Genomic DNA, 108,872 nt, shown 5'->3' with positions numbered 1-108,872 from the left:
ACAGCGAACAGCCGTCTTCTCTGAGCTGCTGCCCCCTGCAGCGGTCCTCTCCTGTGTCTGCTCCAAACCTCCACCCTGTTCCGTGTCTCTCCAGGCTGCAGCCACCACGTTCCACTGGCACATGCCACGCCTCTCTCTGGGCTCTCAGATCCCCAGAGCCCTAGACCTCCCCTCTCCGTGCTGTGCAGCGCCGGCCATTGCCAGCTGTCAAAGGCCACGCCGTGCACGAGACAGTCGTCAGCTGTGGACAAAGTGAAACCCAACTAAAATCCCATACTTGAGATTTAAACAAAAACATTTATATAACATCACTGAGGTTTTAAAGAAACCCAAACTTCCATTACACAAAGCCAAGCAACACTTACTGAAGAACTTCTGTGATACTTTGAGGAAATAGGAGTGTTTGGGTTTTACCCATCCTTTAACTTTGGTGGCAGGTTTTCACACCAGAACTGCACTCTGGAATCCTAGGCTCATCCATTCTATGACTTGCTGTCTACCTCCCTGTGAATGCCTTACAGGATCTCAAAGTTCAACAGTCCAGTGTCCTGGGTGTGGCAAGACAAGATGACTCTTACTGCCACCCTCAGCTAAGTGTGTGTGTGTGGCTACATGCAGTTGGAAGGCATTTTAACTGGACAGACCGGGGCTGGGAAGAGGGCTCAGTTGTTGAAGTGCTTGCTGTACAAGCATGAAGACCTGAGTTTGAGTTCCAGTAAGAGACAGATGTAGTGTGAGCTTGCAATCCACCCCTAGGCCTTTCTGGCCAGCCAGAACTTCTTAATAAGTCCAAAGTCCCAGTGACGTTCTGCCCTGCCCACACACACACATACGCTCGGTATGCCATATCATCCATGTTCCATAGTGTGAGGGAAACAGCAGGCGCTGAGCTGCAAGACTCACCAGAACAGTTGGAAACCAAGAACAGCAGCACAGGGAGCAGAGCAGCAAGGACAGAGATCTGGGCAGTGCTGAGAACCGAGTGCCCCACTCCAATAGAGCTGGGAAGCAGCCACTAGGACCCTTAGGGAAAGCGTCTGGGCAGAAGCGTAATCTGAAGGCAAGTGAACAGGGACTGGTCGAATCTTGTAGCCTTTTTCAGAGAAGATAGGATTAACACACTGAAGAATATCTTCTCTCTCATCTCCAGAGCCAGTCATTCTGGATCTCCGTGCTTCCCTCTCCTCAGGTGCTCAGCCACATTTCCGGGACTCGGATTATCCTCTGTCTCTCCCAGAGGCACTTGAAGTGTGAGAGCTGGTATCAGCCTTGTGTTCCTCCAAGTGCATTTGGGCAGCAGGGATAATGCGGAAAGAGCATCCTCGGCATGCACGCGAGGAGAGTGAGACACACACCGGGAGGCGGCAGTTCACCCAGCTCTCCTCAGACACACACACCGGGAGGCGGCAGTTCACCCAGCTCTCCTCAGACACACACCGGGAGGCGGCAGTTCACCCAGCTCTCCTCAGACACACACACCGGGAGGCGGCAGTTCACCCAGCTCTCCTCAGACACACACCGGGAGGCGGCAGTTCACCCAGCTCTCCTCAGACACACACACCGGGAGGCGGCAGTTCACCCAGCTCTCCTCAGACACACACCGGGAGGCGGCAGTTCACCCAGCTCTCCTCAGACACACACCGGGAGGCGGCAGTTCACCCAGCTCTCCTCAGACACACACCGGGAGGCGGCAGTTCACCCAGCTCTCCTCAGACACACACCGGGAGGCGGCAGTTCACCCAGCTCTCCTCAGACACACACCGGGAGGCGGCAGTTCACCCAGCTCTCCTCAGACACACACCGGGAGGCGGCAGTTCACCCAGCTCTCCTCAGACACACACACCGGGAGGCGGCAGTTCACCCAGCTCGCCTCAGACACACACCGGGAGGCGGCAGTTCACCCAGCTCGCCTCAGACACACACACCGGGAGGCGGCAGTTCACCCAGCTCGCCTCAGACACACACCGGGAGGCGGCAGTTCACCCAGCTCTCCTCAGACACACACCGGGAGGCGGCAGTTCACCCAGCTCTCCTCAGACACACACCGGGAGGCGGCAGTTCACCCAGCTCTCCTCAGACACACACCGGGAGGCGGCAGTTCACCCAGCTCTCCTCAGACACACACCGGGAGGCGGCAGTTCACCCAGCTCTCCTCAGACACACACCGGGAGGCGGCAGTTCACCCAGCTCTCCTCAAAACGACTGCCCCGTCAAATGAGGAGACACCAGAGCTCGGAGACAGACTCCGGGAGGCGAGCTTCATAATTTCCAGGTGCCTGAAGCCCTCATGGACAAGAGCAGAGGGAGCAGGAGGTTGTGCCGGCAAGAAAGGAGAGCAAGGCCCTCAGCCGCACTGTGGCATTCCGGTTCCTCCCGTGCATTGGCTCGGTAGACAGTGCCATAGAGCTGAGGGTCTCAGGCGGCCAGCGGATGGCCAGGCAGGTGACCGTGGGGGTGACTTGTGGGAACTGAGATGTGATGGAGAAGCCGACTTTGTACCAGGAAGTAGTCATTTTCCAGGCCCGCCAGTACTAGACCCTCTGCTGGCTGGCAGAGGCACGGTGCAGACCCCGAACTTGTCTCCCAGGAGCCTGCTCTTTTTACATTTCTTGAGCAGATTCCTAGGTCCGCTGTCACCTGCCCAACACGGAAGCGTCTTTCTGAAGCATAGTGGGGTGCTGCGTAACCACAGGCTCAGTTTTTCCGTCTGTCATAAGAGGCCAGTGGCACTATCTTTGGGTACCATTATTTTCTCAGGTAATCTTTTTTTTTTTAATTTTAAGCTTGTTTGTTTATTTTGTTTGTTTGTCTCACTATATAGCTCTGGCTGGCCTGGAACTAGCTCTGTAGACCAGTCTGTTCTCAAACTCACAGAGACCCGCCTGCTTCTCCTGGGATTAGAGGCGAGCAACACCACGGCCTGGCCCTGTTCGGTTTTTGAGACAGTGTCTCACTATATAACTCTGGCTGGCCTGGAACTTGCCATGTAGACCATGCTGGCCCTGAATGCACAGAGAGCTACTTTTCTTACATAAGAATGTAATGAAAACATTTTAATGGAGTGGTGGGCTTATTATGGCCAGCACTTAGCTGGCATACTGTCCCTGGAAAACTGTATTGGTATTTAGGATCTCCCCAGTCCCTGGTGTTTCCGGCCCCTCACAGAGTTCCCTGCCCAGGGCTGACTGCCCTCACTGCCCAGGCTACAGAGCAGCGTAGCTCCAGCAGACCCTCCTGCAGGACAAGTCGCCAGCCCTGCTTCAGAACACCGGCACTGCCGGTCAGGCTGCCGTGGACCGTACAAGCCAGCTCGCTTCTCCTTCCAAGGAGCCCCTGCGACCTGGGGTCAGTCCAGGAGCGGCACTAGCAGGCCGTCAGGGTGCCCTCAAGCATCTGAGCGAGGTGTGTGAGCTGGAGCCCTGTGCACGCGTGGAGTAAACATGGCTTACCTGAGCACTGAAGTCAAACGCAAATCTAAGCTGCTTTTCATTCATCTTCACACTCCTTCACGAAAAGCAAGTGAAGGGTGTGTTCTGTTAACGCTCACCGAAGCAAAGACTAAGAGAGTGACTGCTGCTGCATATCAATTTTTGTTTACTATTATTATTATTATTAATATTATTAATATTACTAAGGTGTTTCTGAGACAGGGCCTCAAACTCACTATGTAATCAAGGATATCTTGGACCTCTGATCCTCATGTCCTCACACCTTAAATGCTAGGATTATAGCTGAATGTGCCATTACATTTTGTTTATCAGTGATGGGGGAACCCAGGGCTTCAGGGGTGCTAGGTAAGCACCCTACCAGCTGACTTCTGGATCCTCGGACTTAAGTGACCTTCCTTTTCTCTTTCTTTGTTTCTTTCTTTGCTTCTTTGTTTCTTTCTTTGTTTCTTTCTTTTTCAGATACAGTTTCACTATGTTGCCTTAGTTAGCCTGGAACTCTGTGTAGACCAGGCTGGTCTCAAACTCATAAGGCTCCACTCGCCTCTGCCTCTCAGTGGTGGGATTAAGGGCGTGTACCATCACGCCTGGCCAGTAGTTTCATCTGTTCATTTGGTGTGTGTGTAGGCCTGTGCAGGCCACTGGCGACCTTCAGGAGTCAGGTCTTTGCTTTCACCATGTGCGTAGATAGGACTCGGGTCACAGCTTGACAGCTTTACCCACTGAGCCCTCTCATTAGATGCCTAGCGCTTTTACTTTATCTTTTATTCTTTTTCTCTTTTCTTTTTAGCAGAGGAACAGGATCTTGTTAGGTAGCTATGGCTCATCTCAAATTTTCGATATTTCTGCCTCAGTCTCCTGAGTGCTACGATTATAGGCGTGGACCACCACACCTAGCTTATATAATTTGTTTTCAATCTTAATTTTTCATTTTAATTTGTTTTGTATGTATGAGTGACTATCCTCTAAGCCAAGCAACTGTTCCCCTGGGGAGTTCAGCTGCTCCCCCTTGCTGGGGATTGGGCTAGTGCCCTATGTAGACAGAGGCTGAATTCTAAGCCGCGAGATCTGGCTGCAGTCAGGACAAGTGCATTGCCTGCACTCGGAACAATGTTGTGTAAACTTTGCTTACCAACTGTCTCAGACTGATTAATAAAGCTTGTAGCTGGGCAGAAGGGAAGGAGGCAGAGCTTCCATTCCTGCTGCTCCAGGTTCGCAGGTAGGGACCGCAAGGTGGGAAGAGAAAAGCGTAGAAGGAGAGGAAGGTTATGGCCATGGGTACTTGACCTGACAAAGCAGATGCAGCCAGAAGGAAGAGGGCACAGAGAGGACGTCACCCAAGGAGCTGACCTGAGGGACAGGAAACAGCCTAGACAGAATGGATGGCAAGTAACTTGGGTATACGGCTGGGAAGTAGCCAGACTAGCTTGGGGGTTAGTGTAAATAGAGCAGATCTGCCCAGATATTGAGCTTATAGCTTACTAATAAATACAATTCCTCTCTGAGCCGCTTGTTTGGGAGCGAGAATGAGGAATAAAAAGCCTCCAAACTGCAGTTACCTGCAGCACCTCCTTGTGAAGGGTTATCTACCTGGGCTTGCTGACTAATCGCACCCCACCTCTCGCCTGGCACTGCCCGGTTGCCAGACCCTATGAGTACGCGCGGTTCCCTGCTGCTTGCTGCATGCAGCTCTGCCTCAGTTGCTCATGGAGCGAGCGCATACAGGCCTCGGACGACGAGGGAAGGGGCTCCACTGTGCGACTACGGGAAGCCTCGTCCCTCCTGGCGAGAGGCTTTGCAGGGATGGCCTGCTGCTGGGGGGCGCACCCATGCCCTGTAAATAAATCCTCACCCGTGTTCTGTAAAGAAACCCAATACACTCATTGGTTCTCCAGAGTGAACTGGCGGACTTGTGGCTTAGTTTGTTGTTGGGACCTTAGAAGATGGAGATATGGTTAATGTCTCTCACTGGGAAGAAATGTTGGCAGCAGTGAGTGTTTTCTGCATGTCTGTCTGTACAAATGCCTGACACCCAGCGAGGTCAGAAGCAGGTATTGGACCTCCTGGACCTGCAACTACAGGTAGCTGTGAGCCACCATTGGGTGCAAGGAACTGAACCCCGGTCCTCTAGGAGAGCACCGTGTGCGTTTAACTGCAGAGTCATCTATCCAGCCTCCAGCTTGTATACATTTTAATAAATGATTTCTAAAAGTAAAAAAAAAAAAGTGAGAAATGAAGAATAACAGATGCTAAATCATGACTTTGATTAACTTTTCATACATATTAGGTGATATTGGAAATCAAGCTTCCAAAAAGTTTTAACTTTATTGCAGAGAGGTAAAGTTCAAGGAAAGTAAGTGATTACACTGTCCTTTTAAAATTAAAAACACTAAGTGAAAACAAGAAAAACCTACAAGAACTGCTGTGTATATAAATGTACTTCCTCATCCACACGTCCTGGTAACCTTGTGTACAAGTTTCTCTAAGGAATGAAATTTGCCGTGTACTTGGTGTATCTGTGTCTTTATTAGCTATTGCCACATTGTCTTTGGGGAGTGGCTCTATGGCCACGCCCTCTCCAGCAGTATCAATGCTCCTGGCTGAAGTCGCCCCTTTCAGGAGGGGGCAGGGAGGTGGGTTGGTAAGGCCAGGAAGAATGAAGCCAGTTCAAGCAGTTCTGACGTGGGAAGCCGCTGGCCACCTAGGACCAAGACAGGCTGAGTCTGTAAACATCTCTGTTGGCTTGTGCTAGGCAGGGTGGCGGTGACAGTGGGGCTGGCTTGGGCCAGAGTGGGATTCGGTTCACAACTCCCTCACTGTTCTCTCTTCTTCACACTCTACCGAGCTCATTTTCCACTTATATCTCTCTTGGATCGTTCTCACAGGAAAGGAATTACTTTAATATTTTTTTAAGGCTAAAAATGGGCCTGGTGAAATGACTCAGTTTGTAAAAGCATTATCCATTCAAACCTGAAAAACCTGAGCTTGAGATCTGGAACCCACATAAAAGCCATTTACAGAACTGGAGAGAAGGTTCAACAGTTGAGAGCACTGGCTGCTCTTGCAAGAGGCCCTGGATTCTATTTCCAGCGATGTCTCACAACCATCTATAGCTCTAGCTCCATGGCCTTGAAGGCCCTTCCCTGGCCTGTGTGGGCACAGCAACACAGAGTACACATATGTTCATGCAGAAACACTTCTATACATCAAAATGAAAATCTTTTTTATTTAAAAGCTGAATGCAATGGCACACATCAGTAATTCAAGCGCTCGGACAGTGTACTGGAGGCAGGAGAATTATCTGGAAGCTCACAGCCTTCATTAGCTTGCAGTGTGCAGGGCAACAGAAATACTGAAGAGAACCCTGTCTTAACGGGGTGGATGATGAGAACCAGCTCCCAAGAGTTGTCCTCCAGTCTCTTTCTTGTGACACATGTGTGTCCCCACTAAAGAATAAATTATTTAAAATGGAAAAAAAAAAAAAAAGCACAACCCAGTATAAAACTTAAAATTTTCATAGAGCATCCAAAGTTTTTTCTTACAGGGTTTGGCATTTGGGGATCAAAGCCAGGGCCCTGTGCATGGCAGGCCAGCTGCTCAGAGCTGAGCCCAGCTCAGATCCTCAAAGGCTTTCTTTGTTTCTCTTGCGCACCTCCTTTCTCTGATGACCCAGGGCTCGGGTCTGCAGAGCTATGGCAGGCCTGGGCTGTGACATGTTCTCCACAATCTCAGGCCCATGGACTAACGGGGCAGAAGGTCTCACATCTTCCTGAGGAATTCTCTCTTTCAAAGGAGTTGGTTCTCCGAGGGGCAATGCCCCTGCTCTGAGGCACTAGGACAGCAGGCAGTCATAACCCTCCCTCAGACTTGCCAATTAGCTACACTGATACAGACCATTGAAGGCACAGACATGAGATTCAAAAGCAGAGTGCTACATTTACAGGACCTGACTAGACGATGACCCTTTTGGTTCGGAAATGGTTGGTGGGGTAATAAAGGAGGGCTATGCTAGCAGAGGCAGCCAGGAAGGAAGCTGGCCCCTCCTTGGAAGACCTGTTCTGAAAGAGATTGAACTGAAGGCTCTGGGAGCCACTGGCCACTTCACTGAGGTGAGTAGCGGGTTTATTCGCCTCCGTATCGCTTCCTGCCCAAGGCCTGTGCAAAGCCACGGGGCAGTCAGGCTAAGAAACCTCCAGCTCTCCCAGCCCAGAAAGGGGAGTCACAGAACAATGAGGTGCCCTGTCTCGCTGCCCTTCTGCTCTTCTGTGTCAGCTTTCTGCCCCACTCTCCACTGGAGCAAACCGGTCCGTGTATGTACGGGTGCAGAGCCAGCATTGACAGTGAGGGCTGGGCCCTACCTAGTTACACATTCTCTGCCTAAAGGCCTAACTACTGCTCGTCATCCTGGGCCCTTGAGCCAGGGAAACAAGTCTTGTGCCTACTTCAGACCTTTTCCACTCCCATAGGGCTTTGTAACCTCTTGGTTAGCCGTGGAGATACAGGCAAAATGAGACTTGGATGCAAATCCTTAAAGAGATGAGGTGCAAACAAAAGGGCTTTGTGTTGTTTTGTTTTTTTTTAAGTCAAAGACCGTCTTGGGATCCTGGAAGGTGGCTGTCCTCACCGTCTCCTCCAGGCCTTTAAGGAACGAGCGGGAGGGGATGCTGGGGAACCCAGCAGGTCCCGGATGTAACAAGCTGCACTTGATAGGCACGGAGCCTCCTGGCGGTCAGTGGACTTTGCAAAGGACGAGCCACCGGGGCGCCGCTGAACTTCCACCTAGAAACCCAGTGCCCTTGGCTCTGTGACTCCTGTCTCTGAGTCTGCCAAGTTCTCCAAGAGGACAGCCCGTGTTTGGAATTCAGCTCATGGGGGCTCGTGAGGGAAGTGTGCCCTCACCAGTACCTGGAGATCAGCCAGCTAGGCTCTCCAGCTGACCCGCTCACCTTCCTGGGGGGGGCTGGTCCATGGGCTGTAATCTCTCCCGTTTGGAGCACGCAGTGAGGACATTCAGCTTCACCAAATGCCGTCCCCCTTCAGCCAGGCATCGCCCCAGAAAGACAGCTACAGGCAAGTACCACCACCGCACTGTGAACCGGGAGAGTGGCCATGTCAGTAAGAGAGACACTGTCAGTTATGTTGTCGTAACGGATGATGAGTGCGTCCTTCCTCCAGCATTCCTGTCCCCACACCAGAAGGATAGTCTTGAATGTCCTTTTCTCCGATTTCACCTGCAGAAAACTTTCATTGTTGACAGTTGAGATCTGTTTCCCACAGTGTTTGGCTCTGGGCTATTCCTGCTGATTTATTTTTAATCTCACAGATATGTAATTTGGATGCTTTCAAAAAAGTTTTTGAGGACAGGGCTGTTTCAGCTTCCTTAAGTGTGTGTGTTCTTGTGAATAGGTGTGCATGCATGCCTGCTGTACAAGTGTGTGTGCAGGCCAGAGACCCTCAGGTGCCATTCATTCCTCAGGCTCTACTCGCCTTCTGTTGTTTGCTTGTTTTAAGATCACCTATGATTTATGTGTGTGTGCAGCACATGTATGCAGGAGCCCAAGGGGGCCAGAAGAGCACACGGGATCCGCCGGAGCTGTAGTTCGCACTTTAGTGAGTATGTCCCCATCTTCCTTTAAGATTCTTGCGCACCTGTAATCCCAGCACTCATTGAGGTAGAGGCAGGCAGATCTCTGTGAGTTCCAGGCCAGCCTGGTCTACAGAGGGAGTTCCAGGACAGCCAAGGCTACACAGAGAGACCCTGTCTCAAAAAACAACAAACAAAAACAAACAAACAGGGTCCACCTCTGCTCATCTCCTGCCTCAAAAACGAGTTCGTGTAGCCAGATGTGTCCTAGTCTCGGGATAAAATGTCCTGACAGAAAGCAGCTTAGGGAGAAAGGGTTTCCTTTAGCTCACCATTCCAGGTCACAGTTCCCAGCAGCAGGAAATCGAGGCAGCAGGCGCTTAACGCCATGCCCACCTTAGGCAACCTGAGAGAACAGATCCGCATCCTAGCTTGCTGGCTCGCCCACTCATGCTCGCTCCACGCATGCTCCTGGCGGATCTTCCGGAGCATAGACAGTGTAGGCAGAACCCCATCCCTCCACGTTCTGATTGTCCATTCTTTTGTCCAGGGACGTTTGGGTTGCTCTGAGGGTTGCTGCTCAGCACATGCCAGAGGAGAATCTGTATGAGGCCTGCCTCCCCGCTTGCCACGTGCCTGTGTTGACAGGTGGAACTTGGTTGCTTTTGAGTAGGAAATGCATCCTAGGGAGGACACTTACAAAATGCACAATTAATCACTGGGTGGCCTCTGAGCCCTTGCCTCCCTGTCACCGTCCATGGAGGCGGGCCTGGAGGCAGTCTCTGTGCTCCTTTTTGGAGCAACCCCTACACAAATGGGGCAGCCACAAGCTTTCTGTTGAAAACTGATGGTTTCTAGTGGCCAATATTTCTTTAGAAAAGTGTGCGTGTGGAGGTCAGAGGTTGACATCAGATGCCACTTTATTTATTGAGGCAGTCCTTCCCTTGAGCCTAGTGCTCACCGATTTGGCTAGTCTAGGCAGACTGCCCATTTCTCGTTGGTGCTGGGATTACAGGTGGGCATTGCCTGTTCCCTTGCTGTCTCAGTGCTGGGGATCCGAACTGTAGTCCTCATACTTTCGGGGAAGTGTTTTACCCCCTGAGCCATTGCTCCAGGCCCCCCACTGCCAACATGTCTGAAAGGTCATTCTATGAGCTGTCTAAGGGGCAGCCCCATTCCACTGAAAATCTTTATGCTTTTTCAACGCACAGATGGAGCCAAGGTTTCACGTGGCTCAGGAAAGCCTGGAACTGGCTAGGGACTTGTGGCTAGCTTTGAACAGTACATCCTTTTGTCTCCGCCTCTCAAGTGCTAGGGTTGTGAGCAAGCAAGAGCTGCTTCTGCAGAGTACCGGTGTTCAGGAGCCAGCGCAAGGCAGACAGGGAGCTGCGTACACCCATCTCCTGAGGGATCTGGCCTCTGCAGGCACCTGCGCATGCGTCAGCTCCCTCCATATACACACAGTTAAAACGAACAAAACTGACTCTTTAAGGACATCCACTTCCTACTGGTGGGCCTTGGGGTAGTTTCTGATGTTTTGCTGTGGCTAGTGATGCTGTGGAGACAAGAGCCGGGAATCACTGACAACCTGACCTCATTGGATTCCGGGAGCTGAGAGCCCCCTCAGGATTTTCATTCCCACACGACAGGCAGGTAACTGCCGAGCCAGCTGCTTGCAGGAGGGACTGTGTCTGTGCGTCACTCTCCAGGCAGAGCGTCAAAGCTATCCGCTGGTCTGTGGTTGTGCTTTTTCTAGTTTTTAAGAATGAGAGAGTGTCTCGGTCACTCTTCTGTACTTATGATCAAGGCAACTTGCAGAAGAAAGAGTTTACCGGGAGCTCCCAGTTTCAGAAGTCGAGTCTGTTGTCACCGATCCAGCAGTAGGGAGGCCTGGGAGAATGGAGTCTAAAAGTGAGGGGGCCTAAAGCTCACGCAGTATCCAACTTTGCGTAGAGTATCGGGCAATTTATAGTCTGAGGGTTAAGCAAGCGCCTGTGAGCAAAGTTCACAGGCCTCCAAGCTGTCTACAATCGCAAGGACAAGCAGTGCGAGGCCAAATAGTAAACAGCAGTGGGTCGCCTGAAGCAAACCCGTTTCTATCTGTCACTCCTGTACACCTGGAGGGGCACACTCCAAGCCTGTGCTCTGTGCACTGACTCACAAGGCTCCTGGACCTTTCTGACAAGTACTTAGAATTCTCCTCACACTACTTCACTCAAGACCTTGTTCTGACCATCGATGACTATCATGGCAGGGATCAGGGTGGCAGGCGGTGGGTATGTCACCAGGGCAATAGCCGAGAGGTCACATTTTACAACAAGAACCATGAGGCAGAAGAGAGCTAGCTGAGCACGGTGTGGGCTTTCGAAACCTCAAAGCCCCCTCCAGAGCCACACCTCCCCAACAAGGCCACACCTCCCCAGCAAGGCCACACCTCCCCAACAAGGCCACACCTCCTCAACAAGGCCACACCTCCTCAACAAGGCCACACCCCCCCAACAAGGCCACACCTCCTCCAACTAGGCCACACCTCCTCCAACTAGGCCACACCTCCTCCAACTAGGCCACACCTCCCCAACTAGGCCACACCTCCTCCAACTAGGCCACACCTCCTCAACAAGGCCACACCTCCTCCAACTAGGCCACACCTCCCCAAAAAGGTCACACCTCCCCAACAAGGCCACACCTCCTCAACAAGACCACACCTCCTCAACAAGGCCACACCTCCTCAACAAGGCCACACCTCCCCAACAAGGCCACACCTCCTAATCCTTCCCAAACAGTTCCACCAACTGGGGATCAAACAATCAAATATATGAACCTATGGGCCTGTCCTCATTCAAATCATCACAGACAGGGTCTTATGTCGTCTGGGCTGGCCTTGAACTCACTAGGAGGCAGGGGTAACCTTGAATTCCTGATACTCCTGCCTCTACCTCCCAAGTTCTGGGGATTACTGCACCAATTTAATGCGGTGCAGGGGACTGAACCCAGAGTGCTGGGGAAGCACTCTGCCAGCTGAGCCACAAATGAAGCTTCTAGGAAATGTTGTCATGCCAGTATGAATGCTCAATGATGGTATTTCAGCATAGTTCTAATTTGCTTAAGTATTTTTCAATTTAATTTATTTCACTTTTTAGAAATGTGTATGTGTGAGTGCCTGAATGTATATACATATACCATGTGCCTGCTTTGTGCCCTCAGAGGCCAGAGGAGATCCCCCGGAAGCGCTCAGTGTGGGTGCTGGGTCCCCTGAAGGATCAGTGGCTGCTTGGTTTTCTTAACTTGACAGACCTAGACATATCTGGGAAAGGAAGAGGCATTTTGAAAAAAATGCCTTCATAAGACTGGTCAAGTCCATGGTCAATTTTCTTAATTGGTGGTTGATGTGGGAGGGCCCAGCCCACCGTGGGCAGTGCCAGCCCTAGGGAGGTGGTCCTGAGTTCTGTAAGAGAGCAGGCTGAGCAAGCCAGTAAGCAGCACTCCTCCACAGTCTCTGCTTCAGCTCCTGCCTCCAGGGTCCTGCCTTGACTTCCTGGCCCGATTTCCTTCGATGACGGACTCTGACATGGAAATGTAATCTGAAATAAACCCATTCCTCTCCAAGTTGCTTTTGGCCTCAGCTGTTGTCACAGCAACAGAAGGCTAAGGCACGCACCACGTGCTTTTAAGTGCCGTCTCTCCAGCCCCCGCCCCCCCTCCCCACTTAAAGGAGTAAGACACCGTATCTTTTCAAATCTTTAAGGACCATTTGTTTTCCTAATGGGTTTTTAAAAAGTTGATAAAATGATTCCATACTTGATCTAGAAGAATCTATGGACAAGTTTGTAGTTTCCTTTAAATTTTAGTTTTATTTATAGGGTTTTTTTTTAAATAGATAATAGTCACAAGATTCAAAATTGAAAGGGAGTAAGAGAGTAGAAAGTAAGCTCCCTTTCTGTTCCGTACCCCAGTTTCTGGGCTGAGATGGGCACCAGGCCTCCCTCTCCTCCCACTTGCTCTCATCACAGTCCTGGACCACACTCAAGACTCTGAAATATCAAGTTCTAGCCTCCTGACCTCCCTCATGTCCCCCCACCTAACCCTGTGCTTGCCAGCCATCCTCATTCTGCTTCCTCTCCTGAGTCATCACTTGACCCTTCCTGCCCAGTGGGGCAGCCCACTTCCTGCAGCAGCCTGTACCCAGAGAGCCTTCTGCACCACCCGCGTCCTGCACCAGAGAAGGGTGCAGTTTTCAGGTCTCCAGCAAGATAATCACAGGATCTGTCTGGAAAGGAACCTTTCAAGACTGGAAGAGGGAGCTCTCAGTAATGAGACCAAGACAACAGGAGCTGATGGCGAGCATCCAGGACAAGCCGGGATGCAAGCTCTGTCTTAGGAAGCGGCCATGTTCAATTTCCGGCTGAGAGAAAACAGCTGCTCAGCCAATAGTTAGTAAGTCGCTGCTCGTGCCTGTCCCCCAGCTGCTCTCCCCTTCTGTCTGTGATTTAGTGTGTGTGTGCGTGTGCGTGTGCGTGTGTGCGTGGCCACTGTGCAATACTGGAAGATCAGAGGACAACCTTCCCTCAAGAGTTTCTTCTATTGGGTGGGCTTCAGAGACCAAGCCAAGGCCATCGGACCTTTGAGCCCCAAGCTTTGCTTCTAAACGTACTGTTTTGTTTTGTTTCGAGACAGGATATCACTATACAGTCCTGGCTGGCCTTAAACTCCATAGGAGACCAGGCTGGCCTTAACTCACAAGACAGCTGCCTGCCTCTGCCCTCCGAGTGCAAGGACGAAAGGTATTTGCCACCTGCCTCGGCTGTTGCTGCTGTTTTTGAGTCAGGGTCTGGCTGTCTAACCCTGGCTGGCCTTGTGTTTTACATGCAGGCTGAGCCCCAACTCAGAAAAATTCTACTTCCTTCTCTCAAGTGCTGAGATCACAGGTGTGGGCCACTACCCCTGGCTTGTCCAGTTGTTCACTAGGGTCATTGTTCACATCATTGTTCACAGACAAGTCATCTCTCTCCTCTGCAAATGAGAACAGTAATTTCTTTTAAGGAAATTGGGTGTGGTGGGGCTGGCTAGTGAAGGTCTGGGAGGCCTTTAATAGTTTAGGCACGATTTTTCTCTTGTTATTATCATCCAAAATGTCACTAGAATTGTATTTAAATTTATGTAAATTTCTGAACGTTTACTATATTTCCCCATCCAGGAATATGGTTCCTTATTATATATTCCTAAGCGAAGTTTATCATACAGTCTCATATAAGACACACGGTCTAGGTAAGTTCACTTCTCCATGTTTTGCATTAAAAATTTTAATGTTATTTACTTGTTGAGACAGGGTCTCATCATGTCCTCACTACAGCCCAGGCTAGTCCCGAACCCACAGAGATCTGCCTAGCTCTGCTTCCAGGGTGCTGGGATTAAAGGCATGCGTTGCCACCCAGACCGCATTGGAAATGAAGCCTCCTCCTTGTGATGTCCTAGTCAGGTGGTCCCCACCACCCCGAGCACCATCCCTCTAGAGAAGGAGGCTGACAACATGATCTTTCATGCCCCAGAAGAATGACTTCAGTCAGGACATGAACAGTGAGGCTCATCTTGGCAGAAGTGACCAAAGCACTGTCTCTAGCTCCGCGAATGTAGCCTGGGTAGAGGATGGGGGGGAGGGGGAGTCAGGGAGGGGAGGGGAAGTCGGGGAGGGGCGGAGGAGTGGGGGGGGAGGTAGTGGCTAGTGGCTAGTCCTGTCTGTCTGCCTGCTCTGGTTCCATTTGGGGCTGTGTCTCAGAGATGGCCACTCAGGCACCCTCAGTTCCTTTCTGGTCTTACTGGTTTCCGGGAGCATGGCTGACTGGACACAGGGGAAGCTTTGTCAAGGACCAGGCTTGGAAGATGGGAGACCTTGAGAGTTTGGCTTTGCTTAAGATCTGCCTTCTAGCAAAGGTCATTTTTCTCTGTTGGAAATGAAATTGGTGACTCTCTGCCCAGTGCCGGGGATGGCCACCAGGTGGCAGCAGAGATCAGGCAGGAGGAGAGGTTGGCCCAGCAGGTGATGTGGGTGTCCAGACTCTGGGAAAGCTGGGAGTCAGGTGCCCTCTCTCTGCTGAAACACAACCCACCTGGGCCCCACTAATCCAGGACATGCTACTAGCCAGACACAGGCCTGATATGTCACTTGCATGGACTCAATCAGCCTTGGTGGTAATTACCCCCTTTTTCCAGTTGAGGAAATTGAGGGAGAGAGAGGGGTGGGGAAACAGCCCCTTTCCTTTTGTCTAAAGGAAAAAAAGAAGAAAAGAAGGGAGGGAGGGAGGGAGGGAGGGAGGGAGGGAGGGAGGGAGGGAGGGAGGGAGGGAGGGAGGGAGGGAGGGAGGGAGGGAGGGAGGGAGTAAACCATCAAGATTACCAGAAACCGCTTTGCCCAAGGCCCCACGGAGATTTGAGCTGAGATCTGAACCCACTTAACTAAATAAAGCAAACTCAATTTGAGCTGGCATTGAACCTGAACCTCTATAAGCCACACTTTATTTTGGAATCAAGGACATACCGGTGAGTAAAGTGAAGTCTTTCTCACGCGAGAAGGCAAGACAATATGCAAATAAGCCAGGAAGGGCACACTGCCCAGATGCCCTGTCTGTAGCCCGGGCTACATTAGCCCCAGCCACTTCTTGATCACGCTGCAGGGTTGGGCGCCTGCACTGTGGCGGGTCCCTTCCCAGGACCTTCCCAGGGTCTAAAGCCCTGGAAGCCGAGGACCTCCAAGGGAGCTTTAAATTTCACTCAACTGGGGTCACTAGGGTATGTGACAACAGACCTAGGCTACATCTCTGTGGGCCTCAGTTTCCCTCAATTTAAAATGGGGGCTTTGGGGTAGGATGAGATCATCTTCAAGTTTTCTTACAACTATAACATCCCTCCAAGACAAAATAAATGATAAAAAAGATCTGTGGCCGGTGAGACGGTTCAGCAGGTAAAGGCACCTGCCAACAAGCCTGACAACTTGAGTTCAATTCCTCAAACCCACAAGGTGGAGGAGACAACTGAGCCCCACAAGTTGTCTTCTGACCTCTGCATGTCTGCTATGGCAGAAACACACATACACACACGCACACACACACGCACACACGCACACACACACACGTAATACAGAATTTCATAGAGAAAAGATCATGGATAAAACCAAGCAGGGAGATGAATTGGCATTTCAGACACAGCCATAAAATGCTCACTGGGTTAAAATCTCCAAAAAAAGAAAAGAAAAAGAAAGAAAGAAAGAAAGAAAGAAAGAAAGAAAGAAAGAAAGAAGGAAGGAAAGAAAGAAAGAAAGAAGGAAAAAAAGAAAGAAAAAAATCCAAAAAGAAGTTTGGAGCAAAGCCCCTGCCCAGGCCCTGCCAGCCCCAGCAGTAGCCTGGTCTGCCGGCCAGTCAGACATCCGTGCCTGACCCTGCGGGAGTGTCCCTCCCCCCACCGCAGTCACATGGCTGACCGCTACTGGACCCCAGAAGTCAATCTCCAATGCCCCAAATACTGCTCAGCCTGGAAGCCACAGAAAGCCTTCCTGCCACCCAACAGGAGCTGAGCCAGGAGCTCTGGCCTTCCTGCGATTTGGAGCCTGCTGTCCACTGCTAAGAACACACAGGTAAGACTGCAGCTTGAAGCGTCATCCACAAAGTGTGTTTTTCCAAGTGTGAGTACTGATTGTTGATGTGTGATCATCACACACACTGCCCTGGAGTACTAGACAACCCCCCCAGATGAGCCCTGGGTGCTTGCCTTTCCTTTAAAAATGACACTGTATTTGTCATTCCAGAGTTCTCTGGTTCGGGATGTGAATCCTCCAAACAAATGGAGGTGAGATGAGACTCCTGTGTTCTCAGAACCTGGCGAATTGCTTCAGCTTGCCTCCATCAGATGGAAGCAAGCATCTTTCTCTCCCAGGCCTGTGTGTGTTTGTCTTTACGGTGTTTGTGAGACTGGCAATAATACTTCAGAAGCCTCTTTTTCTCGTGGAGAGCTGTGGGGGCCGGGCTGTGGCTGTCGGTGTGGCGCTTCAGATGGCTAACTATTCGTTCTGCATTTTTGTTTCTAGCTGTGGGTGTGGTTCTTGGTGCGGTATTGCCACTTGCTTAGGGACATTTCGTTTTCTTTGTCTTACCCTCTCTCTTCTGGGTTGTAGGAGTTTGCTCGGCAGGCCTGGAGGCAACAAATGAGCCTCCGGTTGGAAGGTAGTCTTTCTCTGGTTTCTCTGTTCTTTGTTTTATTTGGTTAGTTTGAGGTTGGGGCTCATGGGTTCTAGGCTGGCCTGGAACTGGATATGGAGCACAGGCTGGTCCTGAACCCCTGATCCTCCTGCTCCCAATTCTCAAGTGCTGGGATGACAGGCATGTGAAACAATGTCCACCTTCCTCTGTCTGGTTTCTCGCTCAGCTTCCTAAGGCCTAGCATGGTCCCATTTTTTTGTCAGTTTATTTGATGAAATCATCCAGGGTGTGCCAGAGGGTAAGTCCTTTCCTGAGACCCTCGGGGTTCACCGGACACTGTGCTGTCTGGTCTGACGTTCTGAACTGTAAAGGTCCAATTGCTTAACAGACAGGTGGAAGAAAAACATTGCTAGATGGTTGAGCATCCAGCATAGCAAGCTTTCTCTAGGTAGTTCATGTCCAGAGCATGGCTGCCCAGTGCTGGGAATGAATTCGCATCCTTTTCCTCTCTTCCCCGATAATCCGACTGTCTCATCCTGTGTCCCCGCCTCTGGTGCACTGGGTTCGCCTGAATCAATGTGGCCTGTGGATGCGGAGGAGGGGGTGTTTAGCTGCCACTAGGGGTTCTGATGGGCGTGAGGTGCTACATAGCTTTAAGGCTGGCTCCATTTCTGTGTCCTGCTACACTGGACATAAAGGCCGTTGGGTGGAAGGCTTGGGGTGTCCGTGTGCCAGGGCACCATTGATTCAGCCCTTCAAGTTTAGAGTGTCGATATTGTCAGGGTGGTTTTAGATTATTCTTGGGGATCCTAGATGCTGGACCTGGAAAGGCGCCAGCCAACTTCTCAGGACAAAGAAGATTTGGTCTGAACTGTGACTCATGCTCAAGGCCAAGGTGATTTGGGATCTAAGGTGGATGAGGAAATGGTGGTTCTAGTTGGATAGGGGGGAACCTGGAGGTAGGAAAACTTCTTGCAAGCTTTCCCCTCTGCTGCATGCCAGGGGTCGCTGTCATTTGGTGACGGCATAGGGGGTAGCTGCAGGGCTTCATGGTCTTCAAATGTTAGTCACTCTAAGCAGCTGAAGGTATTGAGGCAAGTGCCGGCTTGGACAGGGCTCTGGGCTCTGGTGAATGCAGGGATGAGTCAGTGCTCAGGAAAGGCCTGGAACCCAAAAGTGGGAGACTGAGGAAGCCTATACTAGGCTTTTCCCGTCACTCTCCTTCTTCTCTTGCATTCTCTTCCACTCTTCCCTCTCTTTTCCCCTCCCTTACATCCTCCAGCCTAGGAATCAGAAAGAAGTCAATCTGATTTCTGGTTTCACCAGAGCTGGCTCTGTGACTTGACAAATGATTTTAATCTTCTTGTTGGTATTTTTTCAATGTGTGTGTGTGTGTGTGTGTGTGTGATTTTTAAATATGAATTTCTTTAATTCGCCGTCAGCATTTGTGTGTTTGTGTGTGTGTGTGTGTGTGATTTTTAAATATGAATTTCTTTAATTCGCCGTCAGCATTTGTGTGTTTGTGTGTGTGTGTGTGTGTGTGTGTGTGTGTGTGCATTTTGTTCACTTGTCATGCCAGTCTGTAGAGGTTGGTGGACATCTTTGTGGAGTCAGTTCTCTCCCTCCACCTTTCTGTCGATTTAGGGAAATGAACTCAGGTCCCCAGGCTTTGGGGCAGTTCTTTTACCCAGAGCCACTTCACCAGCTACCACTGGGATTTTGGATAGCACATTTTAAAAGGTGAATTGTTCCTGAGTTAGGGGACATGTAGGGAGTTCCAGGAGTGGGTTGGGATTTTCTTAGAACAGAGCTTACTCTTCATTTTCGTCCTTATATGAGGCTTTACTGATGCGTTATGATCTGTAACCACAGGGGGCAATTTGCAGTGCTAATGAGATGGAGATGTCATTACAGGGAAGTGAAGGAGAGCAAGCAGTCACCCATTGCTCCAGCCCCTAAAGACACCTTGCCTCATGCCCTTTCCTCTATCTCTCTTCTCCATCCCCCAAGGCAGTTATTTCCACCAGTGATATTTAGAACAACCAATGTAGCATCAGCGGTGTCCAGGCATGGCAGGCAGTGGGCTGTGGAGAACGCACACCAGCCACTGTGTTTGGAGAACGGTCCCACAGCTGTTCCATGTGCCGCCACATTAGTCCATCACGTCCTGCTACTGTTTGTTTTTGAGACAGGGTCTCACTATGTAGCCCTCGCTGGCCTAGAATTCAGTGTGTAGAGCTGCCTGGCCGCAAACACGGAGATCTGCCTGTCTCTGCTCCTGAGGCCGGGAATGAAGGGGGTATGCCGCCATGCTTGGTTTTTGTTATTTTTTTTCCTACTGCACAAAAGTTTTTGAACATGGCAGGTGTGGTGATGAACACACCAGGTGTGCGGTGACGGCCTTTAATCCCAGCGCTCAAGAGACAGAGGCAGGAGGACCTCTGTGAGTTTGAGACAAGCTTGGTCTACACAGTGAATTTCAGGCCAGCAAACGCTGCATAGTGAGGCCACATCTCAAAACAACAACCAAAAATAATGATGCCCTTTTGTGCCAGTGATTCAGTTACTGGTCAACTCCGGTGTACAAAAAGATCTTTTAATGTCCAGTTTGACATTTCTAAGATTTTTATGGTAGATGTTTATTTTCAGAAACCTTACGGCTAAGAACTTTGTACAGTTCCCCGAAAAGGACAATCTGGGTTTGAATTTTTGTTTCTCTCTTTTGACAGTAGTTCCAATTCTTGGTGCCTCAGTTCCATGTCTGTATAATGACACTAATGTGGTTGGAGGTGACACTCTGTGGTTGAAACCTTCAGATAGGCAAGGCTCTGGCCGCATCCTCAGCAGAGTAAATCCACTGATCCTAATATTAATGCCAATGCTATCGCATTGGCCAGACAACTCTAATACGTCATGGGAAGCACTCAAAAGCTGCCTGTTAATGGTATCACCTATATTCTATTACAGTTTACAGTCTTATTCCATTACGTGTGTACGTGTGTTCAGGTGAACATGTGCAGGGATGTGCCGTACGTGCGGAGGCCGGAGGTCAACCTCGGGTACCATCCCTCAGCATGCCATCCTTCAATGAGGCTCACATTCAGCTAGGCTGGGTAGCCAGGGAGCCCCGGGATCCATCTGTCTCCAGCTCCCCATCACTGGACTTACAAGTGTGCAGCGCCATATCTGCCTTTCTGTCTGTCTGTTTGTTTTCCAAGACAGAGTTTCTCTGTATAGTCTCGATGGTCCTGGACTCACTTTGTAGACCAGGCTATCCTCGAACTCACAGAGATCCACCTGCCTCTGCCACCTAAGTGCTGGGATTCCAGGCTCTAGGATTAACTCACTGCAGTGAGTTCTACACCTGGCTTTTTAAAAGTGGGTTCTGGGACCAAACTCTGCCAGCAAGGCAAGACTTCACTGACATCTCCCCTGCTCCCTGCACCTTTCAACGTTCTGAAACTCTGCTCATCTTTCTCTTTGTAGTGATGAAGGTGGAAGAGGAGAAGGCTGGGGTCAAAAAGCTGGACCCCACAAGCTACAGGAGGAGACAGCCAGGACAAGGTGAAGACACTTTGAAAGCCTGATGTGAATTCCACAGGGGTCTGAGAATTCTCGAGTGTCACCAAATTAGCGCCCCTAGTTGGACACTGAGAGAGCTGTCTCTTTCCTTGACTCCTGGCAATGTTCTTGAAGAGTGTCCTGGCAGGCTCAAAGCCTGCCAATTAGCTCTGACCACAAGCTTGCCGTAAGAACATCATGACGGGCTGGGGAGGTGGGCCAGTGGGTGAAGCATTTGCTGTTTGCAGGGGTGAGAACCGGAGTGCAGCTCCCCAGAACACAGAATGCTGGGTGCGTGCGGTGAGCATCTGTGATTTCAGCGCTCGGGAGGCAGAAAGAGGGAGTCCTTAGCGTGAGCCGGCTGCCGAGACTCCCCCGGCCTTTTGGCTCTGCATTCCAGGAGAGGCTTTGCCTGAACAAATAATGTGGACAGTAATTAAGGCATCCGACACCAGTTGGGGCTTCCACAAACAGTCTGCAATGCACACAAACCCGCCCCTCCAACATACACACCTGAGTTTTTGGCTTTAAAAGTGTTTTGGTTTCTGTTTTGTTTTGTTTTGTTTTGTTTTTTTGGAACTCAATTGTGCAGTTTTTGAGGTGTGAACTTGTAGTTGACAGTGTACTGTCACCATGTTAAGAGACTGACCTGAGCAGGTCTCTAGGGACCACCCACATGACTGGGCTTTTGTCAGGGTGGATTAGGGCAGAGTTCCCCCAACATCAAGCTATTGAATTTGCCAGTGCTCCAGGCTGTGATCAATGACAGATACCAACATTTAGTACATTCTGAAAGCAGTGGCTCAGCTGGAGCCTGCGTGAGGCAGCTGCAGGGCTTTTCTGCTGGAGCAGAATTGCTGGCTTGGAGATAAAACGGTCCCCAACTTAGCTGTGATGCATCCTGACAGAACCCTCCTCCCAGCACCTGCTGAGGTGGGTGGAATTCTGTCTTCCTAAGCCTGACTTAGGAAGCCAAAGATGGACTCTGGCTCCATCCGGGCACCCCATGTCCTCCATATTGCTTCTGACTAACTGGGTTGGTCACGGCCCCCCCTCTGTGCTGTTTCCACAGATTTCCCCTCAATACATATTGGGTTTCCAGTCCCCAGTTGCTCTCACAGAAAGTGTGACTCAAAGGGGCACCTTTCAGGCCTGCAAAAAGTCCAGTGGGCCCTGCGGCCAGACGAACCACAGCAGGAGCTGACCGGTCCAGGGGTCCGGGCCAACAACCAGGGAGGCAGCGCGGATTTTACCAAAAGGACGCGTAAGTTCCTTCCTTCAAGGGCATGTTCTGAAGAAGCAGCCTGTTGGTGGGCACAGTACAGCCAGAGAGGGGTTTCTCGGGAGACTATGGGTGACATCACATAGGCTCAGTGTTAACTCTCAGGTAACCCTACTCACCGACACAGGTAACCTGAGCTCTCTGTCCCGCTCTGTGTGGTGCTGAGAACTGCTCTGGGCTGGAGGTGAGGCCCAGCAGCCCGTGCGGCAAGCATGGTGGCCCCGTGCTTGTCACTGGCGCTGGGAGGGGCTCTCATCTGTTGAGGTTTGCAGAGGCCTGTTTATCTGAAGCCGCCCCACCCACTTGCTTTTGTTACCTGTGCTGTTGTAAAATCATCAATGGGACTATTGTCAAGGAGCTGCTCCTCTACTTTGGAGGGAAGTTTTGTGGTTTGGAAATATAAAAAAGTATCTTTACACTTATTTTGTGGGTGGAGGTTTGTGTTGTGGTTAAAGTGTGGAGTTCAGAGGACAGCTTGTGGGAGTCAGTTCTCTCCTTCCACAATGTGGGAACAGGGAACCAGCGATCAAAGTCAGGTGGTCAGATTGAACACTGGGCCATCCCTCAGGTCCCCAGTTTGGAAGTTTTACTCTGGGGCCTTTAATTGATTTTGAGTTAGTTCTGTGGCTAGCATAAGGTGTGTTCTGGCTTCACTCTCTGCATATGGATATCCGCTGTTTACCAGTACTGATTAGTGAAGTAACTGTCCCTTCCTCAGGGTGCCTCCTCGCTGCCCTTGGTGGCTAGCAGCTGGCCCCGCATGCATACACTGTCCATTCTTGCTGTTCCATTGCCCTGCGGAGGCTTTTGCTGTTGTTTGCCAGTACTGCACTGTTTTGATTTGATGTTGCTCTGTGATATAGTTTGAAGAAGGTAGTATAATCACCTTTGTTAATCCTTGCATCACCCTGAGAGAAAGGTATGTCATTATCCCATAGTTATTTCAGGAAACCAAAGTTCAAAGGCACAAAGCCTAAAATAGCCTGTAATCGGTGAATCTGGGAAATTAAGTTGTCTGCAAAGCCTGTGAATGACAGTCATCTTCAGTGGTCAGTCACCATGCTGGACATGGGGTGAAAATTAGAGCCTTTTAAGTAGCCACATTGGTTTGTGATGAAAGAGACAGGCTTCTTCCTTACCAGATCTTTTTCGGAGTGGATAGGACTTAGAAATTTAATTGCTATCGGCTGTTGAAGCTGCATTCAAGCCCAGAACATGTGATGCCTAGAACTTTGCAGCCACAGTGGCCATGGACAAAAGGCGTGTTTTCTTCCCTGGAAAAGAAGTGTTCTTTTCTTGTCTGATAATCTCTTAAGATGCCATAGAAGCAAGAGCCTTAGGAGAAGTATTAGACGCACGAATTCATCTCTGCTCCACTCAGCTGCTAATGAGAACTTGACCCCAAGACCCAACCAGGTGGGCCAGGCTCACCCCGGGCTGAGCCAGCATTCAGTTCCCTCATCTATAGGTGGAGGGCAGTGGTAGATGGCCCCTGTCTTCTCAGGATGGAGGTGCTCCCAGGGGTGAGGGAGGCAGCTCCTCCAGGCTAACATCATGTCTGTTCCAGGTGAACTGGATGACTAGCCACACCAGACTGTCAGGGGTTACCAAATGAGATGAACTAGATAAAATACCTGACTCAGTCCACTGTGCCTGATCAGCTCTCCCACAGTGCGCTTACGCGCATTAAGTACACACAGCCCAAGCCTTTCTCTTCATGAGCAGACATTTTCCTGGCTTGGTCAGCCTCACCCCTGCTGAGACGCTTATAATCTCCCTTCTGATGGGAGGAGCAAGAAAAAAATATTGAAGCTCTTTCCTTTTAAGGGTGTTGAACTTAAAAGGCCATTTTAAAAAGTCAAAACTGGGGCTGATGAGATGGCTCAGCAGATAGGAGCACTGGCTGCTCTTCCTCATACACATACAATAAAGTAACTATAAAGAAAGAAAAACTCAAAACCACTCCAGGATAAGTAGCAAAGGAGAGGAAAGGTTATTTCCTATGTAGATACCAGAGCCTGACAGAGTGCAAAGGCTTTAGGATCAAGGAGCCATTATGGTTCTCTTTCTTCCTTTCTTTCCTTAGAGTGCTCTCTCTCCTCTCTCTCCTCTTTCCCTCTCTCCCACTCCTCTCTCTGTCTCTTTCACTCCATCCTGTCTCTCTGCCTCCTTCTGACTGTCTTTCTCTCCATCTCTGTCTGTTTCTGTCTCTTTCTCTCTCCTTCTTGCTCTTTCTCCTTCTGTCAGGATGGGCCTAACTTGCTACTGGAGTTTGGTTTCCAGCCACCTAGTGGCTCACAACCGTCTGTGACCCTAGCCCCAGGTGATGGCCTCTGTGGACTCTGCATAAACATCACGCCCTGACATGCATGAAGGCAAAATACCCTATACGTAGGAAACAAAATAATTTAAACTATTCTCTAGCTGGTATTGGTGGACGTGAGTCCAGTGGGGACCTGCTGAAAGATTCTGGTTCTTGTGTTCCTGAACAAAAACAGTGGGCAGGGTCAATGGAGAGTAACAGTGCCGGAGGCGGTTTATTAAAGAAGGGACACACTTTCCACACAGGAAGTGGGCAGGGGTGGGAGGGAGGCTAGGAGCTCAGTGACACTGTGCCTGGAGACCCCTCATGGGTCGTTTGCATGTCGTCTGCCTTGTATCTCATTTGCACCCTCTGGCTTCTCCTTGCACGTGCTGTCTGTCACAGGCTGGTCTGAGAGGCGTCCTACCTTCCTTTCTGCTAGCCAGCCTTTGGCATACAACAATGTCATAGCCCCTGGGTGAGGTTTTCAGACCCCAGCCTCCTGCTTCGCGGTTTCTGGAAGTTTCTCCAAGGCCATCTTCCCTGTAGTTTCAGCACTTCTAACCCACCCCACTGCCCTCTGGGTCTCCTCATTGTGTCCTTACTACTTGTTTCTCCCTCTTAGCTTAGCTGCAACTAACCACTTTGAAATGATGCGCTCACGGCCTGTGGCATTTGCACATCTTGGACTGCGATTGACAGCTATGGCACAGGGAATTGTGTTTCACAGTCTGAGTCTTCAGAGTGGGTGATGAAGGCGGTGGTTTCTTTCCCTGTGGTTACCCTTCACCAAAGCGTTTCCCACACTGGCTTGCTCAGGCTCTCTCTGATCTCACATTGAAATTGATGCCTTTCCCCTCCCCTGAGGAGCAGCGTGGCTGAGGGAACTCAGAAGGAAAAGGCCAAGGGATTTAGTCGAACTTTTCAATAAGCCTGGGCTGACATTGCTCTACCCCCGAACACAGCGGGATTCGTCTGGTGCCCTCCACCAGCACTGTTGGGAAGGCGGCCACATGCCTGTCTGGTTCTGCCTGCTCCTCTCTTCGGAACACAGCCAGGGCAGTTCTCCTTGACCCGGTTTTCTTTCAGCCTTTTCCACCTCTGTTTGGCTCCAAAATTTGTTTTGCTTTGTTTGTTTGTCTTTAGCACATGCATGCATACACTTGTGTGTGCACACACACACACAAGAGAGAGACAGAAAGAGAGAGAGAGAGAGAGACAGAGAGAGAGAGACAGAGGGAGGATGAGAGAGAGCACAGATTGAACTCAAGTTTTCTGGCTTAATAGCAAGCACCCACACCCACAGGGCCATCTCACAATCTTAAAACCCCTTGGCTCCTATCTTTTACTGATTCCCAGAACCTTTTTGTTTTAACTAGTCCCATTAGTTATAACTGCAGCTTTAAAAGGGTTTTTGTTGTTGTTGTTGTTTTTCGAGACAAGATTTCTCTATGTAGCCCTGGCTGTCCTGTAACTCACTCTGCAGACCAGGGTGGCCTCTGTAGACCAGACACAGATCCACCTGTGTCTGCCTTCTGAGAGCTGGGATTAAAGGTGTGTGCCACCACCACCTGGCCTTTAAAAGATTTTAACATACATTTATTTTTAATTATGTGTTTGTATGTGTATGCACGTGGGTGCAGGAGCTTATGGAGGCCAGAAGAGGGTGTTGGATTCCCTGAGCTGGAGTTACAGGTGGTTGTGATCCACCTGACGTGGGTGCTGCAAACAAACTGGATTTCTCTGTAAGAACAGGGCATGCCCTTCACTGCTGAGCGACACGTCCAGCACAGACCCACCCTAAGATCATGTACAGGAAGGTGTATCGACAGTATTCAAAACCTACTTGAGTGGAATTGGACAGAGACACATAGAGATAGTGTTTCTATGGTAACTGTGTTACAAGTCAGTTCACTGTCACCTGCAGTCACCAATGGAGAGAAGAGAACCAGAGAGAGAGAAAAAAATGCTTTCTTAGCGGCCCCATTGGCATAGCTCTCACCTGAAACGACCGTTCTACCCCTTGAACTAATAGAGAATCCCCGTGGTCCAAGCTGGCCTTGACTGATAGCAATCTCCCTGCCTCAGCCTCCCAAGTGATGATGTTATAGACGTGAACCATTATACCAGGCCTTTGTGACTTTTATTTCCTTTAAAAAAGGTTTATTCATTTTTACTTTGTGCATATGTGTGTGTGTGTGTGTGTGTGTGTGTGTGTGTGTGCACCTGAGTGTATGTGTGTGTACCATGTGCATGCAATGCCCATTAAAGCCAGAGGAGGGTGTCCAACAGCCAGGAACTGGAGTGACAGGCAGTTGTGAGCTAACTAAGATGGATGTTGGGAACTGAACCTGGGCCTTCTGCAAAAGTAACATTCTTCTTTTTCTTTTCCTCCTCCTCCTCTTCCTTCTGAGATAGGGTTTCTTTGTGTAGCTCAACTTGTCCTGGAACTCACTCTGTAGACCAGTCTGACCTAGAACTCACAAAGATCCACCTGCCTCTGCCTCCCAAGTGCTGGGATTAAAGGCGTGCATCACCACTACCAGATTACAAGCACTCTGAACTATGGAGCTATCTGTCCCCTGTGCCCAGATGGGTAAATCCTCAGCCATCTGGTATTTCAAGAAATAACCTCTTCAGGAACCTCTCTTTGTGCTTTATTTACAGCCATGCAGGCCAGCAGATCTAAAGAGGACAGAAATGGGCACAGTTTCTATGTCAGCTAAGGCAACATGTGGCAGGCTGACCAGGGTGACCAGGTTCCAGGGTAACCTCCTACACCCTGGGACAAGAGTGTGCTCTGGAAGGGAGGGTCTGCTCATACCTCCCTTACTTTAGGGCACAGTTTACCTACAAGAGATCAGCTTCAGTGAGCAGCTAAGTCCCGAGAGAGAGAGCCAGCGGGAGGGAGGAAGGAGAGACTTCTAAGAATTGGGTCCCTGCCAGGGAAGTGGGTAGGGGCCCTCAACATAAGAGCAAAAGAGCTCCTCACTCAGGCAGAAGGAACATTCAGGCTTAAGTTGGAAGATGCAGCCAGAGACCTGAGTCCCTTCTCTGGGGCTGCATGGTGTCGTCCAGCAGCTTCGTGGGAATCTATTCATTCCTCTTTTCCGCCTGCACCCTCTCTGCCTCCATCTGTGTGTTTGTGTTCCCAGGAATCATCAGGGAAGGCCAGCTAATGGAGAGACGCAACTTTCCAGACATGGACCAGATGTCCAATTAACCTGTCCTCACCTGACAGGTTATGGCCAGCGACATAAGTCATGTGTTACTGAAAGATTGCTTTCAGGGGTGGGAGACATAGGCTGGGCAGATGTCCCCAAAGCTATCTTGCACAGGAGCACAAATGGGCAGGTTCTCTTCTCCTGCTTTAGAGAACATATTTAGGGTTTATGTACAGCTTCGGGAAAAGGAATTCTATCAGCCGTGACACCAGGGCACGGGGCTTCTCGTCCTCTCGCCTCATACGCTTGGCAAGAATGACCCTGGCACCCCCAGGTTCTGCCTCCCACCCCCCTGTATTCTGTGGCCCTGTGCCAGAGCAGCGGGCACCCGCACAGCTCCACCCCAGCTCCCGTTTCCTGGATCCTAGGTGCTTAGCTCCTTTCTGTGGCAGCTAATCCCCTACTGATGTGCTCATGAGTGTTACTCACAGTCACTCACCCAGAAAATATGTGCTGAGCGCCCACGCTGTGTAAGCCTGGGGTCAGCGGAGAGCAGTGCTGGAACTGAACTGGGGCAGACCCTGACGGTGCAAAGCTAAGGGGGAGCGGATCACACACAGGCTCCCTCAGAGCTCAATGTCACTGACTGTCCGGCGGCCCGAACTGCTCCCCAGAGCTTTCCAAGGGTGAAGCCCATGCCCCTTGCTGGGGTTTGTGGTCAGCGGGCCATTCTGTTCTCTGCCTGAGCAATGAGCAGGCAGTCCTGGCTGAGAAAAGATTCATTCTGTACTGCCGTATCTCTCCTGTCGTCCAGCTAGCCTGGAACTCTTTATAGTTGAGGCTGGCCTCCAACTCCTGATCCAACTCCTTACGGGTGTGTGCCACTATGCCCAGCTTGTCTGAGTCTGTCTCAGTACTCGGGTCCACAGTATAACCTCTCACAGTTAGAGATCAGAGGGGCCATTACTTGCGGCCTTTCTCTGGACAAAGGCTAGTTTGTGACATACCACGCGTATGAGGGGCCACAGTACGTTACAGAAGCCCTGACGCAATAGTCCAGCATGTGATGAGCTCACCCTTGAGTGGGCAGGAGTGGGGAGGGCCGGGGAACAAACAGCAGTGGCGGGGTGGGGCTGGACGGGCTGGTGACTGGGCCCCGCTCCGAGCAACAATGGTCGCAGTATCATTTGAGGGACTGGCATACGCTGGCCACACGGCTTAGATCATCTCAGTTATTTCCCCACCAGATTCAGAAAAGTGGTGCCGTCACTTCTGCTTAATTAGCAGGGAAACCGAGTCTCAGGGAGGTTGCTGCTTTGCCAGCATGCCACTGCTAATAATTTGCAGCCTCAGGAGATGGATCCAGCTCCGGCCTCTTGTACAGCGTTAACAGTCTCTCCAGTGTCTCTGGGATCTTTCTTTAGGTGGTGAGGTAGCCCCTGCCTTTGGCTTAGTGTGTCCTCCACGGGCTGCTTCGTAGGACTTGGGGCGGGGAGGGGCGGGGAGGGGTGGGAGGGGCAACCATTCTCACAGTGGAGTTTAATCAGTGGGAAGGCAGCCCCTTACTGCTGAAAAAGCATCTCCTGGGGTGCCCACTGCTGGGGTCTCTGTGATGGCAGCCTTGCTTGGAGCGCTGCAGGAACCTGGCCATCTGCTTCCATTTCTTTAACCCTAAATGGCCACAATGAGAGCTGGGCATGATGGGAGCAGGCATGATGCAGGAGGATGCCACAAACTGGGGACTAGCCTTAGCTCCATAAGCTAGACCTAGTTTCAAAAACCAACAGGGGATGTAAGTCTGTGAGCAGACAGCTAGCCTAGCACAGCAGAAGCCCCAGGTTCAAGCACCACAATCCTCCCAAAAGGAGACAGTGGCACCAGCACACTGGCCTATAATCGCAGACACTCCAGACTTCAAGCTCATCTTCACTCCACCAGCTCAAGGCCTATCTTCACAGCAGGCCCTGCTTGAGGTCAGGACCCAGGCAAAGGAAGGTGGGGGGCAGGGAGGATGGCAGGAGGCGTCAGCCCTCCCTGGGTCAGCTCCTCTGTGCCAGGGCTTTCTGTGGTGTTCACTGGCTCCCAGTTTTATCTGTGAACTGAAGGTTTGCCCTAAGCTCCCTCCCAACTCTAAGACTTAAGGAACCTGAGTTCACAGCACTGCCCAGGAGGCTCTGTGACTGCTGCTCAAACTTGCACGTGGTAAGAACTTGCTGAGCCAAACCCCAGATTAGAAGTTTCTCAGAGGGCAAAGTAATTCCCCCGTGGGGCTCACACAAGCTTCGAAGTGACCAGGACCATGGAGTCCTGCCATGGACTCTCAGAAAACATCCACTGAGTGACGGTGCTGGCACTTTGTTTTAGAAGTGGGTACAAGCAGCAATACCAGAAAGTGGGTTTAAAGTCGGGAAGGAGGCTCCATGTAACCAATGAGGCCACAGCAAACACCAGGGGATAAGGACCCCAACATCCGCTCCCAACGCCCAGCAGCGGCCAAGACTGTGGTGGCCGCACCAGGGCCGGCCAGCTGCTGCAGCCCGCTCACCTGCCACCACAATCTTAAGATCTTAAGGAGGCCCCGGGGGTTCGCACAAATCCTACCTCCCTGCCCCAGCCTTTATAAAGCAGCCTGAGGAGAGGCGCCCTGCTCGGCCGGAGCCTCCAGGTCTGTGGGGGAAGGGCTTATGCGGTGAGGGGTGGAGGGAGGCGGGACGGCGGCTCTGTGTGTTCTCCCTCTCAGACCTCAGCCGCCGCCAGCCTGGGGCTGTGGAGTGCGCAGGCTCCTGCTTGAGATTCGTTGCTAAGCCTTCTCTCTCCATCATACCTCGGATTCCCGCTTCTCCCTTCTCACTCTTATCTCCCAGGGTTTCCTCGCAATCTCACACCCGGTTTTCTTTGCGTCTATTCACGCGCTCTCTCTCGCTTTGCCCCAAGCTCCCACCTTCCCTCTCGTCCTTCTCCTGCCCTCTTCCATGCCTCCCTTGCTGCTTTATTGGAAACAAAAGTGAGTTTGTTTGGTGGGAAAGAAGATACACGGAGGAGGCTGCAGCCAGGGTAGCGGCCACAGAAACAGGCTGGGGCCAGAGGCGGCACCAACCGCGGGAGACTCCGGCGCTCAGCTGTTCCAGGGAGCAGGTATTGCCCTGACAGGCTGGTTCTGGCAAGGACCTCGGCCCTGTCCTTGCTTTCTAATCTGCTATCTCCTTAGCACCTGCCATTTGTTTACCTTCTTCTTAGCCTTGAAGGGTGTGGAAGATTCCAGATTTACAAAATATGGGGACAGAGGCCCAAGGAATGGCGTTGCGCTTGTTTTCAGAGAACAGTGTGTGATCCGATGTGGCTGGGCTTGGGCAGAGAGAGCGGAGGGAAGGATGCACCAGGCTAGGTCCCGATCACTGCCGATGGTTTGAACCACATCACTGAGCCCAAGCTTTAGGTAACGGAGGGCCATCCAAGGCTTTTCAACTGGAAATTCACCAAAGCAAATCAGCCTTGACTTGCTCCAAAGCAGGGGAGGCAGGGGTTGTTTCTAACTCGTGTGTGCTGTCCAAAGAGCACTGAGGCCGCAGAAGTCTGCTGTATGGCATGCTGGGAATGTTGAAGAGCAAACTTGATAGTGCCTGGCCAAAGTGGATGGGGTGCCCCGAGGCCCTGAGGCGTTGGAGGCAGCAGGGGCCGTTGAGGTGAGAGGAGGAGGAGGAGAAGGAGTGGAAGGAGGACTCTTTTGGCCCAAGGGTGGTTGGCTACAGGGTGTGGGGACTAGCAGAGAGGGACGTGGAGGAGTGCCATCTTTTTTCTCACAGAAGTGGGTAGGAGCTGACGCAGCCTACAGAGAGGACTGAAGAAGGTCAGGGCTGGCACCAAGGGGCACAGGCAGGATGCTGACAGGGAGAGGAAGGTTTCATGGTCGAGCGGCTTTCTTCCACGGGCTGTGAGCCCGGATGCTGGGGTTGGTGGTGAGAGGCACTTAGGAGCCTTCCATGGTCTGAGCCTTGTGCCAAGTGTTGCATGGATGAGAGATAACTGTGCGGCTCATGTCTGGGTGGACGAGAGGCACAGTGAGCCCTACTGTCTGGGACTCCAGGACACATCAGAGAGGAAGATCATGGTCAGTGGGTCCTCTGGGTGCTGTTGAATGCCTAGCTCTATCCAGAAGTTACAGGAGAGCAGCTAGAAGGTGTGAACAGAATTCTTGAAAATGCTGACAATGGAGGGCTGGCCGGTAAATAATCCAAGGCAGAAGTGGTGGGGCCTGAGGAGACAGGAAAACTTCATAGAGTCTGCAGACAGTTGGTGGGAGGCTGAATCAGGGGCTGGTGGAAGAGGAGCTCAGGGATGCCTGTAGCCAAGGCGCTGGCCATCTGTGACATCTTGCCGTCCCCCCAGCTGGCTCATTGTGTGGTAGCCACACTGCCCCTCACACTCCAGCGCACTTCCTCCCCGTGTGTCCAGATCACAGTTCAAGTGCCATTCTCAGAAGGGCCCTGGTGACCAGTGTGTGACCAGTGTGCTTTCTCCAGCCACCCTTGGGTATTCTGTCTTTTCCAGAGCGTGCATCAGTATCCCAAATGTTCACTTATGTTACTTGCTCACTACTCATCTCTGCCATAGGATGACCATAGGGAGCACACGGATCTTCTTCACAGCTGTAATTTCCAGTACCAAGAATGATGCTTGGCACAGAGTAGGCAGCCACTAGACAGTGGGAAGATGGGGGGAGTGGAAGGGAGAGGAGGAGGAGGAAAGTGCCTGAGAAATGCTCAGGAGGTGACTGCTAGCAAGCCTCTGGTGAGGTGGCAGGACACCCAGGAATCACCTTGCCAGCGAGGAAAGAGCCCTCAGGACACTCTAGACTAGTCCTTTCTCCTGACTGATTGCCCTCTCACGACAGCCTTTGAGAGCTGACTGGCTTGGGACCCAGTAGAGCAAGACACGGTTCTAGGCTTTTTGTGCTCAATGAAGGTGGTTCTGGGTGTTCCTCATTGCTCTCTTCTCTTCCTGGATCCTCTTGCTCCTGTGGCTTTGGACATTTCCCAGCCTTCACTGTCACTTATAAGACCTTGGAATCTAAACACAGATCAAATCCTTTCTTATCTCAAAGACATACGTGCATCCAGTCCAAAGGGACAAGGGTTCAGCCTGACGCAGAAGATGGAGTGTGCCCTAGAGAGTGAAGAACTACCTCTTCCTTGCCCCTGGCATCTGCTCCGTTCCTGTTGGTCTCTGGGAGGTCCTCTGCCCTCTGCAGGGCACTCAGCAGACCCAGCTCTTTCATTTTTCAGGGTCTCCGGCTGCTGAGCAGCTGCAGGACATCCTGGGGGAGGAAGATGAGGCTCCCAACCCTACCCTCTTCACAGAGATGGACACGCTACAGCATGACGGGGACCAGATGGAGTGGAAGGAGTCAGCCAGGTGAGAGGAAGGGGCGAATCTCCTGGTGGGAAGTTCTGTCAGGGAGCAGCTCTGTTTATGAGCATCTTCCCATCTGCCATTTTTGGTGTCTAGAATTGTAAACACTAAGGAGCAAACGTAAATGATTGTCGTTGTTGTCAGTCAAATGAAACTGCAAAGGCTGGGGCTAGCTCAGTCAGTGAAGTGCTTGTTTGGAGGAACGAGGACCTGACTTCTGTGCCCAGCCTCGCCTAAGTTCCAGCCCAGGGAGAGTCTCTCTAAAAAATGGGGGGCAGAACCTGAGGAGCAAGCTTGTCCTCTCATCTTGAGACCTACACCTGAACACACACGTGCACACACACATACATGAATACACACACACAGAGGGGGAGAGATGGAGATACACACAGAGAGAATCGAAACAGCAGGATGGAGCAGTGAGTCATGAGGCCCTGGAAGAAGACTAGGAGACCATGTATTCTTCAGTGTCAAATGCTGTGAAGGGAGAGTGCCAGCTAGGCTGGAGCACACAGGGAGGGGCCCTGGAGGAAGAAGTCACAAATGTGACTGGCAGGGAGAGGTCTAGGCTTTCATTCTCAGCAGAAGTCAGCCGAGCAGAGTGGCCTGCAGAGGTGGAGCCATAAGAGAAATCGGGAGGAAGGAAGGCGCTAGCTCAGTGGATGAAATCACTGGGCAAGTGTGAGGACCAGCACCTGGACCCTAGGACCCATGTAAAGGCTGGGCAGGAGGGGTGGCCGCCTGTAATCGAGGCTCCCAGGAGGCAGGAGATCCCAGGACAAGTGACTGCCCAGGCCAGCAGAGTCTGTGAGCTGAGCTGCGGGTTAAGGCTTACCTCAGAAAATTCAACAGAGAGCAATGGAGGAATACTTCAGATGTCAACTTCAGGCCTACACCTACACGCATATGCACACTTGTACACACACCACACAAGCACCTGCAATGCCAAAAATAGAGCCTGGAGAGAGAGCTCTGTGCAGAGGGGAAGGAGGGCTGGTCTATCTGCATGGGGGAGTCGGGAGCAGAAGCTGGGTCTGAGCACACTGAGGCTGTCATATCCCTGTGGCGGGGACAGAGGGACGTCTGAACCAAACAGAGCAGGTTAGTGGTCCCACATGCCCCCAAGACCCCGGAAGAGGGGTGGGAAAGACAGGAAGGCAGGAGACAGAGACTCTGGGAGGGCTGCTGAGGCTGGAAGACTGTGTTGTCTCTCAGCTTTTCCACAGTCTTGATCACATTCCTCCTTAATTTTGTTTTGTTTTGTTCCATTTTGTTTTTCAAGATAGGGTTTCTCTGGGTAGCCCTGGATGTCCTGGAACTCACTCTGTAGATCAGGCTGGCCTGGAGATCCACCTCCCCAGTGTTGGGATGACAGGCGGGACCACCACCGCCTGATGAGGAATGATTTTTTTAAGCTCTGTCCAGTGGGGTGTGTTGGTGGGGTGTGTTTTCCTGTATGGGGCACACACAGTGTGCGCTTGTGGATAGCAAGGGTGATAGCAGGTGTCTTTTCTCAGTTGCTTCCACCTTCTGCCCCACGGCAGGGTCTCCTTCTTGTCTCCAGAGCTCTCCCGTTCAGCTAGTCTGGCTAGGTGCGTCTGTCCACTGCCCCGCTCGAAATCCAAACTGAGTCTTCACACCTGATTGCAAACGTGTTACCTGCTGAGTCATCTCTCCATGCAGGAAAACCATTGGAGGCTCTGGCTGCGGCTCAGTCGGTAAAGTATGGGCCTGGCACACAAGGTCCTGGGTTTGAGCCTCCAGCACCACATAATCCAGTCATGGAAGCACATAGCTGTAACTCCAGCACTGAGGAGGCAGAGGTAGGGGACGAGGAGTTCAAGGTCATCTGCAGCTACATGGCCTGTTTAAGGCCAGCCTGGAATACCCGAGACTCTATTTCAAAAACAAAACAAATTATGATTAAATAAACTAATTTCTATAGAGAGAAATTAGGTATTAGAGCTGTGATTCTCAACATTCCTAACACTGTGACCTTTTAATACAGTTTCTTGTTGTATGGAGACCCTAATCATAAAATCTTTTTCACTGCGACTTCATCACTGTAATTTTGCTAATGTTATGAATTGTGATGTAAATGCCTGACAAGCAGGATATTTGATATTTGACCCCTGTGAAAGGGTTGTTCAGACCCCCCACCACGGGGTCTAGAGCCCATGTGCTAAGACATAAGATTTGTCAGGTAGAGCTGAACTTCGGAGTTAGCATCAGTTAGCATCATGACTTCTTTCCCCTGAGACCCACGTTTCATCCCCTCGGAGGCGGCGGCGTCCCCGTTGAAAATGCATGCGCTACCTCCCAGCAGGACCCAGGACAAGGTCTTCGGTCGTTGGGCAGAGGGAGGAGCATAGTTTCACATCCCCGGGTCTCTCTGCCCCTTCTCTGCCGCAAGAGCATCTGGAAGAAGACCCCTAAGAGGAAAAATGTTGTGCCTGCCTCAGAGAGGAGCCAATCTTCAGCCCCACAGCCCACAGCTGGGCCCAGTTCCCCCTTGCAAACCCAGGAGCCTCTTCTCATCTATGGTTTCCTGAACCCCAATATGCTGGGACCGCAGGCTCACCACATTCAAGCCCCGCAATGGCCTGAGGAGGCCAGAGCTGGAATCTGGCGTCACAGATGGGATGGGATGTGGAAGGATTAGCAGCTTGCCAAGGGCCAGAGATACAGGAGCCTGGTCTGGATTGCCCCCCAAGGCCTCTCCGACCCTCCAGCTTGAGGTCTCTTGTGCTTTGCTATGCTCTGTCAAGGCTATTAGCCATTTCTCTGCCTGTCTCCCATCTAGAAGCTCTGTTTTGACTTCCAAGGAAGGCAGGGAAGGCAGGGAAGGAAAACAGGGAAGACAGGGAAGGAAAACAGGGAAGGAAAACAGGGAAGACAGGGAAGGAAAACAGGGAAGGCAGGGAATACAGGGAAGGAAGACAGGGAAGGCAGGGAAGGCAGGGAAGACAGGGAAGGAAAACAGGGAAGACAGGGAAGGCAGGGAAGACAGGGAAGGCAGGGAAGGCAGGGAAGGCAGGGAAGGAAAACAGGGAAGACAGGGAAGGCAGGGAAGACAGGGAAGGCAGGGAAGGCAGGGAAGGCAGGGAAGACAGGGAAGGCCGTCGTTTGGAGTTAGAGCTCAACACGAACAGCCGCAGAGCTGGAACTCTATGGAGGGCTCACAAGATGGGAAAGGACAGTTCAAACAGCCAAACCTCAGCCTGGAGTACTGTGCTTTAAAATCTCTGATGGGGAGGGGTCTGAAGCCAGTCTGCCCTGGGCATAGTCTCTTCCACTCAAGAACTCTTTAAAAGGAAAGAGGGACGCCTTCTCCCCTTCCTGGGCAGAGCGCACACCCAGACGCCCTGCCTCGAGTGGAGTCCACGCCTTCAATTCCAGCACTCCAGAGACAGACCAGGTGGACCTGTGAGTTCAAAGCCAGCCTAGTCAACACCGTAGTGCGCTCAGGCCAGTTAGGGCTACACAGTACTACTCCGCTGTAAAAAACAATGTAAAACAAACAAAAAACAACACCCCCCCCCAAAAAAAAACCCCACAAAGTCAAGGTGCTTGGAATCTGTCACTCCATCCCAAGAATGCTTGCATTTCTCTCAGCTAACAGACTGTGAGGCTGAGGTGCACCTCAGAGAGGCCAGAAGCCTCAGAAGCTTCCAGAATCAAAGAGCCAGCAAACCCCAGTGCATGCTGGGCCTCCGCAGAGTACAGAAGACAGCTGAAGGGACGGGATGGTGTCTCCTGCAGACCCCAGTGCCCTGGCGTTAGGGGGCTAATCGCACATCAAAGAGAGCGGGGGAGGGGAGGGCCGCTGTCATGAAAGTATTTAATTTGTTGCAGGGACTGCTCGCTTTATTGTGTTAGGAGCTTAAGAGAGTGAAAATCTCAAATCCGCAAGGAATTTTCCCTGGCCGCGCTTTGTCGGGGTTATTAGTTTGGGGGACATTTCAGGCTCTTGATGGAGTCACTGCTGCGGTAGACTGAAGTGGCTTTGAGTTCTGCTGAGCTTGCCCCGTGCACATGATGGGACTGAGTGTGCCTCGGCGCTTCTGATGTGATCAAGGTGGAAGGCCGGCTATTAACACGAGAGACTGTTATTAATTCTCTCTTTGGTACTCCCCCATGGGTAGGCTGGCGGGCTGTTCACTGGCCATGACCTTACCTGAGGGAGGGCGAGTCAGGTGAACAGGGGAGAGATGATATTATAAGCCAACAATTTACCCCTAACCCCAACCTTTCTCAAACTAACACCTGCCTGACCGCATGAGAAGGGGACTGGGAGGAGAATGGTCCGGCTTGGAGCCCACCCAAGGGTGAAGGGCCCTTCAGGGTTACTCAGGAATAACTAGAGCTTAAATGCTCAAGAGCCTTGAGAACAAGGCTAAATCCAAGCTGCTCTGGCTTCCACTCAGCAGCCAGAGAGCAGAAACTTGCCAGAAGGTTCTTACGGGAGACATGCACTCTGAGAACATTCCTGTCATGACAAGAAAAGGGCCAAAAGGTGCACGAGAAGTGGGTCACCTTAGTTGAGTCGGTGTTTCCTTTCTCTGTGTGTCTCCTGCAGCCCAGGCTGGCCTCACACTCACTAAGGAGCCCAGGCTGGCCTCACACTCGCTCCTCCTGCTGCCTGCTGTATACGGGGCTGGGGGCTGCACCCAGCTCTTCATGCATGCTAGGCAAGCACCCTCCCAACTGAGCGGCGTCCCACGTCAGGACGCTCTCAAAGTTCCCTGATGGTTCTCTGCACGTCAACAGGGTGGAGGAAGCTTGAGCGTCCCACTTCAGCCTTGAACTTGGTTTCACTTTTGATCTTGCATAATGCTCTCTTAGAACAACGTCCCTTCTCAGTGCGGGGCAGAAGGTTCCTCTAGCCCTCTGAGAGCAGCCTTATAGAGCCAGCACTATCCCCTCTTTATAAATCAGAGTAGGAACTCAGACCTCTAGTGTGGGAGTCAACAAACTTCATTCGCTCAAGTAATATTTCTAAGGTGTTACTGACTGCAAGCCTGGAAGAAAAGTGCTAGATCATGGCGGATGCTGTCATTACTCAGGTGGCTCCTGTGTAACGAGGCACAAAGTCAAATAAGAGAATGCCTGGTAGTGAGGGTGATGTGAGTGTACAGCATAGAGGCACGAGGGGTCAAGGAAGGCTTCCAGGACAAAGGGTGTTCACTCCAGGATGGGAGGGTGCATCAAAGTTAATTCAGCCAGGATAGGCACTGAGGGAGAGGTCCCTGGAGGCAGGGCTGGGGAGACAGCCTGATGGATGGAACACTTGCTTAGCATGCACCCAATGGATGAGATGGGGTGTTTTCAGGGTGGTAAAGCTCAAGCCCAAGGCAGACAGTACAGGCCTGGGCATATGTCCCTTGTGGATGGACAATAGGGGGAGACTGTCAGCACCTGCTGTGGACCAGTGGCCAGACTGTCAGCACCTGCCGTGGTCCACAGGTGAGACTGTCAGCACCTGCCATGGTCCATAGGTGAGACTGTCAGTACCTGTTGTGGTCCAGTGGCCGGACTGTCAGCACCTATAGGTCCCAAGCTGGTGGAGCTGGTGGAGCTGTGAACCTGAAACTGCCAGTTTGGGGGTGGGGACTGAAAGCTTTATACCAAAAGTCAGCGCCTGTGTGTGAGACAGACCATTTCGTTTTAGTGCTGAGAAGAGATAAAAGGAAAAGGCTCGGGCTGGGGAGAAGGCCAAAGTGGGGATCTGAGTCTGGAAGTCAGTGACCATTTGGACAGCTCGGCTGAGAGGCTTGCCCAGGAGCAGAGCTCTGGAGCCGAGAATGGGCTCAAGGGAAGTCTTCACTCCGTTAAAATAGTTATTTATTTATCTATCTATTTTTGAGACAAAGTCCAGGCTGACCTTGAATTTACTATGGAGCGGAGGATGACCGTGAACTTCTAGTTCTTTTGCCTCACCACCGGAGGTCTCAGATTAAGGCGTGGGCCACCACAGCACGGGCCACCACAGCACTTGCAGACAGCGTGTTTGTGTGACTGTGAGCGTCCCTGTGTGTGCACATACATGTACGTGTGTGTGTACCTGCCGGAGGTCAATGTTGGGAGGCTCCCTCCATTGCCCTCCACTGAGGGCTCCCTCACTGAACCTGGTGTTCCCCAGTTGGCCAGGCCGGCTAGTGGCAGCTCCGGAGATCTGCCTGTCTCTGCCCTGCTACCCTTTCCCCAGCATGGGGGGTACAGGGACACACTAACCACCAGGCTTTTTCCACGGGATCAGCATCTCTCCAGCCCAGGTTTTTATGGGGCACCACCGACTATACCCCGTCCCCTTTATAGGCTAAGCAAGGCTCATCTCCAACCCCAATATGACTGTTTGTGGGGCCTTTTGTCTGTGTGGCCATCACCGAGCTGTGGCTTCAGCTTCGGCTTTTGTCTTTGAGATGAGAGATGGGAGCCTATTTTGGATGCTAATCAAAATGGGACAGAAGAAAGAATGTCTTAAGAGGGCAGAGAGCTGAGAGGGCCTTGCTGAATGGAGCCAGGCCCTAGGCACAGGCTGGGCTCACAACGGGAAGGAAGGAGGTGGAAAGTAGCATGGGTGCTGTGGGTTGCTGGTTCCCAGGGCAGTGGGTCTAGGTCTGTGGCTATTGTGTTTCCTAACAGTGGAGTCAGGCATGGAGACTTGAGGTCAGGGGAAGGGCTCCAGAACTGTTGCCTTCACCTTCTGCTGACCCTCGGGCCTGAACGTCACAGATTGCTGTTTTCCATCTGATCTCAAACCTGCCTTTTCTCCTCTTCCTTCACTACCAAACACACACAGCTGAAGTTTATGGTGGGCAATCAGGAGAAGAGAGAGAGAGAGAGAGAGAGAGAGAGAGAGAGAGAGAGAGAGAGAGAGAGATTGTCTTCTGGTATTGGTTTTCAGTTGCTATCCATTTTGTGTGTTTGGGTCCTTTCCTTCTACATTTATCTGCTTGCATGTGTGAGTGTCTGGAGGGAGGGTGCGTGTGTGCTGTGGCACACGTGCGGGAGTCAGGAGAGGACTTCTTGGCATCGAGCGCCTGAGCTTCCTGAGCCGTCTTCCAGCTCCCCTGTTCTCTGAGATAGGCCATCTTGTTGGGTAGTAGTCAGGTGAGCCGCCCATCCCCAAGTGCTCGACTCTGCCTCCACCATGGGGTTGCAAGCCACGTCACTCAGGGCTCTCAGCATGCTTCACGTTATCTTAATTACATACTTCTTTCATTCCAAAAACAAAACACAAAGCAGCTGTGTTAGGGCCCTTTGGAGAATTAAAACAAGCACAGTCTGAATTTATCCTCAGAGTTAGCTCAGGCAGATACTGGGGAGCTTTTTCTTTTAAAGGCTAGGATGAAAATACCTTGGCTTTGGGTCACGGATGCCATCTTCTCCCATCATCTTCTCTTCCTCTTCCTTCTCTTCTTAACAAAGCTTTAAATGTGAAACCAAATCTGGGGCTGTGATGGCTCAGCAGGCAAGAGTGCTGGCCAGGTGGCCCAAGGGGCGCACATAAAAGGCTGGATGTGTGGGGTGCATCTGTAATACAGCACCCCATGGGATGGGCGAGGGAGATCGGAGAGTCAGAACCTCTTGGAGCCGTTAGCTTGGAGTAGCCAGCCCAGCAGCAGGAACAAGCCAGCCCCTGTCTCAACACGGTGGAGGGCAAGAACTCACTCCTGAAACTTAGTCTCTGACTTCCGCATGTGTGCCATGGTGTGTGTGCGCGTGTGTACACCATGCGTGTGCCTGGCACTCACGTAGGCCAGAGGAGGGCAGCAGAATACCTGGAACTGGAGTTCTGATGGTTTTAAGCCTCCATGTGAGAAGCCAGGAATCAAACCTGGGTCCTCTGGAAGAGCAGCCAGTGCTCTTAACTGCTGAGCCACCTCTCCAGATCCTAGCAACTATTCCATTTGAGCTGACCATGCAAAAACGGGCTGCAGTCACTCGTAGCTCAAGAGGCCTGTTCTCTGACTCCTGACCTAGTGTAAAAGGCAGGTGTGTGCTCCAATACAGGATAATTGAGACGCAGAGTAGCTTGTGCAGAATTTGAGAACACAGGCTCTTTTGTCAAAGGGCTTACGCTTGACCCAGTCTCTGGTAAGCTGCACGACCTTGGGGAGGGTGGCTGTCCTCTAAGGGCCTCGGTCTCCCGCCTGTGCAGGGTAAAGTTGAGTAAACATGTCACATGTGAAGCTGGGAAGTGCTCAGTAAACTTTAACCATTGTCTTTGTTAGTAAGCACTGCAATGGCAGTCAGAGGAAAGAGTTACCTGTCCACGCTGGACTCCTGGGACGCCTCACCATAGGGAAGTGAACTTGACCTGGCCCTGAAGAGTGATGGTGGGTCAGAGGCCATGAAAGTCAAGATCAGGAAGGTGACAGTGCAAAATAGGTTGGTGATTGACAGTTCCCTGGAAAGGCTATATAGACTTCATGGATATACAGACAAGGGGACGCAAAGAACTACAGTCCCCAGAGCCTTTCCCTGAGAGACCCAGTTCAGAATTAGCCAGTTGCTTTATCTGATGGCTCTGTTGTGGCTTGTGTAGAGCAAGGTAGAGCCCTTCTCTGAGCTGGGCCTGGGAGCTGCACATTCCACTCCCCATAACTCCCTCCCAACCCACCAGCTAAGGTCACTTCCTTGGGAGGGTATGGCTGTCCAAGAATTCCCAAATGGCAGACATCACCAAAGCCTTGCCAAGGTTCTTAGGCCAGCAGAAAGGAAGACTTCACATTACAGAGAGTCAGGTAACCATGGCAAGAAGGAAGTGGGTTCATTCACAGTCTGAGTAAGAGAGCCCCATCTGTCTGTCCTGCTCTCAGACATGCCTCATCTTCAGAGATGGAGGCTTCAGCTCCTTGTCCTGCATCTATTAAACATTGGCATCACAAGCCGGGCATGGAGGCACATGGCTATAATCCCAGCACTTGGGGAGGCAGAGGCAGGTGGATCTCTATGAGTTGGAGCCCAGCCTGGCCTACAAAGCAAGTCAGAGTCAAGGCTACACAGAGAAACCCAAAAACAAAAACAAACATTGGAATCACTTGGCTTTTCTAGTCTGTCTACCAAGGAGACAATAAGAGAGATGAAAGGAGAGACTTTTACAGATCTTCCTGTAAGATAAGCTTGCTGTTAGGTCTATACTTAGCTCCCGTGAAGCCGGTCACTACCGGTCATGAGCTCCGTATCTCACTCACCGTCCCCGGGAGCCTAAAAAGATGAGGTTCTGAGTCTAGATGAAAGTGGTTAACCCAACAGGCCGGTGAGGCCTTCTGGGGCTCGTCAGCTCCCCTGATGCCTCCCAAACACTCTGCATGTGTATTAACACTCCAGCACGGCTCTTACCTGCTACAGTCTTTTCAGACTCACTGCCAAGTTGGGTTGATGAACCTTGGGTATGTGTTTAAATCGGTTGTAGAAAGCACTGTTTCACACACCTACCTTCATGCATGTACTTTTAAAAATACTATATTTTATTTACTTATTTGAATGTGTGTGTGTGTCCCTGCGAATGTGTATAAGCATGTGTTACAGAGATCATGTAGGGAGCAAAGCTCACTTTGTGGGAGTCTGTTCTCCCCTGTCCTTCCCTCACGTGGGGCTCGGAGGACTGGGCTCCAAGGCTGGCACCTTAACCTCCTGAGCCACCTCATCAACCCTGTGTGCTTTTACATCGCGTGAGTTTGTCATGTAAATGGTGAAAGTAGGACAGGGTTTGCTTACCTCTTTTATTCTTTAAATTTTTAAAAATTGGATTTATTCATTTTATTTTTGTGTGAGTGTTTTGCTTACACATATGTATTTGTACCACATGTAAGCCTGGTGCCCTCAGAGGTCAGAAGAAGCCATTGGCTTCCCTGGCTCTGGAGCGACAGATGGCTGTGAGCCACCATGTGGGTCCTGGGATCAAAACTGGGACCTCTGTGAGAGCATGGGTGCTCCTAACTGCTGAGCCATCTCTCCAGCCCCAGGTGTCCCATCCTGAATAAACGTCACTCCATTTCCGCACACCATTCTTGTAAAGGACAGAATCCAGACAGTACTTGCTGAGGCCACTCTAGGAAAGTGGCAATTGGTTGGTAACTGAATTAACACTCACTTTCAGCTTTTGCTGGGAGTCCTGACATGACTCACCAGGAAGGTTAAGTAGCTTTCTTGGATGGTGGGAATCAGCTCACAATCATAGTTCTTTTAATGAATCTATGGGCTGGGGAGATGGCTTGGCAGTTAAGAGCATTTGCTGCTCTTCCAGAAGACTGGGGCTCAATTCCCAGTATCCACAGTGGAAGCTCACAACTGCCTCTAACTTCAGTCTCAGGACATCTGCCGCCCTCTTCTGGCCTCTGCAGGCACTGCACTCATGTGCTGCACTTACTTTGTACATGCAGGCAAAACACTCAAACACATAAAAGGAAATAAATAAATTGCCTTTTTAAACATAAATGAGTCTGTTACACATATAAGGATGAGTTTCAAGGCTATTGAGTTGGGCCAGTGGACAAAGGTGACTGCTGCCAAATCGTGTGACCTGAGCTCTCTCTCCAGGGCCCATGTGGTAGAAGAGGAGAGCCAACTCCTGAGGATTGCTCTCTGACCTCTACAAGGACACTGTGGCATTCCCGTGACCACAAAATCACACACACACTCACATATCCCAAATAAAAAGTGTAATAACAGCATTTTAGTGTATTACAAATGGGCCTTAGACAGGTGCTGTTTAAGGTGAACTTTGGGGTCATGAGTCTGGGGTGAGAAACTTATGGAATAAAGTCAGGAGTGGCACAGAGTGACCCCAGGAGGGGTGTGGACTTCATGTGTCCTAGGTAAGTATAAGTTCTTGTATGAAAGCAGCTGGGTGTGGTTGAAACCTATCAACCCAGCAATTGAGAGTTCAGGAACATCCTTAGCTGCATAGCAAGTTCAAGGCCAGCCTTGGCTATAAAAAAGAAAAAAAAATCAAACAAAAAAGAATTTCACACAAGTATATATGTATATTTCTTTTAAACCATTTTTATCTTTTATTTATGTGTATATGTGTGGGAGATTTGTGCACATGTGTACAGGTGCCTGGGGAAACCAGGAGAGGAATAGACTCCTCCAGCGTTTGAATTACAGGCAGACTGTGAGCACAGGACACACGTGTTGGGAACTGAGCTTGGATCCTCCACACAGGCAGGACTCGCTCTTAACCACTGAGCCATCTCTCCAGCCCCAAACACAATTCTTTATTTTTTAAGATTTATTTTATTTTATGCCTGTAAGTGTTTTGCCTGCCTGAATGTAGTATGTGCGCCATACCCATACAGCGTCTTCAGAGGCCAGAGGGGGCATCACATCTCCTGGAACTGGAGTTGCAGGCAGTTGCAGGCTGACACTTGTGTACTGGGGCCGGATCCTGGGTCCTTTGCAAGAGAAGCTGGTGCCCTTAACTGCCGAGCTCTGGCTCCAACCCTACCAATATGTTTCTTAAAATAATGAATGTTTAGAATCGACATAGCCTGAGCATCAGATGTTGCATTCCTCAGGAGATTGAATTGCATTTTAAAAAATTATTTAAAAGTGCCATGTGTGGCAGGGCATAGCTGTAATCCCGGTCCTTAGAAAGCAGAAGCAGGAGGGTCGTAAGTTCAAGTTCAAGATAAGCTTGGGCTACATAGGGAACTGTCTCAGTTAGTATTTCTATTGCTATAATGAAATACCATGACTAAAAGTAACTTGGGGAGGAAAGGGTTTATTTGGCTTAGGCTTCCACATCAGAGTTCATCACTGAAAAGAGTCAGGACAGGAACTCAAGGTCAGAGGTCAGAGGTCATAGAGGAGTGCTGCTTACTGGCTTGCTCTTCATGGCTTGAGCAACCTTTTTTATTTTTATTTTTATTTTATTTTTTTAAGAACCCAGGGCAATGGGCTGAGCCTTTTCTCAACAACCACTAATTTAAGAAAATTCCCTATAGGTTCATCTATAGCCAGATCTTATGGAGGCATTTTCTCAACTGAAACTCCCTTCTCTCTGATGACTATAACTTGTGTCAAGTTGACATAAAACTAGTCAGCACAGGGACCTCATATTAGAAACAGAACAAAAACCAAATTCTACTGAGGCAATAGCCCAGTTGGTAGAGTGCAGAAAGCTGGAGTTAGAGATGGCTGTGAGCCACAGGTGGGTGTGCTGGGGGTCAAGCCAGTGCTTCTCACAGCCCAGCGGTCTCCACGTTCCTCCCGTGTCTTCCCTTTAGCCGACACTGACAGCTGATCTCCAGCACTCTGAAGTTCTGATGTCCTCAGTCTGAGACTCAGCTTGGACATTTTAGCTGAGGCTGGCCTCACACTTGGCTATGTAGCTGTGAATCATTTTGAACGTCTTTGTTTAAATTATTTAAAATGCATTATGTGTGTGCCTGCACACTCATGTGATGTGAAGCAGAGGTTGACTTTATGTGGGCTCCAGGGCTCAAACTGAGATCATTAGACTCCTGGCAAACACCCTTTTCCACTTAGCCATCTGCCCAGCCAACTTTGAATTTCTGATCTTGCTTTTACTTCCTACTTCCCAGGTTCCTGGGCCATCCTGGTGGTTTGTTGTTTTTGTTTTACATAGGGTCTCGCTATGTAGCCTTGGCTGGCCTGGAAGTCACTCTGTAGACCAGGCTAGCTTCCAACTCACAGAGATCCACCTGCCTCTGCCCCCTGAGTGCTGGGATTAAGGGTGTGCACCACCGCACCTGTTTGTGCAGGCTTGTTTTTCATGTGGTGCTTGGGGATCAAACACAGGCTTCCTGCATTGAAGGCAAGCACTCCACTGACTGGGCTACGCCCCCATCGTGGCTTTCAGCCCTTCTACACCTTCCTTGTAGACAGCTTCTTCCCATGCCTGGGGTTTGTGTTGGGAGCCTGGATTGCTCCTGGTGGCTAGCCCTGGGACACTTGTCCTTGTTATGTCTGGATCGGTGGCCAGCGGTGGGAGGCCTCAGAAAAGGCCTCAGGTCTGGGCCTCCCTCTCTGTGACAGAGAGCTGCTTTCTGGAACATGTGACTCTTTAAGGTCCTGCTCAGAGAAGGGGGCACCTGGCTCCTGGCTCCTGCCTCCAGCAGGCACTGAATGGAGGCCACAGTGTTGACCGGGACTGGATGAAATACCTAAAAGTCTTTTTCCAACTCCGAGATTTTCTTTCCACTTGACCTGCTTCTCTGACGCTAATTCACGCTTTTTGAAGCCAACTGTGGTATAAAGGCTGCCTTGCAGTGAATTGTTTGGGGTCACATGGACCACTCCCTCGGGCATCCACCAGCTGGTAAGCCTGGCTTTACCCAGAGACTTTAGAAAGAACCTGTGCCTTTATTCAGTTTAGAAGATACTTAAGCATTTGGGTTATAGGAAGTTCAAATTTCGTGAAGGTAGTGTGTATTAGAGTGCACCTCCATGAACTCATCACCCTGCCTTCAGCTGTTACCATGAGCTATCATGGCCAATCTCAAGGTCCCGCACACTGCCCCTGACACACACTACGTCACGTTAGCCCAAGTCCCAGCTACCACATCATTCCACATGCAAATGGTTGAGTTTGTCTCTCAAGAACAAGGACACCTTTAAATTTTTTTAGATTTATTTGTTGTTGTTATGTGTGTGTGTGTGTGTGTGTGTGTGTGTGTGTGTGAATTGTATACCATGTGTATTCTTGATGCCTTGAGTTCAGAAGAGGGCATTGGCTCCCCTGGAACTGGAGTTCTGGATGGTTGTGAACTGCTAAGTACTAGGAATCAAACCCAGGTTTTGTGCAAGAACAACAAGTGCTCTTAACCGTTGAACCAACTCTCCAGCTTGAGGTCTCCTTCTTTTTAATGTACCTGCAATAACACTATCATATCTGGCTAGCCTGAAATGGAAAACCTGAGGTCCCAGCATGTGGGGGACTGAGGCAGGAGGCTCTTGAGTTCTAGATTAGCCTCGGCTACATAAAGAGCAAGATCCATTCTCTAAAATAAAATAAATTACAATAAAACAATTAGTATATCTAAGAAGAAATGACAAGAATCTGTTAATTCTATCAGAGTATGCATGCAGTGCTCACATTTCTTTGATTGTTCAAAAGCACAATTGATTGGGCTGGGTGTGGTGGGTGCACACTTTAATCCCAGAACGTGGGGGCAGAGGCAGGTGGATCTCTGTGAGTTCAAAGCCAGACTGGCTCACACAGTGAGTTTAAGCCAGTGGAGACTTCCTGCATTGAATGATACAAGCCTGAAATAATTTTAGTGGACACTTCCTGCTCTGTGTTTATCCCTGGCAGTTGTGACTGAAGAAGCTGCATGGATTGTCTCAGCTGTCTTTCCATGCTCCTGGGCTGTTTATCACGTGCCTGTGCTGGCTGTGTCTTTCTGCCCTCCTGAACCTTCCTCTAAGCTCAGAGGAGGGACTGGCTTATTTGCCTCTCTCTCATTTTCTATTTCCTAATCTCCCACCAGGGGGTGGTGCACTCTCCCACCAGGGGGTACTTGTGTTCCATTGATCTTTGTGGTGTGTGTGTGTGTGTGTGTGTGTGTGTGTGTGTGTGGTGTGGTGTGTGTGTGCAAGCATTTCCATGTGAGTGAATGCAGGTACCAGCCTGCCTGAAGACATGTCTGTTGTCTTTCAACAATCTAACTGCTTCACAATCTTCTGTGGGCTTTCCTGTCTTCAGCTGCTACCTTCCCACGGGAGCACAATGCTTTACAGTGCCAATGGCACCTGGCTTTTATGTGGGCTCGAGGGATCTGAACCCATGACCCCATGATTATATGACAAGTGCTTTTACTGCTGACCAACACACTTCCATCTTTGTGCCTCTGCAGTCAATATTGCTCATCTATGCCGAGCTTTGCTTAGAACATTCTGTTTTAAATTTAAATGTTTATCATTTTAGATTATGGACAGATGGTGGGGCATTGTGTACATGAACGTGCTGAGGTCCTGGAGCTGGGGTACAGGGGGTTGTGAGCTGAGTCCTCTGCCAGGGCAGCCAGCACTCTCCAGCTGAGCCATCTCTCCAGCCCTAGTCCAGGTTCTGGCATTCCGAGAAATGAATGTGTTATTGCATTTGTAGTGACCAAGACGCCCAGGTCACTAGTAAACAGCCATATTTTCATTCCTCATCATTTCTCCCAGGGATGGCTCGTTTTCTGGGATTTTCTTCTTAGGTTGAAGAAGTTTCGTTATAAATGGTTAGTCTGCAGTGTTCTGCAATGAATATAATGTATATCATGGTACATTACTTTTCTTTGAACTTGGTCAGTGTCTGTCTCAAACAAAACAAAAAAAACAAGATGAGGGGGCTGGAGAAACAGCTAAGAGTATGGGCTGCTTTAGAGTTTGGTTCCCAGAACGGACATGGTGGCTCACAACCTCTGTCATGCTGGTTCCAGGGAATCGGACGCCCTCCTCTGGTCTCTGTGGACATGCACACAATGCACTGATGTACAAACAAACACACAAATACATAAAGTAAAAACAAACCTTTAAAACAACACAAAGGCCAAAGCATCCTCAGGAACAACACTCACAGTTGACCTCTGGCTGGCACATGCATGCAATCTTAGTTCAGCTGTGGTGATTTGCCCCAAGAATCCCAGGACCTGGGAGGCTAACGAGGGAGTTATGAGTTTGACACCAGCCTGGGCTACAGAGACCTTGAAGAAGGAGGAGGAGGAGGAAGGAGAAAGACAAGGAGAATGAGAAAGCAAAAGACAAGGAGAAGAAGAGACAGTAAGTTTGACCCCTAGAACCTGCATGGAGAAGGAGAAAACCAACCCCACAACTCAGATCATCAGGGCTGGCAGCAACACCCTACCTGCTGAACAACCTCATTGCTCTGACTGGAGCTTTTCCACATTGAGGTTTATGTCTGCTAAGACACGTCTACCCTCAGTTCTCTTGCTTCTTAGACCATTCCCCCACTGTCTCCAGAAACTGTTTTTCAGAGGGACTTTTTAAGTAGATGGCCCAGAACAATTCCTTTAGATTCCTATTGGTACAGGTAGAAGCTGCCCGATAGCTTGGAGGTGACGTGTCACTCTGGTGGGCTGGAGTCGGCAGCTAGGATGCTTTGACCCTCCCAGCTGTCTGGAGATGCCTCTGGATGGGCGTCCTGGCCGGATGCTGCCTCTGGATGGGCGTCCTGGCCAGGCGCTGCCTCTGGATGGGCGGCCTGGCCAGGCGCTGCCTCTGGATGGGAGGCCTGGCCAGATGCTGCCTCTGCTTGCTGTCTCAGGCCTTCTCACTTCGTCACCTTCAACCCCGAGGGCAAATTTCCTCACATAGATGCTTTTAGTGTCTTCCTTCTCCAGGTGGCATTTGCACTTTAACAGGAATGTGAATTCAGAGTCAAACTCTAGAGGAGGAGGCATGGAACCTTAGGCCCTGTGTAGTAGAACCCAGGGGAAGCCTCTTCAGGCATGTATGAACATGTGTGAGCAGGCATGTGAGCAGAACTTGACCTCAAGCGTGCTTCTCAGGAGTTCTACACCTTACCTTCCTTGAGACAGAGGTCCTCACTGACCAGGGGCTCAACAATTCAGCCGCCCTGGCCACTGAGCCCCAGGGGTCCTCCTGTCTCACTCCCCAGTGCTGGGGTTACAAGCATATATCCCACAGCTGGCTACTCATGTGGTTCCTGGGACTGAATTCAGGTCCTTATGCTTACCCAGCAAGCACTTTGTTGGCACAACCATCTCCGAAGCCGGAGGGAATGCTTTTTGTCAGGGAACATTTTCCCCCCTCCCCAGCAAAACACATGAAGCACTTACCACATACCAGTTGATACTAAAACAAACAAACAAGCAACCCCACCATTTCTATTGTTATAAAATAACCTGATATTGTCTCCTTAAGTAGTAAATGATGTTCAAGGTATAGTGCTGTTCAACCATCATATCCTAATGTCAAACTACTTCTGTCACTCCAGAAAGATTCCTCATGCCCATCTGTGTTCATTCTGTCCTCAGCATGACAGCGTCAGTCAGCATGACAGGCAGCCAGCAACCCTAAGAGATCCTCCAACAGTATCCACTCACTGGCTTGTGTCTATTCATGTGACAACACTTTTCCTGGGGAGACACATACACATCTGCTCACCCCAGGTGGGCGCCCATGGCAGACCACAGCACAGGTATCCCCGAAGTACACCTTGGTGACCCATGAGTTTCCCTGCGGTTCTTTAGAGGGATATGTACAGCCGTGCTTCCTGGGACAGAAGTGACTCAGCCTACCCCCGCATGGGTGACAGCTCATGAGAGCTGGACACGTGAGCACAGTGCCCAGCCTGCAGACAGCCCAACAGGCTGTCCACACCGCTCCCAGGCAGCTCCACTGCTCGTCTGAGAGGGACTCTGTCAGAGAGAGGCCTAGTGAGTCTGGTCAGCTTCAGGGACTTCCTAAAGCTATTTGAGTTTTTTTCCTTCCTGTTTAAGGAGCTTCCTGCACCATGCGATGTTTCAGTCTCAGAAGAAACTTACACAAAGCTTAGGGGAGAGCTGGGAGAGGCCTCCTCAGGAGGGCACTGGCCATGCTCAGCCCCATTCTGCCTCTTCCAGGTGGATAAAATTTGAAGAAAAGGTGGAGGAAGGAGGGGAGCGCTGGAGCAAGCCCCACGTGTCCACACTGTCCCTGCACAGCCTCTTCGAGCTCCGCGCCTGCCTGCAGACAGGGACGGTGCTGCTGGATCTGGACAGTGGCTCCCTGCCACAGATCATAGGTGAGGCAGCTCCCCAGCCTCGTGTCAGCCCTCCAGTCCACACGACTGACCAACTCCACACTCGCCTGCTTCTGCAGAGGTGGGTTTTGAATCTGGTGCTGGGCAGGCAGTGTCTCAGCTGCTCCTAGTTTCCACACTACTCGGACCTCTGCCTGGGAAAAGAACATCCTTGAAATGTCGTTCAGCAAGGCAGCAGACAGGGAGAGTCCTCGAATGAGCAGAGGACTGTTGACATGGCAACTTGTTTCTTTTTGGAGGAAAATGGACCATCTTCTTCAGCAAACTAGCTCCCATTTAATGGAATGTCAAATGAGGATGTGGCTTGCCTCCTTGTCCCTATGCATCCGTGTGTGTTATTCTCTCTAGGCCATTTGGTTTTGCTATAACTGTTTCTTCTCTAAAAAAAGAATTCATTTGGGGATGAAAATCATTTATTACAGCACCTTTGTGCTTCCCAGCACACTTTCATGGGTCCTATTTAATGTACTTTACAAACAGGGATATAAAGAGCATAGGCTTCTGTCCACACATGCACACACATCCTGGAGACATATACACAGCCTTATACATGAAGAGATTGGGGTTGGTGGCCCTGATAGTCAGTGGCAAAGCCACAGGACTATTTTCAAACCCTTGCTCATTTTCAGTCCCACTGAAAAAGGACTGAATCAAGGGAAGAATCAAGACCTCAAAGTCTTGGGCTCTTTCTGTCCCACACGGCCTGGCTTGTTGGTTTCTCATTCAGATGATGTCATTGAGAAGCAGATAGAGGACGGACTTCTGCGACCAGAGCTCCGGGAAAGGGTCAGCTACGTGCTCCTGAGGAAGCATCGTCACCAAACCAAGAAGCCCATCCACCGCTCCCTGGCAGACATTGGGAAGTCAGTCTCCACCCCGAGTGAGTAGAGCTATTTGCTGGTGGGCACTGGGAAGGTGGCCAAGCGAGCCCAGCTTAGTGGCTGGAAGTATCTGACTTCACGATCCTGAAGAAAGTCTGAGGTTGGGGGCTCCCCAGCCTCCTTCTCTGGAAGACCCAGGGGGTCCAGCCATACTCCATGCTGTGCCTGACACCAGAGCACAGCAGTCTTAGAAACAGATGGCTCACAGCCTACATGGCACATTGCCATGGCTTGAGACCTTGAAGTCCATCCCAAAGCCTAGAGGGATCTAGGTTCTGTTGGTGTGGAGCACATCCTGGAAAGAGAGATGGGCCAGAGCCTCCGGGAGCTAACACAGCACTAACGATGCCTTTGCATCAAAAGCGTTTTCCACTAAGAGTTTTCTGCCTCCAAGAGAAGCCAGAAACCTCTTCACACATCTTCACAGAGTGTGTGAAGATGGTGGCATTGAGGGCACCTCTGGTGGGCCGGGCATCTAGAGCTCTAACTAGAAAAGCCTGGAGCTGTGAGGGAAGAGTAGACTCTCCTCTAACCAGGATGAAGGGCAGTCTGCTGCACCCGGGGCAGTGGAGCCAGCTGTGTACCCGCTGCTCTCTCAGCTGTACAGCTATTTGCCAGGGTCCTCTGGAACAGTGGCCGGTGCTCTTAACCAGGGAGCCATCTCTCCAGCCCCATTCCCGTGTGATCTTATTCACACTATTCCTTTAAAAATTATTCTTGGAAGGGGAGATGAGTCTTGTAGAGGCTTCACGAGTTTGAAGTGACTACAGAGTCGGTGTGCCAACGGGGGAGGCTGCGGCTATGAGGGTGCCGAGCCACACACCTTCCTTCCCCTCCCAGATCGCAGCTCTGGCCGGAGCCCCTCCACAGGCCCAGCTCTACACCGCTCCACGGAGGACCTGAGGATTCGGCAAAGCACCAGTTATGGTCATCTGTGTGAGTGTTCTCTGCCTATCAGGAACAGCAGCTTGCTGACTGTGGCAGCTGAGGAATGTCTACACATCGATAGATGGAAAGGGTTGAGCCCAGGGTCTAGCTTGCTTGAGACACCACCAGGAGAAAAACAGATTTCCCCCTAAGCCTAGGCTTGCCCCAGGGCCTGCTTTACCAGCATAATACTCCTTGCCAGGGGCAGAGCTCAACCAAGTCCTGGCATTATCAGCACTGGTGCATTGATCTCAGTCAATCGTTTGCCCTATTTTCTGGTGAGAACCCTTCCTAGTAATGGCACTGAAGTAGTCCCTGGGGCTGAAGGTGCAGCTCAGTATTAGAGAGCTAGCATCTTTAAAGCAAGATGTTTGATTCCCAGCACCACAAAAACACAAGCAAAATAAAACAGAAGGCTTGCTGTGGCCAGTGGCTAAGGCCAGCCTGGGCTACACAGTGAGTTCCAGGCCAATCTAGTTACAGGATGTGAGACTCTCAAAACAAACAAATAACAACTAACCAAACCAATGACCTAAAACATCCTCCTACGCCCTTTGCCCAAGAGCACCCAAGACACCCCTCACCACTACAAAAAATAAATATGACATGGTCAGCAGCGATGATCAGGGGACTGTGAGGTCAAAGGTCACAGGCAACCTTTCTCAGGCTCATCTATGGTGAATAGTAAGTTGACCTGTGGGCACAGAGGTACATGCCTATGACCTCAGTGCTCTGGGGTTGGAAGTAGGAAGGTTGAGAGTTTGAGTTCGGGGGTGAGGGAGAGAGGAGAGAGCAAGAACTGGCAAGCTCATGCTCTAGCCCACAACAGCTGCCTGCCTGCTACTATCCAATCCAACCCTCCCTAGTGTTTGGTTGCCCTTGCTTGTGTGTGATGAGGGTGGTGGTCGATAGGCAGAAAGTTACCCTGGAAAGAGCTCTGCTCAGCTAGCTCTGCGTATGGAGACCCTCTTGTTCAGCAATGCTCAGTGGTGCCCCAGACAAGAGTCACAAGGACTGATTGTTGCTTTGTGTGAACTGGGTCATCCGTAGCCCAGGCCCTCTGAGGTAGCCCAGTGCATAGATGGCAACGGACGCCTCAAAGAGGAGGAGACATGCAACCAAGTCCCAGAGAACAGAAAATACCCTTTCATTAGAACGTCTTGCTATGGAGTGAGCCCAAAGGTCAGCATGAAATAAAGCCAGGGAACAAGGAGACACAGGATTTCTAAGGCCAAGGCACAGACATCAGTTGATGGAAGCTGCTGCTGAGGAGAGAGCATCCACTCAGCTCACCAGGAGCAGGAGGCTAAGGGTCAGACAAAGGCCTGGTGCCTTCAGTCAAAAACCCCAAAGATGTCGCTCTGAAGGAGAGGGGACCCCAAAGATCTGAAAGATCTGTGTGCCATAGTTAGATTTTCATCTGAGAAAGAGGCCAGGCATGCACTCAGGAGAAGAGGGGACAGAGGGAGAGGGGATGTAACTACTGGGAGGAAGGGGAGGGAAGGGTGAGGGAGGAGCCAAAAAGGCCTTCTGGGATGTTAAATGGCCAAAGGGTGGATGGAGGGAGTGCCGAGTGTGGGGGGGGAGGGGAAGGGGTTGATTTGGTGGAAGATAACGACCTGGGGTTTCAGATGAGGTGGCCCCAAGTCAGAAGGGAGATGGAACTTGAGATGTGTTCTGTGCTCTCTCTCTGTCTCTGTCTCTGTCTCTGTCTCTGTCTCTGTCTCTCTCTCTCTCTCTCTCACACACACACACACACACACAGTGGGAACAAAGGCAGTGGCTGTGATTGACAGGGATGGAGTGGGAGATGCTTTTGAAGGGATGTTGGCAAAAACAAAAGTGCATGGAGAATCAAGCAGAAAAGGATCCTGGGAAGTGAGTGGAGGAGAGCAGTGTTCTAGAAGTAAGGCTTTGGGCTACAGGCCCAAAGCCAAGGAGCCATTGGGCTGAGCATGCCCACTGGACTGCACTGCTAATGGGGAATAAAAATGGCTTCCAGAGGAAGGGGCTATTGGCAATTCACTTCCTGTACTGTCCCCGTCTCTCCATGGACTCAGCCGGCCTGCACTCTAAAGACTGTCTCTAAAGACTTTCCTCGGGCTAGGAGGCTAGAGGTGAAACTGGTCTCTCTCACCAAGTTCCAGGCTAGTGATGCCTGGTACCTCATCTGAAAATACATTTCTATGTCTCTTCCCATCTGAGGCTGGCACAGACCCGTGTCTGCAGCAGACATCTTAGTGAGGTCTAAGTGAGGCTGAAGGCAGGAAGCAAGCATGCTATGCGTTGAGAACTGGGTAGGGAGAAGTAGAGCCTGGAGTCTAGCTTCCTATTCAGGCAAGCTGCCCTCGAAGGGAGGGGAGCGGAGATGCCGGCTGAGAGGGCTGCAGCAGTGAGGGAAGGAAGACTTGTCATTACGAACTTAGAGGCCATGAGAGGTTCAGGGCCAAGAGCAAAGAACTGGCGAGGGCCCGGCTTCCGCTGATGGGCTTTCCTTTCTCTCCTAGGTCACGCCCAGAGTCGAAGCATGAATGACATCTCTCATACCCCAAACATAGACCAGGTAGGAGAGCTCTGCCCTAGACTTCAGAGGCAGGAGGGGAAGGAGGAAGCTTTTGGTTCAAAAGGAGTGGGGCCTTGAAAACTTTTCTCCTGCGAGGGACCAGAAGTCCCCCAGGACTAAGAAGAACATATAGGCAACCTTCCCTAGGACATTTTTTCATCAGATGACTCTGGAGATGTGAAGTCATAAAGACAGAGGGTAGGACAGTTTGAGGAGAGGACTTGTCTGGAACACTAGACCCGATCACTCCATCTGTTTGACCTTCTTGCCCTGGACATCTAGTAGTCAGTGGGCCTGGAGGGGGACCTCCTTCACAGTCTCAGTTATAAAGTCTGGGAACTGTAGGTTCCCCATGGGGGAACCTGGATGCATGGAAGACTCCTGCACCCTTGGAAACTGCTCCAAAGATTCCTACGAGAAAGAAGCAGGGCAAAGGGCAAGAGACCATCATGACAGACTTCTCTCCACCACCAAAGGTGAAGGCCTAGAGAGAGGTCTGGGCAGCTGAGAGTCCCAGCTGTTCCAGCAAGGCGGCTGTGGGTGAGAGCTAGTCTCAGCAATCCCAGCGCTCTTCTCTGACCTCTCAGCTCACACAACAGGGAAGTGTTTTAGGGTCTACTTAATGACTGGACCCTACCAGCTATGAAGGTGTGATCCGTCTATGTCTCCTCATTTACACAACTGGAGAAAATATTTGGTTGTTTATTTCAGTCTCTTGATAATTTCTGTGAAGGTGTGTGTGTGTGTGTGTGTGTGTGTGTGTGTGTGTGTGTGCGGTGTGTGGTGTGTGTGTGTGTGTGTGTGTGTGTGGTGTGCGGTGTGCGGTGTGTGTGTGTGTGGTGTGCGGTGTGTGGTGTGTGTGTATGTGTGTGTGTGTGTGTGTGTGTGGTGTGTGGTATGTGTGTGTGTGTGTGTGTGTGTGCACATGCGTACATGCACACACAGGTACACATACACTTGAAGAGGTTGGAAGATGGCACCAGCTCCCCTGGAGTTGTGAGCTGCTTACTGGATGCTGGGAACGGAACTCCAGTCCTCATAAGAACAGCAAAGGATCTTGACCATTGACTTATCAGCTTTTGGGGAGATTTTATTTTTATTTGTTTTTAGTTTTTCGAGACAGGGTTTCTCTATATATCCCTGTCTGTCCTGGTACTGGCTTCATACCAATCTGGCCTCAAACTCAGAGCTCCTCCTGCCTCTGCCTCCCGAGTGCAGGGATTAAAGTTGTGTGCTGCCATACCTGGCCAGTCCTGGAGAGGGTCTAAAGTTAGACTTCCAGTGTTCTCCGAAGTGAGAATAAGAGCATGTGCCAAGTCTTCTGGGGTGTGTCATTTTCCTCCCGGAGCAGCGGAAAAACAAATTCATGAAGAAGATCCCCAAGGACTCAGAAGCCTCCAACGTGCTTGTGGGCGAGGTGGACTTCCTGGACCAGCCATTCATTGCATTTGTCCGTCTTGTCCAGTCTGCCATGCTGGGAGGGGTGACAGAGGTCCCTGTCCCCACCAGGTGAGTCACTGGAAGTGCCGGCACACCTGTCTGCAGGGAGCCACTCCCGATGCAGTTAGAAAGCAGGGTTGTGCCTTTAAATTACTATAGAGCCCGCCTATTGGCGTCCACCTTTATCTCCAGAACTCAGCAGGCAGATCTCTGTGGGTCTGAAGCCAGTCTGCTCTACATAGGGTCCCAGGCAACAGTAAGACACTCACAGAAGAGAGCGGCATTAGGGGAAGGCAGTAGCCAGGAAGTTGTTGAGTGGTCCAGACAGCAAGGCCAGTGTAAGGATGCTCCCAGGAAAGCCTAGTAGGGACAGGAACAGAAATGTTTCTTCAACAAACAAAACGGTCACAGGAAGATTCTGAGGCTAGTGAGATGACTCAGTGGGTAAAGGCACTTGCCACCAAGCCAGACAATGTGACTTCAATCCTTGGAACCCACACATTGAATGGAGAGAACTGACTTCTGTAAATTGTCTTCTAACCCTCCCCCCACTCTTGCCACGGTGTGTGTGGCATGCATTCATCTATGCATATATATTTATATATACATACACACAATAAATAGCCAGCCAGATAAATGTAAATGTAAAAAGGAAGAGCCAGGTAGGCTGCCACATGCCTGCAGTCCCAGTGCTTGGGAGGGAGAGGTAGGAAGATCGAAAGTTCCAAGTCATCCTTGACAACATAAAGAGTTTGAGCTTGGATTATAGGAGACCCTGTCTCAAAAAACAAACAAACCAGCAAAAACAGTAACAGGAGGCATTAAGATGACTCAATGGTTAATGGCACTTCCTGCTCTTGCAGTGGGCCTGAGTTCATTTCCAGCACCCATGTTGGGTGGCTCACAATCACCTGTAATTTCAGTTAAGGGGATACAGCGCCCTCTTCTGGCCTCCCCAGGCACTGCGCTCACATGCACATACCTCCATACAGACATACGCATAATTTCAAGTTATAATGATAATGATGGTTTTTAAAAAGATTCAAAGGAGGGAAGTTTAAAAGTTAATAATAGATACATTGAGGCCAAAAATTCTTCTCTTCACCAGTTTCTACTTTTCCCTCTTTGTTTTTTGTTTTTGTTTTTTTGTTTTTCTTCTCCATCTTCTTTGCAGATTTCTGTTCATTCTTCTAGGACCTTCTGGGAGAGCAAAGTCCTACAATGAAATTGGCCGAGCCATAGCAACCCTCATGGTGGATGATGTAAGTGAAAATATGAAGCATGAACTCTTTTCTGAGTGTTGCAGTGGCACAACCTCCCCTACCCCCTACCATCACCAGCTATATAACAAGCATGTTTGAGCCTCTGCTGTGCACCAGGGACCTAAGGATTTGAGATTTGGGGAGTAAAACCAGATTCTCTCATTTAGGAGAGGGACAGATCTGCAAAAATAAAATAACAAAAAGCAAAATAGCCATGTGCTATCTGCCTGGGGAGCTGAGGCAAGTTCTGCAGATGAAAAGCTAAGGTTGAGCAGGAGACAGGCAGATTAGCATGAGCTTGGGATGCTGTCCTTCCGGACAAAGGGGTCAAGGCTCAAAGAAGTGAGTGGAGGTGCAGCAATGTGAGTTCAGCTGTGTGCACCAGTGACTTGAGCCCGCAACCCACACCCTGAGAGGAGAGCCTAAAACCCTGTCCCCAGAGTGATGGGGCGCCTGCAGTGTTTAAACACAGACATAGCCCAGCAAACCTGTGAGGTTTTGTTTTGTTGTTTTGTTTTTTTGTTTTTTTTTTTGTTTGTTTGTTTTTTTTGAAGCCTGACCCCTCTAGGGAGAAAGTGTGGGCAGTAATGAACGGATCTGAAAACCAGAACGTCTCAGGCTGGACTCTGCAGAGGTTTTCTTGTGTGCTTGCTTAGTGGAACACAGAAGTGAAGACGCTCAAGCAGCTCAGCAGAAGCCCTGCAGGAGTGTTAGCGGGGTCTAGGCCCAGTGTGTCCTGCCTTTGGCTCTTCCTCGTGAAGACTTGATAGAAAGCCACACAAAGGCTGGCAGAAGCTGTGTGTGTGTAGGGGGGGCTTGATTCAAGGCTAAGCGATAGAACAGGTCAGGCACACCATCAAGAGCGACAGCGGGCCACATGAGTGAGGGCACTCAGGGACCCAGATTATTGTTTGGGGTTTCTTTTTATGGGGTTCACGAGAAGGAGTGTAGATTAAATATAATTTATTTATAATTAATCACTTCTCTCATTGTTAATGTCCCTTCCTATAACATCTGATTTTGATCATAAGCACACCCCAATTTTGCATGGTTATGAGATGGTAACTAGAGCAATTCCCCCTAAAAGTCCACTTAAGAGGGCAGAGTCTGACGATTACACAAAACTAGTTCAGGCCAGATGGAACTCCCTACCTTCTTACCCAGACACAAGGACAGTGCCACTGAAGGAGAAAGATGTTTGGTGTCTGCTGATGGTTGCTGAAGGGAGGAGGCAGCTCCGCTGTTGAGAGCGGAGGGCGTATACAGCTCAGTACAGGGACCCCAGGTTGCTAATAAGTTGCTAGGTGCATATGCAGACAGGGGTATGTGTGCAGAATATACTCAGGGAAAGGTCTCCAGATGGGCTGTTAAAAGAGGTGAGCGTGCATTGCTCAGATCAAGATGGTCCCCAGTTGATAAGCTATTCTCTAAGCCGGCCTGTCTCTGACGTGTCACAGAGACCTGGCTTCAGATCTAAGACGACTGTCTGCTCTCAGAACTGGCTCTTTCCCGTCGCTCCCCACTTCCCCTGCTGTCCGTCCTCAGGCCCCCACTGTAAGGCTGACCTCCTGAGCACCAGCTAGAGCCGTGGTGTGCTCACTCCCAGGAGGGGAGAGCTGAGCCCCCTTTCCCCTCCCTCCTCCTTCACCAGCTCTTCAGCGATGTAGCTTATAAAGCCCGCAACCGAGAAGATCTGATCGCAGGAATTGACGAATTTCTAGATGAGGTCATTGTCCTTCCCCCTGGAGAATGGGATCCAAACATCAGGATTGAGCCGCCGAAGAAAGTTCCCTCGGCTGACAAGAGGTGTGTGTTAGCGATGAGGGACTCTGTGGGCCGTTCTTTCTCCGGGTCAGAGGCCAACACAACCACCTGTGAACAGTTCTCAAGTCAGGGTTGGGGCGGGGGGGAAAGGTATTACTGAATCATTTTCTGCCTTTATGTGGCATTTGTATGTGTTCGTGTTTGAAGATGTGTGTGTGCATATGTGGAGGCCTGAGCGTGGCGTCAGAAATTTCCTTCATTGCTCTCCACCGTATTCATTGCGGGGGGCCTCTCAAGATTTGGCTGGAGTGTCCAGCTTGTTTGGGGTTTTCCCTGTGCTGGAATTACACGTGGCTGCCCTGCCCAGTCGAGCTTCACAAGCCTTCTGAGAATCCCAGCTCTTGTACTCCTGTTTGTGTGCAATTGCTTTAACCGCTGAGCGCTCTCCTCACCCCACCCTCATTCCCCCTCCTTTTTAAGACACTTGTTAACCTTTTTTGTAGCGGGGACAGTCCTGAGGGCTGGGCCCTTTCCAGCCCTGAGGGCCCTTCTCTGTCCCATGCCCCTTTCTCTTTCAGGAAATCTGTGTTTTCTCTGGCAGAGCTGGGCCAGATGAACGGCTCTGTGGGCGGAAGTGGTGCCTTGGCTGGAGGAGGCAGCGGTGGCGGAGGCGCTGGAGGCAGCGGGGCCGGCGGAGCGGGCAGCGGCGACGAGGCTGAGATGCCAGCTATGCATGAAATCGGGGAGGAGCTGATCTGGACCGGAAGGTGCTCGCTCCATGCCCTACCCTCTCTCCTTCCTGTCCTGTTAGCTATCCTCCGGCTACTGTGTGCAGCGGCCCCTAGGGACGGGGTCTGACCACTGCAGTCTTCCCGCGCGCCGGTGAATCCTCTCGGATCTTGGGAGGACTTGTGTGGGGTGAGAAGAGCAGAAATGACCCCACCCATGAGGGAGGAACCCAAACGCTTCTCTAGACATCCCGTGGTACCTGTGCCCTATAGCGACAGAAACAGTGGACCACAAATAAGGGAGTAGAACTGCTGACATCCATTTTCACACAGGTTTGAGATCAGAAGGCAGAACTGTCAGCAGGGACAAGAGCCTTGTAATTCCCAGTACTGGGGAAACTGAGGCAGGAGGATTGCTGCAAGTTCCAGCCTGGGCCATAGAGGGAGGCCCTACCTCCACCCTGCCCCCTAAACACAGATCCCAGGGGGGCACCACTGCTTTTGAGCCTCTTAGAACCTCCTTCCCCTCCTTGGAGTTCCTACGGCAGCCAAGAGTCCTGCTCCTTAACTGGGCAGCTGTATCACCACAGCTTTTGTCTGTGTTGTCACATGGCCTTGTCCCTGTGTGCATGTGTGCATGTCTTTGGGTATTGCCCTATCTCTGTAAGGGCTGGAAGGGAACCCACTGTAACGACTTCTTTGTAACTTAATTACATCTGCAAGCCCGCCCCCCATTGTGGTCTGGTGTAACCCAGGCCGACATCAAGCTTGCTACAGCTCAGGAAGGCCTTGAACTGATGATGCCCCGCCCCTCTCTCTCCAGGACTGAGCTCTCAAGCACCGCCATGCTTGGCTTATAAACCAGGCTTTCATGCATACGAGGCAAACACTCTACCAACTGAGCTTCATTCCCAACCCAAAGACTCTCTAAATAAGATCATGTCCACGTGTACCAGGGCTTGGAGAGTTAATGTACCTTTTTAAAAGAAGAACAACACTATAATAGTATGGTGTTGTTGTTTTTTTAAGCTTCATTTTCCTCTTCCTTTGTTAAAACAAGAGAAAACTGGCCTGGTCTGAGTTTGTTGGCTGTTCCAGGAGTCAGCCAGGTTGACCTAGGTTTAGGAAATTTCCAGAAAAGTAGGACGTTCTGTGCAAGTGATGGCATTGAGAATGAAGCTGCAGATTGTGTCTTAGTTTCTTGCTGGGATAAAATACTCTGACAAAAGCAGTTTATGGGAGAAAGGTGACGTGTGGGTTAGAACCCATCACTCTGGGGAAGCGCAGGAGCCTGAGAGAACTGGCCACATTGTTCCCACACCATCATGGGGGGGGGGATGTCAAAGCCAGGAGCTGAGAGAACTGGTCACACTGTACCCATAGCCGAGAGACAGGCATCAATAAGTACTGCTCACTCTCACCTTTTCCATTTTATTCAGTCCAAGCTCCCCTGCCTAGGAACCCAGCCTCATCCTCCGTCAAAGGGACCTCCAAATCAACACTCAAACAATCTCCAGCAGGCATACACAGCCCCAGCTCCCAGAATGACTCTGTGGAGTTGACAGTTATCACATGTGGCTTCTGTTGGGCAGGCACGCGAGGAAGACCCCCCCCCATGGTGAAATAGTCCCATCAGAACTCTCCTTTCTCAAACAGTTTGGGTCCACTCTCCCCAGCATGGATGGTGCTGGCTGCAAGTTTTCAGCCCTCCAAGAGCCATGTCAGGTCCTCAGTGTTCTAGTGGAAGGATTGTAAATCCATCAACCTCTGGTCCTCGTCCCAGACTCTCCAGGGCCCTGGAGGCATCCTCGCCCCTCCTAGTGTCTGTGGAGGAACGCTGTCTCCCGTCTCAAGCAGGTTCTTTGGGGGACTTCGTCTGGATGTCAAGAGGAAGCTGCCCTGGTTCCCAAGTGACTTCTATGACGGTTTCCACCTCCAGTCCATCTCTGCTGTTCTGTTCATCTACCTGGGCTGCATCACCAACGCAATCACCTTTGGAGGGCTTCTGGGGGATGCCACAGACAATTACCAGGTGAGTGTGGGCACACATGTTCAAGTGGCAGTCAAATCTGCTGCCACCTGGTGGCAGGAAGGAGTTTCAGTTGTGATCCCACCACCTCAAGTCTGGCCATCACTTCATGTCATTCTTTATTCTTCCAATAAAATGATGATTTTATGGATGGTGTAAATTGGCTGGACTTTGAGGAAAATCACTCACATTGCTATCTGTTACTTTCCCCACTTAATCATCATGGCAAAATGGGCTAATTGTGGCCTTCTCCCTACATTTTAGTTTCATTTTTTAAATTATTTTATTCTATGTGTATGAGTATGTGCTTACATGTGTATCTGTGTACCATGTACAGTCAGTGCTCGTGGAGGCCAGAAGAAGGCATCGGGTGCCCTGGAACTGGAGTTCTGGGCTGTTGGGAGCTGCCCTGTGGGTGCTGGGAACCACACTTGGGTCTTTCAGAAGAGCAACCAGCCCCCAAGCAATCTCTTTAGCCAGCCCTCTATATTTTTAAAAATTAATGTTGATTTCTTAGCTTAGTGTTAATACATGGGGTAATAGTTAAGTTGTTACCATTGGGACATCGCAGGCTTTCCTGAAGAAAATATCAGCTTAGCAGAGGCACCTGCAAGCCTCCCACCAAAGGTCTTCTCCAGTGGAGGCCTCTGGGCAGGGCCTCAGAGCAGTGTCAGGCCTGGCAAGCTGGCCTATGATCTCAGCTACTCTGGAGGCTGAGGGACCAGAGGTTCAAAGCCTGCCCGGGCAGCTTAGCATGATGTGGTCTCTAATATATATGTGTATATATAGTTCACATATATGTGTATGTATGTATATACACACACATATATAATATATCACATATGTATGATACATCAGGCAGGAGAAGGCACATGACTGCATCCCTGGCACTTAGAACACATAAGCAGAAAGATGAGGAGTCCAGGCAAGACCCTGCTTGCCTTGGAGCATAGCCTGGGGTACATGCGGCCTTGTCTCAAAAAGTAAAAATAGAAAAGTAAGGAGCAGGCTGGGTAGTGGTGGGGCACGCCTTTAACCCAGCACTCAGGAGGCAGAGGCAGGCACTCTCTTTGAGTCTGAGACCAGACTGGTGGACATAGAGAATTCCAGCGTGGCCAGGGCTGCATAGAGAAACCCTGTCTCAAAATAACAACAACAAAACTTTTAAAGGGGCTGGCCCAGGGAATAAAAGCTGTGCAAACCTGAAGAACCGGGTTAGATCCCGTCCCCACAGCAGAAGTCGAGACAACAGCTGTGGACAAACTGTAGCCCAGCTAAAATCCCACACTTTGGATCAAAACAAAAACATATTTACATAAGATAACTGAGCTCTTAAAGAAAGCAAAACTTCCCTTACCAGCAACTCATAGATGTTTGAATGAATGAATAATTACATGAATGGCACAGGATGGGCACAGGCACAAGCATGTCCACTGTTTTCTAGGCCTTGGTCCCCAGAGGACCCTTATACAAATGGAATTAGAGAGTGATGTTGACATGCATGGTAGGGTTGGAAGACAGGCAATGGGAGACAGGACGGGGAAAGAGCCCAGACAGTAATGACTGAGGTCCTCAGAGAGGTGGTTACATGTGTGTTATATTCCAAATGTCTACTCACCCCAGACAGGGAGCCCATGACAGACCAAAGTGAGGGTAACACCAAAGGTCAGCTTGGTGAACTGTGAGTTCACCTCGATGAGGGGTGATTAAAGGAGCAGACTCAAATACAGCTGCATCGCCACAGCCCTGCTGACCATGGATGACAGCTCACAAAAGCTGGGAACCGAAGCTGGCTTCAGCCTGCAGGCAGCCATCAGGTGGAAGAGCACCCTTTCCAGGTGGCTCAGTTGCTCCGAGCCTCCTCCAAGCAGCTCAGTTGGTCTGAGACTATCTCTCAGCAGGCCTTACCATTTATAGATGCTTGGTGAGGGACTAACTAGTGTATCTGCTCAGGTTCAGGGACTTCCTGAAGCTGTTGAGTTGTTTACTTCCTGAGCTTAAGGAGCTTGCCTGCAGAGGAAAGGGCTACACAAAACAGTCCCTTTTGCCTCCCTGAGCCTCCTGCTCTCTCATGCAACAGGGAGTAATGGAGAGCTTCCTGGGCACCGCCATGGCTGGTGCCTTGTTCTGCCTCTTCTCTGGGCAGCCTCTCATCATCCTCAGCAGCACGGGGCCCATCCTCATCTTTGAGAAGCTCCTCTTTGACTTCAGCAAGTAGGTACCACATGGCAGGCCCGATGCCTGCACTCAGCCAGGGCAAGGGTGGAAGATTAGCCTGGTGGGGCTTGAGAGGTGGGAGGATGGAGGGGTCGTGGGAGAAGGCCCGTAGTCATCTTGAGCTGTGGTTGTTGGGAGGTTCTTTCTGACTCCTGTAAACTGCCTGCCTTGAAGTCATCTGAGTAAAGATTAGCACATAGGGAGCAAGACAGGTCACACCACTGCTCACTGGAAAGTCATCGGGGCAGAAGGAGCCTGGGACAAGCCCACAGTTATCTCCCAGCATTCCAGGCCCAGCTGCCTTATGGGTTTAGAACGGACCATTCCTAAGGCCTGTTCCAGCCCATCGTCTCAGATTTCCTACTGAGCACCAAGGGGTTAGCAGCTTCCTGACACTCAGAGAGGTCCTTTCCCAGAACTCCCCAAACCAGGCACCGCAGGGCTACATACAGCAGTGGTTAGGTCGGGAAAGTGCTTGTCCTGTGAGCATGATGACCTGAGTTCAATCCCCAGAACTCGCCCACGTGGACAGTCTGGGTGGAACATGCTCGTACTCCCAGCGCTTGGGGGGAGGAGACGGGTGGATCCCAGGGACTCCCTAGCCTACCTGGAGGTTTCCACACGTGTGCACCAACATACATACAAACCCACAAATACATTGCACACACGAATGTACAAGGCCACGAATAGATTGGACAGTCCAACCCGGGAATCGTCCCTGAGCCACTTGTGGTGGGGCTTGGGAGCCAAGCTGGGGAGGTCCCTCACTTCCCTCTGCCCCTCCAGGGCCAATGGCCTGGACTACATGGAGTTCCGCCTTTGGATTGGCCTTCACTCAGCCGTCCAGTGCCTTGTCCTGGTGGCCACAGATGCCAGCTTTATCATCAAGTATATCACTCGCTTCACAGAAGAGGGCTTCTCCACCCTCATCAGCTTCATCTTCATCTACGATGCCATCAAAAAGATGATTGGTGCCTTCAGTTACTATCCCATCAACACAGACTTCAAGCCTGACTCCATCACCGCCTACAAATGCGAGTGCGTCGCTCCTGACACAGGTGACCGCCGGGAATCCCTGATGTGCACTGGGCCCCCACCCGCCCTTCCACTCCTTCCGCCACAGGGTCAGCTCAGGAGGGAAGCTCCTTTGGAGCCGTTGTTTCGCCTGGTGCTCACTGCTGCAAAGGAGCAAATGCTGGGTCTTCCTTTCTTTTCTGAAACAGGGTCTGTCCGTGTAACCCAGACTGGCTTTGAAGTCCACAATGCTGATTGCAGGGATTTGAACCTACTCTTTGGAAAGAGTTTGAGCAGATGCAGCTCTCACAGGAGCCACCACGTGGCTGTGGTAAACCCCAGGGTTGTAATCAGGAGGCTGCAGAGATACTTTAGGAAGGAGCACGGCGTGGTTTACCGCAGGGTGGGCTGCTGGGAGTCATTCCTGTCAGTAATACTGCCCAAGTCAGGGGTGACCTCCCGGCCCCTTCCGGAGCCGCTAACACGCAACAGCTTGCCTCAACATATCACCGCCAGTGTGGAACAAACCTTGTAAAGTGCCACCCCAGAGGGACCAACAATCGGCAGTTAGGGTGGTGCCTTTGCCAGTCCTGACGTGGCAGTCCGGGAAGCTGGCGTCACTCGGCCTACCGGGCATGTGAGCAGGCTGTGCTGAGGGAGCGCATCTCCCTGTGTGATCACAGGATGTGGAATGAGAACTGAGGAGACGCTCCATGAAGCCAGATGCTGCCGAGTGCAGGGAGGAAGTTAGAGGGGGGAGAGTGTCTTGGGAGCTGCCAGCCCTCTCGGCGGAGCCAGTTGCTCGGGCTGTCTGGCGTTCACACGTTCACACGCCAGTGTGGTTAACGGACCCAGCGCTGAGTGGGCTGAAGCAGACAGGCTGGTGACATTCTCAGTGCCGGCCATGCGTTGCTTTCCAACTGAAGAAATCATCGCCACCAAATGAAGGCCTCCTTCAGACGGGGCGCCCCTCCACAGCCATAGCCACTTCCCTAAGAGCTGTCAGTGTGTCGAGGTGGGGCAGGGCAGGGTGGGGGACTTACCGCATGCCTCCAGGCCCCTGCACTGCAAAAGAAAACCGGTCCAGAGGCGTCCCAAGGCCACACCAGGCCTGTGTAATTACCCTGCCAAAGGGTAATTAGTGTTTATCAGCGATTCCTGCAAGTCTTCAAATAAGCAGGAAAATAAGTAGATATCGGATTGTTCGATCCCTTAGCGTAATGATAATGAATTGCTCACACCAAGTGTACCGGCACACACTTATCTGTCCAGCGCTTGAGAGGCAGAGGGAAGTGAATCTTTGTGAGTTCAAGGCCAGCCTGACCTACATAGAAAGTTTCAGATCAGCCAAGGCTGATCTGAGAGGTTCTGCCTTTAAAATGTGACCTTTCAGCCAGTGTTCTGCATTGCAAGGACGGGGTCCTATTTTAGCCTGTGTGGTTGCTAGGATGCCCTTCTTGGAAAGGGGGTAGTGCTGGTCACAGCTCTGTAAGGAAGTCTAGGCTTAGCTTCCTTTTTTCTCTCTGTCTTCCTTTTTTCTGGCATTAGCTTTGAGTTGTTCTATTAAACAGTGACATTTCCCTTTTGTCCAGGTCCTTGCTGAGCTCTGTAAAGAGGTCTTACTACAGGGCCTTTTGGTTCTGCTCTAGGGTGAATCTGGCCTAAGGCCAACCTTGTTTTCACTGTGTGTGCTTCTGAGACTCCCAGTCCATGCCCTGGCTGAGCCCTGCCTCAAACCTACCTTCCAGAAACACACCCTTGTGTCTTTTTAGAAAGAACCCAGATTCTGGGATCCTGTAAGGGGCTCTGGCTACTCTGTGAACTGTCTGTTTGCCTAGGGGTGCCCTACCACTGTGTGTAGGAGCACTTTATTGAGGCCTTTCGAGGACACCTGCCTCCCTCCCCGAGCCTGACAGACCTCACTTTCTTGAGGCCTTTCGAAGACACCTGCCCTCCCTCCCGAGCCTGACAGACCTCACTTTCTTGAGCTGTGATTATCCACTAACTCCAGCAAGATTTCTCCACAGAGAACAAACAGGCTGGTGCCAACGCCAGTTCACCTCGATTAGGAGAACATAGACTGCAGAGAGCTAGACATTTCGCAGACCGGGGCAGCGGGGTTCTCTTGCCGGTTCATGTGCCGTCTCCCGACTAACTGCTCCGTCCCCTGATTTTGCTGCGCAGCCCAGGATGCTGGCTAGCCTTCACGCACATTCTTTCTCACACTCGCTTCCTGGGGACTCTCTTTTCATTTACCTTGTTTCCATGGTAACTGCTTTGTGTTCTGTTTACGGATGCTGCAAATGCTGACCTGGCTGCGCTCTTTTAAGTGAGTACCGCTCTGTGTGCACTAGAGTTTACAGTACTTGGTGCTTGGACCCTGTGGACATTTCCTCACTACGTTCCTTCTGTCTCTTTCTTGCTGTAAAAGAGTTGACAAGCCCAAGCTGTTTGGCCTGAGAACACTGGGTGTTGGGCGCACCTGAACGGTGGAGAGGGCAGCCCCAAGTGGGGCCTCCAGACGGGCTTATCTGTCCATAATATTAATTGGGAAATAGATTCTCTGATGTCTCACAGGTGAGGCTTTCCTCAGGATGATTCTTAGGATGCAGTGCCAGTGGGACTGCCCTGCCCTGGGTCAGCACTGACCCAGCTGGCCCGGAAGTGACCAACTTCCGTTATCCTCTCCAGCCCATGACAACTTGCTAGAAACTGAGCGAAGCCCCAGGATGAGGCTCGTTTTTTCTGGGTGTCCATCCAAAAGCAGATAGCCTGCAGGAGCGAAGGGGCTTCTCCAACATTTCAGACGGTGGCAGCAACTGCCACTGGCCCCAAACCTGCTGCAGAGGGACTTCTTGGAGGAGGAAGCAGAGAAACCAGTCTTCTCTCCACCCAGGCGGGGTAGAGGAGGGGCGCGGGCAAGCAGTGGACCTCCAAAGCCAGCTTTGTGATGAGTGGCCACACGGCCTGGGCAGCCTGGCCCTGTGGGTGAGCCCTTCTACCCAAAGAGTGAGGGAAGCCAGACACAGTGGAGGGAGAGTGGGGAGCGAGGCTGGCAACGGCTACTCCAGCACTCCTCCCAGACCTCAAGAAACTGGTAGGTACTGCAGTTCCGGTCAGGGACGCTGCGGTCAGGGGGTGCAGGGTGAACAGCTGCCAGCAAGCAGCTCTTTCCGGTTCCTGGTTCTCCTTCAGGTCCTAGATCCAAGTTCTGCTTCCCTTGCATTGCTCTGAAGGGGCAGATAGAGGGGAAAATAAATAACAGAGCAAACACATCCCGACAGCTGCCCGTAAAGAGCACAGGTGGAGGGGAAAGGAGAGGAGTGTCCACAGGTGAACTGGGCAGAGATGGGAGGCGTATGCGTTCTCTGCCAGCATCCTGGAATGAGGTCCACGGCTCTGCGTGAGCTCTGAAACCTTATGTAACCTCGGTTACCACATCTATAGAGTGGGGATACATCATGGAGATTTTAGGAACTGAACAAACAAGGACGTTGTCAGATTTTGGCATACAAGAAATTAGCTCTTTGGAACAGTTTTAAAAGTTGGACAGCAGGTGGGTCTAGCACCCGGCAGGGACTCAGAACACGCCCTCCTCATTGACTCAGCACCAGGTTGCTTATTTGAGTTGTTAGGCGGAGCTGGTGGACCTCAGGATGAGCTGTTCTGCACAGACCCCCTGCTCTGTTTGAGTCACGTGTCCACGGGAGCAGAGCGGGAAGATGAAGCCTGTAGGAAAGATCAGAGGGAGATGGGCAACGGTGGGGGCCCTTGGAGGCTGACTGTGCTTCCGGAAACACTGACAGCCCATCTCCCTTGTCTTCTCCAGTGCTGAATACAACCACGGCCAACAACTCGGCCCCACTGGCACCGAACACCAACACGTCTCTGGTAAGCACTTTCCCACCAGGGCAGACTGTCTATGTGCTTTTTTTTTTTTTTTTATGGTGGGCAGTCCGGAAGGAGTTGGGTGATCAATCCCAGGAGTCCCTGGGCTTCTAAGGGCGTGACTGCAGTCACACAGCATCTGCAGCATTGACTTCTGTGTGCAGAGCTGTATGCACAGCGCAGGGGGGTGGAATGATAAACAGAGCTACACACATACACAGGTCATGGCTAGTTTCTGCGGGGAACCCCCAGTTCCACCCAACAGCGCATGCCCAGCCCCCTCCCAATAAATCCCAGCTGTCGTCTGCACTTACTAGACTCCAGGGTCCTGCTGGCCTGCCTTCTCAAACAACGGTGAGTGAGGCTTGCCTGCCTCTCCCAGCCTATGGAAGGATAAGGGATGATAATCCAGGTAAAGAGCAATGTGCAGGCCTTGGGGCAGCTTTGTAAGCCGCGAGTGACCTTCAGCTTGCTAAGTCCCCTTGCAAGGCAACCAGTGGCTCAGACTATATCCATCTCAACTGACTAGTAACCACAAATCTTCAAATACAAGCCGTTGAGAAGAGCAGAGCAAGGCAGTGCCTACCGCCTAGTGCCTGTGCTGTGTTAGGTGGGTGTGCCGACCCGCTGGGATGCTCTGGCCTGGCCTTAGTGACTCGTAGCAGAGGGGTCCCAGGCTTCTGGGTGTGAAAGCAGAAGGCGTGAGGCCTCTTGTGGTGGCTCCAAGTAACCGCCCAGGTTCCAGCCTCCTTTCCAGTCAGAAAGAAGAGCAGAAAGGGAGAAGAGGTTTATTCAGCTCATGATTCCAAGCCACAGGCATCACTGCAAGGAAGTCAAGGCTACAGGAACTTGAAGCAATGAGATATATACCATCCAGAATGGAGGGAGAATGAATGCTTGCATGCCTCTGCTGCCAGCTGGCTTTCTCCACTCGGTACAGCCCAGGAAACCATGCCTAGGGAATGGTGCCGTGTATACTGCTGGGTCTTCCCACACCAATTAACACCATCAAGGCAGTCCTCCACAGACATAGCCATAGGTCAACCATGTAGGCAGTTCCGCCCGGGTGATTTTAGGGAGTTCGAGTTGGCAGTTTAAACTGGCCATCACATTGCTCCATACACTTTCAGAGGAGTAGGAAAACAAACTTCAATGTTGAGGGCAACATTGAACAATGTCCTGTTGTAAAGGAGCACAAACACAGGGAGGCCTGCGTCACTGGGTCAGTAACCCAAAAATTCAGTTACTTGCAACATCTGTTTACTTCACTAAGTAGCTATTTCAAGACGTGAGCACACTAACTTTTAAAAATGTATATTGGGGACTGAAAAGAGGGCTCAGCAGTTAGGAGCGTGTGCTGCTCTTTCAGAGGACCGGAGTCTAGTTGCCAGCATCCACATTAGGTGGCTCACAACAGCCTGTAACTCCAGCTCCAGGGGCTCTGGCGCCATCTCCTGGTCTCTTCAGGCACCCACATGCACAGGACCATACACAAAGTCACACACATAATTAAATCTTCAAAAGTATGATTAAACCTTGTCACAAGTTATTCTCCTTCTCTTTCCCTATTTACTACTCTTGGGAGTATATAAATGCAGCCATCCTCTGATGTCCACAAAGGGGCGGGTCCAAGATCCTCTAGGATACTTAAACCCCCGATGCTCAAATCCTCTTTTACAAAATATTGCATCTGAACTAATGTTCTTTAAATTATCTGATTACTTACAATACAAAATACACTATAATATGATGTATAAATAGCTCTTATAGATTGTTATTTAGGGAATAATAATAGGGGAGTCTACATATTTAATACAAATGCAATTAAATATATATATGTATATATATATATATGTATATATATCTTTTAATCTGAAACTGCCTGGATTTTAGCATCTGGGACACCAAGGGAAGAAGTGGTTGAGATGTCTGAAGGAAACACTATGAGGGTGTGACGTAGGGAAAGGACCAGACACACTGCACGTCTTGGGGAAGGTAGCGTCATTAGCACCATGGCTTATGGACTAGGACAAGACACAGACCTGCTGAAGTGGAAAGCTTTTTCCCTCTGCTGGCAAAACCGCACATCCCAGAACACGCTGGAGAAATACCTGTCAGCCCCTAACCTTTCTGGGGAGCTGCCTGCTTGTCATTTTATGGACAGCCTGCCCCCAGGAACGTCTCTGTTATTGAGGGCGCCACCATGGACAGGAGGGCCAGGGACCCTCAGAGGTTTGGTAGGTGGTGTGATTGCCCGGGACCACAGGAAGGACACACTGCCTATTAGGAGGGTCCTGACCCCTTTTCTCCTGTGCTTGGTCTCCAAGTACACCCCCCTTAACCTCACAGCACTGGACTGGTCCCTGTTGAGCAAGAAGGAATGTCTGAGCTACGGCGGGAGCTTGCTTGGAAACTCCTGCCAGTTCGTCCCAGACCTGGCGCTCATGTCCTTCATCCTTTTCTTCGGAACTTACTCCATGACTTTGACTCTGAAGAAATTCAAATCCAGCCGCTACTTCCCCACCAAGGTAAGCGACGCCTGCTGGCGGCCATGGCCTCCATCCAGAGCGCTCTCAAGGCTGGCGGAGCCAAGTGAGTGGCTCCGAAGTAAAGGTGCTCGCTGCCAAGGCTAACAAACTGACTCATGTCCCCAAGACCCACTTGGTGAAAAGAGAGAGCCTGTTTCCACAGTTTGTCCTCTGACCCCACAGCTGCACCAGTGACACCTCTTCATGCACATACACAATTACTTTTCCTCTTTTTTTTTTTTTTTTTTCCTTTTTGAAACAGGGTTTTTCTGTGTAGCCCTGGCTGACCGGGACTCACTTTGTAGACCAGAATCCTGCCTCTGACTCCCTGAGTGCTGGGAATACATGCGTGTGCCACCATGGCTGGCTCATAATAATTTTTTTTAGAGGTCTAGGGATAAGGCTCAGAGGCAGAGTGTCTGTCCAGCAAGCAGGAGGCCCTGGATTTAAGCTCCAGTGTTGAAAATCAGCAACAACAAACCCACAAACCAGATTTTCGAGGCAAAAAGGCCCAGGTTCCCTTGACAACACTCTTGACTTTTTGTTTCTAAATTCCTGTATTTCTAATTTTTTTCCCCCTGGTGACTTTGAAGTGAAAAACCTTATCAATTGGCCATATAGCCAAATTGGCTTTCTTCTTGAAAATGATCTGTTTCAAACTGTCACGTGTTTTCAGTTTGATTTCTATCTGATATGTACTCCCTTCTTGTGATTTGTGTGTTGTAAGTATCTGTTTCCATTCTGTTAACTGATCTTTTGGTTTTTCTGTTAAATTTTTGCTATTGCATTTTATTCATTTTTGAGTGTGCATAGGCATACCATGGTTCCTGTGTGAAGGTCAGAGGACACTCTGTAAGGGTCAGTTCTCCCCTTCCGCCATGTGGGTACTGGGGGTAGAACTCAGGTCTTGGGTGTACCTACTGAGCCTTCTTGCCAGGACCTTTTAACTTCCTTACCGCTTTTAGGATTCCTGTGCTTTATTTTATGTGTATGAATGCTTTGCCTACATGTATGTATGTTTGCCATGAGCACACAGTGCCCGAAGAAGCTGAAAGGACATCAGAGCCACTGGAACTGGAGTCACAGGTGGCTGTGAGCCATGGTAGAGGTACTGAGAACCACGCTTTGGAGGGCAGCCAGTGCTCTCCACCACTGAAGCTTCTCCCCAGCCTCTCCTGCTCTGACTTTTCTATGAGATCTGTTGATTTCAAAATTCCTGGTTTTACTTTAGTCAAACAGGAGAGAGTTTCCCTTGCAGACAATGCAGCACTCTCCTGTGTCGCGCTCTGGAGCCTGTTGGTTTGCCTTTTGCGTTTGCAATCTGATGTATAATGATGATGGGAGATAGTGGTGCTTTGTGTTTTTGTGTAAATAGCTCATTGTCCCAGTTTTTTGTTCTTTTTTTTTTTTTTTAAGGCCATTGTTTTCTCCGTCTGGCAAAGCATCCTTTGCCATGTCTCACGTGTTCCTGCAGGACAGTTGCCTTCTGGGTTTTTATTCCTTTTCACTGGCTTATTTATATGCCAGTTTCTCAGCTTCAATTCTATGCTTTAGGATAGTTTCTGTCTTATAGGCCAAGTTCTTCTTTGTGTTTTTGCAGTAGCATCATCATCACCCTTGCATTTCTAGCTTAAGTTTAGTGTCATTCTAACTTTCACCGAAATTAGGAACCAGTGAGATGGTTTAGCAGGTAAAGGTACTGGCTGGGCAGCAAGACATGGTAGAAGGAGAGAACCCTTTCCCACAAGCTGTCCTCCAACCTCCACACACGTGAGCTGTGGCATGTACACACACACACACATACACACACACACTTTTTTTTAAGTGTTCTGTTGCTATTGGGGAAGAACAAGGCTGCAGTGGTTGGCATTCTTGAGGCTGATGAAGGCAGAGTTGAATACCAGGTCCTGGAGCTGAAAAGTGGTACTCAGGAGTGTCAACCATGTAGTACCGAGAACACTATACCCCTGAGGTGAAGCTGAAGATGACATTGTCTTCTGGCCATCACTTCCACACCAGGTGCACATTCCACAGAAATTGCACACATGGACTGAAATTGTCTGTGTGGGATTTTTCTAAGCATTGATTCTAAGAGGAAAAAAGTGAAAGTAACCAGGTTTTGTTTGTTTTTTTTTTAAATGTGTCTATTTTTTTCACTTTAAGTTTCAATCAGAGCCCCTTCCTTCCTTTCTCCCGGTCCCACCTTCCCTTCTTCTTTCCCCTGTCTCCCCTCCCCTGCTCCTCAGAAAGGGGGAAGTCCCCCTACAAACTCATCCCAGCCAGCACATCAACTCACATCAGGACGGAGTGCATCCTCTTCCCCTGTGGCCTGGCGAGGCAGCCCTGCCAGGGAGAAGTGAGCAAAAAGCAGGCAACAGAGTCCCTGTCGGAGAACCCCGCTCCCCTTGCTCAGGGCTCACATGAGCTGTCCATCGGCCACATCTGCGTGGAGGGCCTAGGCCCAGTCCATGTGTGGTCCTTGGTAACCAGGCTTTGTTGAACCAGGGTCTCACTTAGTCTGGGTCTCATTAGCCTCAGATTCCTGGCAAGTCTCCAGGATCAGCTTACCAAAGTAGGAGGACCACACTGGCTAATCTGAATCAATTTGCAGTACAACAAAATAAATAAATGGAGAGTCCAGGGAAGTGGCTCAGTGGTTATGAGCTGCTCTTTAGAGGACCTGGGCTTGGTTTTCAGTATCCACATGGTGGCTTACAACTCTTGGTAACTTCAGTTTCAGGGACTTCAACACTCTCTTCTGGCCTCCCTGGGCTCCAGGAACACATGCAGTGCACTCGTGTGTGTGTGTGTATATATATATATATACTCATTTATATACATGTATACACACATATATACATACATATACATATATATACACTCATGTATGTATATATATGCAGATAAAACATGAACGCAAAATAAACTTGTTAAATAAATAAAAGGGAAAAATGTAACTTGATGGAGCCATTAAGCTGCAGACTACATCTGTCTCTATCTATCAGGGAAAGTGTCACAAACGTGATGTTGAGGAAATAAAGCAAGTGTCAGAAGATTGCCGACAATATGCTACCACTTATGTAAAAGTTTTAACTGCACAGAACAATTTGACATATTTTTGATTGAGGTAAACTTGTCAGGGTTTTCTGTAGAGAGCAAACTCAGGCATGCCTCTGGGTATGAGAGAAAGCTGTCCTTCAATCCTGTTTCTCAGGAGGCAGTGGCAGGTGGATCTCGGTGAGTTTCAGGACAACCCAGTTTACATAGTGAGTTCTAGGACAGCCAGAGTAATATAGGGAATATCATATATATCAGAGATGACTCAGTAGCTAAAGTCATATAATGCTCTTAGACATGAGTGCAGTTCCCAGTACACATCAGGCAGCTCACAACTGCCTGTAACTCCACCTCCAGGGGCCTCTGTGAGGACTGCACACTCACATGCAAACCCACTCCCACCCCCAAAATTAAAATTTAAAATTCTTTTTTACAAAAAGAATCTACTTGACAATAGAGACCAGCATGAAGGTGTCCCAGACAGGAGCACAGAGGAGAGAGGGGGTGGCCAGGTCAGGGGAGCAATGCCACCTGCTGTGAAAAGGCACTGGAAAAATCGGAAGCAAAACAGGGGCAATTCATAGAAGGAATTTAAAAATTACTACCCAGGATTTGGAGTGAGGGACGAGCAAGAAGGATGCTATAAGTAAATCTTCTCCATAGGTGACACTTTCAATTAGTAATTCAGACTATGAAAAGCCATCTAGATGGCTCAGCAAACTGGGTCCAGTCCCAGAACCCGCATAAAGATGGAAGAAGAGAGCTGACTCCTCAACCTCGTCCTCTGACCACCATGTGTGCATGGTGGCATGTGTGCCCTCCATCATGCTCACACACAGAGGATCATGATGATGATGTTTGATGATAATTTGTTTCAAGTTTGAAGTTGTAAGTATGTTGATTGCCATGACTTCCAGAGCTAAAACCACATGTGGGTGTGGCGGAGGTAGGGCCAGGTGAGGAAAGGAGAGTGAGGTGGAGATGTGCTCGTACGGTCTCTCTGCTATGTGCCTTTAACCAATTACATACTACTGTAGCAACCAACTAGAAAGGGTCGGGTCAGGGACAAGGTCAGGGTGCTGTGTCTCCCTCTGGCCTTCCAGAAGCCTTCTAAAAACAGAAGGCCTGAGCGCGTGCCCAGGCCTTCTGGCTCATCTCCAGCCAATGGTGTTAGAGAGAGGGGGGATGGAGGGGGCAGTGGTCACCCAGAGCTCAGTGTCGCCTCCCCTCAGGTGCTCAGCCACATTTCTGGGACCTGGGATGTCCAGATGTGGACAGATGTGGGTCTCTCTAGCATCCTTTGTTCTCTCCCAGAGGCACTTGAAGTGTTCGTTTTTGTGGTCCTTCAGGGGCCCTGGGCAGGTGGAAGGTGGTTTCCCTCGGAGCAGTCAGCAGTGTGAGCATGCTAAGCTGGAGTGTCACTGCTGGCTCCTCTCCATACAGAGAATGGGTGTGCCTGTAGAATACAGACACGGATGTGCCCCGATGGCTCCATCCTGACCCCAACCACTCTCTGTGAAAGACATAAAAAGAGGACAAGTAGACGCTGCCAGACACTGGTTCCAAAAGGGCAGACAGGGCAGGTCCAGATCCTGACATAGAACAACTCCCTGGAAGCGGTCAGAAAGTGGAGTCCTCCTAGCAGATGGAAGATCTGAGAGTGGTCGAGGACCCCCATGAAATGGAGGGGATCCCCTCTCAGCCCAGGCAGGTACAACGGCCTGCCAGCCTGGTTAGAGGAGCTAGAGTTTCCTTCTGGGTTCAACTCACCCACCTGCCAGGTGGCCAGATTCAGTCATTTTATTGGAGCATGACTTGAGTGAGGGCGGCCACTCTGGCCAAGGCATCCCAAGTTCTCTAACCTGCCACCCCTCACTGTACCCCCAAAGTGGGTGCTATCATTATCGACATCTCGCAGAAGAAGGAACTGCGGTCTGAAGCGATGGTGGACATCCCGAGGATCGCTGGTCCAGGGTGTGAGCCCAGGCCTGCTGACCTCCAAACCCAGCCCCTAACCCTCTGCGCACTGCCACCTAAGGACTTCGTCTCCCAGCAAGCCAGGAGCCACACTTACTTGCTGCTCTCCTCTCTGCAGGTCCGGACCCTGGTGGCCGACTTTTCCATTGTTTTCTCCATCTTGCTGTTCTGTGGAATCGATGCCTGTTTTGGCCTGCAAACCCCCAAGCTGCATGTGCCTAATGTCATCAAGGTTTGCCCCTTGACCCTGTCCTGGGCAGTCACTCTGCCTGCTTAACTTCTCCTTTGTACTTAGCAAACTTTCCTCTCAGCCAAGAGAGCCTGTGTGCTCAAGGCCTTTGCATGTTCCTCCCACAGGCAGTCATTTGAGACGTGGGTGAGGACCTGTGCGCCATGATCTATGGCTGAGGGAAGACTGGGATCTTCTCTGCAGACCGATGAAGTCTCTGGGTTCTGTTAGAGGCTTTCTAATTCCGTAACCTACAAACTGGGCCGACAGAGACCTGCTCAAAGTGATCCCTCAGAATGGTCATTGCCAACGTGTGGCCCCATAGTAGTGTCATATTGTTCTGAGTGGGCATCCTCATGGCCCTGTGCTCCTTCACGGGGCTCCTCTGGTATGTGGCTGCCACAGGCATCTCCATAGCCTACATCAACAGCCTCACGATGGAGACAGAGACCAGGGCCCCGGGGGAGCAGCCCCAGTGCTGGGGGTCAGGTAGGAGGGAGCTTAAATATGTAGATTCTCTGCTAGGCATGGCGGCACATACCTTTCATCCTACCTAGCACTCGAGAGGCAGGCAAATCTCTGTGAGTTTGAGGTCAAGGAGAGGCAGGGCTATAGAGAGAGACCCTGTCTCATTAAAAACAGAAACAGGTTCTAATACAGAGCCTCAGCCCCACCCTAGACCTGTGGAATCTGAAGCACCGAGGTGGAGACTTTGACGGGGTCTCCACATGACACTAGCCATGTTTAAAGTGGAGGTCCATGGCTCAAAAATTGCTCGTCAGGGGCTGGCAAGATGCTGCCATGGGTAAAGGTGCTTGTTGCCGAGACTGAGAGCCTGAGTTCCAGCTGTGGGATAGACACGGCAGAGGAGAGAATCGATTCTCACAGGCTGTTCTCTGATTACTACACTTGCAGGTGACACAGACACACACACCACACACACAAATAAAATATAATTTTAAAAGGTTTATTAAACTTTACATACTTGAAAAAAGTTACGGAGCAAGAATAGACAGGCCTAAAGCCCATTCATCTCACTGTCTTCTATAGATGCAGATGAGCTGTATTGAAGCTGTGGGTTTTCTCATTGGATTCTACATTTTCAACATCAAATATATTTTATGTACTTATCTACCAGTAAAACAAGAACAACAAAAATTCCATGGCAGAGTTAAAACAAGAAAAGAAATTCATTCACATCTTCTTTCATGACTCATGTCCAAAATGTAATTTTTTTTGTATGTAGTGGCTTTTTGAGACTGGGTCTCTCTATATAGTCCTGATTGTCCTAGAACTCACTCTGTAGATCAGGCTGGACTTAAACTCAGACACCCATCTGTGTCTGCCTCCTCAGTGCTGGGATCAAAGGTATACACCACTATGCCTGGCTTCAATATATATATATAAAAGAAAGCCGGGCCAGGTGGCGCCTATGATCCCAGCACTTAGGGAGGTAGAGGCAGGAAGATCAATGTGAGTTCGAGGCCAGCCTAGACTACAAAGTGAGTCCAGGACATCCAAGGCTACACAGGGAAACCCTGGTACCAAAAACCAAAAGAAAAGAAAAGAAAAGAAAAGAAAAGAAAAGAAAAGAAAAGAAAGAAAGAAGGAAGGAAGGAAGGAAGGAAGGAAGAGAGAGAGAGAGAGAAAGAAAGAGAGAGAGAAAGAAAGAAAGAGAGAGAGAGAAAGAAAGAGAAAGAAAGAAAGAAAAAGAGAGAGAAAGAAAGAAAAAAGAAAGAGAAAGAAAGAAAGAAAGAAGAGAGAGAGAAAGAAAGAAAGAAAAAAGAGAGAGAAAGAAAGAGAAAGAAATCATCCATCCAGAAGTGGCGATTTACTTATAGCTAACCTCAAGCCCTCTAAATGCACCAACTATCTACCAAAGTAGGGAATCCGGGCCTGGAACCTGTCTTTGAAGAAGTGTTAGCTTTAAAATGAAAGCACTGATCTTAGAAGCTGGGGGATGGCTGCAGCAGAAGATGCCTTGCTTTGAAAACAGTATTATCTGAGTTTGGATCTCCAGCACTCATAGCAAAAGCTGGCTATAGCTGTGCATACCTGTAACCCCAAATCAGAGGGCAGAGGCAGGCGGAGTTTGGGTGCTCTCCGAGCAGCCAGCCCAGCTGGTGAGATGTGGCAGTCGGAGGTGGTGAATCAAGGCAATGAGGGCTGAGCAACAGAGAAGGACAGGTGCACACAAAACACACACACACCTAGGTACAGATGCTTCTTCGTTCTGGCCGTGCGGCCTGAGCTGGTGTGTCTCCTGACAGACAGCCCCCCCCTCCCGAGCTCCTTAGGCAGCGCTTTGCTGGTCAGGCCTCCCTTCTGCCTTTGTCTTAGGCGATGAGTGAGTGCGTATGCCCTCTGGCTGCCCTCTGGTCTTCACCGCCTCCCTAGGGGGTTCTGTCTGGTGTAGCCCCACTGTGTCTGTGCTCAGTCCCGTGCCTGTCTGCCTCTGGGATGCTCTTTAACGTTGCAGGTGCCTAGCATCTGTAAGAGAAGTGGTGGGAAAGGGGATGCAGGCAAGGCCTGGGACGAGGGGGAGAGGAACAGGCCTCTCCATTTGCTCCACTCAGCCCACACGGCCTGACCGAGGCTGGTTCGTCGCCCCCTTTGGGAAGAACCCCTGGTGGGTGTACCCTGCGAGCATCCTGCCCGCCCTGCTGGTGACCATCCTGATCTTCATGGACCAGCAGATCACCGCTGTCATTGTCAACCGGAAGGAGAACAAGCTGAGGGTAAGGCTGAGCCAGGAGCCTAGCTGGGGAAATAGAGGAGGAGTGTTCTTGCTCCCCTACCTGGAGAAGATAAGCTCCCACTTGGGGCCTTTAGGTGAGGGAGATGTGTTCTTGAGCAGAACCAAGGTGACTTGGTCTGAGAACCGGAAGCAAGCCAGGTTGGGTCTTGGGCACAAGCTCCCTGAAGCCCTCAAAATGTCTCTCTGACTGTACCTCTTGACAACAAGACTTGGGCACCTCGCATGCTTGTGGTTGAGGCCTGAAATCAGGAGGTGGGAATTTCCGCAGCACCCTGCTACCTGGAGCTCCCCTCCCTGCCTTTGGGAGACTCGCGTCACCACTCCCTGCCTCGCCTAGAATGGGCCACTCTAGGCTGGAGCCCCTTATCTGCAAACTACAGAGAGGCTGTGGCCACTGAGTGCCAGCTCTTCTTTCCAGGGACCAACCCAGGCCTTACCAAGCTGGGGCATCCCAGTTCTCCACACCTGCAGCCCTGGCTCTTTTTTTTTTATCATTATTTATTTATTTACTTACTTACTTATTTATTTTAAACAAGGTGACAACTAAAGCCACCTTGGGGGGTAGTGAGGCCCAAACACTCTCAAGTCCTCTGAGGACTTGAGGGCAGCCCCCTCAGAATACGCTCTGGAAGGCAGGGGAAGCCATTGAACATGCTCCACAACAAGACAAAACAAACAAACAAACACACACACACACACACAAAAACCGGTTGCTCTGGGAAGGATTCGGTTCCAGAATCTCTCCTGTCCCACTGTCCTGCAGAAGGCCGCCGGCTACCATCTGGACCTGTTCTGGGTGGGCGTCCTCATGGCCCTGTGCTCCTTCACGGGGCTCCCCTGGTATGTGGCCGCCACAGTCATCTCCATCGCCCACATCGACAGCCTCAAGATGGAGACGGAGACCAGTGCCCCGGGGGAGCAGCCCCAGTTCCTGGGGGTCAGGTAGGAGGGAGCAAGGCATGGGTCACCTGAACAGGGCATTTGGGTAAGAAAGTCTTTCCCTGTGACCACTGAGACCACAGCCATAGGAGGAATATTCTGATGAGAAAGATAAAAATTCGATAATTTCTAAGTGGAAATTACTTCTTAGGAGTCTCCAGTAGTAACGCACACGCACACACGCACACACGCACACACACACACACACACACACATATACACACACACACAACAGTTCTCAACCTTCCTAATACTAGGACCCTTTAATACAGTTGCTCAAGTTGTGGTGACTCCCAACCATAAAATTACTTTGTTGCTACTTTATAACTGTAATTTTGCTACTATTATGAATCATAATGTAGGAGAGATGGCTCAGTGGTTAAGAGCAGTAGCTGTTCTTCCAAAGGTCCTGAGTTCAATTCCCAGCAACCACATGGTGGCTCATAACTAATCTATAGTGAGATCTGGTGCCCTCTTCGGTGCATGCACACATGCAGGCAGAACACTGTATAAATAATAAATCTAAAGAAAATATGAATCATAATGTAATATCTGATGTTACCCCTGAGGGGGTCATGACCCGCAGGCTGAGGACCACTGTTCCAGAGTCTCACCATAGTAGGGCCTCTTCTCGCCCTCTCTCTGTCTTTCCTTGAGACCCTCTGGAGGCCTTCCCATGGGTTCACATCCTGCTCAGTTGCTGCACCACTTGAGACCCTTCCTGGACCCAGCTGGGATTGCAGCCTATAGCCCTGGCTTGTCACTTCTGCTCCTGTCCTTGCTTCCTGCCCCATGTCAGGCCCCAAGCTGGTTCATGCAGGAAAGCACATGCCTGCCCCTTTGGATCCCCAAGGTCCACGGTAGACCCTGGTGTTCTCCAAAATGGCTGCCCTGGCAACTTCCTGTGTCCGTGGGACACATGGGCACCTGGCAGGCCTTGAGGGAGACCTCTGTGTTTGGCTGAGGCGCTCAAGACTTCAGGGCCGCGTCCTCTCCTAGTCCATAAGCAGTCTCCCCAGGGCCTAGGCAATCGGGTTGTGCCGGGGCCCGAGGGCGAAGGAAACCTCCTGTGCCTGCGCCCTCCTCAGTCCAGCAGTCGGGCACCTTCCCGGATCTTCACTGGCTCTGAGTCCGGGAGTGGGAGCTCAGCACCAAAGCAGGGCACTAAGCACAGCCTCCCAACGGCAGCGTCATTGTTGTCCCAATGCACTATGCTTGGGAGCTTAGGACCTTGCCTAATAATGTCCACACATCGGTAGCAGAGCCAAGAGCCGGTCTAAGCCCACACAGCTCAGACACCCAGTTGTTAGCATGACACTGAACAGCCTCCTTGGCCCCTCACTGGGCTGGGTTGGGTACTCCCTGCTTTTCCTACCCAAGTCATCTGGGCCTTGGGCTGCCAGGCAGAGCCCAGCTAAGGAACCCTGTGAGTCCATTGTGTTGGACATGACAAGCTTCAAGTCCAACAGAAGAGCTGGAGGGGCCGGGACTGGCCACTGAGTGTCTTCCAGGTCACACCTGACTGTGTGCTCATGTCCGCCAGGGAGCAGAGGGTGACTGGAATCATGGTCTTCATCCTGACAGGCATCTCCGTCTTCCTGGCTCCTGTCCTGAAGGTGAGGCTCTGCCTTATCACCCATACAGCCCAGGGGCCACCAGCCTACCGGCCGTAGGAAAGGCAAGGTGTGACCAGGCCAGGGGGTATTTCACTAGTCATCACTTACTGTGGTGTTGCATGGTCTGCTATCACTATTGCCATCATGTCGGCTCCGTCTCCATCCCCACCCCCAGCGGCCACTGTCACCTTCCTGGAGGACATTCGTCCCCAGGGAGGTCAAGAACTATCAGAGCTGGGCCAGTCCACATTGCCATGCTCTGGCTCACTCCAGATCTTCTTGCTTTTCCCACTTACTGGACATAAATGTTGCGAATGGGAACCCAAGCTCTTCTACAAGCACCGTCTCCACGTCTTCGTCTTGTGTATCTTGGGCACAGGAGTGACTTTTCCCCAAAAGCTTGAAACTCCTCTTGCTCCAGTTGCATCAGCTAGAGGATGCTATAGCAGCGGTGCGTCCAAGGCTGTGTCCCTTAGGAGGTTCTCTTTCCAGTCAGGAGTGAGGTAGTCCTGGCAGGGCCCACCACTCTTCTCTCCCACCTCCAGTCCCTAGTCATGGGCCTTTCCTTCAACCCGTACTCACATGAGACTTTTCTTTATGTGTATGTGTATGTGCGCTTGTGCATATGTGTACCTGTGTGTCTGTGTGTGTGTAGGCCACCCATGGAAGCCAGCGGTGTCAGGCTCTCCTGGAGTTTCAGGAGGTTGTGAGGCACCCAGCACAGGTGCGGAGAACTGATCCCAGGTTCTCTGCAAGAGCACTTTATGTGCTCTCAGCCCCTGAGCCATCTCTCTGGTTTCTCTACCTTGTTCCTGAGACAGGGTCTTTCACTGAAGCTTCACAACATTGCCTAGGCTGGCAGCAAGCTCAAGGCTCCCTCCCCCCTCCACCGTCACAGTGCCTCTGCCCCTGGCCCGTCCACCTGGCTCCTGAGCTTAAACCGGGCCTTGTGTTCTGTGCAGCAAGTACTTTACTGACTGAGCCATCTCTGCAGCCCAAGACTTTCCTTCCTTACTAAAGTTAGCCCACTTCTGTAGCCATCCCTCCCCCAATCTCTCGGAACAGCTGGTTCTGAGGTGGCCCTGCAAAGAGGAGTGAACACACAGATGCACCTGATTCACTCTCGATGACAAGCGTTTCTGTCCTGAAATAAATGCTGGGCACGCCTGAGTGGACAGTGCGCGTGTGGGTCCTTCAAAGGAATGTCTCCATTGTGCCTGGAACGGATCACACACAGATGGGCGGGTACTTTCTGTCCATTTGAAAGTGGTTTGCAGGCCGGTGAGATAAGTCAACCAGTAAAAACGCCTGTTGCTGAACTGCCAGGCTGAGTTTGGTCCCCTACACCATATGAGAGAGGAAGAGAACCAAGTCCCGAAGGCTCTCCTCTGACCTTCATACCTGCTCATCGACCTGCACACATGAACACACGCACACACAATCAGCCAATCAGTCAGCCCGTCAATCTATATATGTAAAACTAAGTAGAGGCTGGAGAGATGGCTCAGTGGTTAAGAACATTGGTAACTCGTACAGAGAACTTGGGGTTTGGTTCCCAGCGCTCATATGGCAGTTCAGAACCATCCGCAACTCCAGTTTCAGAGGATCTGACACCCTCTTCTGGCCTCCGTGGGCACCAGGCACACGTTATGCACACACATACATGCACACAAAGAACACTCAAGCACATATAAAGTAAAAATAAATCTTTTAAAAATGAGTATATTATTTTTAAATTTAATTAGATGAATACAAGTAATATGGAGTGAAAATAAAACAGACCTTAAGAGCCAGGCCTGATGTCACAGACACGTAACTTGGGAAAATGAAGCAAAGGGTCGCAAGTTCAAAGCCAGCATATGCTGCAGAATGAGTTCTGTGCTGGCCTAGGCACAAAATAAATAGTGAAGCGAAGACTAGGGGAGCCGTGGTAAAGTGCTGCCTAGCGCGTGGAAGCCTGGGGTCAGCAGTGGTGGCGAGCACATGCGAAGCCCTGGCGCAGTCACGGGCAAACCAAGACCCACCTTCGTGGTTTCAGGGATGGAACCCAAAGGCTTGTGAGTGCTCTGCTGCCAGGCTGTAGCTGCAGACCCCAGAACCACCTTCAGTTTACTTGTGGGGGGGCGGGGGGCACGCGTGTGCACGAGTATGTGCTTTGTGACAGGCGGAGGTCAGAGCAAGCTTGGAGAGGTCGGTTCTCTCTCCCCACCTTGTGTGTCCTGGGCGTTGAACTCCGATTGTCAGACTCCGATGGGGCCCAGGCCATCTCCCTGGCCCAGGTCATATTCACTTACATGAAACAGTCTCCAAAGGACCATCTGATACTGTTGTGTAAGTGTTTGTGTCCAGAACCACACTCATCTCAGAAGAGCGTGACGTAGTGAGCAAAGGCTCCTCTGGCACCTTGCAGACGGCAGCTCCCATCTCCGTGCCGGTGTCAGAGTCAGCTGCGGAAAGGTTCGGCAATCCAGCCGTTCCGCACCAGCCTTTTTCTATGCATTTGAACTGAGCACGGAGCAGCTCGGGAATTCCAGCATGGTCTCCACTCTTTTGTCCCACTGACCATGTGGTCAGTCCCTTTATGGGCACACTTAGTGTGCGCTGTGTGTAGTGCCAGTCTTTTATGCTTACACTTGGACATCCGATTTTGTGCTAACATCGTCTGTCTTAGTCTAAGGCAGCAGGCCCACAGCAGTAGAAAGAAAATAACCGAAATGAGGGTGGGCGTGGAGCTCGGTGGCGCAGGTGCTTGCTTTGCTCGGGTGAGGCTCTGGGGTCCATCCGCAGAGTGGGGTCAGGATTGTAAACCACAGGGTTCCTGGTTTGAGCATATCAAGGCCTGTTAGAGTAAAGGCTTTGGGGGCTGGAGAGATGGCTCAGTTGCTAAGAGAGCTTGCTGCCCCTCTCCCCGAGACCTGAGTGGATCCCAGTGCCCACATCAGGCAGCTCATAACCACCGCTAACTCCAACTCCAGGGAATCCAACCCCTTCTTCCGGCCTCTAAGGGTACACATGCTCACGTGGCACACACACACAGGTACAACACAAATTAAAATACAATCTGTGTAAAGATAGGATTTCAAAAGTATTAAGGTCTTTCCAGCCAGTGCTGAACAACTGCTGACACGAGATGAGGACCCAGGGCAAGAGAGTTCTACCCGGAAGCACAAGTGCGGCCGGGGCGCTGCTGACGTACGGCGCAGCTGAGCGCCTACAGTCCATCTGTGTGGAGGCAGCGAGGAATGCAGCGCCAGGCCGAGGATCAGGAGCTGCCCAGGGCTCCGGGCGCACTGTTTTCAAAGTTCCAGGGCTGGAGTTTAGCTGCTAGAGTGCTTGCCGAGCATGTATGGAGCCTGGGGTCCTTTCTCATTCCACCCCAGCACCTCACAGCTCAGGCACTGCTTGAGGTAAGATCTTTCAGTGGCTCCTATACTCTTGAGTGCAATTTGCACAGTGCTCACTTGCTGACTTTTCATGTTGTTTTATAATTAGGACAGTTTTCACAAGCCATGTGTCAGCAGGAAGATTCAAGGTCCATCTGACTTTTTAAATTTTAGCTCAAATGCTTTGAGATTGAAGCTTACAACATCTAGATCCAAATCTTTCTTCGTGCTTAAACACTGAACAGTCTAACTTCAAAGAGATCCCTTGCAGCTGGGCGCGGTGGCGCACGCCCTAGTCCCGGCACTCGGGAGGCAGAGGCAGGCAGATCTCTGTGAGCTTGAGGACAGCCTGGTCTACAAAGAGAGTCCAGGACAGCCAGGGCTACCCAGAGAAACCCTGTCTCGAAAAACAAAAACAAAGAAAAAAGAGATAACTTGCTTGCTCAGATGTCTTAACACTCTTTCTCCTTTAAACAGTTATTTCACTCCTAAAATTCTGTGCCTGTGTGTCTGTGTGTAGATAGGTGCCATGAGTGCAGCTGCCTTGGAGGCCGGAAGCGGGTATGTGATCCCCAGGAGCTGCAGTTACAGGCGTGAGCGGTGCCATTAGCCACAGAATGCTCCCTCCCGCCCGTCTCAACATTCTTTAACGGCAGCTGCAAGTGAGGCCACCCATATTGGTATCAAACTTCATGCTTGGGAAAGTGTTCTCCCAGGACCACCCAAGAGCAAGGCCTGACGGCCTGGCTTCAGCAGCAAATAAGGCACAGATAAGGGGGAAGAAAAGGAACTGACATGCAGCCTGGACAGGCAGTAGAGAGAGGCTTTTAGAAACCTGGAATGATGGAGTGAGGCAGTGTAAACAATGTGGTTCCATTTTTCGGAAATGCAAAGAAACTGTCGTCCTTGTTTGCAAGGAAGGGCATGGCATGCACTATACTGTCAGTGGCGACCTGGGCCTCTTAGTTCATGTAATGCTGTCGATAGCATGTGTCTTCTTCCGCTTGCTCTTGCTCAGCTCACCAAGGCCCCAGCCCCTTCAGTGACTGTCCCCTGAGGAGGGGGGCAGGCCCTGGTGGGGCTGGCAGTGCTCACTGTAAGGCTCTGAGTGGCCAGGAGAGCAGCCAGTACTGGAAGGCAGCTGCAGGCCGGCCTGGTCACCCGAGCTCAAGTATTGTCCCACCCCTATGGCCCATTCACATCCTCTGGCTCCAGATCTGCTCTTGGACCTCAGCTCCTTCAAAATCTAGCTCCCTGGCACTCTCTGTGGTTGGCCAACACTCCTGTCCGTCACCAAATAGCAAGGAGCCTCCCCCACCAAACCTCTGCTCTCGTTTCAGTACATCCCTATGCCAGTGCTCTATGGCGTCTTCCTGTACATGGGCGTGGCCTCCCTGAACGGCATCCAGGTAAGGCGGTGTCCTCTCCGGCCAATACGACCTAGAGTCAGAGCTTCATATCTAAGTGTGTGCTGCCCAAACTAAATGCTTGCTGCCCCAGTTCCATGCGGGAATAATGGTAATGATGCTATTTCCATTGACTGCGCCAACAAAATGACTATACTAGGTACTTTTATAGGTAACATATAATCTATGTGATTAGGCCCTTGGACCTCCATTTTACAGGTGGAGAAACTGAGGCTCAGAATTTGAAAGCCAGGTCAAGTGAACTCTGATGAACCTTTCCTCCCCACTTCCCTAAAGCTAGCCTACAAAAGAAAAGATTTTTGTTTTGTTCTGATTCAGGGCCCCAGGCAGTTTGTGCTGCTGTTAGGTTGGCTGTTTTCCCCTTAAATATGTTTTCCCCTATTCCCCTAGTCACTATCTCCAGGCTCAGGGCTCTTTACCTATGTCACACATGCCTAGATACCACTAGACTGTCACAAGGCCTGACTGGGAGCCCCCTCTCTGAGACCCTACCAGGTCATCACTTCTGCTCCCCTAGTCCAGTAGGCCTTTGGCCTTGGAGGCCGACCTCCCGGTTGAGTCCTATGCCATATTCTTGCCAGTTCTGGGAACGCTGTAAGCTTTTCCTCATGCCAGCCAAGCACCAGCCGGACCACGCCTTCCTGCGCCACGTCCCCCTCCGCAGGATCCACCTGTTCACCCTGGTGCAGATCCTCTGCCTGGCACTGCTCTGGATCCTCAAGTCAACCATGGCTGCTATCATCTTCCCCGTGATGGTGAGGAGGGTGTGGGCTCCTTTGCTGCTCAGCAGCGCCACCAGGAGGTTCAGTGCCAGGGAGCAGAGAAGAGTGCCAGAGTAACAGGACCCTGCAGGGACAACCTCTCTGCTGAGGTCAGGGCAAAAGTCTGGTGGGCAGGAGGGATGGGGTGGGATTGGAGAAGCAGGACAAAGCAGAAAGCCAAAGCTAAAGCCCCCAGCCCTGAATCTGAAGTGTGGTAGTAAGCCTTTCACCATGTAAAGCAACTGAACTTTAAAAGATAAGCGGATCATGAGGGGGCAGAAACCATGCTCATCGATTCAAGAACTTAGGAATGTATACTGGGCACAGTGACAGCGGCCTGTGATCCCAGCACTAGGGATGCTGCGATCTCAGGCTGGCTGGCTGGCTGGTCTCGGGGATGATGGAATGGGTGCAAAGACACTGGCCACAAATGAAATCGGCCAACTGGGCAGAAAACACAGGCTCACCATTTTCTCTGAGCTCCCACGGAGCTTCAGTCTTTCTGCCCATCTTCCCACCCCAGATCTTGGGCCTTATCATTGTTCGAAGGCTCCTGGACTTGATTTTCTCCCAGCATGACCTGGCCTGGATTGACAACATCCTCCCAGAGAAGGAGAAAAAGGAGACAGACAAGAAGAAGAAGAGAAGAAAAGGGGTCCATGAAAACACCGATGAGGAGGTGGGGACAGTGAGTGGCCTGGGCAGGGGACAGAGACTGAGAGGCTCTCAGCTGCTTCTGCCAGGGTGAGGGCTGGTCTTTAGGGTGGCACAGGAAGATAGCCGTCTGTGTTGTCTCGGGGACTGAGACCTCACCTGTTCCTGTGATACCCTCAGGGAGATCAGAGCTAGTGAGCTTCCCTGCCTAGGAACAGGTGACGGCCGCAGCCACCCTGCCAGTACTGTGGGTTCTCAGGACCATTTTCAACGGCAAATCCCTGGGGCAGAACAAGCTCCAACATGAAAGACAGCTGGCAGGCTGAGAAAGGAGCAGGTCTGGGGGAGGGTACAGTGGAAACTCAGTGCGCCTGGACTCCAGGTGGGTGGCCCTGGTAACGAGCTTGGCTTGGGTCTACCCAAGGGCTAGACATGGAGAAACTCATGTCTTCACTGAGAGTACAGTGACCCCCTGGGGCCCCACCCGCTCCTCTCCTCTACCGTGCTCCTTTTGCATCCCAGCCCTAAAACATGCAGGGATTCACGAAGCAAGGCGCTAGTCTACACTGTACGGTAAATATCAAAACACGAGGCAGAAAGATGTTCTGATTCAGCCACTCATTACAAATGATGGCAACTCTTCCCCAAGGGAACAAGACCTCCCAAGATGGATATGAGCCAACTGTCTCAGAGAATGGAGAACAGCATTCCTACTTTGATCATGCTCTCTCCTGAGGCCTTGCCCAGGTCCCAGTGTCCCCTATTTGACTCATCCACCCTAGTCTAGGGATACCAACCCTTGCAGATAAAAGCTTCCCAGGCAGATCCTTGCCGACTGGTGAACAGTGCTTGGCCACCCTCTAACTGGAATGACTTCCCTGTCTTAACTGATGTTAACTCAAATTTATCTCGTGCTTTAACAAAGGAAGAGAGTTCTGGGGCTGGAAATATAGCTCAGTTTATAGAGTGTTTGTCCAACGCTTCCTAAGCTCTGGGTTCGATTTCTAGCACCTTCTAAAGCCCTTGAATTTTTGATTCTCCTATCTCCCACCACTGTGACAGTGCCTGGGCTGGAGGTTGCTATCTGTGTAGCTCTGGGGTGCTGGGCCTCCCACCAGCACCCCAATTCAAGGGCATCCCCAGGCACATAGTGGGTTCGAGGTCAGCCTGTGAGAAGGAAGGGAGGAAGGAAGGGTAGGCTAGAGGCCAAGCGCCTTAATTTTAAGATCTGTTATTTTAAATTACGTAGGTGGCTATGTGTGCGTGAGTGCAGGCTCTTTGGCCCCTCGCTGTCTTTTAAAGACAGATGCTTTTTCTTTGGTTTCTTTGGTAAACATCTGTCGGGAATTACTGCAGGTCTGAGGGAAAATGCTTCTGTGTTCCATGCTTCATATACTCAGTGGAAGGATGAAGTTTGAGTCACAGAAACCTTTCTTTTTTTTTTTTTAAATAATCTATTTAATTTTATTTTGTGTGCATTAGTGTGAAGGTGTCAGATCCCTTGGAATTGGGGTTACAGACAGTTGTGAGCTGCCATGTGGGTGCTGGGAATCGAACCCGGATTCTTTGGAAGAGCAGACAGTGCTCTTAACCACTGAGCCATCTCTCCAGCCCCGTCAGAAACCTTTCTTATGAGTGTCTTTATGGCGGTGCCGCTGTAGTGGGAGTTAGTCACAGTGACTGCTCACACTGCTGATTAGACTCTCTGGGAAGACATTCCTGGCTGAGCTCCTTCCAGGGGCCTGGGCTCTAGACCAGTGGATGACTGTCACAGTGCCTCGGAGGGCCTGAGTGTTTGGTCTGGGTGGGAAAGGCGGCGGCTCCCACACTGAGCGTGTGTGCATCTCCTGTCTTGAGAAGGAAGCCTCACTGAGTGATCGTGTTGGTGTTCATCTGCTTTCCAACTGTTTCTCTCCAGCCCCAGCTCCTCCCTCCCTCAGTTATAAAGATCCCCATGGAAAGTGTTCCGTCTGATCCCCAAAACGGTATCCACTGTGTCGCCAGTAAGTAAAGCACCTGCCGTCGCTCCCTTCCGACTCAGCGTCACCCTTCCACCTGCTCCCCTGAGGACTCCCTCTCGTAGCTCAGTGGTCTGAGTGTTTTAGATGCTGGGGACTCCTGCACCAGGGAGAAAAATAATGACTGGCCGAGAGGAGAGGAACTCCCCCATACGGAGACACCCCACCCAAAAGGGCACTCTCCGATCTTCACTTTAGAAAAGACCCCCATCGCTAACTTCCCTTTGGACCCCGTGGCTCTGCTGGTCTTCCGATTGTTTTAGAACATATCGCCCAAAGGGCCTCCATGTTTGCCTGAGATTGTAATGACTGAGAGTCCCCGTCAGGGCTCAGGGTTCCCCGTTAGAGAAACAGCCATCTGGATGACTCCAGCCCTGAGATTAGGCTGTGGTCCTGTGAAAGCCTCACGTGCCTGCCACTGTGACGGGGAGGTTCCTTGGGAGGGATCAGCATTGGGTCATGAGGACCCTTCTAGATCTTTCAAAGCCTGTAGCCCTCCCCAGTGATAGGCAGTCCAACCGGGACTTATAGCCTTCTGAAAGCTTCAAAGCCTGTAGCCCTCCCCAGTGATAGGCAGTCCAACCTGGGCTTATAGTCTTCTGAAAGCTACAATGGAGCCCTGATCCTGAGGCTCCTGTCACAGGATTGTCGCTCCCCTCAAAGTCAGGTGTGGCTGGCCAGCACACCCTGCCAGGGCCCTCAGGGGCCCTCGAGGACTCTGTCATAGCACAAGGTCTCTTGAGCTTCCTTCCTCTCCCCTCCCACTTTCTGTCATCCTCTCTGTGCCCTCCCATGCCTCCCTCCTTCCTTTCCAGCTAAGAGCCCCCTGTATGAGGGACTGTGGCTGAAGCCACCATCTCTGTGAGGCCCCAGTGTTGACTATGGGGTTGAAGAGCAGAAAACAGAGATGGTGAGGAGGTTCTGGAAAACTAGAACGTCCCTGGGCACCCTACTGGATCTGCCCACAGCAGGCATTTCTGTCTCCCTCCAGGAAAAAGATCTTGCAGTTGGAGTTACTCGCTCTGACTCTTCCTTCAGCGGTTCAGAACTAGATCGAAGGTAAGGGCTGCTAGGTGCTTTTCTGTTTCGTGTGCATGGGTGTGGGGTTATTGACTGGCCGTGGACGACTGTCTCATCAGTGGGTACACTCATAAAGGAATGACTCCCTCTCCCAGCAGCCATAAACTGAACACGGCTTCTCAGCTGGGGCCGGGGCCGGGACCTCATGTCAGGTAAGCTCTTGTGCGTCAGACAGGAGACTAAGCAAGGCTGAATGCTTAAGGGAATAAGTCAGCTTTGCTAGCCCGCACCTGGGAGACAGGTGCTGGGCAGTCTGGTATGGGGGTCAAGTAATAAACGTGTGTTCTCATTGACATCAACATGTTTCAGTGCACAGGGGAATGCAACTTTAGAACAGGAACATAGTGTGAAATATTGCATAGAATATTGAAAGTCAACACAGGAAAAAAAAAGCAGCATAGACAAAAATGAAAGCATAGCTAGATTATCTGTTACCAGAAGCTTGGGTAAATACATACAAAGGATCAAAACACAAGGACTAAAACAACAGCGGGGTTAGTCGTCACAGGAAGGAAGAGGGACAGAGAAAAGCCAACTAGAGAGTAAAGGTCAGGTAGAGCGGGAAACATTTGGGGGAAGGACTAGAGAGGCAGCGCAGTGTTTTGAGCGCTTGCCTCGCATGCAGAAAGCCCTGGCTTTATGAAACCAAGAATGGTGGTACGTGTCTATAGTCCCAGCACCGAGGAAGCAGGGGATCAGGAATACAAGGCCATCATCATTTGCTGTGAAACAAGTTCAAGGCCAGCCTGGGTTATAGGAGACCCTGTCTCAGGGGAAAAAAAAAGAAAAAAGTTTTTTTTTTTTTTTTTTTTCAGGGAAATATTTAAGGTCCAGATGCCAGGAGCCCTCATACCTTGGCATTCTTGATGAGAGGTCATGCATGAAGACAGAGCTGCATGCAGCAGGTCCTAGATATGACTCCAGCTGCTTGGGAGTCACAGTGTCAGGGTGTGTGGGCGCCTGTAGAGGCCAAAAGGATAGCGGATCCCCCAGATCTGGAATGGCAGGCAGTTAGGAGCCAACAACACGGATGCAAAAGCTCCTCCACAAGAACAGGTGCTCTCTAACCACTGGCCATCGCCTCCAAGATGTTCCTACTAACCCAAATCTTGAACTACTCCTTCTGCAGGCAAGAGCCTACACCAGAGAGGGACTTAAGAAACCTTAAATGACGCAGAGCCACAGAACAGGATCACAAATGCAGAGAAGTTGGTTCACTGGAGGTGGTGCTTGCCACGCGCACTGGCGTTTCCCAGTCTGTGAGAGCAGACAGAAGTAAAGGTGTTCTCCTCAGAGGAGACCAGGCTCAGTGACTAGGCCTGGCGAGACAGAGAGGCCTCAGAGCTGGAGGGATAGAGGTTAAGTTCACTGGCAGCTCTTCCAGAGGACCCAAATTTGATTCCTAGCATCTACAGGGCAGCTTAGAACGATCTGTAATTCCAGTTCTGGGTGATCTGAGCCCCTCTCTTGGACTCCCAGGCACAAGATACACATATGGTATACAGACATATATGTAGGCAAACCTATATACATTAAAATAATAAATTTTTAAAGACCTGCCAGGCATGAGGTACCATACTTGGGGTCATTGAGAAACGTGCAGACAAAGGCACAGCACCATTGTGAGAACAAGCATGGGCACACAGAGGCTGGCGACCTCAGGGGATGAGCTTATCTAGGACAGAAAGATCTGCCTGACGCACAGGCTGGGCCAGAGCAGAGGAAGAGAGGCCAGTCCAGGCCGTGGGAACAGGCCTAAGGCGACATTTGAAAGCACACCTACAGGGATTGGTGAGCAGTCCAACTAGAAAAGTGGCAGTCCGAGCCCACGGGCTCTGTCTGTCATGCTGCTGGGTATACGGTCGGATTGATGATTGAGGAAGTTGACTTTGGCTGCCCTTTAAATAGGTTAAACCAGGCTGAAAGCCTAGCAGATAGAGGACACTTTGCTCTCTGAATGCACTGAGCTCATGCCTCTATGAGAGGCAGGAGGATCAAGAATTCAAGGTTATTCTTCGCTACAAAGAAAGCTTGAGGGCTGGAGAGATGGCTCAGAGGTTAAGAGCACTGGCTGCTCTTCCAGAGGTCCTGAGTTCAATTCCCAGCAACCACATGGTGGCTCACAACCATCTATAATGAGATCTGGTGCTGTGCAGGCAGAACACTATATGTAATAAATAAATAATAAAAATAAATCTTTAAAAAAAAAAAAAAAAAAAGAAAGCTTGAGGCCACATGAGACCCTGTATCAACAACCAACCAAATAAAAAAGGCCAACAAAATGGCTTGGCAGGTTATAAGGCACTGGCCACCATACCTGGTGATCTGAGTTCAAAGAATGTTGGCCTATGCCTTTAACCTCATCACTGGCAGAGACGGGCCAGGCTCTTTGAGTTCAAGGTTAAACCCGGTCTGCATAGTATGTCCCTTCTATAAAAACAAAACAAAACATGTTTGAAGTTTAAGCTCTGAGACCAACATGGTGGAAGGAGACGATCAACTTATGCGTTGTCCTCTGCCTTCCACCCTTGTGCCCCAAACACCCACAGATAAATAAACATAACAGTTGTTTGTTTGTTCCCGAGACAGGGTCTCACCTATGTAGCTCAAACTGTCTTGAACTCAGATCCACCTGTCTCTGCCTTCTTAGTGCTCATAAGAATTTTTGTCTAAAAAAAAAAAAGCTTGCATTCATGTGATGCACATACATGCAAACACCCACACACATAGTTTGTTTGTTTGTTTGTTTGTTTGTTTTAAGTTGGTAAGCAAAGCCAGGACTTTTCCTGATCTGTGAGCCCTGATCTGTGGCTGGCGCTGAACAGATCCAAGTCTAGGTCCTCACTCTTCTTTCCTGCTTTGTCCTACTCAGCATCACCTTGCACTTCAAAATCTCTTGTCCGGCTTCACCAACTTTCAGCTACCCACGGAGCCCCGTCTTCATGGTGCCACAGGTGAAGATAGAGATGGAGCCTGACCTCAGCTTCACAGATGAGGGCTACGGGAGAGAGGCGGGCACGGAGACCACCCTCTAGCAGACTCGGCTCTTCCCAGCTGGACACGGGGCAAGGGCTGGCCTTGCTAGAGGGTGTCAGCCCTTCATTGTCTCCTTACCCACTGACCGTGCAGAGAACTGGAGGCTTTTTAGTGCCATCCGACAGACACAAAGCTCTCTCCTTCCCTTTGCAGTTAGTAAACTGTCCAAAACGGAACCATACGGCTTAAAATGCCGCCCAGCATAGCTCTAACCCTTCTAAGAGGAAATATTTTCCCAAGTTACAGGTAAGATAAATGGGCAGTGGTGGACTTATATTTAAAATATATACTGATTTAGTATCTTCTATTTAAAATAAATACCGATGTAGTGTCTTTTAAAGATTAGGTGGAAATCTAAACGCCTTGAAGGTCTGAGTGTGTTCTGCAGGGTTGATGTTTGCAAATGCCCAGGAGGCCTGTCAGTCCCCTCCTCTGGCTCACGTTAGGGCCTCTGTACAGTGAGCTCTGAAAACCCAATCCTAAAATTATTAGTGGAAGAACCTGTGTGTGGATGGATTGTTTTTGTTTGAGGTGGGTGTTCTCTATGTACCCTCAGCTTTCCTGGAACTCCCTATGGATCAAGCTGGCCTCCGAACTCAGAGATCTACCTGGCTCTGAGCGGATTGTTTTTAAGGCAAAATAGTGCTCACTAACTGAACTCTAAAGCCACATTAGGTCAACCAAATGACCTTTTAAATGTCACTGGCACCCTAACCTGGACTCCGCTTATGGTGCATTTGAATAGGACCCCCTTTTTCCCTGCACAGTTCTGCAACAGCTACAGCCCAAACTCCCAATCTCACCAACGTTGCTGGTTAGGCAGCTAATGTTTATAATCCAACTAGTACTGGTCAAGTGGTTGAAGAAACACCATTCCCAACTGGAGTTAGACTGCCAAGCTCTTCACTGATCCAAACCCTTTCCCAGATAAAATTGTTCATCTTCCTCTGTACCAATCCTGGGAGAGCTAGCAACACACGTCTCAAGGCTTCACTGATGCGTGATAGCACTCCATCCAGATTAAACCGTAGCATGGTCCAGACTCAGAGGGAAGCGTGCTTTGTTAATCAAATGAGCTGGGAAACTGGTTAGCTTCTAAACGGTTGATGTAAATCAATCCATGTAATTTTTACCTTAAATATCATTTATATTTTGTATATACATGAACTCTTTAGCCTTGGTAGCCTTTAATATGTTGGTGTTATTACTTCTCCATTCACTTAGGAATTTATTTTCTATTTCTAATGTAAACTGCACTTCAATAAAACTTAATTGTGTCTGCTTATCGTGTGCTGTGTTTAATAACTGAGGGAGGTCAACAGTTGTTGCCTAGAACATGGACCATACCCAACTTATAAAACTATTCCCAGCAAGGGAGCTGGAGAGATGGCTCAGTGGGTGAGAGCACTTGCTGCTCTCGCAGGAGGCTTGAGTTTGCTTCCTAGCGCGCACATGACTCGATTCCGGGGGTGTGGGGCATAAGGCCCTCTATTGGCCTCCACATACAGCATGCACATGGCACACACAAGCCCACAGCAAGTGTAAAGAAGCAAGCCACTTGCAGAGGACCATGGAAGTAGGTCCACACTGCAGGGCTCGCCCGTCTCATTCTACCGGGGGCTGCCTAGAGCAAGCACTGAGTCTTCCAGCCAAAGTCCAGACACCCAGGAGAACTCCGAGACGACCGTTGAGCTTGCAGCGCCCAGCTGATCACACTGTTGCAGGGATAGTGTGGGGGTGACACGGATAGGGACGGGGTGACATGGCTCCGCAGCGCCCATGGGCACCTGTGCTGCACGCAGGCCAGTCCTCTGACTGGCGTATGAATGGAGGGAATGGCTTGGCTGATGCCCTGGGTCACTTATGGCTCCTCGTAGGGTGTGCGTGATCTAGGAACAGCTGGCTGAAACATCGGGTACAAACAGTTAGGGTTAGGTCTGACTGAGACAAGACAGCATTTCAGAAACTCACTCCACACCAGACAGATGTGTTTTATTTAAAAACAAAAACCCAGCAACAGCAACGACACCCTTTAATATGAAAATCTGATTAAACCTTCTGTTAACTCAAGCTCCTCGATACCTTTCAGGAGAGCCAACTGGGTACATGAAAGTTCCACACGAGCTGCCCTCATGATTATCGCACCCAAGTTTTGTTTTTCAAAAGACAGGCTTAAGACGTATGCCAGAGAAAACAGACACACTCTCTAACAGTCTGAAATTTAAAGTTTAAATGTACCGCAAAAGCAGAACATGACAACACATCATTTATAAAATGAGCTTTTTGATCCTAGAAAACTAAAATAGGGCAAGCTCACAGAAAGAGGGTAACAGCGAGTGGGGAGAGCCTGAAGCTTCCCCAGCGAACCAGCTGGCAGGGCTTCCGTCCACCACCCCAGCCGACTGAGCTCCCGCAGGGAAATCTGGTCACGCGCTGGCGTGCACAGAAAGTGACAGAGTACCCCGTCCTCACGCAGCGAGGCCATTTCTTCCTTTCCCGTAGTTTTCTCTAAGAAGTTTTCCTTTGGTTTGAAAGTTGAATTCAAAGGCTTGGGACCTAAGATGAGTCATCAACTGGTATTGGAATAGCACTTAGGAATGAGAGCCCCAAAAGGCAGACTTTTTGATGAAGTTCAGCTCCTCTTCTCAGCATAAGGATGTCTTCCATGCATCACCAGGTCAAAAGCAGGACACTGATGGGCACCCTGGTGAGGTCCTGCAGAGCCACGCGCCACACACCCACACACACCCACACACACTCGGTTAAGCTTTCAATAAATACAAACATCATCTTAAACCATTTCAACAGAATAAATTAAAAACCCTGCCCCCTGTGGCCCACTCTGCCTCAGGCCGGCGCAGGGCTGCTAGTTGGTGGCGACCCCACGCTGCTGGGACTTCAGCACCTCCAGCTCCTCAGGCCGCAGCACTTTCTTTGCAGCAATAACGGTGTTCTTCATTAGCATGGCCACCGTCATGGGACCAACACCCCCAGGGACAGGAGTGATATAACCGGCTTTCTTCTTGACTCCTGCGTAGAAACAAGACAGGCAAGCTACGTCAGATACGTGTGGCAAAGATTACATGTATCATTTGTTATGAAAGAAAAGCGTTCAAAGAAGAGCAATAAGATGTAAGAGCCGGGCTGGAGAGACGGCTCAGTGGTTAAGAGCACTGTCTGCTCTTCCAGATGCCCCGAGTTCAGTTCCCAGCAACCACATGGTAGCTCACAACTGTCTATACTGGGGTCTGATGCCTCTTGTGGTGTGCAGGTATACATGCTGTCAGAGCACTCACATACATAAATTAAATAAATAAGTCTTTTTAAAAGATGTGAGAGCTGATACCCACGGGAGGCCTCCCCTCTTCTGAGGAAAAGGGGAGGAGAGGTGGGTGGCGGGGAGGACAAGCGACAGGGAAGGGCTGGGGGAGAAGAAAAAGGGAAAAAAGTGTAAGACCCTTTGTTAGCTTCAAACTGGGTAGGAAAAACAGCATCCCTGGGGCTGGAGGAATGGTGCAAAGGTTAGGAGCATTGGCTGCTCTTGCAAAGAAGTGGGCTGGCCTTCCAGAACCAGCATGGTGGCTCATGACCATCCCTAACTCCAGCTCCAGGGCATCTTTCAGCACCAGGCACACATGTTACACATACATATACATGCAGTTCCAACACCCATACATACGAAATAAATCTTTAATTTTTAGAATTTGTTCTTTTAAACAGCACCATAGGCCAGGGCACAGCTCGGTTGTAAAGCACTGGCTGTACAAACTCGGAACCCATGTAAAGAGCTAGCGGTGGTGGCGTGTGCCTGCAGCCCCAGTGCTGGGGGCAGATGAGAAGATCCCTGGGTCTCACTAGTCAGCCGGCCTGGACACCTGCAAGCTCTGGGAAAACACTCCAACGCATGAACTGAAGACACGAAGGGCACACAGTGATATACAGACAGACACACACGTAACACACACCAACATACGTATGCAACACACACATGCACCCACAATACACACACATACACCACACACACTCCACATATAACATGTAGACACATACATAGAGCATACACACATAACACAGAAACACACCACACAAACATGATTATACACAAAACAGAAACATAACAGACACACAACAAATACACAACACTGACACATAACACAAATAAGACACACCCACACAACACACATACACGCATTTCTTTAAAAAAAAAAAATGGCATGTATAGCCAGGCATGGTGGTGCCTCCTGAAAGGTAAAGCACAATCCTGGAAGACTCCAGCGTAAACCTCAGGCCTCCACACACATGCAAACACAAACATACTCCTGTGCCCATACACACGCTGTAAGTGATTTAAACAATATTACCACAATAATACAAGTTTAAAAAGTATATGCTGGGTGCAGTGGTGCCACGCCCATAATCCCATCACTTGGGGAGGCAGAGGCAGGTGGCTCTCTATGAGTTGGAGGCCAGCCTGGACTACAAAGCAAATCCAGGACAGCCAGGGCTACACAGAGAAACCCTGTCTCGAAAGAAAAACAAAACAAAAAATGTTATAAAAAAAGTAAAAAGAAAATGATCCGTCCTAAATGCCCATGAAAGATAGTATTTATTTACAGATTTATGTTTTCAAAAAACTATACTAACTACCTTCAAAATCCACATCTCCAACCAGCTTGGGCTTTGCGGTGACAGGATCTTGAACTCGGTTTATTCCCACGTCGATGACTGCTGCCCCTTCCTTGATCATGTCCGCTGTGATCAGATTTGGAATGCCTGTGACAGAGAGCAAACAATCAGCAGGCCGAAGGCGGCCCACGTCATTTGTAAACTGTCGTTTTAGGTTCATTGCTTTTCCGTACACAAACGTTTTGCACCACGTGCCTGCAGTGCCCGTGGAGGCCAGAAGAGGGTATTAGTCACAGGCTAGTATAGGCGGGTAACTGGAAGAACTTACTAGCATGTGTTATAATCATTTAAACACCATGTGGAAATACTCTGAGGGTTAGAAGTACCCTCCTCCAGGCTACAACTAAGTGGCAGGTCAAGCATTCCACCTGCAGCGTCAGCTCCATCTCTGCAAGCATCTCAAAGCATCAGTGCTGGGGAGAGCTGGTGGGGTGGCAGGAGGGCGGGCGAATGCTCAGGCAACTCGGATGGACACACACACACTTCTTTCTATACGCTTCTTTGGAGCTCTTACCAGCGGCAGACACCACAATGTCCGCGAGGATCGTGTGCTTCTTCAGCTGCTCTTTGGGAGTGTGTCGGTGAGAGATTGTAACTGTGGCATCACCTGAGAGGGAAAACACATGCCTTGAGTTGCAAATCCAGGCGGGGATGGAGGTAAGCTTCTGCCATTCCCAGCACTGCAGAAACTCAGCAGCGCCTCTGGAAAACCACGGTCTTGGCACAATTTCTAGATGGCTAATTGTCATTTATCTCGTACAGCCAATACTTAGGGCAAAGAGAAAGGCCAGGAGGTAAGCAGGCCTGCCAAGCATTCCCACAATTCCTGATAGCTTGAGTCCAACCCCAAACCTCAGGACAAAAGAGAACACACATGCTTTCTCTCTCACACTCTCAGATGCGCGCGCGCGCGCACACACACAGAAATAAATGAAATAAAAATTTAAACACAATTAATACTTGATATGGCATCTAGCACTGCTTTAAATTCTATCCTTTGGTGTCATATGTAATCATATTTGTTCCATTTCCTATTTCATAATACTTTAAAAGACTTTAAAAGAGTTTTGCCTCTTCAAAAAAAAAAAAAAAAAAAAAAAATCACCAGAATTACTCAAGGTCAATTTGCTCTTTAATAATGCCAAAAGGTACCTGAAACTGCAGTTTTGCTTTGGGCACAAAGTTCATTATTACATTTCATGTAATTCCTGACTTATCGTTTTTTTTTTTTCAGACACACTGGTCATGTCAGTTCGCTCCTCAGCAGGAGCCTGTTTCTTTTCCTCCCAAATGACACAGAGCAGAACAGCAGCTTGGTTTGTGTAAGAGGGCTTGCTAGTGCTGTCCAGGCCATAGCGGACAATTTCTAATTGCCTACAACCAAGCTTTATTCAAAACTAACACCTGTCTGAGTCCAGATCCAGGACCCCTGGTGGCACTGAGTGCAGCCTTCCATGACGGCTACTTTCTGAGTGTTGACAGTGGTCACAGGATGGTTTCTGAGAGTTCTCACACAACAGGAAAGGTAACTTCCTCACCCCCAGGCCGTTCGTGGGCTCCGTCCGTGTGCAGCAACATTGCAATTGGCATTCCAACGTTTTTTGACCTGCCAGCTACCACCACATTCTTCCCTAAGGTCGGAATGCCTGCAAAAATAAACAACAATAAATAAACACACACACACACACGCACACACACACGCACGCACACATACACGCACGCGTGCTCAAATGGCACAGCAGACACCAACTCTGAATAAACACAATCAAAGCCACATCTGACAATGTCTCATTGCCTACATCCATGCTTTACTCAGAACTTGAATTTTTTGGAGCTGGTCGCACAAGAAGTGAATCGATCAAATACATAGATTTGCTCTTAGAGTTGTCCTGGTTTGTCTCAGAACATGCAGCAGAGGAAGGCAGGCGGCCCAGGTCATGAATCCAATCATTGGAGTATCAGCCGAAGAGAAAGTGCAGAGAACACAGAAGCCCTCCAAACCAAAAACTGCCCCAGGGGTCCCTGCTGTGGCCACTGTTAACTCTTACACTTCCTTCTCCAAGGCCTGTAGAATAGAGCAGAGCCATCCTAAGCAACAGCCAGGAGGTGAGCCCTGGAGGGTGGGAGCCTGGGCTGCGGGCTGAGGCGGGGTCTGATTACAGATTGGGAATGTCTGCATCACATCTATTTACGCATCAGCACTGGACAGGCTTCGGATTTTCAGACTGGGGCTGCCCAGCCTACACTACTTCCATAATCCTAACAGAAATGCGACTCAAATACACACCTACCGGTTCTCTTAATTATCTCCCACACGCCCCACGGGGTGGCCGGCAGCATTGAATACTGGTCCAGGCACATCCGCCCCACGTTAATGACATGAAAGCCATCAACGTCCTTGTCAGGGGAAATGGCGTTGCAGATCTTCCTCTCATCGATGTGCTCTGAAAAAAGAAGTCGCGGTTATGATGTAAAGGCTGCCCTGCTCCAGGGCGTCTGGCTCACTGTGACAACCACTCCCTTCGCCTTGACAGGGAGATGCACAGAATGAGGGAGCAGCAAACCTAAGTCAAACACCACAGCCAATGTACTCTCCCCACCACTCCTTCCAGCGGCTTTTACATCAAGATCGCAGCTGTCAGGCTGCAAGGCAGGACCGCATCACCAGCACTTCGAAGGCTGAGGCAGGACTGCTGCAAGCCTGCGGCCAGCCTGGATGGGGCCGTGAGAACAGTGAAAGGGTGAGTATTTTAAGCACTTCAAACAGCAGCAGAGCCAGCCACTGCCCAGAAAGCATTACTTATTTTTAAAAATACTTTTTTTTTTGTTAAATGTGTATGAGTGTTTTGCCTGCACAAATGTATATATACCAGGTTTGTGCCTGGTGCCAATGGAGACCAGAAGAGAGCATCAGATTCCCTGGAACTGGAGTTAGGGACAGTTGTGAACCACCATTCGGGTGCTGGGACTTGAATCTGGGTCCTCTGGAGGAACAGCCAGTGCTCTTAACTGCCGAGCTATCTCTCCAGCCCAAATCACGGTATCTTTTGAAGCTCAAAACTCACCTGGGAGTGGCAGCTGAACAAGGAGGCCGTCTACGTTCTCATCATTGTTCAGTTTCCTGATGGAATTCAACAGCTCTTCCTCTGAAACTGAGGCTGGTTTCACAATTGTCTCACTGCTGATTCCTGCGTAAGACAGGTCAGGCTTAAGAGAATGTGGAGGGACACAGCTCCACACCGTAGGGCTTGAATAAACGCTAAGTTCTCCTCTGGGGGCGGGGGAGAGAACACCAACATGAGCATCGGAGTGGGTGCCCTCCACGGGAACTAAGCGAGCTGCCCACAGGACCCTTCACAGACAGCACACTCCAACACGAGCTCAGGGCTCCTCATGCACTGCTCTGTCCTTAGTCAATGACCCCATTTTGAGACAAGGAGCCTGAGACGCAGATAAAATGGCAGCTAGAGAGTGGAGAAATGCCTCAGTAGGATGTAGAGGCCTCTGTGATGTGCTTAGACAGTTAGTGGTATGAAGGAAATGACTTGACTTCTGGGAAGTGGCTTTTGAGTTCTTCACTGATTGGGGCTGCTTCACTGAAAGGGGGATGGAAGATTTGTGTCTGTCCTCGAGGCACTGCAGATTACCATATGAGAGCAGCTGGCTCAAATGGTCTGTCTGCTCAGGGGACAGTCAGTGGTCTGAGCACCTGGTGTCCTCACTTCTGACGTGGCTAAATGACCAACCCATGAGCCGGTCACTGACCCAACACAGAGACTCTTATTGCTCAGGGGAAGCAAATGTAAAAATGTGCTCGAGGTTACAGGCAAAATGCTAAGGTTAAGGATAGACTCGAGACCACAGCCCAAAAGCCACAACCCGCCCTCCACCGAAAGCCCTCTAGTAGGCCAGTTCTTTCCACAGGAAAGTTTTTGGTTCAATTTTATCACACTAGCCTTGTGTGTTTGAGTTTTCTGTTTTTACTTTTGTTGTAGAGGGTGTTTTTTGTTTTGTATTTTAGATTTTTGAGACCAGGATGACCTCAAACTTGCTATGTGGCCAAGGCTGGCCTTGAACCTGGTCTTCCTGACTCCCACAGCACTGGGATTATGGTGTGAACCGTCACTCAGCATGCATTAGGGCGGCCTTACCTACACAAACACTTCAAGCCGACAGCAGTGGGGCTCTGATGCTGCCACTTACCCACTTCAGCCGCTGCCCTGGTCTTGTTGAGAACATAGGAGTGACTGGCAGGGTTGTCACCAACCAGAATGACACTGAGGTGCGGCCGTTTGTTGCCCAAGGCCACCCACTCTTCCACCTCCTCCCGCACTTCTTGCTTGATCTGCTGGGCCAGCTTCCTCCCAGAAATGACAACAGCTTCATTTCTGCAGAAGGTGACACAGTTACAAAAATGAAACGATCCAACTAGAAAAAGTTGTTATTAGACTCCACCACAAAAAGGCTGGGTTTACATGTGAGATCTAAAGGATGGTTTAAAGGCGGTCATGGAGACCAAACTCGTCCTTTTGGAGCACAGAAGTTTACGCTGCTGACCGCTGGCACTTGCCCAGGTAAGATCAAGTCCCAGGGCCACCGCCTCATCATGCCCGAGGTTTTTATTCCGTGGGCGTTTCCCCGGCCCCTCGCTACTCTGAAGCTAGCAGGTTTCTCTACATACTGGCATTCCACTTGAAGTCTGTGTTGTGCTGACGCTGTTACAGTATGTGGTCATGTCTCCTAGGGAGCGGAGCAATGTTCTCTCCTTTGTAAAAAGGTTTGTTTACTTTTATTAGATGCGTACGGGGGTTTTGCCTGCTTATGTGCATGAATACCGTGTGCAGTGCCACGGAGGTCAGCAGAGGGCATCAGATTCCCAGGAACTGGAGAACAGACGTGGGTCCTCCACACGAACAGGTGCTCTTAACCACCAGCCGCTCTCCAGCCCAGTGAACTGGGCTTTCAGTTTGCCAGTACTGTGTAACTAGGTGTCCCTCTTCAAGCCTGCTTCCAAGATGCCCGCCGCACCTACAGTCAAGTCCCTTTTAAAAATGCCACAGGATTGTTTATAAACCTAACACAATTGCAATTTCTATGCGAACAGTTGTTATATAATATATTGTTTATGAAATAACAGGAAATAAAGACCCACAAATGTTTAAAATAATGGAGAGGACTTGATTATATATAACTTATGTCATGTGGTTAGACCAGTAAACACCCTACTGGGCATGTCAAATTTCAAAATGCCTGCCGCTGCCCAGCCCCTTCTGGGGACTTTCTGATAGTGGGTGTGATGGTTAGTGTCAGCTTGGCAGGATCTAGAATCAGCTGGAAGACAGGCCTTTGGGCATGCCAGTGAAACAGCATCGTCTTGCCTGCTTTACTTGATAGGAGCACCCATACAATTACGGGCGCCACCACTCTCTGACAGATGGGTGTGGGGAAGGCAGAAGCAGGTGGAGCTCTGTGAGTTTGAAGACGGCCTGGTCTATAGAGTGAGTTCCAGGATAGCTAGACTACATTTAAAAAAAAAAAACCTTGTCTTTGGAGGGAAGGAAGGAAGGAGGAGGGAAGAAGGGAAGGAGAGAAAAAAGAAGGGAAGGAGAGAAGGAGGGAGGGAAGGAGAGAAAGAAGGAGGGAAGGAGAGGAGAGAAGGAAGGAAGGAGGAGGGAAGAAGGGAAGGAGAGAAAAAAGAAGGGAAGGAGAGAAAGAAGGAGGGAAGGGGAGAAGAAAGGAAGGAGGGAAGGAGAGAAGGAAGAAAGGAGGGAAGGAGAGGAGAGAAGGAAAGAAGGAGGGAAGGAAAGAGAGAAGGAGAGGAGAGAAGGAAGGAAGGAGGGAAGGAGAGGAGAGAAGGAAGGAGGGAAGGAAAGGCAAAAGCAGAGAAAAGCTGAGTAGCAAGAATCATCCTAACTGTGGACATGTCACCAGCTACCTAAAGCTCCTGCTGCCTGGAGGTCCCCACCATGACGGACTATCACCTTGAACAGTCGCTTTTGTCAGGGTATTATCACAGCAACAGGAAGGAACTAAGACTGGGGTAGAGTCCTCCTCACAAGTGGTTCTCTGCTCTATCCCCCTGTCCATTCACAGCTCACATTCCAAGGTTATCTATGGCTACACAGATAGTCCAAGGCCAGCCTGAGTACTTGAGACACTGAAGGGTTGGGGGAATAAGGAAGATGAATACACACTAGTAAGGAATTATACACGCACACACGTGTGCACACTGTACTCTGTGAAGATTTAGCTTGTACTTCATAAAAAGTTTCTTTGGAAAGCATAAATGCAGAAAAAACAGTAGAAGTGCACTTGGACCAAAAATGACGACTGACGTTAGGGACACTGGGTTCTGAGGAGGCCAGTGTTCCAGGTCCTAATCTCCGCTTCACAGAAGGTTCTGGGTGTTATGCCAATTTACTAACAAAAAAAAAAAAGAAAGAAAGAAAAAAAAAGGGGGCTGGAGAGATGACGCAGTGGTTAGGAGCACTGTCTGCTCTTCCAAAGGACCTGGGTTCAATTCCCGGCACCCACATGGCAGCTCAGAACTGTTTGTGATGCCAATTCCAAAGAATCTGACATCTTCACACTAATGTACATAAAATAGAATTAAATAAATTATTTAAAAAAAGAAATAAAGACAGAGAGAAAAACAGACAGGCAGACAGACAAAGCAACACAAACTCAGTTATACTGTAATGACTTCATAATTTAACAGTGGGCTGCTTCCCACTGCCCTGAAAAACATGAGCCATTTACTACGCTTCCTCCATCTCTCTGCTAAGGGCCAAATTAAGTCACTGCTTAACAGGCTAGAAAGAAGAGATCTAATAAAGTTCTAATAAACACCAAAACTAAAATCCAAGTCAGTAATATTTATTTTCCTCTTAAACCAACAGTAGTGATTCTCCAGTCAGTTAGTATCTGGGAGGCAAACAGCTATCAATCAAGGTATGCTGGTAAATGTTCTGCTAATTAATGGGCCGGTAATGAGAAACAGCGAGGAGGGGGATGAAACCAATACTCCCTGAACACCAGCTATTTTGCCAACACCTTTACATAAATTACTCTTGGCTATCGTGCCCATTATAAGAGCCCTGTTTTATACAGAAAACCGGTAACAGTAACAAACAAGCTTCAGGTGTAAAAAATATCTACCACCACCCTCACTGACTCCTCGCCCAGGCTACGGCACTCTCCCTTCGACCATGCAGTTTGTCCCTGAACCCCAGACAGAAAGGAGAGCACTGCCATCATCCAATGTGCAGGACAGTTGGCGCAGATCGCCTCCAGCGATTCGGAGCCCACACTTCTCAGAAGAGCAGAAGCGGAAGCCCGAAGCGCAAGCCTTCGCTCTACCTCTTTGGGTAATGAATTACAGGATCTGACACATGTATTCCACAGACACACTCGACCAGAACTCAGGAAGAGAAAAGGCACAACAGGGAAGTGGAAAATGGAGCTCAAATCGGCAGGCCAGTCGGCATCAGATCTCGGAAAACCCTGAATAATGCCGCTGCAACTCCTCCACCACTCAGCACGCTCCGCCCCAACACGCAGGGCCCCAGAAATGTCTAACATCCTCCGCTCGGGAAATCACACCTGTTTCCCCTTCAACCCGAACAAAAGTCCCACTGTGGAAGGCGCAGCTTTTATCGGTCCCAAAGTTTCAGTCTCAGACTATGATGTGCTGGAGGCAAAAACAACCACTAGTTTCTACAGGGCACAGGACTGAGGCAATGCAAATGTGCAGATGTTCTCAGGGAGCATCGCGAGGCGCCCCGAGGTGGGGAAGGAATCCACAACCCCTCAGTCTCTTCTTCCTAGGCTCAGGGATGGGAGTTTGAGGTTCAGAAAGATCCGACGAGTCAATGACCCCCTGAAGGAAATGCAAACAGAACTTTCCCTGCATTCCTCATGGTTTGTTTTTTTCCCCAATCAACATTGGAGGGGGGGGGTTCATTTTTTTCAACTTTTAAGGATCATGGTAAAATACACATACGAAATTTACCCTTGTGACTTTTTAAAATGGTTACTCTGAGGTTGGAGAGGGAGGAGTCTCACACTGCAGCCCAGTGGCTGGCCTTTAACTCACTATGTAGTCCAGGATGGCCTTGAACCCGCAGCAATCCCCCGGCTCATAAGCAACCCCGGCGCGCCGGGCCCCGGCGGTATCAAACACTTTCAGAACAGTGTGCCCGCCGAGCGGTCCACGTGCAGCGCGGGAGCCCCACGCCGGAGCCCCCAGCACGATGCGCCCTCGCTCCGGCAGCCCGACAACTGCGGTCAGGTGTCGCCTCGGTAGCCCAGGCTGTACAGCCGGTGGCTCCGCGGTGGGCTGCGGGCCGGGCATCCCGCGAGCCACACCCACGCGGGAGGAGGGAAGTCGGTCCCCGGAGCAAGCCCGCTCGCGGATTTCATCAGACTGCAGCAACCCCGGCGGCCGCTAGGGCCCGGAGGAGCGGCGCTCCCGCCCCTCGCCGCGGCCGCCGGCTGGACGGTCCCCGCCAGGCGTCCGCCCTCCACGTGCGCCCTGCGCCACGTCGCCCCGCCACACCCTCCGCGGCGGCCGGCCGCGGCGAGACGATGCTCCGGGGGCACGGCTGTCCACGCCGCGCCCGGGACCCCGGGACCCCGGGACGCGCTCCGACACTCACCGCACGGCTGCCAGGTGGAAGAGCCGCGGGCGGGCGTGGCAGCCGCGCGCAGGGCGCAGCAGCCGCACCGCCAGCGCGGATAACAGGGAGGCTGGAGACATGGCCCGCGCCGGTGCCTGCGCCGGAGAGAAGCGCGCGCGCGGGCCGCGAAGCGATACCACCGGCCCGCGGAAGCCCCGCCTCCCCGCGCGCCCATTGGCCTCCGAGCCGGCCGAGGAACCAATAGGAGGGCTCCAGTCTACGTAAGTTTGGGACCACGTTCTGATTGGCTGAAGGAGTCAAGCCCTAGCCAGAGGCAGCAGTGGTCCCCTCAGGCCGAAGGGCTCTGGAATTCATCCATTCATCCAGCCAGCCACCCACCCACCCACTCTCCCTTCCATCCATCCATCCATCCATCCATCCATCCATCCATCCATCCATCCATCCATCCATCCATCCACCCACCCACCCACCCACCCACCCATCTATCCATCCATCCATCCACCCACCCATCTATCCATCCATCCATCCACCCACCCATCTATCCATCCATCCATCCACCCACCCATCCATCCATCCATCCATCCACCCACCCACCCACCACCCATCCATCCATCCATCCATCCATCCATCCACCCACCCACCCATCTATCCATTCATCCATCCACCCATCCATCTATCCATCCATCCATCC

General features: G+C 50.6%; 2 protein-coding genes across 3 annotated transcripts; one reads left to right on the top strand and one right to left on the bottom strand.

Annotated features, from left to right (window-relative positions):
* The first annotated feature begins 15,488 nt into the window (after positions 1 to 15,488).
* Slc4a5 (solute carrier family 4 member 5) lies at positions 15,489 to 96,134 on the top strand. 2 transcript variants are annotated; one of them, XM_021654697.2, is made up of 27 exons: positions 15,489 to 16,654; positions 20,703 to 20,780; positions 21,850 to 22,041; positions 32,808 to 32,937; positions 50,502 to 50,662; positions 51,408 to 51,560; positions 52,402 to 52,497; positions 54,996 to 55,051; positions 56,403 to 56,560; positions 57,666 to 57,753; positions 59,405 to 59,559; positions 60,096 to 60,284; positions 62,103 to 62,277; positions 64,355 to 64,488; positions 65,278 to 65,549; positions 69,335 to 69,396; positions 71,721 to 71,921; positions 77,074 to 77,187; positions 79,761 to 79,922; positions 80,706 to 80,884; positions 82,425 to 82,497; positions 87,221 to 87,289; positions 87,889 to 88,062; positions 88,592 to 88,747; positions 90,641 to 90,725; positions 91,732 to 91,799; positions 94,693 to 96,134. In XM_021654697.2, the coding sequence occupies exons 2-26, from the start codon at positions 20,705 to 20,707 to the stop codon at positions 91,764 to 91,766; spliced, it is 3,345 nt and encodes a 1,114-aa protein (XP_021510372.1). In that variant the 5' UTR covers positions 15,489 to 16,654; positions 20,703 to 20,704; the 3' UTR covers positions 91,767 to 91,799; positions 94,693 to 96,134. The 2 variants fall into 2 exon arrangements, with proteins under 2 accessions (XP_021510372.1, XP_060239453.1); XM_060383470.1 differs by lacking the exons at positions 15,489 to 16,654; positions 20,703 to 20,780; positions 21,850 to 22,041 and adding an exon at positions 30,245 to 30,660.
* A 679-nt stretch (positions 96,135 to 96,813) lies between these two features.
* Positions 96,814 to 108,357, bottom strand: Mthfd2 (methylenetetrahydrofolate dehydrogenase (NADP+ dependent) 2, methenyltetrahydrofolate cyclohydrolase). Its single transcript, XM_021654682.2, has 8 exons — positions 108,200 to 108,357; positions 103,746 to 103,930; positions 102,608 to 102,730; positions 101,834 to 101,986; positions 101,081 to 101,188; positions 100,057 to 100,149; positions 99,504 to 99,629; positions 96,814 to 97,886 (listed from the first exon to the last, which is right to left on the bottom strand). The coding sequence occupies exons 1-8, from the start codon at positions 108,298 to 108,300 to the stop codon at positions 97,723 to 97,725; spliced, it is 1,053 nt and encodes a 350-aa protein (XP_021510357.1). The 5' UTR covers positions 108,301 to 108,357; the 3' UTR covers positions 96,814 to 97,722.
* Positions 108,358 to 108,872: the final 515 nt, after the last annotated feature.

This window comes from Meriones unguiculatus, chromosome 5 (assembly GCF_030254825.1).
Source record: "Meriones unguiculatus strain TT.TT164.6M chromosome 5, Bangor_MerUng_6.1, whole genome shotgun sequence".
Lineage (NCBI taxonomy): Eukaryota > Metazoa > Chordata > Mammalia > Rodentia > Muridae > Meriones > Meriones unguiculatus.
The sequence above is the reverse complement of the archived record's forward strand: the minus strand, read 5'-3'. Positions and strand labels throughout refer to the sequence as shown.

What these genes read in the sequence shown, in the direction of transcription:
- Slc4a5 (XM_021654697.2), top strand. Translation starts at nt 20,705, where the DNA reads ATGAAGGTGGAAGAGGAGAAGGCTGGGGTCAAAAAGCTGGACCCCACA. An exon ending in CACCAGTTATGGTCATCTGT is followed by an intron (nt 52,498 to 54,995) that starts GTGAGTGTTCTC and finishes TTTCTCTCCTAG; the next exon opens with GTCACGCCCAGAGTCGAAGC. An exon ending in GTTCCCTCGGCTGACAAGAG is followed by an intron (nt 59,560 to 60,095) that starts GTGTGTGTTAGC and finishes TTTCTCTTTCAG; the next exon opens with GAAATCTGTGTTTTCTCTGG.
- Mthfd2 (XM_021654682.2), bottom strand. Translation starts at nt 108,300, where the DNA reads ATGTCTCCAGCCTCCCTGTTATCCGCGCTGGCGGTGCGGCTGCTGCGC. An exon ending in TTCCACCTGGCAGCCGTGCG is followed by an intron (nt 103,931 to 108,199) that starts GTGAGTGTCGGA and finishes CACCTTCTGCAG; the next exon opens with AAATGAAGCTGTTGTCATTT. An exon ending in GGAGATAATTAAGAGAACCG is followed by an intron (nt 101,189 to 101,833) that starts GTAGGTGTGTAT and finishes TTATTTTTGCAG; the next exon opens with GCATTCCGACCTTAGGGAAG.